The sequence below is a fragment of the Parasteatoda tepidariorum genome, chromosome 5 (genome assembly GCF_982258835.1).
Source record: "Parasteatoda tepidariorum strain Cologne lab strain chromosome 5, Ptep-v5.0, whole genome shotgun sequence".
Classification (NCBI taxonomy): Eukaryota; Metazoa; Arthropoda; class Arachnida; order Araneae; family Theridiidae; genus Parasteatoda; species Parasteatoda tepidariorum.
The window spans coordinates 121709531-121853709 of NC_141759.1; the positions used below are offsets into that span (position 1 = coordinate 121709531).

Sequence of the window (144179 nt, forward strand, 5' to 3'; positions counted from 1 at the left end):
CTTTTGTGCAACAAGAAACTTTGCTTTTAGGTGCACATATTGCAGTTTTACTGTTTAACAATGGATATTTAGGACTGCTGCCTGTTTTTAAATGTTTAAATGTACCAGTTTATCCATTGATGCTTGAAAACTATACGATGCTCGACAACGAGAGAATTCGAAAGTCGAGACGACAATCATTGCCTTCTACAAAATTATTTAGAAAAAAGCAAAAAGCCAAAAAAAAGTCAAAATTAGTTAAAAATGAAGCTAAAGAGGGTTTGACTTACAAATATGGGGAGTTTTAAAAATCTAAAGTTGGTTCAAAGCTTTTTTTTTTGGCTTTGTATTCTTTAATTGCATTTTCTGAGAAACTAAGTTTTGCGTTATTTTTGTGTGCGAGAAATGTTCTTTCTCTAAATATTTTTAAGATACTGAAATAAAATTTTCCCAAAATGTTTAACACACTTCTAGCTATGTTGTGAACTAAAATCTAAGCTTTTAGTATTATATTTTTAATTTAAATAATTTTTGTTTGAAATTGCACTTTAAAAAAAAAAGAAAAAAATGAGTTTTTGTACTAAATTTGAAATATTTCAATAACTCTTTAGGGTACTGCAAATCTTTTAGTTCACGACATAGTTCTATATGTTAGTAAGATGCTGTATAAATATTATTGGCTTATCTTTATTAGAATTTGTTTTAGAAGGTCTAGCGTAAATGCAAATTTTTGTTAAAATTTTGTTAAAAATGACCTATAATTTGAAATGAAAAAAAAATTTCAGTTAAATTATGCTTAAATTTATAGTTTTATAACCTATTTCAATAAAAAAAATTAGTGTTGCAATAAAATTTTATATATTTAAAAAAAAGTGGTCCGAAGGTAGGCACATACCTTAAAAAAATATCTTCTGCACCAACTAATTAGCATATTTTAAGTTTGGCCCTCAAACCATTTAGATTGAGATCTAGTAAGTTAAAATCCGATCATTAAATCAAGAGTTATTCAGGTTTTTTACTTTTTTATTTTACGCATTGTATATATAATAACTTTATAACACATAACTTTTACAAATAATAATGCTTTTCATTATTACTTTTTCCTTATTAAACCTAATATATTAATAATGATAGGAAGAGAAATTAAGGGAAAAAATAGTGATGAGTAATTTTATAAATGCAACAATTATCTTAAATGATCCCATAAAATTTGGATTAAAAATCAGAAATGAACTTATTTCATAATAACAACTCACTCTAGATTGCATCTGTGGAAAACAGAACTAATTATCTAATAGAATTATTTCTATTTTGTTTAATATTTTGGACATTCTCGTAGTTAGTTTACCTGTCAAAGTCAAAGGTACAGAAGAGCTTAAGAGCAATAAATAACTATCAATTAAATCTTAATTTGACTAGTAAAAAAATGACCTTTTAGAAAAAATGATAGAAATCACTTAAAACTACTGCATAAGTGATAGCAATAATTTTGGTCTGAAAAAGCTATTACAGTAAATAAAAACTTTGCCCTCAATAAGTAAATAAATGCATAAACAAAATACTTTAAATAACTATAAATTCAATGATCAGATTTTCATTTACAAATTCGGAACATTCGTGTTTTTATAATACAAAACAAAAACATAAGTATGGCAACAATGAATATAATATAAAAACTAAACTTAAATAATAATCAGTAGAAAATAACAAACCATCATTTTTTTTAATTTATTCCCTTTTTTTGCGTTACGACAATTTTTATTCCTGTATGCATACGCGTACATAATACCACATTAGTTTTATAGAAAACAATTTCAGGTTTGGAAAAATATAATCCTTTGAAACATAAACAGAAGTATTGTGTGTAACATTTATCTTAAATCTACTAAAATCTATTTTGCCTACAAAAATTTTATGTATTAAATATTTTACATATTCTTTACAATATTTAAAGATAAATTCGTAAAATAAATCGAAGTAAAATGTGTGTATTGTTACCTAAAATTTTTATTTTAAATCGAATAACTATTTCAATTATAACGTCATAGAATGAAATTTATTTCGATAAGATCAATCATTTAAAAAATTTAATTACTTCTTGAAACTTATAATACGGCATCATCCCCTCTTAAAAAATGCGTCACATAGTATTTTTAACAAAAACTTGAAATTTGTTTTTATTACTTTTGAGTATTATTGTATAATAGAATGTTTAAAATGCAAAAAAAATATATATATAATTTTTAATAATTGTAATTTTATTTTTACATTTAAGTTTAATTAATTTTTTATTATTAAAATATAATAATTCTTTAGGAAAATTAAACTCTTCACTTATATTGATTTAGACACAATCAATATTGATCGATAAATAATAATTATTGATAAAATTATTTGAAGGGTTTAGCTACTACCTGAAGCAACATCAGCTTTACACTATTACAGCATGCTTTCAAAAGCAATAATTTAGAATAATGTTTTAGTAGAATAAACTTTTTCTGTGCATTCATGTAGGATTCAGTGCACTCACATTCTGTGCATTCACGTATACACAGGGGTGTGTAAATACAAGAAATTAATTACTGATTGTAGCATAAACAATGTTATTGGTTAAAAATTATGTCAATCAAGAAACTTTTCTTTTCCTAGACCTCCCACTTTCTTCAATCTTATAAGTCACCATTTATTTGTATCTCACCCCCCCCCCCCCGCGAAAGGAGGACAATTTGAATTTTCTGAGATATGCACCCTTTTTTCTTTCGAAAAAAAAAAGAAGGGGGAATGAGTCCCCTATAGGATGCTTAAAGATATCTGAGATGAAAGGATGTTCTCTGTCTGTAGTAAATCAATTGGTTACACTTGTCTTGTCTTTAAAGTGTTTCTTCTCAGAAAATTTAGCTTTGTATTCTAACACATATGTTGGTGACAATCACGGTGGTCCTTTTCAGGAACCTTCGAATTCATGGAATCGAATGCTGGCAATATACAGCTTTTGTTGTTTTACGTCGGGATTGTTTGTTATAGGCAGAAAACAAGATCAGGTTAAATTGAACCACGTTTCCCATAAGTCTGTTACTTATAATAAAATAACAGGCAACAACAATATTTTTCCCACTCGTTTATGCAGAATGACCAATTTTTACTTTAAGAAAAAGTTAAAGGGATAATGGAAATACCTTAACTAATTATTTATTTATTTCAATCTGATTTACACACGAGCTACAAGTAAAAATTAAGCACAACTATTAAATTTTTTTAGTGACAGAAATAATATTATTATATTCAAAATATTTACATGTTCAGATTATCCTCATAATAAAAGTTGATGAAATTACACACATATATTGCATATATATATAATCATTATCATTAGGGATTTTCCTTATTAGTCATTAAACATATTTTAAAATTCAATTAATAAAAATATCTTTCTTAAATTTGCTATTTATTTTTAATTTGAAATTTTCAGTACTTTTCTTATTTTTTAATTATAATTTTTACAAATTTCGTTACAAGATGCACAAAATATAGTTTACTTGCACTAAGCAAAATTCAATGATTGAAAATTTGATTTTATTGCTACTTATTTCTTACATTTGCTTTCAAAATTAAATTAGTTTTAATGGGTAGTCTTCGTAACGTATTTTTCACCGTCAACGAACATCCGGTTCACATTGAGAATTTACACATTGTGCTCAACTTTTATAACATTTGTATTTATACAAGACTCTAAGGACTAAGGAACCTATAATTCTTTCCTTATTTAAAAACTAGCTGCTTGCATTCATATTACGTAGTATATATTTTAAATCTTAAAATCTAATTTCGGTATTCGATATATATAGATAAAAAAAATCATAAGTGATGCGAAGTGTGTGATCATATTTTTCGCAAATATAACCTCTCCTCCAAAAAGAAATTTCGAAAAATGATACTTAAACACAACTCCTTTTTCTTAATTCAGTGAATAAAAAAAATTCTTTGACGTAAATTTTTGCAACACAACCTTTACGTAATTTGATGACTTCTTTTCCAGTTGCAATGAGAATATAATTAAAAATATAATATAAGCAAATATTTTATGTAGTATAAACAAAAACATGCACAACATAGATTTTTTTTTCACATCAAAAATCACATTTTTTACATCATCAAACCATTGCATCAAAATTTTGTAAATCAAATTTTTTTTCATAAAAATATCAAATTGCCGGAGTATTAACATGCTACAGTTGCGAAAAATATTCTGTAAACATGAATTGTAGTAGTATGTTATGGAATCCTTGTAATGGATAAATAAATATAGCTTTTATCGAAAATCGCATAGAAATTCACTTCCTAATTTCATTAGAAAACCGAAAATTTTTGATACAAAACATCTTTCGTTTTTTTTTTCTTTTATTATGTGAAATTTCGTACTTAGAAATGGCTGTTATCTACTCTTAAAATGGAAACTCAAAATAATAAATTTATTATCAATGTTTCAAAAAAAAAAATTATGTACTGCGAACATTTAGTTAGACTTTGTGGTGCCCCCCTATCCTCTGGTGCCCTAAGCACGTGCTTAGTGTGCTTAATGGTTAATCCGGCCTTGGCTTTCAGCATCAATTCAGAGGGCGCTGCGCGCGCCACGCACGCGCGATGGCTCTGAAACTTTATTAATTTGCATAATATCCTATAATTGACATTTGCTGCGAATTTCATTTGATTCTGATGATTCCTTCATGGTGTTGCATTTTCTACAAACAGCAGTTTATATATATATATATATATATATATATATATATATATATATATATATATATATATATATATATATATATATATATATATATATATATATATATAAGTAGAAGAGCTTGATTTAAGTCACGCAGGAGTTGCGCATTGGGCAACGGTCTTGTCAACATCCCCAAATATGAAAAAGACGTGCAATTTTGACTCTCTGTAGTGAAATCGAGTTCTTAACGGTAGGAGGACAGTTGAATGATACTCAGGGCCTGACCTAGAAAAGAGGGCACCCTAGGCTTCCTTACTACTTTAAACCAAAATTTATCTGTTTTTAAATTATTTCAGCTTTTACTTATTTCTGTTAACTCCTATTTCTAATCGACAATTCTAAAGGACAAATAGAATATATTTGGGGTCCCGAGAAATACGTGGGACCTTTCCGACCTTATGATAAATCAGGCACTGACGATACCCATAACGAAATGAAATGACAAAGTCAAACCCTGTTCAACTCCTTCAGGACTTTTATGATCACAGAAGGATTTTTTAAAGGCACTAAACTATCCTTGTGAATGGTTCGAATCTCTGAAGTCAAGGCTTTATTTTGATCTCCGTTGGTTCCCTTCACCTCCACTCAAATCTAACAGCGGGAATAATTTATAGAATTTTTACTCATATGTGAAAAATATTTATAATAAATCCTTTATACGGCACAATCATTGTCTTTGCTTCTCTATTTTGAAACAGAGCCGAACTCTGTGTGGCATATGGGGAGGGGGATAATTAGGAAAAGGAATAACCTCTCATGCTTGACTTGAGTTGCAATCTGTTCTTCAAAGGACCTTTCGACTGCAAGAAAGAAAAGCTCTTCTTCTTTCCTTCTCCTCAGCGAATGCCCATAACTACGTGAGGTAGAAAAAAGAGATTAAAAAGTAAATAAAAGCTCTGATAAAAAGAAAGTAATAAAAAAATATAATCATTTGGCTGGATGGTTTCATAATCCTAGTTCGATTCGAAGTCATTCCCTTTTTGATTCAGATTGTGTGTTACATCATCACTGGGATACTCATCCTTTCTTGTGTTTCAGCAATCATTGGTGATAATTAGAGCCCGGATTTTGATGACCTGAAAAATCTCAACTAATGCCCTTAAAAAGTGCAAAAAATGCCCTTAAAAATGCGAAAATTGCGCTAAAAATGCCTTATGACATGAAATAAATAAAGTAAAAATATTGAACTAAAACAATGTTTTACTCTTAAATTATTATGAGTCATTTCAAAAAATATAAAGCAATGCAATACTTGTTCTACGTTCGTTAAAAATTGAAAAATATGTTTTATATCCTAAAATAACAACAAAAAGGAAAATATATTGACACCAAAACATTTTCATTTTGTATAGAAACTTTAATGAATATAACAACTTCCATCACATAATATTACTAAATATCAGAATTATATTGGATTATTAAATGTTTTTTGATATTTTGAAATGTAAACGAGCGTCTCTTGTCTGAAAGTAAATTTTCATTCCTGCAGAAGCTTTTTTCAACGTCTACTGATGTTATTGGTGCGTACTTGAAAAAGACGGTCTCACTTACTGACAATTCTTCTTCAATTTGAAAAGACGTTGCGTTACCTGTTAATATCCTAAAGATTTTCTTCATTGTTTGGAAGTCAGTGTAATAATAAAAATTGATAAAAAAATAATAAAAATTGGAAAAAATAAACAAAAAACTTAAAAAATGTTTTAAAATGCAAAATACGCCCCAAAATTTAAAGAAAAATGCCCTATAAATCTAAAGAAATGCTCAAAAGGGCAAAAAATGTCCAAAAATGCAAGTGTCATCAAAATCCGGGCCTTAGTGATAATGATTGAAAGTGCTTCTTTCGAACAGGCGGGGGATGGGGGGGACAAAGGCGGAAAAGTTATTTGAGTGTTCTAAATAGAGTCAAATTTCACAATTGTTAATTTTTACCAAAAAATAAATATTCATTTATAAATAAGTAAAATTAAAAAATGAAGTGCTACTGATACGTTTTAAATAAGTATAATTTATTTTACTTATTTGAACAAAACGAAAGAGGTGGAAAAGTTTTATACAGTCCCTGGCTAATTTATTAGAGGCACTCATAATATTCTATGTAAATACTTAATTGTCAGGTTATTTTACGAATCTGGTTTGCACTTGTTTATACGTTAGTGTATCAAATGGTTTAACATTGTCACGTTAAAAATAAATACAAATAGGAAGAATCTCCTAATCCCTAGATAAACGAAAAATCTAATCCAATAAGAATCCATTACATGTATGCTTTAATATAAAAGTATTGCCTGTAAACTCGTGCAAAACACGTCATTATTAAAACACTACAGTGTATCTAATAATGGGGTCTAATTATTATCATATACTAATATAATACCTGATATAATAAATATTTTATACAATATATCGTCTAATTTATCCAATTATTACATTGTCTAATTGATATAAGAACGTATTCAAGTGCAAACAGTCACATAAAAACACTGTAATAGATAATTAAGATTCTACGCAGAATCTCAGAGTTATAATATAGAAAAGGACTGTAGTATAACCACTTCATCCGATTTTCTTAACAAAAACAGCATCACTTAGCAAAATTAAAAACAGTCACGTTTCTGCATTCACACCCGGTGAAAGAAAAGTAGTAGTTAAAAAAATAAAGCATCATGGTTTGGTTCTTTCAAACCGCAGGAAGAAAGTTGCGATGCAAAATTGAGCCTGATATAATGAAATATTAATTTATATACACAAGGATTTGTTTGAAATTTGCTGACATTTATTACTCCTATTAGGTTTAATACCAATGATTACACGACTTATCGTATGGTGGTATAATCATATAACACACTGCATATTATAAGGATTCATTTTTGCCGTGAACTTTGTTAGATCAACACATATTGCTGATTAATATATCATACAATAATATAGAAAATATGTAATTGAAAAAATAAAAAATTTTAAAAATTCATTTCTGCATATTTCAAATCAAATTAATTCTTGTGTATAAATTATTATCATTTTTTTAAAAATATTTCGTTGCATTAGATATATGTTTAATTACATTAAATTTGAACTCCACGACCTGAATCTTGATTCAAATTGGAACTTTAAATGATAAGGAAAACAACATATCACAACTTATTGAGTCAATTTTGTATTGCCATCTCTAAGTTTTTTCATGATTCTTTTTTGCAATCTCAATTTTGCCTTTTGAAAATATTTTACTAAATATTTCTAACTGTAAACCTAATTCAGATGATCGCTCAGATACAGCTAAAAAATATGTTGTTTAAATGAAAATTTTATTAATCTTTCTGTTGTTTGTGGAAATGAGAGAGAACTTTTCAAATGAGGGAAGAATTTTTTTCTTCTCCTTCAGGGAGAATTTTTTTTTACAAATTATAAAGTGACTTGGGTTAAAGACAAATAGCTAATTACTATATAACTAAATAAATCCACCTCTCATTCTCATACAGTGGCAGATGCAGCCCCCCCCCCAAAGAAAAATTTGAAAAATAAAAACGATAATTTTTTTAATAGTTTACAAAAGAATAAAATATTTTAAAAATTATTTAAGAGAGCATACACACCTAGGTAGGTCGGAAAAATCGATCCCTCCCCCCATCTAATTATGTTCTTCACTGTTTCAACAGAAACTATAGAAACTGAAGATTCTGTGATAAATGATGGAAATTTTAGAGCACTTCTGCGCTTAAGAATTGATGCAGGTGACGACACGAAGTTACAGTATCACTTGGAAACTGCTTCAGCTAATGCTACTTACAACAGTTAAACAGTTCAAAATCAAATTATTGATGTCTGCAAATTAGAAATACAGGAAAATATACTGAATCGGGTAAAACAAGCAGGAATTTTCTCCATCATTTTTGACGAAACAACTGTCTTCTTCAAACTCCATCCCTGGACTTTAAAAGAGCCACAACCGCTTTGACTGATACTATTCTCGAGGATTTTTTTTTTAAAAAAAAAAAAAAAAAAAAAAAGAGGCCGATACTACTGTTTCTCAACAACTGTTTTCTGAAGCTCGAGATGTTGCTGAACAATTAAATGTAGAGCTGCGTCCAAAACGTTTAGTTTCTCGACAAACGCAAAGAAATAATAATCAGCCAAACCAGACCCCAGAAGAATATTTTCGGAAGGCTATTTAATTTATATTCCTTTATTAGATAATATTTTAACACATTTAAAGGACAGGCGTTCCCCAGATGCGGTGAAACTTTTTAATCTACGAGTTTTTTTTACCGCAAAATGGCAGCGTGAAACAGAAGCTGAAGTGCCCAACGATCTTTCCAAGATTATTAATGCCTGTGACATCGATTTGTACCTATCAATCAATATGTTGTTGAGAGTTTTAATAACTCTACCAGTTAGTGCAAGAACAGCAGAACGTTCCTTTTCAACGTCTCAAAACTTGACTCAAAATCAAGAACGATTAAATGGACTCGCATTATTAAACATTCATCGAGAAATTGATTTGGATGTTGAAAAAATCCTTGACAGATTTGCCAAAGTTTCTAAAAAACGCATTACATTTATTATTTAAAGATTTTGAATACTTGAATTATTTATCTTTTGTTCTATTGTTCATTATGAAAAAAATAAATGAGAAGGCTAGCATTAAAAACCTCAGTTTTTTTTTCAAAAAAAATATTAAATTTTTTTTTTTTTTTTTTATAAAAAAAAAAAAAAAAAAAAATTATCGTTAAACTGTGCTACCGTAAAGTGCTCGACTTCGCGCGCAGGTCGTCGGGCTACCGAACGGGGGTGCCATCCCTTCCGCAGAGGATCAAAATTGTGATGGCATGTCTTCGGATCATCCTCCGGGATGTTTCCCAGACCGTCGCCAATAGCCCATTGTGCAGCTCCAGTGCGACGTAAAGTAACAACAACAACAATAAAAAAAAATTAATTGTGTGTGTGGGGGGGAGGGGGATTCTATGACCCCAACAGGAAAAATTACTGGATCCGCCCCTGTTCTTATATAAGAAATATTTTTCAGCTAAAAAATGTACGGTCGAAAGTATGATGCAAAACTATTTAGCATGAATTTAGCTACCCTTTAGTGCTGGCGTTTTCAACGGTAAAAGAGACAGTGCTGAGGTCAACTTAAAAGAAACCATTATTTTAGTGAGATTATTTTAAAAATATATAATACGAAATCAGTGAAAATATCCCTTACCAAATAATAAAAAAAATTTACAAGTAATAATAAAAAAATTAATTATAATAATAAAAAAATTAATTATAATAATAATAATGACTGTTAATGTAATAATCTGCTTTCTTTTTTCATTTGCAAAAGATTGGTAACTTTACGATGAATTTTCTTCTTCCTCATTCTCTCTAAAACATTGCTTTAAAATATTTTTATTATAAATATTATTAAATACAGTTTTTATACTTAGTGCATTTAAAAATACGCATTTAATAAATGTTTTTCTACATAAAAGTTCAAGTCAATATCTATTTATTCGATTCCATTTTCTGAACGAAAAAGTTTGAGTTCAGTCAAGTACACAGATTCAGATATTTAAATAAGTAATACAAAGTTACCTGCAACTTTTTCTTAAAGATAAAGAAAAAAAGGGATGCATTGTAAGTGTCGCTGTGGTCACCGGAAGCTGAGCACCTATTACGCAACTTAAATGTAAGCATCCGCTTATAAAATATAGTTCTTTCATTCTAAAAAAAACTAAATTCGTCCCTGTTTATAATCAAGAACCATTTTATTTGTAACGAATAAAATCATTGGAAAATAAACATTCGATTAAGAAATTTAAATTTTTTATGATTTCATTAGAAAAGTCAGTTTAAACAATAAAAGTTGGCGTAGACTATGTGATAGCACATTGTGATTCAATTCGTATCAATCAGTCTGGCGTGGCCTCTGTATTGTCGGCTCTTATAACAAGTTTTTTTTTTTTTAAACCGGTATTTGTGCCTTGGATACAATTAGTGCCTTGGATTAATACAGTATTTCGAAAAACCTATGAGATATTTGTGAATAAAGTAAGTATTATTATTTGCAGATGTTTGAATGACATAATGCATTTAAAATTTTTTTTTTTGGAGCCTGTCGTTATTTCTTTAGGCTTAAACACTACTTGACAGCGACCCTACCTTTCAACTTTAAATATTTACTATCTCCGTTTCTTACTAAGATAATATGTCGACAAGGAATATTCGATACTCACTTAATATGTTTTGGTAGGGTATCGAATCTTTAAGAGTAAGTAAATAAAATGCATTTCAGTTAAGTTATGCTACCTGTTGCAATGCTAGCTTTACCTGCCCGTTCAGCTGTACCTGTTATTAGGCTTTTCCCCACCTTTCATTCTATCTCGAATGACTTTTCTCTTCCCTTTTATTAATTTGTCTCTATTTAATTGCGATTTAAAGTTTTTTTTTTGATGAAGTATGTTTTGTTAATTATTACTTTTATATTAATTGTTTCTTATTTAATTTTTTAAGTTATTAAATGTTTTTTTTCTTGTTGCGGCTTTTATAGTGTTAAACTTGTAAAAATTTTTTATTTTGTTTATGTAAGGATAGAATTTTATACAGTGTTGAATGTAAACAAAGAAACGCATCAGCTTTTCCCAAGAGAAGTAGTATTTGCTATTTTCTCTTCTGCCAGTATTATATATTCCATGTTCATTACAAAAGCATGCAAGTTTTGAATTTTTTTTTTTTAAATTTTATTAAAATCTAGTACAAGGATGTTATTTACAATTCGATGTACTGTTTGGAAGTGTTTGCTTTTAAAAATATAAATGATATTTGTTTGGTTGTATTTATTAGTTATAGTTTTGAGATTTTTCTGAATACTCTACTTCGGATTGTCTACTTTTAAAATTTTCTTACAAAATCAATGCAAACTCTTTTTTTTTTATTTTGAAGAGTTTTCATGAAAGTAGCAGACTGCTGTCTATCTCAAATTTAGTGAAAGCATGTGCTTGTCTTTTAAAGTAATGTTAACAATTCCAAAATAAACGTATTTTGCAGAGAGATTAATCATTCCGTGCATTATAAAATGCAATTCTTAGTAGAATTTAAATCTTGAGATTGAAATTATTTTATTAGTTCTATTTATGTATACAACTGACTTAGTGTTATGTTTTAATTTGTTAGTAAACTAAATGTAGAAATATTGATCATAGTAAAATATCAGCAGATGAATCACTTTTGGACACAGAAACCTTGTGCACTTAACATGAATTAAAATTTGTGTCTGTTTATCTTAGTTGAGTTGTGAAAAGCCTGTCAGTGCAGACATTCTATTAGAAATCAAGCGAGTGGAGTACGATCAGGGTTGGCAGGTTTTTGACATGTGACAGTTTTTGACAGTTTAAACCATGGTTTAAACCGTCACGTCAAAAACCTCACTGTCAAAAATGTCAAAAACCTATATTCATATGTGAAATTTAATTAATACATAAAATTTATATATTTTTTATAAAGGATAGTGTTTCTAAATATGTTCTAGAAAAAATAAATTTAAAATTTTAAAGAAACACTTATATTTTGAATAGTAACCAAAATCTTGTACTTTTGAAAGCTCACATTTTTTGTAATATTATGTATTCATTTTCATGTGTTATTGAAAATCTGCAGTGATATTATAAAGAAATTTATTTATAACCAAATTTAGTGCATAGTATAGATTATACTAAAAATTAGACATTTTTAAAGATGAACATTAGCAGTTTTGCACATTAGACATCTTTTAAAGAAAAATCTTTTTAATATTCTTTTAAATCTTCTTAATAATCTTTTTAACATAAGACAATACAAATTTAAGTACAATACACAGAGTAGTTAGTGTCGATTTACAGTATATTCAGCCTATTCATTTACTATGCTGAAAATTTAGTTTATCCAAATACTTGTGAATTTCATTTTGCTGAATACTATATACATAGTTTTGTTGAATATCTAAATATTCAGCTGTTGAATAATTACTTCTTGCTTTCAAGATATGCATTATTTGTATTCTTAATACAAGTGGGAAAAAAAAATTAAGAGGTAAAAATTGTTTTAAAATGATAAGTGTAATAATTATAAATAAATATAATAAACAATATGAATTATATTTATCATTAATCACAAATATAACTACTTTTAAATTCAAATTAACATACTGGATAATAAAGATATTCGGTATAACATTAAAAAAAATTTTCATACACTTGTATCAAGTTTGTATTTATACAACATAACTTGTAAGTTCCTTATAAATATTAGTTATATGTTCCTTATATGTCAAAAATGCATAGTAATAAACTTTTAATTTTCTTAAGTATCAAAAAAAAAATTTTTTTTTTCAAAATATAAATATTTAAAAAAATTTTGTGCAAATTTTTCTGCACATGCATTTGAATATAAATTTCTGAGATTTTAAATCTGTTATTTTACCTTTAATTTGAATTAAAAAATATTTTAAAACCTGCTGATTACCTATAGTTTAATTAAATTTCCATATAATGCATGGCAACTGTTGGTAGTTTTGAAGTTTATATATTTTTTTGGCAAACTTTAGTTTTTGACATTTTTGACGGGTTTTTGACGGTTTAAACCAGTATTATACCCTTGTCATGTCAAAAACCACTTTTTGACGTCAAAAACCCAACCCTGAGTACGATACTTGCATTATAATTATGATTCTTTTTTCCAGCTCTACAGCCCTTAGTGGCCTTTCCCTACCTTTACACCAGGTATTCTTTGACTTGATTCAGTCGTCTTAGCTATGGTCTTTTTCTATCCTTATACAATTTTCATAGGCTTGTCCTACCTACTTTAATAAATCTAGTGATTTCTTTCATGCGTTATTTTTATAAATGACTATAATTCTAATTATTCCAAAATTTATTTAGTCTTTGTTAGAAGGTTATTTAGATCTTGAAAATGTAGAGCCCTTATAAGAGGGTTTTATATTTTCTTTGAAGTTTGCTTAGTAATCTATTTGCAAGTACCGCTTTAATTCCATGTAATTAATGCAGTTATGAATTTCACATTTATTGTTTATTTTATTATTGAGATAAGTAAAGGTACCCTTTTTTATAAATGTTTGATCTTGTTTTTGTCTTGCATAATTACAAATTAGGCTTGGTTTCATAAATCTCTAGATCTGTTTTTATTTTAAGTTTTAATATTAGTTGTATTTTTGCTTAGATTAATTTATGTATAATAATTTAGCCAAAATGTTTGAACTGTGTTTTAAAAAAAACATGGTACTTGAAGATAATTATTTTATTTTTTATAACTATTCTGTTTATATCAGAGATGTGAGTTTTTGATTTGGATCTATCTGAATATTGATTCTTTCATCCCACTATTGAGGTAAGTTTTTTTAGCTTACGTAAAACTAAAGTGGTCACCAGTAATAGTCTGATGTTTGTGGAATACTTTTTGATTCGCAATATTTGTCATTGATGTACAGACTTTATATATAAATCCTGATTGTTCTATGTATTCCGCGATACCATAAGATATTTTTTTAAATCAATAATTTTTTCCCCAGTCAATTCAAGTGTTACTATCATTATTTAGTCCAGTTATTAGACTAAATTTCCCACTCTACAAACACATGCGCAAAACTGACTTTATGATGTTAAATTAAGTAAACTTTTCTACTTCCTTCTATCAGAATTGAGATAAATTGTATTCAGCATCACTTAGCTTGATGCTATTGCGTGCACCCAAATCACATTAATGGAAACTTACCACTCTAGAGTAATTTTTATCCTAGACATCCCTTTAGAGCAGTGTTTCCCAAAGTGTGGTACGAGAACAGTTTAGCGGGGGGTGCGCGTTCTTATGCAAAATATCTTGGAACAAACGAACAAAAAATATCTGTATGGTAGCCATGAAAATTTAAGATTACATATTTTTCTATCTGCCATTTTTTGCAGAGTTTGCAAATTAGTGATGTCAACAACCAGTTGTGATTTTTTACTTTCGTGCAATTTTTTTATAGTAAAAAATACATTCATTATTTTTATTTGTGGTACACAGCATTACAAAAAATTTAGAAAGGGTACACTAAAGTCATAAGTTTGGGAAACACTGCTTTAGAGGGTTCATGACACTTATTTCAACAGCGACAGTGTTAAAGCTGCATAGTATTAGTGTAGTTTTAATAATTATCTAGTAAATCATATCATATCAATATAATTATTTATTCGTATATTTGGTACCTATTACGCACCCTTCATCATTTTGTGTGAAATAAATATTGTAGCCATAAGCATAGCATCAGTGGGACTGTTAATATCTATTTTATGTTTTATGCATCCATCTCATATGTAAAAATAAATATCTGTCTGTGTGTGTTCAACAGAAAGCGATGAAACTCGATAGTTCGAAGAATGAGGAAGGTCGACCTTAGAACATTCTGCGATGAAACACTCTGGCAGGATGTGTGAAAACCGAAATGGAATTTCCTCATTGGCTCAAAGTTTTCCATTGATTTAAATTAAACTGTAGATAATTAAATTTGTCAAATATTTCAAAGATAACACCAGCGATATTTGGTAGCTTTTATCTCTACTTGATCAAAGAAGTTTTTTGCTTTTCCTTTATAAATTTTTTATTCACTGTGTCAGATAAATTCAAAGATCAATCTGAACCTGTGAGCATTTGTGAAAAGCAAATTGATATTTCTAAAGTTATCCGATACCACGTTTCGTTTATAATAAGTCTTTTAAAATGTGTTTTTATAAAGTCAACAATAATTGAAATTAAAAAAATTATGTACATTCAAAGGTAAAATGAATGGAAAAGTGGTAATAATTGGCTTAGGAGAAGCATGGAAAATCACCATACCCTTATTGACTCTTAATTTCGGTTGCATGTTGAAATAAAAGAAACATGCTATGTACTAAAAGGCAAAATTAATGTGATAAAGGTACTTATTCATTTAGAATAAGCAAACCCCAGTAAACAGGGTTTGAATACGTTTTAAAAATAATAGAAATCTATATATATATTGAAATAGAAATAATTTAGATTTAAGGTTCCACTTATTAACTTAATTAAAGGTAATTAATAAAAAAGCCTTGTTTGTGCTATTAGGCATATTCTGCTCCCCTGAATATAATTAATAGCAAATATTTGAGAATCAATAAAAAATATTATATACTGAGATCAAGCAATTATTGGCAAAGACTTAAATTTTACTTAATCCAAAAAATGTGTTTAAATTGTAGTGGCAGAAAAAGAAAAGATTACCATTAGAAAAACCAATTAATAGTTTCAATAACTTTATAGATGTGACATATAATATATAATGTAAGTATTGTGCATGATTTAGTATCTAATAAAATGTCTCCAAAGTCAAAGGAGAAACTTGTCTGTAGTTTTTGACACTTATCGATAAGTTTTTGATGCTTCATGTGCCAAAAACCAGTTTTTGGCACCAAAAAATCCTATCCTGGTTAAGTCTTATAATTTAAAAATTTGGATAAGCTTTAATTGGTGAAAAACCTTCCCCAATATTTTGGGTAAATCTCAATGGTTGATGAATTACTAAGAGAGTTGTGTAACACCTGGCATTTAACTACTGCTGTTATTTTTCAGAAATCACATGACACTAGTGTCTGCAATGACACTATTTACCTATTTTTTTTTGTTTGCTATTGGATAAAACGGGAATGTTTTTAGTTAAGCACAATACTTTTTTAGTGGTGTACAACCTCATTGAGTGATTGCCCAACAGGTTGTCTAAGGAAGGGCTGCACACATATTTATTTATTTTGGTGGCAAATATAATTTTATCTTAAAATTTGTGTTCTAAATGCTAAGTATTTTTATCAGTAAACTTAAACACATATTTTCGGAAAATTTTGATACTTTTAATTATTAAAATGCATTTGAAAATATAAAAGCTCATATTTTTTAAATCTTTTTTTTTGTTGCCCTTTTCTCAATAATTATCAGTATATATTAGATATATATTTGAGGAGAAAAGATACTATAAACTCTAATGAAAAAAAAAAAAACTACATACATATTTTAATGAGCAATATACGTTTGAACTAAATATTTTAATTAAAGAAAATTTATAGGGTTTAAGCAAAAAATAAAACTGCTATTATGGTACATATGAAGATTCAATATTTATTTAGTATTATACTATTTTCTTTCTTTAATTATTAGATGTTTTATGAATTTTAACTAATTTTTTTTAAAAATTTTTTCCTAGAAAAATCGTATAGTTACTAGAAATTCGAAACAAAATTATAAACAGCGAGCAGTTTAAAAAATTAGCGTTTTCCTCCAAATTTTCGATTTTTTTTTTTTTTTATATGTTGCAATAACATAGTATTAAAATATCGGAATTCTTAATACCACGTACAAATGCATGGTCAGCGTGACAGAATTTTTACGAGCTATCTGCGACAAAACTCTTTAGCACTAATGTCATTCTGCACGATAATTTTAATAATAACAAAACGTGTATGTTACTAATTTAAAATAACAAAAGCGCTGTGTCTTCAATATATCATATATAAATTTTTTTAATTAAACATGTAATAATTTTTTGTTCTAATATTATGGGTGATATTCTCACATTTTGTTGGGGGAGAAAATGAACTAATTATTTCCATCTTGGCATTTTGTAAATAATCATCACAATTAAGATGATAACTAGAAATCATGAAATCCGTAGTAGTCATTGATCGATAAAGGATCAAGATAAAAGATCGACGACGAAATCACGCAAATCGGACTCCTCAAAAAGGGATTACTCAAATGCTTATTTCGTTTCGAGATTACGTTGTTATAATAAATAATATCGATCGTATTTGAAATATCGGAATTAAAAACTATAGAAAAATCAATAGCCATAACAGCTAAAAAACAATAGAATCATTGCCTTAAAAAGTAAATACTCAAATACATGATTCGAATTTTCCATATTGTTTGAAATATATTGGGATATTTAAAAACCACGAGAAAATCAATATCAATGACAGCCGATAATACAATCGGAAACATTATCTCGATTTACAATACTATTGGCGTAAATTGAGTGCGCCAAAAAGTGATTATCTAAATGCATGATTTAAATTTTACGTGTACATTTCTGCAGGAAAAAAAACTAATTTTTTTTACTTTTCAGAACAAAAATTTTTCTACTAGAATTCTGTAGCGTTCTGCGACAATGTCGCTGCGATTCTGCCGCGGGGTGCATGGTGCGAAAAGAAACTACATAAAAATAGCTTATGTGTATGATGGAATATGCTCAAATAAATAGCATCAAAAAGTGATTACTTAAATGCGCGATTAGAAACTCGCGTTTCGTATTAACATTATAGTTAAAATAACGGATCGAAAATACGGAGAAAAAGAATTGCTTGAATTCAGCTCGAATAAAGCACGCCATAAGTTATTATGTGCATGATTTAAAATAAGAATTTTAAAACCACTTAGGAATGCATCGCAAAAACCGTCGGAAAAAAAAAATGTTTGAAAAATAACTCGGATTTCCGATGAAATCAGCAAAAATAAAACGCTTCAAAAAAGTGATTATTTAATGTGCGATTTGTAACTCGCGTGCCTTAATAATTTACGGAATTTCGTAGCAATAACCGTAACTGAAGCGATCGAGAAACAACGTAGATTTATAATCGAATCTGTGCAGATTGAACGCATCTAAAAGTCATGACTCAAATTTGCAAAGCAAAATTTTCGATTTTTTTTTCTCTTCAAAAATAAATAAATGAAACACAGATCTCTAGTTAAAATTTAAACACACTAGCTAGTCAAAAAGGAATCAAAATAGTCAATAACGATAAATTCCAGAGACGATAAAAGAGACTAATTCTGCTTGTGGTGGTCAGGACAAGATTAAAAGAAAGAAAAACGCTACGATTTCTGTTATAACTGTGGTTAAATAATTTCAGATAAAAACTTCTTTTTTTTATATGTTTAAGTAGTGTTACGTTAACAGATGAATCTTGCTAGGTTTATTTAATTAGTGTTAAATCTACAGCGCTCGCGCAAAAAGAGCGGATTATCCTGATTAACTTGTGATCCAATGATCGGATCTTCACGTTCTAGGACTCACATTTAATGGGGGTAACCTCGAATATGCTAATCAATTAGCGTAGGCGAGTATTTTAAGTTAGACACAAGAACGTACTTTCTCTGAAGCATTTTTTGTTGTTGACGGATTCTGACCTCTTAAAATTAGGGTCCGGATAGTTTGGTCAGGAGAGCGCTCCAAAGTCTGGACCCCTAAGTGTTAATTTTACTTTTTGCGCATTTTGCCTAATCTCTAGAATTTAGTGAGCGAATGGAAAAATTTTTGCACACAATTATAAAATTCGTTTATCCACTGATCAAGAGGGATTTTTTGCATCATTTTAAAGAATGTCAAAATACAAAATTTGAGCTCTTGACTCTTTTTGAAATGAGACGTCTTTCGTAGAACCGTTCAAAATTTGGGTCACAAAATATCTTTTCATAAAAACGGACCCTTCACGAAATATTTTAACTTAAAAACGGACACTTCGCAAAATGATTTTTCTTTTAAGCGGAAACTTCACAAATTTGTTTATCTTCATAATTGTTTTGTTAATCGAATAAATCCTTCCCAGGGCAGAAAACAAGAAAGATGGATGTAAACCAATTAAGTTTTGCCTTAGGCAGACAATTCTTCCATTATTCGTCCGAAATGAATATTCTGCAGTATAGGCTAAATACCCAATATTTGCATGTTGCGTCTCTAATTTAGAAGCAGCAATTGCTGTTTATTTTTGAAAATTTAATTTTTTAATCATAATTTTACAGTGCCGAGCATAATCTTGTATCTCTTTACAATTTAAAAACTCCTTGAAAAAGGTTTTTGCAATAACCGGACCCTATTTGCACAAATTCATAAAAACGGACCCTGGCTGAAAGAATGTGAGTAATTATTTCACGAAAATCGGACCTTTCACAAAATGTCTGGACAGATCCCTGATTATGCATCTATGTGAATTCTGTGCATATGATAATATTGCAATTAAAAATCAGCATTAATTTCTTCACTTTTAATGAACTATAAAATATGGCTCAAACAGCACAACGATGTTAGAACATAAACTTCACATCGATTTTTTGGCCCTTTCAAATTTATACTTATTTAAGAGTCTGATAATGAAATAGAATTCTCATTTAGAATTGTTTTTACTTTTTAGTGTGTTTTACTGTCTTAAAGTGTCCCAACATTGGTAAATGATAAAAATTCTACATACGTACTGCACAATCCATTGAATAAGAAAAGTGAATCTTTTAATATTGATCAGGGTTGGGTTTTTGACATGACAAGGGTATAATACTGGTTTAAACCGTCAAAAACCCGTCAAAAATGTCAAAAACTAAAGTTTGCCAAAAAAATATATAAACTTCAAAACTACCAACAGTTGCCATGCATTATATTGAAATTTAATTATACTATAGGTAATCAGCAGGTTTTAAAATATTTTTTAATTAAAATTAAGGTAAAATAACAGATTTAAAATCTCAGAAATTTATATTCAAATGCATGTGCAGAAAAATTTTGCACAAAATTTTTTTAAATATTTATATTTTGAAAAAAAAAAAATTTTTTTTTTTGATACTTAAGAAAATTAAAAGTTTATTACTATGCATTTTTGACATATAAGGAACATATAACTAATATTTATAAGGAACTTACAAGTTATGTTGTATAAATACAAACTTGATACAAGTGTATGAAAAAAATTTTTAATGTTATACCGAATATCTTTATTATCCAGATTGTTAATTTGAATTTAAAAGTAGTTATATTTGTGAATAATGATAAATATAATTCATATTGTTTATTATATTTATTTATAATTATTACACTTATCATTTTAAAACAATTTTTACCTCTTAATTTTTTCCCCCACTTGTATTAAGAATACAAATAATGAATATCTTGAAAGCAAGAAGTAATTATTCAACAGCTGAATATTTAGATATTCAACAAAACTATGTATATAGTATTCAGCAAAATGAAATTCACAAGTATTTGGATAAACTAAATTTTCAGCATAGTAAATGAATAGGCTGAATATACTGTAAATCGACACTAACTACTCTGTGTATTTAACAGAAAGCACTTAAATTTGTATTGTCTTATGCTAAAAAGATTATTAAGAAGATTTAAAAGAATATTAAAAAGATTTTTCCTTAAAAGATGTCTAATGTGCAAAACTGCTAACGTTTATCTTTAAAAATGTCTAATTTTTAGTATAATCTATACTATACACTAAATTTGGTTATAAATAAATTTCTTAATAATATCACTGCAGATTTTCAATAACACACGAAAATGAATACATAATATTACAAAAGATGTGAGCTTTCAAAAGTACAAGATTTTGGTTACTATTCAAAATAACTGTGTTTCTTCAAAATTTTAAATTTATTTTTTCTAGAACATATTTAGGAACACTATCCTTTATAAAAAATATATAAATTTTATGTATTAATTAAATTTCACATATGCATATAGGTTTTTGACATTTTTGACAGTCAGGTTTTTGACGTGACAGTTTAAACCATGGTTTAAACTGTCAAAAACTGTCACATGTCAAAAACCTGCCAACCCTGATATTGATCAATTGTGTTTTTGCGTAAGAATGCAGTATTAAAAACAATAATAAATCTTGAACATTTTAAAATGTGGTAACGAACATAAAACATGTGTCGATATTTTAATTTATCTGTCACCACCACTAAAAATTGTTTTTCAAAGAAAGTGTGAAAATTGCAGTATAATAAAAATGTATTCACCTTAAATGTACTACCGATACTAACATTTTTGATGGACCCTGGTGCATATGCTTTAATAAAACAAAAACGTGTCATCATTTTGTTCCTTGTTCAAAAATGAATCTTTTATTGCTCACAATAGTTTTTTTAAAAATTGTGACAGTTTAATAAAAGGGTTTTGTACAGTTAAAGAGGGACTGAACGGCCGTGGATTCATCCATCCTGTCCTTGTCAACTCTGCTTTTCAGACTTTGTGACGTTCTTCTTGTTGACAAGTTGGGTACAAAATATTGAAATAGTTGTTTTTCATTTCAGGTTAAATAATAAAAAAATGTTGAAGTTTATGAGGGGAAAGAGTCACCATTTGACCGCAGAAAGGCTCAAATTACATAAAGAATTATTCAATTGTGTGAAGGTAAGAATCTTTTTAAAATGGTGACATATTTCGCTGATTTAAAGGCGAGTCCAATTATGAAATATTTCTTTTCTCCTTCCATATTTAATTCCTCCATTGTTAATGTGTTCATCGACTGGCCAAATTATGAGACGAACTCTAAGATTCTACGCGTGATACTTAATTATCAGGTTTTTACGCGACCGTCGGTGTATTCTAATAATTACTTGTTTGACGTTTTAATAATGACATGTTTTGCACGCATGCAATACTTTTATACATACATGTAATGGGTTTTTATACACTCCCTATTTGTATTTATTTTTAACGTATTCAGGGGTCAGAAATTTGGGACCCTTCGCAAAATATCTTTTTATAAAAACGGACCCTTCACAAAATGATTTTTCGTTTAATCGGACCCTTCACAAATTTGTTTATCCTCATTATTATTTTGTTAATCGAATAAACCCTTTCCAGGGCAGAAAACAAGAAAGATGGATGTAAACGAATTAACTTCGGCAGACAATTCTTCCATTATTCGTCCAAAATTAATATTCTGCGATCAGCAGTATAGGCTAAATACCCAATATTTGTACGTTGCATCTTTAATTTAGAAGCAGCAATTGCTGTTTATTTTTTAAAATTCAATTCTTTTAATTATAGTTTTACAGTGTTGAGCATAATCTTTACAATTTAAAAACTCCTTGAAAAAGGTTTTTGCAATAACCGGATCCTATTTTCATAAAAGCGGACCCTGGTTGAAAGAGTTATTTTTCAAAATGTCACGAAAAACGGACCTTTCACAAAATGTCTGGACAGACCCCTGGTATTGCATGACAATGTTTACCCATTGATGCACGAACGATAAGGAAGTGCCGTCAAAACAATAAAGCCTGTATCACCTGATAATTAAGATTTTACTCAGAATCTTCTCATAATTTGGCCCTGTAACTCTTTGGGTCGATTTCCCCCTTCAAATAGGATAGAATTGTCAAAATTATTTTAGTTTGGTTCCAGTAGAACAATTTATTGAAATGAATTTCGTTTGTTAGCAATTCAAAACCACAGCTCATCAACGAGTTAACTATTTCAATTTATTCATTTTTCTTATCTCTTTGAATGTCATCAAGACGGATTTATCTAAAGAGGAGTTTTTGAGGACTAGAAAAAAGCATTTAAAGTCGTTATTCAATGAGGGGAGGTCTTAACAATTTTTATTGAATTAAATGGTCCGAAAGTTTACTTCTTACCGGGTATAATAATTATTTAACCCTGTGGCAGCATTTTTATTACCATAGCATTAATCTAAGATACTTTTAATCTAATTTAAAGTAACAGTTGTGATTACAGAAGAATAAAAACTTATGTTTGAATTTTAAAGCACTGATTTATTTTTTAAATTCTAGTATTATAGGCGCTTTCTCGCATTTTGTAGGTGGAAAAACGCACTCATTATTTCCCCTTCCTAATTTTACAAAACATTACGAAAATTAAAATTCATAAATAAATAAAACGATCATAAATTGAAATGTGCAAATATATTTAAAATCGTAGAATCCACATAGTCATTCAAAATCACGCTTTCAAAAAAAGAGATATTCCAATAAGTGTGCGTAAGGAAAAGAAAGGAAAAGAAAAAAACATCATTTCTAGAACGAACTTTTAAACTTTCGCGATTTCTGAATCTCTCATTTTATATTATTCATTTTAAATTCTAGCTGAAGCCAGTCTTTTTTTTTAAATCTTAAATAAAAATAGAAAAATCACGATTATTTTTTCCCCTCTCTGATGCGCTTGTTCTGCGACAATGTCGCCTCATTTCTGCCACGGGGATTGTAAGTATGAAGAAAATAATAATAAATAAAGGCGCTTAAAAGGTTTTGTGTTAAAATGAATGTGTGTGTTTCTCTTTCAATTTAGACGACCACTCATGGATTTCCACACAGGCCGAGTGCATTGGCTTGGGATGCCAAATTGCAGCTTCTAGCCATAGGAACCAAAAATGGTTTGATTAGAATGTATCCTTTTTGTCTTACATCTTCAGGTGTTGCCATCCATTGTTCCCGCTCACATTCAAAAAAATAAATAAAAATAAAACAATACAGTCAAACCCCGCTGTAGTGATCAGACATTTCGGTTCACTGTAACCGGGAGTTTACTCTATCCGCACGGCAAACCATTCATTTTTCCGAACTGCTCCCTCTTGTGACACATTATTTAAATAAATGACCCATGAAGAGAAATACAAAAGTGATTAAAAAACAATGTGTTCACTTTTTATTCCTCCTCGTCTTGCGTACAAAAAATGTATTGATGGGAAACTGAAATAGAGGCAAACAAGAAAACATTCCACTCAATAAATAGTTTTAAAAATCGGTATATGTATATTATGTAGAAATATCAAAATGACCAAAAACGACAAAAAAACAAAAAAACAAAAAACAAATATCCTCTCTTTTGGTTCACTGTATCCACAAAAACTAATACAGTCAATTCGCTGTAACTCGAAGTACGATAACTCGAATATTACTATAACTCGATTTTTTTAAGGGGTCCCGACCCTTTTATCTTCAATTTCATGTTAATTATTCTCGATTACTCGAACTTTACTCCCTTTAACTCGATTTTTTTTTTGGATCTTTTAAAGCAAGAAAAAAAAATTTAGGAGCTGATATCTTGCCCCTTCCTTTGCAACACACGCAATGTCTTTCGCACTCTTCATGGAGGAGCTAAAACTGTCCCTCTTGAAGTATGTGAGCAGTGGTTAAATGAAACGTTACCAAATTTACTTCAAGGATACAGTTAAAATGATGTTTTCAATATTGGTGATATGGGTTTATTTTTTAAATGTCTTCCAAATAAGACTATGATGTTTAAGGATGAAAAATGCTCAGGGGATAAAATGAACAAGGAACGTTAGACTGTCCTAGTTGAAGGAAATGCGTCTGGGACAGAGAAATAGCCCTTACTTGTTATCGGAAAATACCGAAATCCCCGATGTTTCAAGAATGTAAAAACGTATCCTTTGGATTACAAGTCTAACAAAAAGTTTTGGACGACATCATTTTTATTTGAAGACTATGTAAGAAAATTGGATCTTAAATTCTTCGCTAAAAAAAGAAAAGGGATACTTTTTATGGATAAATGCACAGCGCATGGTGATCTACCTAATTTGAAAGCAGCAAACCTGCAGTTTCTCCCGCCAAACACAACAGCAAAGTTGCAGCCGATGGACCAGGATATCATTAAGTGCTTCAAACACAGTCTTGTCGTAAATGGCTTGTCAAAAAAATGATCTTAAATATTGTAAGCATTTAGAAGATTTGTAATTGATAAGCATTAATTAAATAATCCGACAATATTTTGAAAGTCCAAAACCGAAACTAACGGTAAGTCGAACTTCCGATATGTCGAAGTTTTTCGTCAGTCCTATCAGATTCGAGTAATCGCGAATTCACTGTATATGTGTATAGGCAAAGTACGGGATCGAACATTTCGTTTACTCTATCCGGCAGTTCATTATAAACCATGTTGACTGTAAAACACTTTTAGTTTATTTTTGTCCGTTATAACTATGTATCGTTTGAAAGTCCATTGATTATTTGAATCACCTTAAATATAGGACTCAAAAAGAGCTCGTTTGTGATATGCGGATGAACATAATTTGAGCATATATGAAAATTATGAAAAAGAAAGAATGAATTTGTGGATTGAAGAAGAGAGTTCATTGTATCAAATGTCGTCTTCAACAGATCACCACAAATTCAGAAAGAAATTATTTATTTCTGTTTAGGAAGACGGTTAAAACAACGCTGGATAATTGGGGGGGGGGGGCGATTTCTGGATTGAATGGTACATTTTGTTTTCCTTCTGATAATTATGGAATTCTCATAAACTGTTCTCTCCGCCTTTTGGACATCATTATTAAATATTTTGAAATTGTGTGTACTGAGCGATGGTACAATAATATTTTACGCAGTGAGTAAGTTGCATTTTTTAATAATAATTATTTCTCAGTATTTAAAGACGTGTGCAGAATAGAGATGGATTGTAAACAGGATTTGCTCAATTAAAAGATAATAACTTCGATTCTCATTCGGGTGACAGCAAAACGATGAGTCACTACGTAAAAAAAGACGAGGGACGGATTTTACAAAGAATAATGCTTTTAAATCAAATTTACGAGCAAATCTATGAATTCTCAGTTAATCTGTTCGAGATTTATTTAGTTAATTTTGGTGTTATGCAAAATTCTATAGTTTTCATTGGATGATTCACAGATAATAAAAAGAGTGAGTCAATAGGTATGGGATACATATTTACAAAATGAATCAACAGATAATATGGATGGATTTATCCAAGCAGTGAGACTTTTTGTTTTCATGCAAAATAGTTTTTAGAATGAAAATAATTTTTTTATAGACATTTATCTTCGTGTGATTTTTCTTTCTTAACAATCGGCAATTGTATAAAAATAAGTTATCCAGAAGTGACGAAAAATGAGATCCTTGTGGTATTCCATGTAGTTGAATACATGTTTTTCCGTGGTTTAAAAAGTGCTTATTTTTGATTTTAGCTTTTTAAAACTCCTGCTTCTTTCATGTTTTTAAAAAGTGCTTCATATTCGAAATGGAGATTTTTCTTTTCTTTATCGTGTCGATTTTCGCTGCGTTATTATACAAGAGCGTGCTTTTCACATTGTTGTTTTCAACATTATTCATTCAACCACAATCCATTTTGGCTTAAATTCGCTCGTTTAAAAGTGCTAATCATTTTACATGTTGGATGAAATACTTTCGCGTCTAGTGAGCTGGGTCAACACCTCCTAGACTCTTTTTCTAGGAGGTGTTGGCTGGGTTCGGTGAGATACTTGCACTCGCGTGTGCAATTCTGCTGCATTTAGCAAAATATTCTCAATCTCTGGCTTCATTTTTCACTCTTTGAAATCGAACCGGAAAATCTATGGATCATTTTATGTCAGAAACTAGTTACTTTATCATGATCATCTAAAATTATTTTGTATTTTGTTAATGTATATAGTGCTTTAAAATATTTATTGAGTGCTTAAAAAGTACTTAAAAGGTGTTTATTTTTTGTTGCGAGATTTGACCTTATTTCGCAAAGTAAATCATAATAAACAAAGATTAATTTTCAAAATTTTAGTTTTTTATATTATATAAGGTATATTATAATAATTAGACCAAATTATGAGACGCAAAATAGTGTTTTAATTATTGCACGAGTTTATAGGCAAGTAATGGGTTTTTATTAAGGAGATTTTTTTTTATGTACTTTCCATTTGTATTTATTTTTAACGTAATGCATTAACCAATTAATACACGAACATAAACAAGTATAAACCTGTTTCAGCCGATTTTAGAGATAATTAAGATTTTACATAGAATCCTTACAGTTGGAAAGGGTCTTCTCTAAACAGTTACGAAAGATGCTTATAGAACATTTTCATTGAAATGGCGCCCTTCTGCGAGGAACAAATCACACGGAACAGCAGCAGTGAACGTCGCCGCCATGATTAAAAGTTGTTGAATTCCGATGAAGAAGTGACGGGGGGGGGGGGGATAAAGAAAAGGCTGGGTTTGATGACCCTGTCTTTCTTTTCCCTCTGGACCAGTTTTGCCTTCTATTCAATGAGTCATCGCGCTTTTCAGGGTCAACTCGCAGATATATATTCCACCTGGTAGCCGCCGCTTTCCTTGCATTTAAGTTAACTTAAAAATCTTGATGAGGTTATTGTCCTTATGTTAGAATTATGTCTTGTACTCGAATGTTATAATTAATCTTATAGATTTGAATCCTGATTTTAATTAATTTTGTCGCAAACAAATTTTTTTTTTCTATAGACCATTAGATATTAGTTGGTGAAAGCAAAAATAGGATCGCTCTAAAGTAATTCAAAAATGTAATAAATTTTTCTTCGTTTCCTTTTTTGAGTCATTTCATTTTTTCTTTCTTTGTTGCAATTATTTAAAATAAATTCTTTTGTGGTGTCAGTTCCCTTCCTAGCACATCACTAAAATGTGTTTTTCTTAAAACCACAAGATTTTGTTTTGTGTCAAGGGGAGATGGTAGTCAGTTTTAAAAATAACTATCCCATTATTACTTTTAGTTTATTTATTTATTATTATTTTTTTAATGATGTAAAAAATGACACATTCCAATCCAGAATTGTGAAAACTCTTTTAAGTTGACCTACTCAATTTGAGTTTTCCTAAAGTTAAAAACAGAAAGGCTGCACGTTTTATATAAAGTATAAGAATAATTCATTGGGCATTCATTAGTTTTAGTCCAGTTTTTTATTTTATTTTTAGAAAGTGCAGATTTTTATCTAACGCTAGATTCTTCTCTTATTTTGTTGTGATATAGTGGTTTTGTTACATTGGTTATAAAGTCAGTTTTTAAAATTTTTTTCCTTATTAAGTGCTTGTGGAATGGAGATAACTAGGATTAGAGATGCTTTTTTATTCCTTTAATTTGTGGTTAAAGAAATCCTTGTTATAATTTTGAATTGAGTGCCATTCGATTTCAGAGTGAACCCCGGAATTCCTCGAGCTCTAGAAAAAGGGCATGTTTTTTTTTTTTTTTTAAGATGACCATTGTTTTGCGGACAAATCAAAACTTTTAATCCTACAAAATTTTCACCTTAATCTAAAATTTAAAGTAAGAATTAAATTCTACAATTTGAAACCTTCCCTAAATCGCCTTAACGAGACGTTTTCATACACGTGACTCTTCTGCAATTGATTTCCCCCCCCCCCCGGTCGTTTTTAATATTTTGAAACTACACCGGCGGAATCCGCTAATATCGCTATTCATATTCGCGCTATTTTAATGTTAAACATCGATTTTCGAAATTTACTGGATTTAAAAGGGACTCATTGGGGGACTTATCGACTCGTGTTCACGGGATTTAAAAATCCTATGTCTCTATTCGTGTTCACGTGATTTGAAAATCCTATGTCTCAATTCGTATTCACGTGATTTGAAAATCCTATGTCTCAATTCGTATTCACGGGATTTAAAAATCGTGCATCGCCATTCGTATTGATGAGATTCGAAAATCCAATATTGCGATTTGTATTTTCGCATTCTTAAATCTAATATCATGATTCGCACGATTTTAAAATCCAATGTCTCGATTCTTGTAGGAACAAATATTTTTCTTAAATTAGTTATCATAAAAGTTCCTTATGAGCTAATTATAAATCTTTGTTCAAAAAATTAAATATGAATCTTGTTATCGAGTTTTTACTCGTAATATTTTCAGGGTTTTACACTTTGTTAACCCTGCAATTTGTTGTTTAAAGAGCTCTTTTATCTTAAAGAAAGTGATAATAGTCATGGCGACATTCTTAGTGTCACCATCTGCTGTAGGGCGTTTCCCCCCCTCTTCCAATGTTACTTAAAAAATGATCGCAACCTAACACACAAGTGTGATTAAATCTTTACATATGCGTCTGATATTTTCAGTCATGAATTTCGGTATTGAACAAAATTTGTCATGATTTGAACTTTTTTTAAAAAAAGAATGGAAAGTCATGAATTTAGGTCGCCGAAAAATCTAATTTTTTAAAATGGAATTTACACCCCCAGTTTCATGGTGTTCCGAATATCTGAATTTGTAAGGAAGTCCCCACTCACAAATTTATTTAAAATGTTTTTATCATGTTTTTTCATTTTATCATGTTCTTTCAAAAAATGAAGGAAAAAACATTTCTGGAGCGAATTATCTTTTTAGCTTCTGTGATTTCAGAATTTTTGTTTTTATTTTATCTATTTCAAATTCTAACTGAAGCAAGCCAGTCATTAGCGAATTTTTTTAAATTCCGAAATAAGAACCGAAAAATCCGGACTATTCCTTTCCGATGAACAAGAAAAGTAACTTTAGAATAATTCTTCAGAAATTTTTTTTTTTTTTTTTTTTGCTTTTGTATTTATTTTATTGCTTCAACTCTTTCTTTCCTCTGTTTTTTAAATCTATAAATATGAAGATGCAGGAGTAGAACAGCATTTCCATAAATGTTATTATAATGCTTTATTCTTGTGTTTTTGTCATGAAAGATGTTTAGAATGTAGCAGAATATTGATTTAAATATAACATCATAGCGACATTTCCAAGAGTCTTCCCTCCGAATACAATCGTAAAATTTGTTTGCAATCGCGAAAGTAATGTTACAATATTATACACTATTTTTTTTCGGATAGAATCAGGTAATTATTTAAAAACTCTCATAATTGGGTCTAATTATTATGCTTGATATGATAAATATTCTATATCGCCTCATTTATCCAATTTATATTATATATCGTCTCTTTTAACCAACGAGCATCAGCGTAAAAACAATGAGTCTGTATAGTAAGATTTTTACATAGTCTAATAACATGGACTCCATTTGAAGATGGCATGATCCAGGTGTTCTTTGTTGGCGTCTGTGTAACCCGAATGAAGTAGATACAGTTGCAGTCTCCGCAAACACTCGGGGTCGATTTTATCCTTGGATTCTGAATGAGTGTTTCCTAACAGGATAAAGTGATTGAATAGTTTTACAGAAATTACAATTTTTGCGGAAGGGGGAAAAAAAATTGTAGTTTTCGTCGAGGCTTTGGTAAAGTTTTTAGTTTCCATAACAACAGTAATCAACCCGCGTGCGTATGAACTTCCGTTTGTTAATTCGCGTTTATGCGAGTGATTTTGTTTTGTATTATTTTTGCGTTTGTTTATTTTTCACTTTTATTAGGAAAATAAAAAAAAATTGAATTTTTTCACCACTGAAAGTCACCCTAGTTAAGGAGTAGAGATCCAGTTTGATGATAGTTTAGATCTTTGTGGCAGAATATTTTGTTACAAACCTCTCTAGCACTTTCTGCAAGATACTTTTATTAATAATTAATATACATGTTACTAATTAAATTTAAAGTAGCAGAAACAGTGTATTTACAAAAAAAAAACCTATTTGGATTTAATAAAATAGTTTGTATTTTTAAAATTAATATTTTTTTTATTTTAATATCATGGGCGTTATTCTCACATTTTGTAAGAGGAAATTACATTAATTTCTTTTTTCGCATTTTGTAAATCATTCCCCTCAGATGATTGAAATAGGCATCTTTTGAATATAATTTTGGAGGAAAAAAATGTTTCAAACATGTCTGCAGAAAAGAAATTTTTTGCTTCAATATTTTATTTTTCATTCTTCTCAAATAAGAATCGAAAAATTACGAACATTTCTTTCCCCTTCAATGCGTGAAAAAGGGATCCTTTAAATATAATTTTAAAGCAAATTTTTTTTAACTTTTTGCAGAAAAGAAAACCAAAATTTTTTACTTTCTAAAGGAAAATTCTTTCTGAGAGAACTCTGTTACGTTCTGCGACAATGTTGCCATGTTGTAGCGATTCTGCCATGTATGTAAGTTGGATACACTTATCATAAAATGCATAATAGATAATATCGAAAGAGCAGATTTAATTTAAAAAAATAGAAATGTAAAATTAAGAGCACAAAAAAAAAAATCTCATTAATTTGCCTATTTATTAAAAGTGTATTCAATTTTGAGTAACTGCTAAAAAAGAGACCTTATTACGAGAAGGCAAATAAGCTTTCAAAATGTCATAAAGATATTGGTGTTAGGGGCAACGAGTTTAAAATACAATTAAGTCAGTAAAGAAAATTTAAAAGCGTTCTTAACTGTAGCATGGGTGATCCTTTTTGGATTTTTTTTCTTTGATGTTTACTTTTTTCTTCTGTTTGAGTAAAGAGATATTGAATCCCCTTATAAATTTTTAATGAAGTATTAAATCTTAACTTACATTTTTTCTATTATTGAGTCTTGTATCCAATGAATTGAATAATTAAGCTAGTTAAAATGCAGAAGCTGGAAGGATCAAAAATGAGGAACAGAAAGCATGTTATTTCAGACTTAACTTTTTTAAAGATATGGTGCACCAGGTGTGGAATTTGAAGGAAAACATAAAGAAGAATCATGTGTCATTGAATTGTTCTTTTTACCTGGACAGGTAATGTAATTTTGTTATTTGGTTGCTTTTAAGATTATTTCAATAACATCCTGGAGGAACATTCTAATGTGAAAATATTCTCCATGTGAAAATTGGTAATCTCTGAAATGGTTTAGGTAGTTAAATTGTAAATTTTTTTTTTTGCTTCTGCGGTTTTTCGATGTACCGAAGGCGAAAAGACAATAAAATTTCTTCTCGGGCATGAATCTTTGTCTGGCGGTAAAAAGGATGTTAGGCTCTCTTTAAATTTTGAAGATAATTCATAAAGTTGCTTCTCAATGAAATTAATCAATATAATCTCAAAAATTTTAACATTTTTTTTAATTGTGAATTTAGAACTATATTATTCTAATTATGGGAGTCATTGTTAATATTCATACAAACAAATATGGAGACTTAAAATTCTCCCTCTGATACATTTAGAAACGCTTAAGTAAACTTCTTAGTTTGGCGGAATGATAATTTTTTCACTTAAATGAAATAGGGAATCTAGCTGCTTAATATGTAAAATTCGAACTGAATTAAGTTTTTAATGATTTTCAAATTGAAAGCAAATATCAATTACTTCACTTATAGGTTTTTGCCACATATGTCAGCAGTCTGTCTGTTTTTTATCTTCTGTCAGTAACAAAAAAAATTTTCCTAGACTTTTTCTCTGGAGTTTACTTGCAGAAATCTGCTGTCTATTGACATTGCAGATTTATCTCTTACTTGCAGATGAAATAGATCAAATTACAAAAAAAAAAATGTCTCACTCCTGTTTGTTGCTCATTGTGTTTGCACTATGGCAGATTTTTTTTACCAAATTTTTTTGAGGGAGACCGAATTTAGGCAATACGCCTATACGAATTAGGCATATGTGTCTCCTTGGTTCAAAAAATTTCATCATCTTTTCCTATGCTCTATTTTATTTGTTAGAACATTGTTTGATCTGCAAAATGATCTAATTTCAGGTAATTTCTCAAGCTTTAGAATGTTTTAAACATTATCTAGAAAATATATTTTAGTTAGTCTTATTTTTTAAAAATTTTAGTTTAAATTTTATTCTAGGTTCAATTTTTGAAAAACTAATAATATTTTCAATCTATTAATTACTTTTCTATTATTTATTAATGTGTCAATCTATTACTTATTTTTTTTACAAAACAGAATTAGCAAAATAGGAGTCATTTTGTATATTTAAGGGAAATTTTTTTCCATAGTATGAAAGTGGTAGTAGAAAGTTTTCCCTATGACTTTTCTTAAAAAAATATTGAAAATCGTAAGAAAAACTTTTCCCATGGTTTCCTAATTAGATGAAATGTGACTGTGAAATCTTCATTAAATTAAATTTTCGACCTATTCAACTTCAGTTGCTTCATTTTAATTTCATTTTATTATCATATGGAAAAGCAGCAATATTATATGTGATCTCCTTTTCATTCTACCCCATTTTATTCTGAAACTATTCTATTGAGTAATAAAAACTCTACTTATTTATAAAGCTCCTTGCAGAATGGTCAAAAATGTATTTTTTCTGATCAAAAATTAAAATTTATTCTTCTCATATTGTTTTAAAAAAAACTCCCATTCATAATGTAATGCAGGGTCGTATCATAAGCCAGTGTGATAATGCGTCTCTTCATCTCTTTGAATTGAATGAAAAAGATGGAAAATGGATTTTGGAAGAAGTGAAATCTTGTTCCCTACAGGGAAAGTGAGTCTGTTTTTATTATTCTTTAGAATACCCTGAAATATGCAGTAAATGTTGATTATGTAGTATCGTTGCAAGTAATAAAGTTATTGCAACACTTTTATTTTGTTAAGTACTATTTTTATAAAGAGAAGGATTTAATTGAGTGCAAATGTGTTTATTGCAGGTTAAAAAGAATAACTACATGTTGCCTACCTTTGAGTGGAGAGCACTTACTTATTGGAACAGATGGTGGCAACATTTATTCATTGGATGTCAAATCTTTCGATATGACCGATCACATTATTTATCAAGAAGTTGTCATCCAAAAGTAAGTTTTTTTCTTTTAATGCTCAATTTACATCTTTATATTAACTATGAAAATATCTTACAGTGTCACGTTTAAAAAAAAAAGTTCCAATTTCTTTTCTATTTTTGCACAAATTTGAGTTACATTGTTTGCATACAGAGTTGGGTTTTTTGGATGTCCTAAACTGGTTTTGGACAGGACACATGGGTCTTTGACTATCTTAAATTGTCCAAAACCATGAACATTGGTAAAAGGTAAAAATTCTATATGTGTGACATGTAATAATTACATATATTAATAAATATTTGATATTTTTATACAATTTATTTAAACTTATGAATCTTTTCCTGCTATTTTCTTTTAATAACTTTCGAAGCTCCACAATTCATTGGAACAACAAAAGTGAATGCCTTGCTTCTAAAATATAAATATGTTTCACATAAGGATAAATAATGCAAGATTAAAAATAATAAACTTTTTTAATAATGAAAAAAAATTGTCTTCATTTTGTTTCTTGTTCAAAAATGAAAGTTTTATATTCACAATATTTTTTAAAAAAAATTATAACATAATTTGACTAAAAGGGTTTAAGACAGTTTTGGACAAGATGGATTAAACCCTGGTTTAAACCATGGATTAATCCATTATGTCCTATGATTTGCCAACTCTGATTCTTAAGGATCCTTCTGAACTCGAATTGGGTCCGCTTTGCTCTTCACAAAAATCCAGTATAGTGAAGGTTCTACAAAAATTCCGTATTTTTTTTTTAAATGTATTTTTTCATAAATGTTTGCTTGTAGAAGTAGCACTTTTAGGCTCAATAAACTGACAAAAGCTAGTCTTTCCTCCTTCAATGACACTTTTAAGTTTGACATACCAATTTGTCTTCGTTGGTAATTTAACTACCATTTTTCTTTTTTTTTTAAAAAAATCTGTTTTCTCATGAAAAATTTTTGATTCTTAAAGATGTAAGATTTTTTAATATTTTTTTCTAAATTTATTTACTTTCATGATTTCATTAGGGTGACTTCAGATCACTATAACTAAAAACGATCTTTATGACTGTTTTTTTTTAAAAATTTATAAAAAAACTTTTTTCCCCCTCAAGTTTTTATTACATTTAAGTTCTTGAGAATATTAACAGCAAAACGAAAAGAATTTGAAATATTAAAGGTCGTGTGGAAATCTGTAACTGTTAAAAATGCAGTTGTAAAACCATGTGGACAACGAAACTGGCACAATTAGAGTGCATCAAAAAGTGACTCTTCAAATTTAAAATTCTCCATGCAAAACAATTTGGTATTTAAAAATCTTGATTTTTCAAAAGCATGAACAAAATATGCCGCAATAACTGGTTGAAATACGATCAATCAAGCAATGTAGATTTATGGTTAATTCGTTTTGCTTAGAAAAGTGATTCTGCAGGTGTGCGAATTGAAGTTCGCCATACAAAATAATATCGTAACATAAATGGGAGATTTTAAAAATCATGTCAAAATCGGTATTAATAGCTAACAGCAAAAACGGTTGACAATCTGCTTGTATTTATGTTGGAATTGTCGTTAATCTACTGGGTCAAAAACTGATAATTCAAAAGCGTGATTCTAAATTTGCGGTACAATAATAATAAAACTTAAAATAAAATTAATTTTAAAACAGTCAAAAAATCATAATTATCAAAGTCTTTATTTAAATTTTATATGAAGTATTCCCCCCCCCCCCCCTTTGAGTAAAGCTATAATATTCCAAGGCTTGGAAACTATCTATTGATATGATTAACCCTGTATCTATTTTCCCCTTTCCAAAACCTTATTTTTAATACGCAATTTTAATTTTCATATTGGATATGCAGTGATACATTGCTTGTTACCTTGGTTTTCCTGCTTCTGTTACTAAGTTTAGTAACTTGATACAATGAGCCAGATAATTCTTAAATACATAAGTTATTAAAGCATATTAAATGGATATCCTTTTTGTGTTAGACGTTAAGCAAATTTACTGGTTGACAATAACATCATAGTAACCTGTGTGTTAAGCTTACTAATTTATATAGAGAGGCATGAATATTTTTTCAGCGTTCCTGATGATTATAAACTGAATCCTGGTTCAGTAGAGGCTATAGCGGAACATCCATTAAATTCAGATAAAATCATCATCGGATACAACAGAGGTCTGATGGTACTCTGGGATAACAAGACTCTGAATCCGGAGCATACTTATGTTTGTAGTCAGGTTAGTATGTGCCATTTCTTTGCATACAAATTTCTCTTTTATTCAATTACCTAAAGGTAAGGTCGACCGTGCACGAATTCGCCTCGTGAGACTACCGGGTCAAGACTTCCGATTGATTTTTTATGTCCAATATTATTATACCGATAGTGTTTACACTCTAATGTACTCTTTCAATTTCAATGAAACAAACAAATTCGGAAGACTCGACAAGCACGTTACGATGCTACCCCAAAAATAACTTAACATCGGTATTTTACACAAATATGGCCAAATAAGGGACAACACTCAAAACATGGCAAACCTTTATTTATTAATTTTCTTAAATTTGTTTTTGACTCACAACCCGGTAGAATTTGTAAATTAAGGGATTCTCTTGTGAATGGTAAAATTACACGTAAATTTAATCACATTGCAGTAATAAAACTTGCAATATTAAGCCTGTTCACACATGAGCGGAGGAATACGCCAGAAGTTTTCTTCCAGTTTTAGGAACCTTGTTGTTTACGTTCAGCTAACCATCCATTTTCCAAATCTTTTTAACCTAAAAGGTAAAATTAGACTCCAAAGGAAGGCACCTGTGATCAACAGGATTAAAGAAAAATTGCTTGTTTTTCAGAGATCACACTTTCAGGAACATACTATAGTTTTGCTTTTGATTTAGCCAGAAATCTGAGAATGTTCCTTATTGCAAGATTTTTGGACAAATTACACATTAATAATGAAAATGTTGAATTTTATTACGGATTATTTGTAAGTCGTGTTCATGCTGTACATTTTAAAGTAAATTGAGGTGACATCAGGCACAGATAGTTGGAAGACCTGTTTTCCAGAGCTTTCAATGTTAAAGTTTATTGAGTAGTTTTTTTCCCAAACATTTTCATTCATTCACATTAATAAGTATGCAAGATTTTTCTTCTTCTTTTACAATAGTGGTTCATTTATATTTACAACGCATTCAGAAATAAGTTAAAATAATATCCTTTTTCTTCATTCAGTTGTACAACTGCATCAATTGTGTAAAATTGAGTGCGTAATTTTAATACAGCCAAATCCAGCTACAGTGAACCTTCGAAGGACCGGTTCACTGTAATGTTCACTATATCCGTACAGCAAACAGTTTTAACTCATTTTTCCGAACTGCTCCCTTTTATGACACATTATTTAAATAAATGAGCCATAAAGAGAAATACAAAAGTGATTAAAAAACAATATGTAGTAACAAAAATTGTGTTTATTTTTTGACTCTTCATCTTGCTTACAAAAATTTTAGCCTTTATTGTGGAAACTGAGATAGAAGAAGCAAACAAGGCTTATTGCTACATTCCACTCTATAGATGGTTTTAAAAATCGTCCACTCTTGTCCATAAATTAAGGATAATGAGGCACAGAAGGAGACAAACACATTTGACTTATTTGTATAGTCTATGTATTAAACAAAAGGTAAAGAGCAAAAATGATGCTATATGTTTGACATAATTAATAAAAATTGAGATTTTTACTCCCTGGAGCAAATTTTAAAAAAGAACCTATTTACAAAAAACAGTATAACATGGTTAGTATGATGGTTAATTCGGAGTATGTCTCCTGAACGATGCAATACAGGCCGTACAACGCCTAGGCATGCCGAGTATCAAATTATCAATCTGATCTTGGGGAATATTACACCACTCATCAAGCAAAGCCCTCCGAAAGTCCGGTATACAGGTGGGAGCCAAGCATATCCTACTCGTGCTCTATTGGATTCAAGTCCGGTGAGTATGCTGGCCAATCCATACGGGTGATATCCTCCTATTGAAGGCATTCGTCTACAATGTTTGCACGGTGAGGACGGGCGTTGTTGTCCATAAATAGAAATTCAGCACACAGGCGCCCTGAAGCAAACATACATGTTGTTCCAAAATGACATCCCAATAGATGTGGCCTGTCATCGTTACACTCTGAACATGCAGGTCAGTTCTGGAACCAAGAATAATTCCTCCCCAAACGAGCCATCCTGCACCACCGTAACGGTGTCGTTCAATGGTGTTGTCTTGGTGGTAACAGGTACCTGGCGCTCTCCACATAAAAGTCCGGCGAGAATCAGGCTGCAAACTAAACCTGGACTCGTCGGAAAACATCACACAAGACCACTGTTGGGGTGTCCACAATGCATGCTGCGACAGTGAGTTGCACTAAGTGGAACACATCTGGCCTACGAGCATATAGACCAATGTGCCCCAAGCGTCTGTACACGGTCTGCCTTGAAACTGTCGTACTGGTAGCTGAAGAGAGCTGAACAGACAGGTCTGATGCTGTGCTCTGTCTGTTTCTTTTGGCAGTAACTGCCAAATACCGGTCTTCATTCGGCGTTGTAACTCGGGGGCGACCTGTGCTGTAACGTCTACTCACATTACCATCATCTTGGAATCGTTGCCAAAGCCTGGAGATGACACTCTGGGTGATTCCAAGCTCCTCGGATACTTCCAGCTGGGTACGTCCACATTCCAGTCGTCCGAAGATTCCGCCACGTAAAAAATCATCCAAATGCTTCCTTTGTGCCATAACTATGCGGTTATTGCACTGAAAGGCTTTTAAAGCGCTTGTGAACAATTTTACTTCTTTGCCACCATTCCTTACATACCCCTCTCTTACACTCTCGTCATTGTGACGTACTACCAGCGTCATCTAGTGGTTTCCTGTAATTTGCGTATTCTTCTTCAGGATGTGTGTGATAATTCTACAGGTGAAATTGTAATTTTAGAGTTCGATTTCTGTGTGATTCTGAATTATCCTCAATTTATGGACATGAGTGTATATTATGTAGAAATTTCAAAATGACCAAAAAATGAAGAAAAAAAATCAGTTGAAGACAGAAAAAAGTGCGTAATATCCAATTTCCTCTCTTTTTCATTCATTATATCCGAAAAAAATATTAAATGTGCATAGCAAGGCATGGGAGCAAACATTTTGTTCACTATAAGCCATGTTCACCATAGCAGTGTTTGACTGTATAATGAAACATAGTTTTAAGCTTTCACTAGAGAATAAATATTATGTAGTTTTCAGAAAAGTCATTCATTAGTTTCTCGCTTACTCTTGTGCATAATTCAGTATTTTAAATAACTATTCAGTATATTAAGTAATCTTTATAAATGTCTTAAATAATGATTGAGATGTTCTCTATTATTGCAGCAACTTGAATCCTTGTGTTGGCATAGAAGTGGCACTAAATTCATTAGTTCCCATAATGATGGCACTTTTGTCGTTTGGAGTTCTTCAGATGCGTCAAAACCAGAAGAATCTCCAGCAACCCCATATGGTATACTTTGAACTCATTTCTTTTCACATAGCTGCCAACTCTACTGGATTTTGTTTCTTATTTTTGTCTTTTAAAAATGGGTGACAACTCAAAACATAATCTATGGTAGGGGAGCACAACCTTTTTGAGTGAAGGGCCACTTGCACAGCAGGTTGGCTAACGAAGGGCCGCACATGTATTGAGACATGTTAATGACAAATGTAGTAATGTTTATTTAAACATTAGCGTTCTATTTTTTTATCAATAAACTTTGTAATATATTTGTAAAAAATTAAAGTTGTTCATTTTTAGAATTCATTCAAAAATAAAGAAACCTATACTTTTTTTTTACAAAAAAAATTGCTATTTTTATCATATGAACAATAGATTTATCAAAATAAATAAACATTGAAGAAAAGAAATGTTTTTTTTTTATCATATCATGCAATACGAAAATTCATTTTCGAATTACGGGGCGCATCCAGAAAGTAAGTTTCCCTATTTTTTTTTAAAAAAAAGAACTCATACTTTCAGGAACATATTTATTGGCAACAAGTACAGCAATGTCTCAGCTATTTTCCAACATAGCCACCACTAGAATTGACACACTTGTCGTATCGTGGGATCAATTTTTGTATTCCTCTGTCGTAGAACTCTGCCGCCTATAAATGGAACCAGCTTGTGACAACTCTTCGTAGTTGCCAAAACGCTCACCGGAGGACAGGAATTTCTTGAGGTGCAAGAAAACATGAAAATCGCTGGGAGCAAGTTCAGGGCTGTAGGGTGGATGATCAAACAACTCCGAGCCAAATTTCGTCAAAACAGCTGGTGTGCGTCGAGCTGTATGTGAAAGAGCATTGTCATGGAGGAGCACAACACCTGCAGTAAGCATTCCACGCCTCTTGTTTTAAATAGCACGGTTTCACAGTAACGGTCGGCGCTTACTGTTTCACAACGTGGTTCCATTCACAGGCGGCAGAGTTCTGCGACAGAGGGATACAAAAGTTGAACCCATGATACGACAAATGTCTCAATTCTATGTTGCTATGTTGAAAAATAGCTGAAACATTGCTGTACTTATTGGCCAAAAATATGTTCCTGAAAGTATGAGTTCTTTTTTTTTAAAAAATAGGGAAACTTACTTTCTGGATACGCCTCGTAAATTCTAATAAATAAAAAAAGAACTGCAATGCCCACAGAATGAAAGTAGGAAAAATTTTGTCATAATCAAGTAATATAAATTCAAATTATATATTTTAATTGAAGAAAATTTATAGGTTTTTAACAAAAGCCTAAAATAAAAACAAAACTGTGATAGTATAGGAAAATAAAATTCAATGCTTATTTTGTAATGTACTTTATTATTTCATTTTATTAATTATTAGATTTTTTTATATCGTAAAAAAATTTTTTTTATGGAAAAAGATCACTTTAGCAACAAAAAATTGAAATCTTAACTACAAACAGTGAGCAGTTTAAAAATTCACGTTTTCCGCCATTTTATGAATTTCTCGGGTTGCAATTGGTTGAATGATCAGTCAAATATTCGGCAGAATATTTTTTAGAAAGGTTTTTTTCCAAGTTTTTTTTATTTTTGAATTTTTATAGATAATACTTTTTTTTAAAAATTATAATCAGATAAGTCAATTTTGTCATTTTTTCGATACTTTGAGAATTGAGAAGGATTTTTTCCCCATTTTTTGCTGTTTTTATTATAACCCAGCATTTCAACAGAACTTCTCATACTATTAATTTATTATCACTCTTTCCCTATACTGTAATATAAATAACCAGTAACATAGAAAAGTGTGATTTTCAGTATTAAAGTTTTGTTTTTGGAACTAAAAAAAATTTGTTTTTTCTGTTTTTCCTTTTTAGGCATTTTTATTATGACTCAGCCTTTTTTTAAAAAATAAAGTTGCTAATAAAATTTATTTTATAGCAATTTTTTTTCTTCTAAAATTATAGCAATAAGAAAAATTTAAATTGCGATTTTCAGCATTAGATTTTCATTTAAAAAATTAAGAACGTTTTTTCTAACTTTTTATTTTTTTTAAATAAAAAAAAACTTTTTTTAGACGTTTTTATTATAACGCAGTAATTTTTAATAGCATTTCTGTTGACTTAATTCCTTTTTCTTGGCTTTTTCTGGTAACTGGAAAACTGAGATGTTCAGCTTTAAAATTTTCTTTCAAAAATTAAGATTGATTTTTTTGTTCTCTGTTTCGCTTTTTGACATTTTCAAAAACGTTCTTGATTGGCTTTATTTTTTAGAGTTAATTTATGAATACGTTTTTCCAGGAAATATTATTCTGAGCATTGAAATTTCAGTTTCAGTGTTGCTATGCTGCTAAAAGATTTTGCTATTTGGCCCTAAGTGTACGGCGTTCAGTCGATTTTTCTTCTTTTTTTTTTTTAAACGAATATTTGGTTTTTGACCAAATCACAATTCATTACCACATTCGACCAAATCATATTCGTTGCGGAAAAATAACAAGGATTTACGATAAAACTGCACCGAAATACCGTATCAAAAAGTGATTATTTAATTGCGCGATTAACAATCACGTGTCGTAATAACATCATAGTTAAATAACGGGATCGTCAAAATCATATGGAAAAAGTATAGAAATAATTGGGTGAAAAAATTGCATGTCGTAATAAAATAATTGGAATTTTCTATGATACGTGGGAACGCATAGCAATAACTGCCGAAGAAAATTGTTGAAAAAAAGAAAGAATTGCAACAAAAAAAAAGATAAAAAATCACTTAGATTTAAGATGAAATCGTCACAAATAAAGTGCACCAAAAAGTGATTATTTAAATGGGCGATCTGAAACTCGCGTCGTAATAAAAATTCGGGATTTCCGAAATCACGTAGAAAAGCGGAAATAACTGTTTAAAAAAAAATCATTTATATTTACGATAAAATCGGCTTAAAGAAAGCGCGTTAAACGTACATTTACTGAAGAATCTGTTATAATTGATTGTGCCAAAATGTGATGACTTAAAAGTGCGATTAAAAATTGCCATTTTTTAAACTTCTTTTATTGTGTTTAGAAATTCTCGCGGGCCGCACTTCAGTAGTCGAAGGGCCGCATTTGGCCCGCGGGCCGCAGGTTGTGCACCCCTAATCTATGGGATATTTAAGGATGCTATTTCAGTTATGCTAAACTGTTTCATTATTTAAGTTTTTTCAGCTGTTCCTTTTTTTCCTCAATTAAAATTAGTACAGTTTGCTCAATAAAGCTGACACAAGAGCACAGTCATTGTGTTTCGTTTCTCTGAATATATTGTGTATAAAAATGTACAGGGAATTATTCTTCCATATTTGAGGGCAACCCTATCACATTACTTGAAATTTGTTACAATAAAAAAAATAAACAAAAAATAATCCTCTTAAAATGCTGCAAATTCTACACTGCTAAATAATTACATTAATGTAAAAAATGCTAAAAGATAAAATTTTGATACCTTCTGACTATCAGGAAAGACTGACTATCAATATTAACGGAGCAAAAGTGAATATTTTAAATCTTTGTTCAAATTATTAATTGTTAAAAAACTTGTGTGAAATTCTTTTTAATGGTTTGGTTATTGTTACACAGCTGTCAATTCTACTGGTTTTTCCAGTAGACCTGTTCCAGTACTGGTTTTGCCTGTTTCTCCTGGTGTACTGGTTTAATTAAAATTCTCCTGGTATTTGTACATTTTAGAAAATTCCTTAAAATTTAAGTTTCCTAAAAAAATCTCCTTTTGAAATATAATTTTTGTGCAGATTGCTTGAATATTTAAATAAGTATTATTATTACATAATGAAGCAAACTGTATTATGTATTACTGATTGCATAATGAAGTGAACCTCATTTATTGAAATGAGTTCAAAATTTTTTTTGTTCTAAGATGTTTTTATTCAGAACTCTCTATTTAAATTAATTAAAAAATCTTTTTCACTATCTTTGATGAATGAAATGCCTATTAATATTCAAAATTATGAATAAACATAATACATAACATAAAAGTATATTTATGTCAGTAGTTAGTATGTAATGTCAATCATAACTGGAAAATATTGTAGTTTTTCTATTTTGATGACTATTAAAATTCCCTGTGTGTGAAATATTTAGTACATTATGCGAGAATTATCATGAAATTTATATTTGGTGAAATCTACTGAATTTTTTCCTATCCATGTTGGCAGCTATGGTTTTCAGCCCTGTGGCAGAATTTTGTTCAGCTATCTGCCATGGAACTGTCTAGCACTCGTATCTTTCTTCAAGATACTTTCGATAATAACAAACATATATGTTACTAATATAAAATAATAAAAATGCTGTGTTTACGAATTTTTTTATTATTTTTTAAATTGAACATGTAACAATTTTTTTATTCTGATATTATGCTTGATATTCTCTTATTTTGATGGGAGGAAGCTTTTCTTTCTTTGCATTTTGTAAATAATCATCACAGTAGAAAAATAATTAAAAAAATCATGAAATCCGAACATAGTATTAGTTGCATAGTTAGTCCGAACATAGAAAAAAAAAAAAGATCAGCGACGAATTCAAGCTAATCTCTCTTCAAAGGCGTGTTTCGTTTTAAGATAAGGCTGTTGTACTAAATTGTATCGTATGTAAAATATCAGATTTAAAAACCAAAGAGAAATCAATAGCAATGACTGCCAAAAATTCGATAGAATCATTGCGTTAAAGTATAAACTCAAATGCGTGATACGAATTTTCCATATGATTTGAAATATATCGTGATATTTAAAATCCACACAAGAATCAATATCAGTAACTGCCTAAAATACAATCAGAACATTACGTCGATTCACGATACTATCGGCATACATTGAGCACTTCAAAAAGTTATTACTTAAAGGCATGATTTAAAGATTACTTCTGAAGAAAAGTAAGTTATTTAAAAAAAAAAAAAAATCATTTTGTTAATCTGCCACGAGGTTTTTAGTATTATCTACATTGTATTCCAACAATTTTTATTTGCTCTTCTGTTTAGGTCCATTTCCCTGCAAAGCAATTACAAAGATCATTTGGAGAGCTGTGAAAGGAGGGTATGTTTTTTTTTTATTTAAAAAAGAAGTTAAATGAGGACATATACATGCGTCTATGAGTCTTGATGAGATTTTTTTTTTTCCCAGCGATGATTTCACAATATTTGGTGGAGGTATGCCTCGTGCTAGTTATGGAGATAAGCATACGATTTCTGTTATGTGTGGAGAAAAACATCAGGTGTTTGACTTCACTTCTAAAGTTGTAGATTTCTTCACAATCTGCCATGGAGATGAAGAATCAGGTACTTTTTTTTTTTTTAAATTTCTTTTAAATGTGCCTATTAATTATATTAAATTATATTAAAAATTTTGTAAAAGTAGATTTCTTAGAAACTTGGTGAATTTATGAGATAGACCAATAAGTCGAGCATTTATTTTAGTAATTATTAAATAATTTTGTGGTTTGTTATCTAAGCAATTTTAAAGTGTTGAAAAATTTGTTTTGAGTAGGATGTGTAGCTTGCTTTAAAAGTTCTTACTTTTCAATGGGTATTTGTAAAATGATTTCTTCACGTTCTTCACTTTTCACTCTTTCTTCCCTAAATGTCCCACTCTTTTTTCACTTCTCAAAAAGATTTCTTCACAATCTGCCATAACGATGAAGAATTGGGTACTTTTTTTTAAAAAAAATTTCATTTTAGCTAAAGAATTTCTCGAAAAATATGACTTTATAATTTTATCAAATTAGATCAAAATTTTTGTTAACTTAGGTTTCTGTGAAAGTTGGTGAAATTATGAGATAGGCAAAGGAGTTGAGCTTTTATTTCAGTTGTTACTAAATAATTTTGTGGTTTGTTATAAGAGCAATAAATTTTAAAGTGTTCAAAAATTAGTTTTGAGTAGGATGCGTAGCCTACTTTAAAAGTTCTTACATTTCGTTGGGTTTTTCTGAAAAGTGCTTAGGTTTTATTTTTTCTGAGCATTGAATTCTGGGCTATGAGTTATTTTCTTTTAGCCATGAAATTGATGTGCTGTGTATTTGAATTTAAATTTATATAATCCACATTTGATTTTTCTTAATCCTTGAACCTTGCATTGCACCTGTCAAACTTCCGTAAAACATATGTCTCTCAGCTAGGTTTTTCATTTTTTATTTCATTAAAAATACTTTGAGTTTTTGTTTTATTATTTTATAATTATTTAAATATCATCAACATTAAATTCAAAGTATTATATAAAAATCATAATAATGCAGCTGTATTATTATGCTAAGTTTTACGATGATTTGAAATTGATTGCATAATTTAAAGTTGTTAAATAGAAATGTTTCTTTATTAATGACTAAAGAGCAGGCTTTTTTTTTTTCAAAAATATTAAAGTTTAAAAACGTTACACGTAACAGGGGTCATATAAATGTTGCAACATTATTCTTGGAGAGTTTGGTGTAAACCCGTGACCCTATTGTCGCCATATAATGCCAAAGGCATTTCCTTATTCTTTGTGTGCTTTTGAACAGGGAAGTGCCCCTAGCCACGTACGGCAGTTTCGGGTATGGGTTATTATGCAATTTTAATCCCGATGAAGATTTTTAATCCCTTCCTTAGAAGTTTGTTTTAACATTTACGTGACTATTGTGCTAGGTATAGCATTTTTAAACTTATACATTTTCACAAAAATTTAGACTAAAAATGTCATTTTACAAAAAAGTTTTAAAAGCAATACTAATTTTAGATTTAAAAACCTGAATTAGACAAGATACAAGTATTTGTGTCAATGCAGTAAAGATATGTTCCTATTTTGATAAAAAAATTTTTATTTACCTTGTTTTTCTTTTCTTTTTTTCTTATTCTAAATTCCTCTTAACTGTTTTTGTTTTGAAAGTTTGTTTTCCTTTATTTAAAAGCTTTAGGTGTTTTTTAAAATTTCACATGACATTTCCTTTGCAAAAGCTTTTTAATTTTGCTATGAAAGAAAGTCACAAAGCTATGCGAGTTAATATTATTAAACTTTATAAGATGCTTTGTGAACTCTCTCCCAAACCCTTCCTCCCTACATTATTTCCTTGGTCATAAAATCAGTTCATTTCTGTATAAAAAATATTTAATTTGGGAATTGTTGCCACTGCACAGAGAGAATAGGGGAAAAATACATGTTTAAAGGTATATTCAGCAGCGATTATTACTGTTAGCCTAATACAGTTCATACAAGAGCACAGTGTGTGGGAGTATTGATCCTTCGTCTGTGAAAAGCTACCCCACCGTAGAATCCAGTTAACTTGTATACTAGTGAATTGGAATTATATTTTTGTAGTGGTAGATACACTACAGTATTCCCCCACCAGAATTATGTCTGTGATAGAATTCGACGAATGGATACAACTAGTCGATTCCTTGCTGTTTCGTTCTAAGCAGGGTGAGCCGTATGAAGAAGTACTTTTCTTGAGTGTCGATCGCGAGAGCCGCATCGAGTTCACGATCGTGGTCCAGCCCGCATCGACTTTCCGCAGTCGAGCGTATACATCGCGTGTGAAGGACAATGCCGCAGTCACGAGTAGCAAGTCTGCTGTTCGAAGTAGGGGTGTGCATAGTGAGTGTTTCTGCCGAGGTAGGCGTGTTCACCCTTGTGGGGAGAGTAGATTTCAATGTCAACCTTCATCTAAGAAAAGGTACCCCACCCTAGAGCAGAGCTAACATGTCTTATATATAATAGTGAATTGGAATTATATTTTTTTAGTGGTAAATGCACTATGCAGTGCTTTTCCTCCTAATATATTGTCTATAGGGAAAAGACAGGGAATTATTTTTCTAAATTTAAGTGGCAGCCTGGAACAAAAGAGAAAAAATGTGTGACTTGTTTGAGATTTTGATGTAATGTTTTGCCTTTCAGAATACGATAACCCCCACACCCTTGTTGTGTTGGCTGAGGAAGAGATAGTGTTGATTGACCTTGAAAGTGAGGAGTGGCTTCCTTTCCGCCTGCCTCACCTCTCCAGCTTGCACATGTCTTCCATTACTTGCACACAACACTGCAGTGATGTCCCCCAAGATCTCTGGAATAAAATCACAACTGCAGGAACTGCCTCTGAAAAATACACTGAAAAGGTTACAATTGTGTCAATATTATTTTTTGTTTTCTGAAATTCATGTTCAGCTTTTATTATTACTTGACTCATTGTTATATTATTTGTGTCATTTTTAAAATTCATTGTAACGATCACATATATGAAAATTTCCTGTAAATTAAGCTAGCTTAAAATAAATAAAATAAAAATCTGAAATAACGCTTCAAATCTTGCATTTTAGAAATGTGTAGGTTAAGTTATAAATCAGAAATATCTCCCTTGTAGAACATAATCATTCTGTCAGTATAATGCTGAATATATTAGCGTGCGAAGATGATCTGGAAAAATCTGGTTTTCTGAATTTTTTTTCTGACCGTGATCCAGAAATCCAAGATCCAGAAGTTTGAAGAAATCATCGATCACATTTACGTATAAAAATTCTTGTATATTTTATTTCAAAATATTAGAACTAGAATTTTTGCTTAGGAGATCTTTCTTTTGTAAATAACTTTTTCTGGTAGAATAATAAATGTGATTAGAGATAAAAGTAAACTTTTACATGATTATTCATTTAAATCATTCGTCATTTAATTTACTTAGAATTTTATTGTATTGAAAATATCAGTGATTTAAATTTATAAAGATATTAAATTTTTTGAAATGCGTCATTCACGATTTTACTCGAGAAATTTTCAGAATTTTTGAGTTGGGCTCACAGTAGCCCATGTGCGTGTAAAATAGTGATTAATAATGACCACTACTACCTGAAAGTATTAAATATGTCTTAATAGTCAACCTTAAAAGTATTAGTTTAACTAATTCTTTCTTAAAATTGTTTAGACAGCATAAAAGATTTACAACTTAATGTTCATGAATATGTTTTTAGGAATGGCCAATCACGGGTGGAGAGAATCTTCTGGATGAGTCGTCTACTCGAGATCTTCTATTGACTGGACATGAGGATGGTTCTGTAAGATTTTGGAATGCTTCGGGTGTTGCACTCAGTCACCTCTACACCATTCACACTTCAAATCTTTTTGTGAGTGAAGATGGTGAACACCCTGCAGAAGAAGAAGAGTGGCCACCTTTCCGAAAGGTAGAAACTATTTCTTAGAAACAGTGTAATATAATTTATTTTCACGACCCAGTAATTCACTGGCAATAGCATAGCTGCCGAATGTTCTGATTAAATTGTATTTGTTCAGATTTATCCTTGTTCCAAAAATATTCTAGTGCCTTTTCACTCCTTGTGCCGATTTTCTTTCATCCCAGGGCATGGCAGGTGATTTTTCTGCAAATATCGCAGAATTCCGAGAGACCGTCGGTTAGCAGACTTCCTGGAATCAAAAATTTGTAATCAGACAAAATTTTGAAACTTATGGTAAATCACGTTAACAAGATGTTTACATACTTATGATTCTTCCACTCATTTGATTCCTCTGAGGCTGATTTTCGCCATTTCCAATGTTAGGAACTGCGTCGGAATCTACTAATATCGCGATTCTTATTCACACTATTTTAATACAGGGTTGCCACTCTACAGGGAGAACAGGGAAAACCTGGAAAATACAGGGAATTTAAAAATCACCTAAAATAACAGGGAAAATGCAGGGAATTTTGAATTTTTCTTTACAAACTGGGAAAATACAGGGAATTTTGTTTTTTATTTATTTTGATCTTTTAAAAAATGGTGACCACTCAAAGCGTAATCTATGGGATATTTAACCATGATATTTCAGCTATTCTAAACTCTTTCATTTACTATAGTATTCAGACGTGCCAACTCTCCCGCATTTTGTGGGAGTCTCCCGAATTTTGAGTTATTCTCCCGCCCTCCGGAATTGATTTGAAAAACTCCCGAATTTTACTGCGATCGACGGCCAAATTCAAAATTACCTAATTTTTCCGCGAGTGCGAAAGTAAGTTTTTCTTTCAGCTTGAATTCCATCCCCTCTTATCAAACTACCATCTGCCTGAAGCGTAGCTGAACATGCTTTATTTTCTCCCCTCTTCAACGTTACCTCTTAACACTCCTATTTCACCCGCCCCCTTACACTGGGGGCGGGTGAAATCTTCCTCTTCTTTCGTGTGGAGTTGAATGCAATGACGTCACATGTCGTTATCGAGTGTCGTCCGTTCAGGAGTGGGGAAACTCGTACTCTCGATAGTTGGATTGGAATTGATATTGTATTTTGCTGTTTTTATAGTTTTTAATGCGTATTTTTCCACGGTTGGCAACAAGCTCGTAAACTAGCAACGTGATATCAATTATTCGCTTAGTCTTCCTATATTTAAAAAAAAAAAAAATTCAAGGATGTCTTAAGTCGAAACGGAAGTATGGATCAATTTCAACAAATCATGTAACAATGACTTTAGCAAAACTTAATTGTGGAGAGCTAAGTCTGCAACTCTTTTTTTCATGCATACAGTAGAGAACCATTTATCTGGTATCCAGATAATCCGGAAAAAAAATTTGCTCGGTTCTCCCACCATTTTGAACTAAAACGATATGAAAAAAAAAAGCGGAAACTGGACTAATCCTTGAAGTTGAGTAGAGGAAAATGTGAGGAAGGGAAGAATTTTTTTCCCCGTTTACCCAGAGAAACGTCATTTCTTCCGCGACCTTGAAGATTTTAGATCTTTATTCTCTTTTAGGTCATTAAACTCAAAGGAGTGGCATGATGATTTCGTTTGCTGTTTGATTTACGAGGGGGTGGGGAAAATGCATTGCACATGCATATCAGTGAACAGAAGATGAAAGAGAAAAATATATTTATCTATTTGACATCGATTAATAAAAATAAAATGTTTTTCTTTTGAATAAATTCTGATTCCTTGGAAGTGCGGTATCATTCGCAAGTTTTTCTTGATGTGGAATCACACCTGCTTTAATTAAAAATCGCGTTTTTATTTTAAAAAAAAGGAGAATTGTTTATTAATTTAAGCATACAATTATTTTATGAAGCAGATTGCAGTTTCGTTTTTCTGATTCCACTACGTTTTTTTTTTTTTTTTCATGATAAATTTTGCACTCAATAAAATTATTTGTATTACCAAATTTTTTCATTAGTTTTTTTTTTTTTTTAAGTCCGTTGATCTTGCCTTGTTCTAGGTTTTAATATTTATGCTAGTGCCGTTTTTTAACTATCGTTTCGGTTCGATAATTTTCAAGTGTTGTTTTTATTTAGATTAATAGGTTTTCCTTTTATTTTCGTCCCCCCCATGAAATATATTGCGTTATTTAATCATTGGTTTTGTTTATTAGTTGATTTAGGAATCGTAATTATTTTTTAAACTTGTTTTTCTTGTCTAAACTTGCAAATTTTTTTATTCTTTTAAATTTTATTTTTCTACAATTTTTTTCCTTTTTAGATTTAGGAGTGCTTTTCTTTTTTCTCTTACTTTAAAATGTGTTTACATTTTTTCCTTGTAATTTGGGTTTGATAAAACATCGATTAACGACACTTTTTTGTCGATCCAGGAAACCGGGAAATTAAGACATCCGGGATAGCGATGGTCCCGAGCATCCCGGATAATTGGTTCTTTATTGTACAGACATTAGTATTTTTATACATTAGTATTGAATTGGTTTTTTAAAATAAAATAGTTATTCAATTTGTTTATTTTTTAAAAGTTTTTGTGCATTTTTATTACAGTGTCAAGGGTTTTTGAATAATGTTTTATTAAGGAAATGGTATTTATTTAAAGAGTATCTACCTAATATAGTTTTGTGTTGCTAAATCTGTGTTTAATTATTTTATTTCCATTTAATATTTTTAAACAATTATTGCTCTATTAGTGTGTAAAATTTCTTGCATTCTTATATTTAATAAATTTTTTACTTAAAATTCCTTAGAAGTGCCAAATGTTGCATACCATGCACCTTTTTTTACCCCTCCTGAAATCTCCTGAATTCTTGTTAGGGAAACTCCTGAATGTTAATTTTGCTAGGTTGGCACGTCTGAGTATTATTTAAGTATGTTCAGCTGTTTTTCCAGCAATTGAAACTAATAAATATAGTTAGTCCAATATAGCTCACACAAGAGCACAGTAATTGTTGTTTCCTCTTAATATATTGCGTATAACATGTACAGGGAAAACGCAGGGAATTTTTTTTCCAGATTTGAGTGGCAACCCTGTAATATCGATAATCGATTTTGGTATTTAAAAGTTGCGTGCTGTGATTCGTATTCACGCAAATTTAAAATTATGCATCATGATTCGTATTTATGCGATTTAAAAATTCAATATTGAAAATTTTTTTCCTTCTTTTTTAAGCCCAAATATATCACGATTCATATTCACACCATTTTAAAATCCAATATTGTGATTCATGTTAGAAGTAAGTTTAATACTTGAATTAGTTATTATAAAGGTGTGCTATTCTTTATTAGTAAGTAATTGAATCAAAACTGTTGGCTCAAAAAATTATATTAAATATTAAATGTGCGGTTTATAAATTGATATTTTTATATCAATATTTTATGTTTTGATATTTTGTTTTTCGCATTGTGTCCTAATTTCCCTTGATTAACTTATCATACTTTGTGTTCCTATTTTTGTATTGAACAAGTTTGCAGCTATGGCCGTAGTCAGTGAGCAGGTGAATGATCACATTGATCAGAAGTGTGCAACATTGAACCTCGTTAAACTGTTATCATCATCAAAGTTCTTACAGTGTATTTGAATAAAAACAAAAAATCCGATTTAAATAACAAAAAATCACGAACCCTGCTTTGCGAACAGGTCTACAAAACGGGTGAGCTTTCTCTTTACAAAGCGGGGGTGTAAATCAAATTTGTGATGACATGTCTATGGATCATCTTCAGGGATGTCTTATAGACTGGCAAAGAAAGTGAATCATTACTACAAAATAGGGATGATACAACACTTTTTTTATTCCGAAATGAGAACAGAAAGAAAACATGAGAAATGAAAAAGAAAAGTATATGTAGAAATAATTCTGAAGAAAAAAATAAAAAAATTTGCTTTTGTATTTTTTAAGCTTTTTATTGGTTCAACTCTTGCTTTACTGTCTTTTAAATCAATAGATATGAAGATGCAAAGTATAACAGTTTTAGTTATGCCTATCATTTCAATTAATGTTATTAGACTCCTTTTTTAAATTTATTGTGTTTTTGTCAGAGAATATAGTAACTTTGTTAAGTCATGAAAAATTCTTGGAATTAGTCGTGGAAAGTCATGAATCGGAAAATCTAAAATGTAGCAAATACCCTGTTTATATGCATATTTTTTACTTCGCTAAATGTAAGTACTTTTATTATTTCCAATTTTGAATTACAGGATTATGCATGATGTATCAAAAAATGTCTTTAGTAAGATGTGCGTTATCCTAAGTAGGCAGGTGTCAATAACTGATTTATAATTGCAGGTTGGAAGTTTCGATCCTTATAGTGATGATCCCAGGCTTGCAGTGAAAAAGATCCTCCTGTGTGTCCATAGCAAGACGCTTGTAGTTGCTGGAACAGCTGGACAGATAGTGTTTTTTGAACTGAAAGAAGAATCCACAGAACAAGAGCTTGAAGTATTCTTATAATATTCTATTATCAAGGGTCTGTCCAGGGTAAATTTACTACCTTTTAGCGGTACTTTAACAAATTCAAGTTTAGAAAAAGCGGTAGTTTTAACAATATACTTTTAGAGAATCAAGTTCTCATGCGAACCCCGTTCTCGTTGCAATCTATGAAAATGCTGTCTTTTACGCCAGCTTTCTTTTACGAAAAGGTAGCAAGTGTTTGGACAGATAGCTCTTTGTGGTAAGTTTAACAGGTCGTTTACGCCATATCAAAGCGAGCTTTTTTTAAGATGAAACGACGATGGTCTCCTTCTATAAACTTTACAGGAAGTCATACATTATTCTAACCATTCGAACAATATCTTACCATTGTGAATTTATTCATACAGACCTATATTTTTTATGAAATATTTTTCTCTGTGAAACTTTTTTCTGTATCAACTAGTCGAAAATGTTCTCTTAATAAAAATAATTTTTAGTGATAGTGCTGTCAAATGCATGTTTTTATTAAATTCAAGTTTTAACTCAACCATGGACAATGATTTTTATGGATTTTTAAATTTGGATACATTTTTAAGGCCAAAATTTTACAATACTGAAATTATTTTTTCTTATTTGAGGAAAAATATATAAAAATTTACCAGTCCTAAATAATTTTTATTTGTAGTGACTATTTTTGAAAATATTTTCTTGCGTTTATTTTTTAATATAATTTTCACAAAATAGGTTCCTCTCTAAAAAAAATCTAGACAGACCCCTGATAATGTGCATTGAATGCTCTAAACTTTACAACATGCATTTAACATTAAATGGTTAATTTTAGGCATTTTCTGTGAACATTGTGAGTGACAGAGACAACTTTGTGTGGAAGGGTCATGACCAGTTGTCCTTGAAGACAGGAAATCTTAAATTTGAACCTGGATTTGTGCCCTTCTGCATTGAGCAGCTCACTCCTCCTGCAGCTGTAACTGCCATATCAGTTCACACAGAATGGGGCCTGTAAGTATCATGAAAATACTCTCTTCCAATAAATTTTTCTTTTTGCCACAGGCTACTAAAATGCTACTATTTTCGACCTTAGTCGACTATGGTGACTTTTTTTTTTGCCTGAAAAGGCAAAAAAGCAACTATTTTCAGGAATTGGGAGATTTTTTTTACTCTTGGCGAAGTTTTTTTCGCAAAAATAAATGTTACTTTTCAGAATGTTAATAAAAGTAAGCAAACATTTATACAATCATTTATGTCCAAAGAGCCAAAAATTTAAATTTCCATCGGATTTAATAAAGTACTTCTCTCTGAGTTCTAAAGTTGTTCTCTCTGAGGGGTTGTTTTGTTATTTTTAATTGTTTTTTCCTTCTATTAGCATTCATATTTTATTGTAATTCGACTTTTATTTAGGTACCTATTTTCTAATATGTATACCTTTTTATATTTTTACAAAACTTTCTTTTAATTGGAGCATAGTTAGGACGGGCGATAAATCGATGTATCACGAGATATTGATTTAACGCATATATCAATAGGCAGATGTAGTGACTTTCGTTTTAGGCGATGCATCAGAAATCTGATTTAAGCTGCTGGAATTAGATTACAATTGCGGTTTAACAATTTAATATGCCAGGATCCGTGACTAGGATAATGCTGTTACCGCACTAACGAAGTCTATTTTGATTTCGTCTAGCTGCAGAGATGTAGATAGCGTTTTGCTATTAAGATGATGTTAGTTTCGTGATGTTGAGTGAGGAAGAGCAAATTGAATCGGAACTCCCGGTTTCGTGCAAGGATCAGCTTTGTAATATATAACGCAATGCATAGTTTCTTTATGTCCATTCTTGTCTTTGGGATTTTGCGTTTTTTGAAGATTATTTTCAAATGGGACTTAAGTCATTTTGCAATTGCTGTGCATTTTATTTCGTCGGAAATAATTGTCTGGTTTCATGTAAATTATTTTCAGTGAGACTTTTGCAGCGATCATTTTGTTCTGCATTATTTCATACCATTTTTTCTGTCTGGGCTTAACGATTCTTGTCAATTATTTTTAGTAGTCCTACTGTTACTTTGCGATTGCTGCACAATCGCTGTTATCTTAAATTTTCGTTCTGAACTCAATAGATCAAATCATTGATTTTTTTCAATTATTGTTTTTTATTTTAAGCGATACAATTTAATAGGGGTATTTTGTATTTAACTTTGTTATAAAAAGTTAGTTTTTTTAAATGTATTAAATGTAGTTAAGTATAATAATTTGATTGTTTTTCAACCAATAAATGCTCAGTCGTTTTTAATTATAAAAAATTAAAACAAAACTTACCTTTATTTAATTTGCTTTTATTTTTAAGAAAATGAAAAAGTTTAAAAAAATTTTGGCTATTAGTTAAAACAAAATTTTTTTTTAATCAAATAAAAAGTTTAGTAATGTTTTGACGTTTTTAATAATTTAACATTAGTACTTTAAGTATTTTTTTAAAAATTTTTATTAATTAAAATTCTTTCAATACTTGTTTGTTTTATAATTTGTTTGATAGTTAGTCAGTATCATTTTTAAACAGATATATCTTTAGTCAATTTTATTTTCAAAAATGAAAATAATTATAGATAAGTAAAAATATTTTTACATTTATTAAGTACAGAATTTGACCATTAGTTTACTTTTTATTATTTTAAATAAGTAAATCGAAAAGGGTCTAATGATGTTTCAAAAGCATGTTGTTTTTTTAAACAAATAATAAATTTTTTTTTTCTAAAGTGAACATTTCTTTGGTTTGTTTTCCACTTTCTTTTTTTTTCTTTTAATTTTTAATGCATGTATGTGAAATAATTTGTTACGCTATTAATTATTTTTAAACATGAAAAAAAATGAAATAAAGCTTGGGTTTGCTTTTACTTTGACTTCTTTATTTATTTAATTGAAAGAAATTAAGCAATGATATTGATGTCATAGTAGAATGTGTTTAGAATTAATATTTTCTTTTGTACTAAGTTTATTCCTTTTTATTTATTTTTGATTGATTTAAAGATTTCCCATAGGTAATTTTTGAACATATGCTAAATTGCGATACGTCACTATATCGTGATGTTTAACTGACGATGTATCACAATTTAAAATTTCTGACATCACCCAGTTCTAATAATAGTATTTGACAATTATGCTATAATTTTAGTCATTTTTGATAAATTTTTGTTCCTGTTCAGGCAACTATTTTCATAGTTTTAGGCAACAATTTTCATGCTTGAGGCTACTAAAAGCAACTATTTTTGTTCATTTTTTACTGTGGCAACCCTAGGAGTTCTTTAATTTTAAACTATGTTTAACTTGCTGAAAATAATTTTTATCATTGTACTGCTATTATTCTATTGCTGCTGGGATAGACTGGTTGGTAAGGCAATGGGGCCCACGTCCAAGAGTTCATGAGTTCGATCCCGGCCAAAAACTCTGTATGGTGACTGATGCATGTTAAATCTGTCGAGTCGCAAAGCCCGTGTTACAAATCAATACCTCTGGGGGTACTGATCCAGGAGTTTCTTTGTCTTCTGGATTGTTTCAAAATTACAAGGCTACGGAGTTGAATATTAGTAGCCGCAAACCCGAAATGGGGTCGGCTGTTCAACGATGGATATAATATAATATAAAAATAACTCTTAACTTAACCTGCAAAAAAGTAAACAAATTTATGTATTAACAAATTTAGTGCCGTGGCAACTAAATTGCTTGGTGCTAAACAATTTTTTACTCATGAAACAGTGTTATATTTTACAAAGTGCGTAGCATTTTTAAAAAGTGCTTAAAGGTGCTTATTTATGATTTTTGTTTTTTCTTTGGGTGTTTTTAAAGTGCTTAATTTTCCCTTTTCCAATATGAGATTTTTCCTTTATCTTGTTGATTTTTGCCTAGAATTATGCAAAAAGACATAGTTCAAATTGTTCTATTCAACATTTTCACTATTAATTCAACCCTAAATCTATATCTACGTACCCTCGGTCATAGCGTATGACAATTCTTATCGTTTTATATGTTTGATGTGGATCTGCATGTGCGTAAACTGAGCTGGATTCAGTGGGAGGGGTTTTTGCCTTCTCATGTGCATTTCTGACAGATTCTCAATTTCAGACTTCATTTTCCGCCTTTGAAATCTAAACGAAAAATCTCGAATTTGTGCTGATTTCGGGGAACAACTAAATATTGTCATTTTTTCCCCCTAATAGTGATCGAAAATTTTATTTTGCTTGTTAATTTCATCGTTGGTGACGCGCTATCGTGTTCGGCACTCCTAAGCTAGCTGGTCAAAATGGAAAAAAATAGGTGAAACTTAAAAAAAAAAACACAAAAGCAAATAAAATTCTTTTGCAATGATTATTATGTGATTAGTTTAAATTTAAACAAGTTAAAAATTTAATATGGTACTTGAAAGTTAAAGATTCACACCTGTTTTAAAAAATAACTAATTTCATATTTTAGTTTATACAGAATTTTCAAATCTGTTACATTATCCAATAATCCTTTTAATAAAAATCATTATTATAACATAAGCTCATGGTGTAAAAAAATTGATACTGCGGGACAAGCATATATCACATTCTCTAAGGATTTAACCCTTTTGTTGCAAGTGTTGTATTTAGACAGCATCCACAGGATCCCCCTTACGTACGACCACCCTATATAGACATTCCTAGCGTAATACTATTTGGAAACCACATCCATCTTCTTCAAACTACCACTGACTAATACATCATTGGATTAATCTACCTAGAACTTTTTTCTCCCATGAAAAACTTAAATATGCGGATTTGTCTCCCATTCACGATTGGTATAGGACCAGTAAGCCGGGATAGTCGTAGATTCTTCCATGCGACCGAAAAACCAATTCAAGCCTTTCACGCCTTGCCAGTGAATATCTAAAATGTCTTCCTTTTTCTCGCGGCATAAAAATCCTACCCTCTTTACCCAAAATGCCACCAACATCGGGCTTCAGCTAAACATATTTATAGCTGCTCGAGACTTCTTCGGGAAGAAATTTACACTTCTCTTCTCCTTGTATCTGATTTTTTACTAGTCAACAGATTACAGATTAACATAACAAAAACAACATATAACAACAACATAACGCAACAACATATTGGATTAATACCATTATAAGTATATCAGGGATGAGATTTTTACGCTTTTTAGCGGATTTCCGCGTTTTTCACTTTCAGCTCTTGAATTTCAGCCTTTTTTTTAAATCAAAAATTCAGATTTCCTAAAAATTTCACTTTTTTTAAAATAAGTATTCCGCTTTTTCAGAAAATTAACCAATTTTCAAAGAGAAACAGAAAATTCAAACTACATAGCTACCAATCCTTTCTCATTTTTACTTATTTTAGCTATTTTCTCCCCTTTTACACGCAGCAGATAAGATTTTCCGAATTTTTACCCGCCCTCCAGATAAATCCGATTTTTGTAGCTCAAACGACGCTGCTTCTGACAAACCTTTTAGAGGTCCCAAGCCTGGAATCTGCTAATATCTCGATTCTTATTCATACGATTTTAATATCAAACATAGATTTTCATATTTGCGTGTTGCGATTCTTATTCTTTGTACGCTACGATTCTTATTTACGAGATTTAAAAATCCGATATTGTGATTCGTATTTACGCCTTTTTAAAAACCTATGTAGCGATTCGTATTCACTTAAGTTTAAAATTCAATGTCTTGATTTGCTCATGCGGTTTATAATATCAAACATCGATTTTCGTATTTATACGTGATTTTAAAATAAGGCATTGGGATTCGCATTCACGCACTCTAAAAATTATGCATCATAATTCTTATTTATGCAATCTAAAAATTACGCATTATGATTCGTATTTACGCTATCTAAAAATTATGAATCGTGATTTGTATTTACTCGTTTTAAAAATTCTAGATCCCAGTTTGTATTTTCTCATTTTCAAAATCGTATATCTAGTTTCCTATTCATGTGATTTCAAAATCCATAATTGTTATTCATATTCACGCAATTTTAAGATCAACTATCGTGATGCTTGTAAGAAGTAATTTTTTAAAATTAGTTACTATAAAGGTGACTGTTTTTCTAACAACGATTATTAGTATATGTAAGTGTTACAACATCAGAGAAACTGAAAGGGAATATATTCAAAACTTACATTCTGTGCTTGCAAAGAAGAAAAAATAGGATTTGCCACAAGATGTTTGAAGATGGACTAACGACTGAATATAGCAAACATAAAAGATATAGCAAACAAAAGCAATCACGTATAAAGGAATTTAATTAATGAATTTTTTTTTGGAAAAAGAGTTAATTAACTCATCATCAAAATTTTATTTATAATTGCTGTTATTTATGCTATAAAATGCAAAATTCTTATCAAATGAAAAACAATTATCTAAACAGTTGCTGACTGTCATGTAATTTTTCAAACTGAAATAGCAATTTTTTGTATGTTAAGGAGATACAATATATTTCTACTTCACTGTTATTGATATGTTTCAGAGGGCTCTAGTTAGATTAGACTATAATATGAACATAATGATTCGGTCCATTGTTAAAGTTTTTGTTTTCAATATAATTTAAAAAGTAATATTACTGATATATTTACTATAAATCACATAACAGTATTTATTAAAAGAAATGAAGTATTAATGTATATTCTCAGTAGTTTTAATTTGCTAAATCAGGTAGTTTTTCAAGTAATAATTGTCTCTTATGTGAACTGAGGGAAAATATAATTTCCAGCCTTATTTTTTCAATTGGTAATTTTTATTTTCACTAAATGTTAAGTATCACTGTAATAATATAATAATAGATTAGTACACAATTGTATGTCAACACATTATTTATTTCCTTAAACTGTCTGGAATTTATTATTAAAGGGTTGCGCTTGAGTAAAATTTACTATCGTGGAAATTCAGCTCTTTTGCCTTTTGGCTAATCTCATCCCTGGTATATTATAAATGTGTTTAATTTGTAACGAATTTCTTCTACGTTTTGTATTTCAAGGTGAATTATTACTTGGGTACAAAAGTAAAATATAATACAAATTTGAACGCTCAATATGCATACTTCGTGGCTGAAGCACCATAGAGGGAGCATCCGGTATCCTATAAGATCAACAATGATTTGAGTTAGGGGTAAAAAATATTCTTGAGTGTGCCCCTTGGCGAAATTGGCAACTTACGTTTGGCACCATTTCTGTTTGCGCGGAACACCGTGGTAACAGGAATGGCTGCCAAAATATAATGATATTTCAATAAAACATTGGAAAATTTCATCAAAACATCGGCCAAAACTTTATAAAATTGCAATGGACCCGATATGAGCAAAATTAATAAACCCAATAAAATGCATTTCGAATGGAAACAAAAATTAATGAAGTAAGCATAGAAAGAAAAGGAAAGAAGACAACTCACTTCTTTAAGCGTGAATATCCTCAGATTTTGGCGCACCGAATTTTCTAATAGCAGTTAGATACTGTCTAAATTTATCATGAATAGAATCTGTGTACCTCCATCGCCACGTAAATTTGACGAACTACAAATCAAAAATGGGGTCTGTGGTACCGGACTGGTGATGACATTTTTTTCTAAAGTCCCTTTTTATGACTATCCACATACCTTCGATCTTATTGACCTGAAGAAAAGGTAACCTTAACAGCCGGTATCCAACTTAGAACTAAGGAACCTCTGAAATCACATATACCGTTGAACATTTAAAAATAACGCTGAAATCTAAACCAATCAGAATCATGATTGGGTTTCATCATCGCCCAGCTTGGTGATCAACCGCGATTACAACTGCGTGAGAATCAAGGGGCACCCTCAAATATAGTTAACCCGAGTTAGACTCTGCCATGTGTGCTTCGAATACTGAGATTAATCTCCGGCTAATGCCCTATAGTAATTTGTTAAATAATATTTCTTCCTCGCTTTATATAAGTTTATATTATTGTTTGTATTAAAATTGCTTTATATAAGTTTATAATGCTGATAACAAGGACCTCTGACATATTACAATCCTATTATATTCTCTCTATGTGATGTTGGTGCAGAAAAATTGCCAGCTAATCTCCAGGAAAACGATTTTAATTTTGTTCGTGAAGCGAGCAAAAATGTATTTGCGTAGTAGTTTTCGGGGGTTGGCGAGCAGGGGGCGGAGCCCTCTAGTATATATATATGTATGTGTGTATATAAATATATATATAAATAAGAGACTTATTGAATCTATGGTAAATTGCATGTTTTATATTTCGTGAGAATAAAAATGACAGCTCATATCCCCAGACATCCCCCAGATTCCCAGACATTTATGAATTTATCATTATGAGGAAAGTAATGAATTTATTGAACACTATACTTTGACGGGTTAAATTTATTTTTAAAAAGTTTTTTTTTCCCTGTGGGATTTCATCCTGGTTCACAGACACCAATGAGCTGGCAGCGTAATAATATATTGTAATTTTGCTCTCAATTATTTATGAAGTGAATAATTTTTGTTGCAGTGTGGCTGCTGGTACTGCTCATGGATTTGCTTTGTTTGATTATATTCAGAAGAAGTCAGTGATGTCTAAATGTACTTTAAATCCTAATGGTGAGCTTCTTTTTTAAAATTTTTTATTTTGTTTTCTCTGAAATGCATCTAGTGTCTTTACAGGGTTCCTTAAAAGTCCTTAAAAACTGCTTAATTTTTAATATGAGCCCTTAAAAGTACTTAATTTTGGTGCAAGGTTTTTAAAAGTCCTTAATTTTTCAGTATCATTATAGTTGATAGGAATGATTTTTCAGTTGAATATTTTAAAATAAAAAGTCGTTCATATATCATCTAAAATTCAACTCTGCATTAAGGGTAGAGCTTTATAGGGGGATGTGTGTGAGAGGGAAAAAAAAAGCATGTCCTTTTTTTAATAATATTCTGCCTAGACTGATACTCTATGAGGAGAATGAAGCTGTAGCGTATCTACCACTACAAAATTACAACTGCATTTCACTAGTATATAAGACATGTTAACTCGACTCTATGTCGGGGTACCTTTTCATAGATGAAGGTTGACATGGTCTGTAACTACTCTCCCCACAAAGCATTCTAAAAGAAAAAGAATAGTGTGTAGACCAGGGTAATACTGCACATGGAAGAGATAGTGTTTTATTTGGGGTAATGTACCAGATAGAAGACCCACACTACCTTTCAAAATCGACTGAATTCACGAAATTCAGTGCTAGTAATAATGAATCTGCTTATAGGAATTAAGTAAAAGACTAAGAAAAGTAGTATCAGAAAAAATTTTGAACTAGAATCCATAACTAAAACTATTTCCAAAAATCTTGAATTAAATAAATTTGTAATATTTCAATGTGTATAAGTGACTGTAAATTTACAGAAAGCATAAAATTATTTTTGAAATTCATGATTGTACTAAAAATTTACCAGATTTGTAAGAAACAGGGTTTGAAAAATCCCTGCCCACCTAGATTTTTCATCCAAAACCTGGGGTTTATTGGGTTTTTGATGAAAACCAAGTTTTATTTTTCAAAAATACTAATTTTTTTTTCTTCCTGAGTACTAAATAAGAAAGCATGATTTGTTTCTAACAAGAAAGTTAAATATTTGGTAACTATTTATAATTTGTTTTATTGCAATGTAAATTTTTTTTAAAGTTTTAGATTGTTAGGTTATTATTTTTATTTCTTAAGGATAAGCAGATTGTTGCATAAAAATTTAAATCTACTCAACCAAAAGATCCTTAGATTTTAATAGTCATCCCTGTGTCAGAATGTTTTAGGGTTTTCTGTGACAAACCCCTATATACTTTTAATTATAACAAATATGCATGTTACTAATTTAAAGTAACAAAAACGTGAACATAAAAAGAAGAAAAATCTTGAACTGAATATGTAATGATTCCCCCCCCCCCAATATTATAAGCTCACATTTGATAGGGAGAAAACTGACTAATTATTTTCTTTTTTTTTTTGTAAGTCTTCATCGACCGTAAAAACAAAAAAGAGTGAGAAATTATGCAAATTGAACTCCATAATAAGTGGGTTACGTGTTTTCATTTCAAGATTCAGCTGTTGTAATAAATAATATCATTAAAAATATCAGATTTTAAAAACTGTGTGGAAATCAATAGCAATAACTGCTAAAAAAATTGAAACAAAATTTTCTGCAGAAAAACAAAATTTTTACTTCATAATTCTCTAATGAGAATAGAAAAGTTTTTCCACTTCCCTGCCCAACAATAGCATCTTTTGAATATAATTCTGAAGAAAAGATTAAATCTTTCGAAACTTTCTGCAGAAAAGAAAATTTATGTAGCAGTGTCGCCACGATTCTGTCATTTTATTCAGTTAACGTTGCAACTTAATGTACTGTTTAATTTTAGTTCAAATTTTTGGTTGCAGTAAAATTATTTCATGTTTTTTGCCAAAGTGTACACTAGTTACATCAAACTAAGTTAATTCCTAATAACTGGTTTGACTGGAAAAGATTTTCTTTTAGTTCATCAAAGTAATAACACATTTGCTGGTCTAGTAGGGAAATATAGAAACTTGTTGAAATAATTTCTTCAATGTTTTAGACAAATTTCTTTATTTACTTTTTTTTTTAATATGCATAAAAAAATTTGCAAATCTTAATTTCTGCACAATTTTACTATTCAATTTTAATGAAATCATTAAAAATGGAATACAGATTAGTTTCATACATAAACTTCTACAATCTGAATGACATTAACTTTTAACAATCTAAAAATTATATCAGTGCTTACATAGTAAATTGTTTTTTCTTTTTTTATTTATTGATAAGGTAAATAATTTGCACTGTCAATGGAGGCGTATGTATATTCTGTGATTAAAAAATTATACTACAGTCGGACCTCTATTTAACGAAGTCGCTAAATCCCGAAAAAAAAGTTCGTTATATGGAAAATTCGTTAAATAGAAAATCATCTTTCGAAATACTTACACAACGTAGAATAGGTTTTAAATTCACGGATACTAGAAATAATTAAAATTGCAATTGATACATCTTTATCTTGTAAATTATTATCAATTAATTATTTTATAAATCTTACCCATAATAGAAATCTGCAATGAAAGTAAGAATAGAACAAAACATTATCCAGTGTGTTATACTATCATGCTACATATATTTTTCCCTGAATAAAAATGCTAAATTTTTATATATTAAAATTATTGCTGCATTTATTATAAATGTAATTTTAAACATAAATTTTCACATGCATTCTTAATTTTAATTACTATTGATAAAGTCTGTTAATTTTGTCTGAGTTTTTTGTTTGTAAAAGTGTTTTTTTCTCATAATATGTCTCGCATTTTTGTAATGCACCAAAAATTCCTTCAGGCGTATTCTCCTCAAACTGCAATCCATGTCGAATTGTTTCAAATGATTTTAACATTTCATCATATGAAGGTTTGCTAATTTCTTCATTATTTCCGTCTTCGTCTTCCTCACAATTTATAGCTGTATTGTTTTTATTTTTCACAAAGTCCAAAATATCTGATTCAGTTAATGTTTCGGTGGTTTCAGCTTCAGAAGCAATAGAAAGAAAATCATTTATCCGTACATCATTAATTTCGTGGTTTTCTCTTAGCTGTACCCACATTTTTTTAAGTTCCTCTAAAGGAATATCATCCTCGTCCTCACTTTCCAAATTCTCAGCATTGACAAAGAATCCAGCTTTAGCAAAACTGTTACGAATGGTACGATCTGTAACATCATAGTTCCATGCTTTGGAAATTTTTGTTATGCTTTCTCGCAAATTGATCTTTGGCATTGATTGCTTATATTCAAGCGCAGCGATAACTTTTCATACCATTCTTTTGCGGTAGTGCAGTTTAAAGTTTTGAATCCCCCCTTGATCCATTGGTTGTAGCTTCGATGTAGTGTTTGGAGGCAAGTAAAAAACTGAAATGTTTTTCAGTTTTTTGTTGATATCCTTCGGGTGGGCAGGGCAATTGTCGAAAATTAGAGCAATTTTGCGATGCTCTACAATCATAAGTTTGTCCAACTTTTGAATCCATTTTTCACAAATGTCGGCCGTCATCCGTGATTTTTTGTTGAATTCATAATCAACCTCCAAAGATTTTGTGCTCTTAATACATCTTGGAGTTTTGCTCTTTCCGATAATTAAGGGCTTTAATTTTTGATTGCCAGTCATATTTGCCCCTCGCATGATAGTTATTCTTGCTTTGCTGTGTTTTCCTCCAAAGCATTTTTCATTTTTAAATGTTAGGGTCTTTTGAGGCAAACATTGAAAAAATAAAGCTGTCTCATCAGCATTAAAAATGTTTTCTGGCTTATTATTTTTTAAAATTTTATTAAGAGTCTCTGCAATCCAACTTTCACAGTCCTTATCACTGACGTCATTACTTTCACCAGACATAACTTTTCCTACAATTCCTTGTTTTCTTTTAAACTCAAGCCATCCACTACTTCCTCGAAATTCATCGTGTCCCAATGCCTTTGCAAATTGCATTGCTTTCTCGGTTATTAAAGGTCCAGAGATCGGCATGTTTTTATCTCGCATTTGTGTATCCACTTCAAAACTGCCTCATTCACATCTTCATAGACACATGTTTTCAAACGTTTTGAACAAGGACTTGGTAAATCATTGTTTTCAATCTTATCACGGTTTCTTATTATCGTTGATAAGCTGCTTGAAGGAATACCAAATTTTGATGCAATATCTTTTTTTTTACACCTATCCACTTCTTAAAGAATAAAATTTTTTTCTTTAATAGTCAGGCACTTTCGCTTCGACATTTTGCAGCCGCAAGAAAAGCAACAAGCAGCACTCTGATCAGCAATCTAAAAACGAGGCGATTTCGAGAACGGGGCTCTACTGAGTGAACATTGAAAGTTTTTCTAGAAAGGAAGTGAACAGTGGGGGTGGGGATAATAGGACATGCCAATAAGGGACCAGGGACCACACACTTTGATGACCCATTCATTTTATCTTCTCTGCTTTCCTATTCAAGGAATTTGACCCTTTCCCCCCTTTTCTAGTGACGTTGCATTTCCTGTATAGAATGCAAACAAAAAGGGAAAGGAATTTTACTGCTTTCTCTAAAAGTTAAGGGGATGCGAAAATCAGTTCAAGGTCATTTCCCCCATGAAATGCGTTAACAAGTTAATAATTTTCTCAAATATTTTGGGGAATGGGGAAAGTAGATCTAAAAAAAAATTCGTTGAATATAAAATTCACTTCGCTATTTAGGAGTTATTTAACAAAGAAATTTCCAAAACGTTCTTGGTTCCACGAAAAAATTCGCAAAATAGAGAAATTCGTAAAATGGAAGTTCGTTAAATAGAAGTCCGACTGTATTTTTAAAGTCCTTAATTTTTCAAAAAAAGTCCTTAAAAGTGCTTAATTTTTGCTTTGTTGAAAGAGTGGGAACCCTCCTTTTATTCGCTTCTAGAAAACCGCTTGTCTCGCTATTTGAAATTACGACGATTGAGTTTTCGTTGAATCTGAGTAGATGAAGAGTTGGGGAAGGGATTCCTCTCGGTGTAGGGCCTAGAGGTGATTGTGCTGCTGAAAAAATCTGGATTTCCGGATTTTTCGCTAACCGCGATCCGGAAATTTCTGGAAATCCAAGGTCCAGAAGTTTCAAGAAATCATTGATCACATTTATAAATAATAATTCTTGTATATTTTATTTAAAAATATTAGAACTAGAATTTATATTTCATATCTTCTTCATTTGCAAATATTTTTTCTGGTAGAATAATGTGATTAGAGATAAAAGTAAACTTATACATAATTATTTATTTAAATTATGCTGCATACAATTTATTTAGAATTTTCTGTTTTGAAAATATCAATGATTTAAATTTATAAATGCATGAATTTTTTGAAATGCATCATTAATGATTTCACTCCAAAAAATTTTCAGGATTTTTGAGTTGGGCTCACAATTACCCCTGAGGGTCCCGCAGTAGACTGATCGTAAGACTCCAGTTGAACACTGTAGTCTAGCATCACTAACTGCGATCAGTGAGTGAACACTTTGATCAGCCTGTGTAAGAACCAAGGTTGTGCGGTCCTTGTTAAACTGTTCTACTGTAAAGTGCTCAACTTTGCACGCAGGTCGTCTGGCTAACGAAGCCTTCCCCTCTGCAAAGGATCGCATGTCTTCGGATCAGGGATGTTTCCCAGACAGTCGCCAATAGCCCGTTGTGCAGCTCTAGTACGACCTAAATAAAATATCTACTCACCTATCGTGAGTAGTTTGTGAATTAGTTACTCTAAAGATGTGATATATTTTTCACATATATGTTAGTTTAGAAAATTATGCTAAATATGAAAGATATATAAATTGATTTTTCACACTTGAAAGTTTCAGTGTTTTTCACTTTGTGTCACCATTGATATTGCTGAGAAAGCACCAACTTTAAGGAGTGAATGAAATATTATATTAAAGATGGCATTAAATAGAATTTTTTATCATTATCAAATATTATTAGAAATAGTTTTAGAAACCTATCTATTGTTTAGGAACTTCGCGTTATCCTCATTTAGAAATACAATAATCATCGAAAAATAATCCCTTCTTACATATTTTCCAACATTTCAGGTTTGTGAGAAATATTTTTTCTAGTGGTAGTGAAATGGAACAGAAATTTTAAATCAATAGAATTTTTATAAAACTAAGTTTTATAGTTCCCTTTGCCTTTTATGTATCTCTTTAAATTGTTTATATGTGATTGACAAAATATTGTTAGTTTATTAATATTTTGCTTAAACTTGAAAAACTATTTCCTGAAATTAGGAAAAGTACACATTAGTTGGATTCATGTTAATTTTTAACGGCCCTTAAAATAGCACCCAGAAATTCAACTTCTAAATTTTTTAGGTTATTCAAAAAATAGACTACCTATTTTCAATTAATCCACTTTTTTAAAAGTAAATATTGCTAATACGGTTATTGCCCAGACATGATTGAGCCGACACGGTGACATTGTCACAGAACGTTAGTTTTTGCAAAAAGATTTTTAATTTGGGAAAGGGAAAACTTTAGTTTTCCTTTCTGCATAATTTTTCGAAAAATGTTTTTTTATTTTTTTTTCTGCAGAATTTTTTTTAAAGATTTATTTCTTTTGTATCAGAGAGGAAAAAAGAAGTAATCGTGGTTTTTCTATTCTCATTTTGGATTGGAAAAAAAGTCAGTAATGGCTGGTTTCAGCTAGAATTTTAAATCAATATAATATAAATTAAAAGAATTCAGAAATCGCGAAAGTTTAAACGATAGTTCACTCTAGAAATGATGCTCTTTCATTTTTTTCTGTTATTTGAGTATCTTTTTTTTTATTATTTTATTTTTTAAAGATTCTTATTCGAGCGATTTCGCCGTCGATCTTTATTTTGGAGTTACTGTACAAACACCAACCGGGGACCCAACCGGAACATCTGCCCTTGCACCTCAGAGCCCAAAGGTCAAGAAAACTGAGGTGGGCACCTTGGCTCTCTATGGGCTGTAGTTTAGTAGCACAGATTTTACAATTTTTATTTTATGTACAAAATCTTAATTTATTGTCGTTTAATTTATTTATGAATTTTCATTTTTCCTAATACAAAATTCTAGAAAGCGCCTATATAATTGAATTAAAATAATATTACTCTTACAATTACAATTTTTATACTCTTTATTCTATACTTTCTTCTGTAAGCACAATGTTATTTTAAATAAGTAATTGTTAAGAATCTTAAAAAAATATTGATACTTGTCGCAGAAAGCCCGAAAAAATTCTGCCAGTGGGGGTTATTGTATAGAAATATCGCTTTCCTTCGAATGAATAACTGACCAGGGCGGCCACCCACCTGGAAAACCTTGAAGACCTGGAAAAGTCAGGGAAATTTAGATAAAAACCTGGAAAAATCAGGGAATTTTAAAGAGAAGCTGGAATTTTTTTATAGATTTTCTTAATTTAAATTATTTTATGATCCGTTATACCGACATTTTTAAACTGAAATTTATTGCCAAACAGTTGAAATATCAACTTAGCAATATTTTGCATGCATCAAAATTTACTCCATTAATCCCTGTTAAACTAGAATGCCACCTAAAACCCATAATTGCTAAATGAATGGAGAAACCTTTTTGGAGACAGTTTTGGAAAGGCAAAGAAAGTGGAGGTTGAAGAAGGAGTTAAGATATTTCCTTTTGTTTATAAAAGTAGCATTTGTTTCACTTCTAAACCGTGGGTTGAATCCATTTATCGCTTGTTCCGATGCTTTAAGTTTCTTTCTTTCTTCTGACTGTATGTTTAAGAATGTTTTAGTATTTTTAATTTCATAAAATTCACCCCAAATTGGTTGGTCATAATTTAATAGATTTTATGTTATACTCTTTTTCTAAAAGCTTTTGTACACCCATCCAAATCTGTGATTTTTTTTTTTCTCAGCAAAGCCAATCAAATCACATATTTTCTTACAATCACTAACAGCAATGTTTGTCAGCAAATCATACAATTTTTAATGCTAATTTGCTTGATTTCATTTTAACCTTTTATAACATATTTTACTTTTTAAAAAAAAGGTTCTTTTAAGGATTAACCATATGTTAACATGGTTATATTAACATTTTGTTGGTAAATATTTGATTTTTAATTCAAAATTAACTTTTGATTTAAAATTTGATTCACAATGTCCAATTCAAAATTTGACATTGTGTAGTAATAACAATGTCAAAGTTCGTTAATGTTACTCTTTTTCCAGAGATGATATTTCCTAAACTGTTTCTCCTTTTACCTTAAGAAGCTGGCAAAAATTAGGGAATGTATAGGAAACATGTTAAATGTTGTATAAACAGAGGATACAAATTTTTTTTATTCATATGTGTTTATTAGGAAAAAGGAGAATGAAACTGTTTTTTTTTTGTTCTGCACTGTGCAGGTTTCTAGTTATAAAAGCAAACAAAAAATTAACTAACCTAAGCTAAAAAAATCATTTAGATTAACTAATCAAGCTAAAAAATCATTTAGCTACATATACAAATATGCCAAATCACTATTCATTACATCCCTAATGAAAATATATTAATACTTGCCAATTTTTTTTTTTTTTGAGTCTCTCTGTATTTGCCATTCGGTGCACTTTGTGCAAAAATTACGATCCCACTAAACTAGGGGTGCACAACCTTTTTGTGTGAAGGGCCACTTGCACAGCAGGTTGGCTAACGAAGAGCCGCAGATGTATTTAGACATGTTAATGACAAATGTAGTAATGTTTATTTAAACATTAGCGTTCCATTTTCTTTATCAATAAACTTAGCAATATCAATAACTTAGTAGTGTTCCATTATTAGAATTCATTCAAAAATAAAAAAACTTATACTTTTTTTTTTACAAAAAAAAACTTGCTATTTTTATTATATGAACATTAGATTTATCAAAATGAACATTGAGGAAAAGAAATGTTTTTTTTTATCATATCATGCAATACGAAAATTCATTTTAGAATTAAATTCTAATAAATAAAAAAAACTGCAATGACACAGAATGAAAGTAGGAAAACGTTTATTCATAATTAAGTAATATAAATTCAAATTAAATATTTTAATTGAAGAAAATTTATAGGTTTTAAACAAAAGCCTAAAATACAAACAAAACTGTGATAGTTCAAAATAAAATAGAATGCTTATTTTGTAATGTACTTTATTATTTTATTAATTATTAGATTTTTTTATATCGTAAACATTTTCTTTTTTTTATCGCTTATTTTTAAAAGATCACTTAAGCAAGAAAAAATTGAAATCTAAACTACAAACAGTGAGCAGTTTAAAAATTCACGTTTTCCGTCATTTTATGAATTTCTCAAGTTGCGATAACATTGCATTTAAATTAGGGAGGAATGTAACGGGTATTTGGCCCTTCTGTGAAAAATTCAGTTGGTTGAATGATCAGTCAAATATTCGGCAGAATATTTTTTAGAAAGGTTTTTTTCCAAGTTTTTTTTATTTTTGAATTTTTATAGATATTACTTTTTTTAAAAATTATAATCAGACAAGTCAATTTTGTCATTTTTTTGATACTTTGAGAATTGAGAAGGATTTTTTTCCATTTTTCGCTGTTTTTATTATAACCCAGCATTTTATCAGAAAGTCTCATACTATTAATTTATTATCACTCTTTCCCTGTACTGTAATATAAATAACCAGTAACATAGAAAAGTGTGATTTTCAGTATTAAAGTTTTGTTTCAGGAACTAAGAAAAATTTGTTTTTTCTGTTTTTCTTTTTTTAGGTATTTTTATTATGATTCAGCATTCTTTTTTAAAAATGAAGTTACTAACAAAATTTATTTTATAGCAAGTTTTTTTCTTCTAAAATTATGGCTATGAGAAAAATTTAAATTTAGATTTTCGGCATAAGATTTCCATTTAAAAAATTAAGAACGTTTTCTATCTTTTTATTTTCTTTAAATAAAAAAATCTTTTTTTAGACATTTTCCTTATAACGCAGTAATTTTTAATAGCATTTCTGTTGACTAAATTCTTTTTTCTTTGCTTTTTCTGGTAATTGAAAATCTGAGATGTTCAGCTTTAAAATTTTTTTCAAAAAATTAAGATTGATTTTTATGTTCTCTGTTTCGCTTTTCAACATTTTCAAAAACGTTCTTGATTGGCCTTATTTTTTAGAGTTAATTTATGAATGCGTTTTTCCAGGAAATATTATTCTGAGCATTGAAATTTTAGTTTCAGTGTTGCTATGCTGCTAAAAGATTTTGCTATTGGGTCCCAAGTGTACGGCGTTCAGTCGATTTTTTTTTCTTCTTTTTTTTTTGTCAAATATTTGGTTTTTGATCAAATCACAATTCATTACCACATTCGACCAAATCATATTCGTTGCGGAAATAAAAACGTTGAGGAAATAAAAACTAAGGAAAAATAGCTAGGATTTACGATAAAACTGTACTGAAATACCCTATCAAAAGGGATTATTTAATCGCGCGATTAACAATCACGTGTCGTAATAACATCTAGTTAAATAGCAGGATCGTCAAAATCTCGTGGAAAAGTATAGAAATAATTGGAAAAAAATATATTTATGCTGAACTCATCACGAATAAAGCGTGTCAAATGCATGATTTAAAATTTGCATGTCGTAATAGAACAATTGGAATTTTTTATAATACGTGGGAAGGCAGAGCAGTAACTGCCGAAAAAAATGGTTGAAAAAAAAAAGAATTGCAAAAAGAAGATAAAAAATCACTTAGATTTAAGATGAAATTGTCACAAATAAAGTGCACAAAAAGTGATTATTTAAATTTGCGATCTGAAACTCGCGTTGTAATAAAAATTCCGGGTTTTCGAAATCACGTAGAAAAGCGGAAATAACTGTTTTAAAAAAAATCATTATTTACGATAAAATCGGCTTAAACGTACATTTACTAAAGAATCTGTTAAAATTGATTGCGTCAAAACGTGATGACTTAAAAGTGCGATTAAAAATTGCCACTTTTTAAATTTTTTTTAATTGTGTTTAGAAGCTCTCGCGGGCTGCACTTCAACAGTCGAAAGGCGGCATTTGACCCGCGGGCCGCAGGTTGTGCACCCCTACACTAAACTTTTTTTATTCAATCAAAACAATATATTTTACTTGCTAAACATATTATTTTCTCCACATCCAACTTGTACCAAGACGTTAAGAAAAAAAAATGCTAAGTTAAAATAAATGTACTTTAATTATTTTTTAATATGATTTATTTAAAAAATATCATTTTAAATAAAATGCTTTACAATTTTGGTACTTTTGTTGTATCCATCCTTATACTTTATGAAGAAGAAAAACGAAGGAAACCTGAGGCTCATCGTAGCTTCCATAGTAAGAGACATTTCTCATTGTTTAGATCTGATCGCAACGAGTGATGCGGCCATGTCCAGAAAGAAATCTTTCAAGAAGTCCTTGAGACAGTCCTTTAGAAGACTGAGGAAAGGTCGATCTCAGAGGGGGAAGAGAGACAAGACACCCACCAGAGAGGAGGCTGCAAAAATGTAATTCATTTTCTTTTTAGTTGCAGCATTTAATTATTTATGTTAATTTCACATTCAAATAAAGTAGACTATTTTTTTAATTTTTTTTTTTTTTAGAAAAGTAAACATATGCCACGCTAGTTTTAAGAGACTCAACATACTATTTGTTCTACTCTCTCAAAATAAATATAATTTCAGATTTTTTATTTAATATGACCTTTTCATAATAGTTCAATATTCATTAAGTAAACTAACATTCCATCTTACCAATGATAAAATAATTTTAAAGTTGTAATAAATGCCTCTTAACAATTTTGGACTCAATCACTTCAATGACATGAAAGAGAGGAACAAAAGTGCTAATTTATGAATCCATTTGATAGTTTAATTGCAACAAGAGGTGTCATAAATCTATATTTTATTTATAGTTTGTATACAGTACTCTCTGAGCATCATATGTGTACATTCATATTAAATAATTTTTTGTTTTCTTTTAGTAAATAATTTATTTACAAAATTACTTAATATTTATTTGAAATTTAAGCAGTTTTTTTTTTTAAATAAAATGTTCTAAATTTAAGAAACAGAGTTGTTTTTTGAAATAGTATATCAATTGAAATGATTAAAAATGTAAGCGAATTTGTTTCTGTTATTTGTCCTGAACGACTAGTTGGCATTTAAACAGTTTAGACTAATTACCAAAGATTTGTATTTGATATTTATTTTTAAAAATGTAATTTTTTAAAATTAATTTTTCAGTGTTAGGTATAATCTTGTATCTATTTACAATTTAAAAACTCCTTAAAAGTATTTTTTTTCAATGACAGCCTCCTATTTCTACACATTTATCATAGTAGGACCCTGGTTGAAAGATCGTGACTTAACGCAAATTTTAGATTCACAAATTATGAGTAGTTTTTTTTTTAAATTTTGCAAAAACAGGGTCCTTGAAATATTTGGGCAAACCTTTGGATGCTCAATTCACTAGAAAAAGTATATGAATCTATCATTCTCCTGTCTTAGTTTGAAATTATTCATCACTGTACAAAAGAATATTTCAATCATAAAAATTTCGGCTAATATTTCTTCCCATTTAAAAAAAAAAATTGTATTTTTAATTTATTTTTTACACTTTCCCTAACTCTACTTCTGTGCAACTGCCTCATTTATATATGCTCATGAACCTCAAATAAAATTTGTAGACTAAGATTTTATCAATCTGTTACAATCTTAGTCTATTTGTTTTAAATGTTTGTGTCATTTCCATTTTTGTAATGTTCATAATTCAATCTTTTATGATACAGTGAAATCTGTAAGTTGACCACTTGTGCTTAATATTTATGGTCAATTTATAAAGGGGGATTAATGTATATAATTTCATATACTGGTATGTCATATTTCGTATTGTGATAAAATGCAAATGAGGCTGATTTTTTATGAATACAGTGAACCTTCAAAGGACTGAAATTTTATTTCACTATAACAGGGTGTTCACTATATCCGTACTGCAAGAAGTTTTAACTCATTTCTCCGAACTGCTCCCTTTTATGACTCGTCATTTAAATAAATGACCCATAACAGGAAATACAAAAATGATTAAACAATATGTAATAACAAAAACTTATTTTTTATGACTCTTTGTCTTGCGTAAAAGAAATTTACGGATGACCTTTATTTAGGGATAGAAGAAGAGAACAAGAAAAAAATGCTTATGGCTTCATTCTACTCTATAAATAGTTTTAAAATTTGGTATATGTATTTTATGTAGAAATTTCAGAATTACCAAAAAATGAAGGGGAAAAAAAATCAGTCGTAGGCGGAAAAAGTTCACAATATCCCATTTCCTCTTTCTTCTGGTTCACTGTATCTGCAAAAAGTAAGATTATATAGGTATAGCAAGGCACAGGAATGAGCATTTCGTTCACTATATGCGGGTGTTCACTGTAAACCATGTTCACTATAGCAAGGTTTGACTGCCCAAATAGTTTGGTAAATTTCTTTTTTGTTTTGTTGGTTCATTCGAAACCTGATCAAAGAATGCAGAAAAAATAACAAAAAAACTGTCGTATTTCGAATGCCTCCATAGCAGAGAGAACAGCCAAACAAAAATACATCTAAATTTGTTCTGTACCTCTTACTTTTGTTGCAAAAGTGGCTCTTTGCGATCTGTTTCTTTGATTCCATCTGCTGTTCTTACTGAATGGGGGTGTGATAACAAATATTGATGCAACATAAGTTATTAATCCTTGTAAACTGAAAGAGAAACAAGAAAACTCTGGAAGAAAAATGTCAGAAAAGGCCTTTATTTTGATAGCTAAAAGTATTCAACAAAAACTACAGAGAAGTGTGCGAAGTAGAAAAACTGGCATGAAGGATTTGTTTGGAGCTTATACATGCTAGCCATAGGAGTTTATGCATGCCAGCCACAAACTTCCATTAAGGCATAACAGCAGGATCTATAGGAATAAACAGGGTGGCCACCCACCTGGAAAACCTGAAATTATCAGGAAGTTTTTTATTACTGAAAAAAACCTGGAAAAATCAGGGAAATTTGGATAATAACCGGAAAAAATCAGGGCATTTTAAAGAAAAGCTGGAAATTTTTTTTTAGATATTTTTTTAATTTCACTAATTTAAATTATTTACTAATTTTCTTAATTTATATTATTTCATCCATTATACCCACAATTTTTAGACAAATGTATCTCACAGCAGTTAAAATGTCATCAAATTAGCTATACTTTACTTGCATTAAAATTTGCTCCATTATGACCCTATTAAACTAGAATGCCACATAAAATTCTCTCATGGTTGCGAAACAAATGTAGATACCTTTGATCTCTATGGGACTGTAATTTAAGAAAGGCAAAGATTGGGCTAGACTTGGAAGAAAGGGTTAGGATATTTGCTTCTGTTTTAAAATTCTGTCCGTGGGCTGAATCCATTTATGGCTCAAGTTTGTTCCGATGCTTTGGTGGTAATTTTTTTCTATTTTGACAATGAGTTAAACTGTTTTTGTATTTTTAATTTAATGAAATTCTCCAAAAATTAGTTGGTTATAATTTAATATAGATTTTATATTTTCTGAAAGTATTTGTGTTCCCATTCAACGAAATCTGCAAATTATTTTTCTCAGCAAACTAACCAATCGCACATTTCTTTACAATCCCTGAACAGCTATGTTTGTCGACAAATTGTTACAATTGTTGCATTAATGCTAATTTTTTCTATTTCATTTATACCTTTTATAACATATTTTAATTAAAAAAAAGTTTTTTTTTAGAACTAACTATATATTAATATTTAATTTTACTGTTTTGTTGGTAAATATTTGATTTTTAATTTCAAAATTTGAATTGTATAGTTATCACTATATCGAAAGTTTGCAAATGTTGCTTGCCTTCCAGAGATGATATTTCCAAAACTATCCCTCCTTTTTCTCTAAAAAGCTGACAAAGATGAAGGAATATATAGGAAACATATTAAATGATATATAAACATAAAATATAAATTTTTTTAAAATTCATATGTGTTAAGTCGGAAGAAGGAAGATTAAACTTAGTGTTTTAGTTATTTGCTGTTCAAGATTCTAGTTGTTAAAACAAAAGCAATTAACTATGCTAAACTAAAAAACTGTGTGTTTAGATTGGAATTCTTAAAATGTTTTAATTTCAAATAAGAAAACAAAATCAAAAAAGTATGAATTAAGGAAAGTATAAAATTAAAATTTGTTATAAAATTTATCTATTTTTTTTTGTCTGTATAGTATAGAACAAAAAATTGGACAATTTTACATTTGTGACATTTATATTGTATGCTGAATCTCTTAAAATAGTAATGCTAATTCAAAACATAATTTAAAAATTTGACTTCAGATATTGGTTTGAGGAAAATATGATCAATGAATTTTATAAAAAGTACTGGTAAGAAAACATACAGTATAATGCAGTATACAGTACAGCTTTATATTGAAATGTAATTACAGTGACTCACAAAAGTGTTGGTACACTTATGACTTTCAATGAAATAAGACTATCGATTAATTAAAACGAATATTTGAGAATGGATATTAATTATAAAAAATGTATTCTAATCTTAACAAAACTGTATGAAATATTTTAAAAACAAAGGAAAAGTTTATTAAGAAATCAATCATCAAAAAGTGACGAACTTATCCCACGAAAGTCATCGTACACTTTCGAAAAAAAGATCTGTATTATTAAATCTAATTTTTCATTAAATTAACATTTAGAAGAGTTTCCTTTCGCATCTACAATAGCTTTTATAAGTTTTTAAATACATGTAACTAGTTTTTTTTTTTTGTCGGGAAATTTGTGCAGAATATTTTTTAAAAAATTTTACAGAAACTTTTGCAACACTCAATTCCGAATTTATGAATTTTTCCACAAATTTTATGATTTTAATCTGTGGTATGAAGTCCTTTTAACCATTTTATCACATATTGCACAGTGCACTAGGATACAATAAACTAATTTAACGTATTTATTACTAATTTACCTTTTATGATGAAAAATAATCAAATTTAGTCTATTGTTTTATTACGACCACAAGTCGTTTTTGAATGATAAAATATGATGTAATTTTTGCAAGCAAAAATAAAAATATAATTTTGCTATCATAAGTTTGATAATAAATTGCAAATAAATAAATAAAAAATTAAAGCAATTGACTATAATTTTTATTCTGAAATCCGGAAACATTTAACTTTTGCTTTGTTTTTAAAATATTCCACGCAGTTTTGCTAAGAATCGATTATACATCTTATTCTCAAATACCCATTGTGAAATATTCATTTTAATCAATTAATTTTTATTTCCTATTTCAATAAAAGTGAACACTTTTGGGAGCCACTGTAATTGTAAAAATTTATTGATATATAATTACCCGAAATGATTTTCCTTTGCTTAATGAAAAGATATTAAACAATAGTTATTCAAGGTTTTATTGGTTATTCTGTTTCTGTAATTTTGTAGGTGCACTTTGAGCAAATACCACTTAAAGTAACACATTAAAAAATATTTATTCAATAAGAACAATATGTTCTACAAGCTAAACATATTATTTTCTCCACATATCTTCTTCAGCGCGACAGCCCCTTACAGGCCTTGGCTGCCTCAACCATTGCTAGCCTCCAACGCCTCCTATCCATGGCGACTTTTTTCCTGTTGCTAATCTTTATTACTTTGAGATCTTTAGTAGTGTCATCCAGCCATCTAGTTGGTCTTCCTCTGGCCCGAGATCCAGAAGGATTTTTAAAGGTGGCAATTCATACTGCGTTGTTTTCTAACCTCTGGATTATTTTTTACTCTAACTTCTGGACCTCTCCAGATATGGCCAAACCATCTTAATCTATTGCTTCGGATGACCTGCACTATCTGTAGCTGTCCATAGAGTCTATATAATTCAAAGTTGTATCTGATTCACCAACAGCCTCTTTCCTGTACTGGACCAAAAATATTTCCAAGGATTTTCCTTTCAAAAACACCAAGAGTACGCTGAGTGTCTGCGTTTAGTGTCCATGTTTCACTTGCTTAGAGCAATAAAGGTAGAATAAGAGTCTTATAAATTTTAATTTTGGTAACTCGATTATAAATTATTTTTAATTTCGACTGATTAGGCTTGATCTTAATTGCTTTCTTAGTCCAAAGAAACACCTGTTTGCCATTTTAATTCGGTTGTTTACTTCTGTTTTTATGCTGTTTTGGTCATCGATCATTGTTCCAAGGAATTTGAATTCATTAAACTTTTCAAAGGTGTAACCATTTATGAATAAAGGATCATGATTTACATTTGTGGCTGGAGATTCCATAAATTTAGTTTTATCTTCGTTGATGGTAAGGTCCATATTTGTGGCAGAAGTTTAAAGTGCCAGAAAGGCCTCTCTCACTGCTCTCTCTGACCTTCTTATGACATCGATATCATGAGCATATGCCAGTAATTGAACTGATCTATTCCAAAGGGTGCCTTTTCGGTCTAATCCACTATCTCTGATACATCCACATATCTTACTTTTTAAAAATTAATTTTGTGCCAAAACATTAAAAAATAAAATAAATTTTTTTTTTCAACATATGTTAAAAAGTCATTTTGAATGAATTATTTTATAATGTAGACACTTTTCTTGTACACATCCTAAACAACACTTGTACAAAAAACAAAATACAGACCTGGAAATTTTAAGATTATTATCTGGAAAACCTGGAAAAATTGGGGAAATTTTAAATCTCATTTGAGTGGCCACCCTGAATGAAGTCATTAAATTTGAGAAGAAAAATTATTTTTTATCTAACATTAAAATGGATCTGATCAGTCTCTGAAGAACAGTGCACACGTAGTTTGACTGTCAAAGATCTGGGTCGCTTACCGTACTAAGATTACGCAGCACTTAATAAAGGTATTTTGTCAGTATTGAAAACATGTGTATGATGATCTTTTAACGTATATAATGAAAAAAGAAATTTTTATTTTCAAAGCAAATGTGAGGCATTTAAAAAAAACTGACTGAATTATTTTTTAAATTTATTTTGATACTGATAGTTTTAAAATTATACCTTTAAGGAGCCAGAGTTTTAAAATGTGTTCAGAACCTCGAAATTCGAAGAAAAAAAAAAAGTAAAATTTCAAATAGACAGTGTGGGATATTTAAAAATTATTTTTTCCTTTGCTATTCATGAACTTAAAGAGTTTCTCGAGGAGTGATGCGTTTTTAAAATTTGTCTAGTAAAATAGAGGGAGCTTATGGATGACCATAAACTTGCCTATACTGTGTTGGGTTAATCTCACAGGTTTCACTGTACAATTTTCAATTTATAAATTTGCAGTTACATATAAATTTTTCTTTTTCTTGCTTATTTCTGTATCTGTAGCTTAACTGCTCTTACCTTCCTTCTACACTCCTCCCAGCTAATTCAAAGCTTTATTGGTAGGTATCATCAAGCCGTATTTTTGCATGCCTTTTTTAAATGCATGCAGATGAATCAATTTCAAGAGCGTTAACTCTAACATTATTATTTTTTAAAATATTTGAGTTAGGTGCTAATAGAATAATTATTGTAGGTCAATATATTTTATTTTTCTATATGGAAAATTAACTTTTGCTACAACATGGTGTGTAGTGTTTTTAAAAAGTGCTTAAAGATGCTTATTTTTAATTTTTAAAAGACCTTAAAGGTGCTTTTTTCATTGGGTGTTTTTAAAAAGTGCTTAGGTTTAAATTTAAAAAAAAGATTTCTTTTTTATGTCTGTTTTCGCCGTGTTTTATGCAAAAGTGTGCTTTTCAAATAGTTCTATTAAGCGCAATTCATTCGACCATAATCCATTTCGGTGTACCGTCAGTTGGTAGCGTATGAAAGCGCTAATTGTTTTACATGTTTGATAAAATACTTGAGAGTCCGCACATGTGCCTACTGAATTGGGTTCGGTGAGATTCTCATTTGCAACTCTGCTGTATTTTGCAAGATATTCTCAATTTCAGGTTTCATCCTCTGATATTGAACCCAAACATATCGTGATCATTTTATAATAGCTAATATAATAATAAGAAAGAAGAGTTATTCAAAAATTAGTTATTTTATAATGATCATGTAAAGTTCTTTGAAAATTATTTTACATTTTATTAATGTATATAGTGCTTAAAGATATTTTTTGAGTGCTTAAAAAGTACTTTAAAGATGCTTACTTTTTGTTGAAAGATTTGGCTACGCACCCTATATTAGGATTAGGTTTTGGGTGTACTTCTTGCTTGGTGCAATTGGACAAAGGACCCTTAATATGCTAACTATTATGTTACAATGCAAAAAAGTACCTTCCCTGAATGTGCATCTTTTTAATTTTAATCATATAGGTAATCTGCAAAATAGTGTGAAGCACACTGCCTGCAAAAATCAGTCTGCATTCCTTAAATTAAAAAGGCTTACTGCTATTCAAAATGTTTGACTTATTCTCTTTGTTAGCATGAAAAGTTAATTCTTTTGAGGTATGTTCCTGAGTTGCATTCATGTGTACTTTTTAGTTTTTCTCCTGTCATTGCAGTTAAATAAATTTTTTTCTTCTCTCTCCTTTAGTTAACCTTAAGTAAGCAGTGCAGTAACTTATAATTATTGTTCTTGTTCTTATTAGTGTTTCTGCTTTTTTTAATTTTACTGCATTTCAATTGTTATAAATTTTGATTATACTTTCAGTCTAATTTTATTACTCTCATTTTATTAATGTTGGTATTTTTAACAAAATTTTATCTTTTCAGCAAATGGTTATTAAACAGCCATATCACTGTGCATTATATATTTGTAAAAGGATTGAATTTTCAAATTTAAGAATCTATGTATTGAGAAAATTAAAACAATTTTCTTTCAGCATTCGAAACACAGGATGGTGTGTTCTGGTACAAAATCTAATATGCTCATTAATTTAACCTCAACTGCAAAATCTTTTTTTGATTTAATAAAATTATTTCTGTGTTATTCCTATATTTTGGAGTTGTACTAAGTACTATAGATTTCATAACCTAAATTAAAAGTCGATAGATAAAATCTTGTTATCAACAAAACATTTCATTTTGCATTTACTTTTTATTTTAATTTTCAAAAAGGAAAAAAAAAATTCTTTCTATGAACCTTTTTAACTTTTTTTGAAGAGTTATTAGAATTTTTGTGTAATGTCATGTCAATTTTTTTCTTGATTCAAAACTTTTGACACTGCTTTAAGGACTTGTTTCTAAATTTTAGAGAGGCTACAATTTTGTGGCTATATATATATGTGTGTGTGTTTGTGTATAGTATGCCTGCTAAATAATTGGTGCATATCAAAAACTTGCTTAATCTAGTCAGTTAATATATTGTTTCCATAATTTCTCCACAGTTCTGAGCCTGAAGCTGCAACTCCGATCACAGAAACTAAACCGGTTGAAAGGCAAGTCGAAGCTAGATCGGCGGATGACAGCATGGGTTCCATGGTTAGGTGCCTCTATCTGGCTCAAAGCTTTATCATTAACAGTATGTCTGATTGTTTTTACTCATTGTGATTTTATATTAGCTGATATTTTTGTTTACAAACCTTGAGTTTTTTTTACATTAATTTCCAGTTTAGCCTTTCCATTTTCCTTTTGTTTTTGATGTATCAATTAAAACCAGCTATAGGTTAAATTTAAATGTGTTAAATAATTTCTTATTCATTTTCTTATATTTAGATTTTTTTTATACAGGGTTCCCACAGTCTTTATAAGTCCTTAAAAACTGCTTAATTTTTATTTTGGAAAATAAGGGCCCTTAAAAGTCCTTAATTTTTTAGCATCATAGTTAATAGGAACAATTTTTCAATTCATTTTTTTAAAACAAAATGCCCTTTTTATGACTTCGAATTAGACCATGCATTACATTTAGACCATGCATTACAGGTAAAACATTTTAGAGATATAAAAATTAATGTGTGTAGGGGGGAGCTATAGGTAAGGGGAAGAAAGTATGTCCAGTTATTAATATATTGGTTCTTTCATTAATATATTCTACCTTTTTGCCCAGAATGATACTCTATGAGGAGAGTGAAGCGTTCTAAACGAAAAGAATAGTGTGAACAAGGCTAATACTTCACATGGAAAAGATAGTGCTTTTTTTTGGGGGGGGGGGCAGTTTTAAGGTACCTAAGTGAAAGACTCACACTAACCTTCAAAATTGACAGAATTCAAGAAATTCAGTTCTACTGGGGGACCATCCACTAATTGCATATTGTATTTAAACATTGATTTTACTTAATTGATTTTTTTTAATAATATTTTTCTGTTTTTTACTTATTGCATTTTATTATTGTATTATTACTTTCAAAATTTTCGGTACTCTTAATTTGTTCAAGGAAAAAACTTAATAATATTTAGAGGCAAGCATGAAGAGAGGGGCTTTCAATATTTTAAATGCAGCAAAAAATCTTATGTTTTTCAGATTTGTCATTCAAAAATACTTTAATTCATCTCTTAATGATTTAAAAATGATCTTTGATTTAAAGCAATTGATATAAAAAATTTAATTATCACAGATTTGTGAAATATTATGAGTGTAGGGACAATATAATAATTTACTTCTGGCAAATTTTTTTAGCTTCAATACTCATTGAATTTGCTTTTCAAAATTATTTAATTTTTTTTAATCATTTCATTAATGAAATACTGTACTAGGTAACCAATTTTAATAAAAATTTATTAGGGGCCATTCACTAATTTACATTTGTAATAAAAATTTATTAAAGTTTTCTTAATTTGCTTAATTCTTTACATATTTTTATGAATCCAGTATGATCAATATAAATCTTGTTAATGTTTTGTTGAATATGATTTTACCAATAACATTTGTTAAAATTTTAAAGAAAAATACATTCGATAACCTTAAATAATAGTTAAATTAATTAAGAGTCTTGAATTACCTTTTACAGAATTAAATAAAGTAATTATTAATTTAGAAAATAGTATGAGCCATGCAATATTGAATTTATTTAAATTGCTTTTGCCAAAAGCTCTTTTTTTTTTCTTAAAGAAATAGTTTGGATATATTAAATTAATTTTTAGGTCTTTTCCAAACTGAGACACCATTGATTCACTTGCTGTATGATGAAATGGTGTCTCTAGTTAAGGCATTGTTAGGGCGTTTTTTAAAGAGTTCTGCTTTTCTTAGTTTGTCAGGAAAGGACTTAAAATCATTGGATGTAGAAAACGCAGATATTTGGCAAAAATCAAATTTAATTGATGTTGGACTAGATACCACAAATGTGATGTATTTAGGTGCCAGGTCTATGGCATGTGCAGAAAAGTTATTAAAGGCATTGCCTTTTGAAAATAGGTTAGTGTTCCATATTAAAGTGTTGCATCCTGTAATGAGAATGGAAGACACTTCTATTAAGGCATCTTTGTTACTAGATGAATGGACGAGGTTACATAGAAAACCAGAAGGTTATTCTTCTGACTGAAATGAATATGCACCAATTGATATGTTTTGGAAAAACTATTTTGTGAAGAAAGAAATTTTGAGAAATATCAAATATCCTCTTTTAGCAAAGCTTTTTAAATCTCTTTTGTGCATACCACATGGGAATACCGATGTTGAAAGAAGTTTTAGTGTGAACAAAAAGCTGCTTGACCATAGGGTGAGTTTAAATTCACGTAGTATTAATGGTTTGAGACAAGTCAATCAATGAAATAGTATATCAACAAAATAGGGAGTTTAAATAACTTTAAAGTTGACAAAGATATGATTAAAGTGGCTCGTGCAGCTTTTAAAAATTATTCTGCCCGATTAGAGGTTGAGAAAAAAGAATGTAAAAACACTGAAACTGAGGAAAGCAGATTGAAAGCTGCTGAAATTGATTTGCAAAAAAAAAATTGAAGGCTTCTCAGGATCTCTTAGCCACAGCTGAAAAAAATATTAAAGATGGGTTAAATAATAAAGACATGTCAATTATAGAAAGCAAACAGATCCTCTTATCTGAGGAAAAATCGAGGATAGCAGAATATTTAACAGCATTGGAAGATACCAAATAGAAACTTAATTTTTTAATGCAGGGACCTTCATAAAAATGAAAAAAATAAGACACGTTATTAATGAACAAATTTGAAAATTCTTGTTATTAAATTCTTGTTTTATTCTTTTTATTACATATGCTCCAAATTTTCGTTTCACTGTTCCAAAATTGCTTTTTTGTTGCTCCAAAGCCATGTTTAGCCACTTGCACCACTGGATATGACTTAGCTGTCAAAGTCTAGCAGTTTAAGAAAACTTTTAAAATAATAAAAATTGAATTGCAAGAGTTAGAAGACGAAAAATAACAGCAAATAATTTTACATGTTACAAGCAAACTTAATAATTTGCTGTGATTTTTTTTTCTTGCTATAAAATGCCTTAGATTTTCTCATGTATTCAAATTTAAAAATATAAGATTGGTAGGTTTTTATGTCAATCCTTAACATCTGTACTTTAGCAAGATTTATTAAAATATTTGAAATTGGAAAATGTATTTGTGTGTCAAAGTGATAACTTAATTTATTTTTCTTGACGAAGTTTGACAAAGTCAAAATTTATTTCAAAAGGGATAGAAACTAAATTCAAAATATACATTTTTGCAAGTTCCTTATAATAGCTGCTTTTTAATTTTTAAAAAAAACTAACTTTCACACAAAGTTTTTAAATTTTTGATAAGTCCTTAAAATTTTGGACTCTTTGGATATTCCTTGGATTTCTTCTTCTGATCTCTGTATGAACCCTGGATTAAGTAAAACTCTAAGAAAAGAAGTATCACAAAAATTTCTGAACAAGAATCCATAACTAAAACTATTTCTTAAAATCTTGAAGAATTAAATAAATTTGTATAATAATTCAATGTGTAATAAGTAAACATAAATTTACAGAAAGCATAAATTTTTTAAAATTCATGATGATCATGATTCCAGATCTGTAAGAAACAGGGTTTGAAGAATCCCAGCCCACCTAGATTTTTCATCAAAAACATGGATTTTATTGGGTTTTTGATGAAAATCTCAAGTTTTTTTTAAAAAAATACTTTAAATTTTTTTTTCCTAAATAAAAAAAGCATGGTTTGCTTCTAACAAGAAAGTTAGATATTTGGTAATTATTTATAATTTGTTTTGTAGCAATGTAAATTTTTTTTAAAGTTTTAGATTGTTATGCTATTTTTATTCCTTAAAGATAAGCAAATTGTTACATAAAATATAAATCTACTCAACTGAATGATCCTTAGATTTTAATAATAATTTTATTCAGTTAACATTGCAACTTAATATACTGTTTTTAATTTTTGTTCAATTTTAGGTTGCTTTAAAATTACTTCCTGTTTTTCGCCAGAATATTTAGCAACATTAAAGTTCATTCTTAATAACTGGTTTGGCTGGAAATAATTTTATTAAAGTTCATCATAAAAGTAAATCTGACGCATTTGCTGGCCTAGTAGCGGAATATAAAAACTTGTTGTTATAATTATTTCAATGTTCTTGCCAAATTTTGTTATTTACTCTTTTTTTTTAATATGCATGAAAAAAATTTCATATCTTAAATTCTGCACTTAATTTTACAATTAAATTTCAATGAAATCATTAAAAGTAGAATACAGGTTAGTTTCATATGTTAACTTTTACAATCTGAAAGGCGTTAACTTTTAACAGTCTGAAAATGTTTTATGAAAAACCTGACCCGGGTTTGCAAAAATTACCTAGTACTTCTTTGGCAAGCCCTATCAATTAATACAATTATATCAGTTCTTAAATTATAATAAAATTGTTTTTTTATTATTTTTTTATTTATTGATATTTTTAGAAAGGTAAATAATTTGCACTCACTGATGGTGACATGTATATTCGATGATAAACAATCATACTATTTTTAAAGTCCTTAATTTTTTTTAAAAACAGTGCTTTATTTTTTCAAAATATGGTCCTTAAAAGTGCTTGATTTTTACTTTGTTAAAAGAGTAGGAACCCTGTTATATAAATTTCTTTAAAAAAAATGAGTGCAGAGAGTAAATGCAATTTCCTTCCTTAAAAGAAAATTAATGAATGTAAAGTAATATTTATTGTGAAAGATAATTAATTGTAAATGTCTATAGTGAAAAATTATTGTTCAATTAAAAGCTAATTATTTAATATTAAATTTTAAAATTTTTGTCATGTTTTCAATGAACCATTTTTAACTTTCAGGTGTTAGGATTTTGATTCACAGTGAGTAATTCTGTTATGCACCATTATTACTCCTTGCTTTTTGCTGATTTCTAACAAAATGCATACTACAAATACTAAGTTTAAATTTTCATTTTAAAGGAAATATCTATATTGCATTTCTTGTTACTGCAATTTTTTTTTCTTCGAAAAGTTTTGTGAAGCTGTTTGGGGATAATGTTGAAGAGGAACATAAATATTGACCAATGTATTAATTTTTCAAATTCTTATTGTTGTATCTCTTTTTTTGTTGCATTTTTTTAAGAATTCTACAAATGGCCTTTTGGAAGACATGATATTTTTTTTTAATTTCTAGATGCTTTACAGTCTCACACATTATGGGCCGGTACAAATGCTGGGGCCATTTATGTTTTCACTATCTCTATGCATAAAGAAAATAGAAAATCAGAATCAGTCACTTGTCAACTGGGTATGATGTATTTTAGAAGTATATTTTGCTATTTAACTGCAATCTATTTTTGTTATAAATGCAAACAAAGCAGATGATTTTATTTTTTGAAGTGTTTTAGCTATTAGTGTTCATATATTTTTCAACTGGATGTTTGCTGGGTTCATTACTATCACCGGAATCATTTAAACTAGTTTGTTGTACTTTATATTATTAATAGAACTGCTAAGTATGGTGTGTTTGTGGCAAATTATGTATCTAAGCTGTGACTTGGTTGGCTACCATTGATTCGTGGATAAATTGTGTCAGAGCTGTCTTAATAACACGCAGGGCCCCCGGGGCACAGAAATATTTTGGGATCTTATAACAGGTCATGCTGCTTAAAATCAAAATTTTGTGTCTATTAAAAACAAATATATAAAATTTGTTTTTAATAGACACAAAAAAACTTAGTTCACATAAAAATTTCATTGGAACATAGAATAATAGATTTTGGTTGTCTTTTTAAGTTTTCCTAGTGATAAACTATTCAAATTATTGTTTACATGATAATCGATCACTATTTATTGAAAGAAAAACGAAATGCACACTTTATGCAATATAATATATTTATTTTAAAAAATATATAAGGTAATTTTGTTTAGTCTTAGTTTCTTTTTAATACAATTTATAAAAAGTAATTCTTTTGATTTGACGTATTTTCGCCATTTTGAATATTTAAAACGGCACCGGAATCTGCTTATATCCCGATTCATATTCATAGGGTTGAAACATCAATTTTCGTAATGATTCCTGTAAGGACTAAGATTAGTTACTATAAAGATTCATCATTGGTGGGTAATTTATTTATATATCTTATTGAAAATTTTTTTGATGAATACGAAACATGTATTTCTGCACTTAAAATTGAGTTTTTTCTTTTGTCACAATCCCCCCAGTCACTGATTAAAAAAAATTTTTTTTAAGGCAAAGAGATTCAGCTGAAACATAGAGCTCCTGTCATTGCAATCCAAATACTGGATGGCATGGGTCATCCTCTACCTGAACCTTATGAGGTAGAAAACAAGAGAGCCAAGTCACCAGACTTCAGTGGAACCCACAGAGTCATCATTTGCTCAGAAGAACAATTTAAGGTAAAAACCTCCCTTTCTCCTGTATATTTTCTCCCTATTGTATCGAAGAAATTTAAAAAAAAATATTTTTGTTTATATAAAACTGATGGCAAAAATATTTATCTAATTTCTTCAATAAATGTTGCTATCGCCAGCCAGTACGTCGATAGTTTCGGTTGATCCGTGACAGCTCGGGGGACAGAGCTTTTGCCTTTAAATGAAGTGAACCGGGTTTGAATCCTAGAGATGACGGGTCAATGCGAATCCGGCTTGCACCGACTACTGTGCTGACGTAGAATATCCTCAGTAGTAGGCGGAACTTGGATTAGAGTCCCCTTGCCATCGGGCTTACTGTGGGAGGTATTCGTGATTTTCCTCTCGAATGTGGGTTAGTTCCATCAAAAAGTCCTCAAGGATGGCAAACTTTCTCCCAATACTTGGTTCAAGAGTTCCCTTGTCTTCTGGATTGGGTTTAAAACGACCGGCCGTTCGACAACAGTTATAAAATAAAATAGTCTAAGTAATTATAAATAATGGTTTAAAAAAAGACTTCTAAAAGACTTAAAAAAGACTTCTTTAGATTAAGATTGATATACATATTTTTTACTTCACTAAATGAAAGTGCTTATATTTCAAATTTTGAATTTCTCTTTTTTGAGTTACGTGATTGTGTATAGAGTAACAAAACTTTACACGCTAGTAAAATCTCCGTTATTTTTTTTCTCCTATGTTGGCAGGTATGAGAAGATAGTAATATGTAATTAAAATTAGAGGACATTTTTTAAAATATATTTTGTACCTTAAACTTTACAGCAAAATTTGTAAATTGGCATTGAAAGTACTTCAAACATTTATAAATACATTTTAACATACTTTAGAAAAGAGCCATGAATATTCATTTATAACTGTCAATGATCTGTTAACCCAATTTTGAGTTTGTGATTACCAATGTTAAACTCCCTACCCTTGTAATTTTGAGCTCAATACAGAAGAAATTTGGAAGAACCTCCCCCTGTTGGCAAGGGGACCCACGTTATGTCTATTACTGAGGATATTTTATGTTGATGGAAACCAGTTGTGAAAATGATATTGATCAGCCATTGAAGGGATACAAATGGTAAAATTCTATTTTTATTGAATATCAGCCCAAAGGTTTTTAGTTAAATTAGTGCGAGACTAAAATATTTTCAATTATGCACCATCCACATTATTTTAAACCTGGAATATTTGAAATTGAATTTGCCTGAAAAGTTATTAAAGGGCTTTGAAATTTTTTAGCGTGATAGTTCACAAAGTAAAAGGGTCATAAAAAGTCCAATAAAATGGAAAAATTGAGAAAAGCTGCAGTGTTTCAAAGTATTGTGGAAATGACTGTTGCTTATAATTTAATATTTGATGGAACTGGTCTCCGAAATTTGGAAAAATGTTGAGGCACAGAGCCTATAGATCAATTATTCTCAACCACTGTGCTGCGGCACTCTTGTGTGCCGCCAAATTCTTAGTGTTCCAAGCACCGAGAGGCTCGATTCCAGGTCGGCCGAAGACTTCCCGTGTAATAAATGGCGACTGATGCAGGTTACAATCTGTCGAGTCGCAAAGTAGTTCTCCGTGTTCCCATAACAAATCAATACCTCTGGGGGTTACTAACCCAGGAGTTTTCTTGTCTTCTGGATTGATTCAAAATTACAAGGCTACAAGTTGAACATTAAAAGTCTTAAACCCAAAATTTGGGTCGGCTGTTCAACAACTAATATAAATAAAATGATGAAGTAAAAATTATAATGCTTTTATTTTATTTAGAGTAAAGTTTAAATTAAAGAGAAGTATTTATATATAATTTTATATATATGCTTTTTATAATTTCCCCACCATATTTAAATTGTGTGAACTACCTTGAGGGCAATAGTCTTGTCTTGGATGATCTTATAATGTCAAACTAAGTTTGAAATTTAATGACTGCTTAAATTAATAATTAATAAAAGAAAGCAAGCTAAATATTTACTTACAAAAGGAAATAAGAGTTAATAATTAAAATCAGCAATGCAGTCAATAGTTATAAAAACAAATTATTAAAGGATAATTAATTAAAAAAAACAAGCTAATAATCAGAGAAAAAAAAAACAAATTGACAAGGGATAAAAAAACAACAACAACAATTAATGTAAAAAAACTAACAATTAATAACTGTAAAAAAGCAAGCTAACAATTAATAAACAGCAAAAAAATAAATAAGTTATCTTGTAATTAATCACTTTATAAACTTACTGTTTATTTGCAGTAAAAGTTATTTTATTTCACATTCAAAATTATTATTATAAACTATTTTACACAGTGTATTATAGGTAAGTAACCATCTTTAAAACTTTTTTTCTTTGTGTGCCGTCAAATTTCAAAATCGTTAAAAGCGACAAAAAAAAAAAGTTGAGAATCACTGTTGTAGATATTAAAAACTAAATGTATACTTGTGCTTCCTTAAGAGATGAAAGCTGGGATAGAACTACAAAATTTAAAATCAGAAATGACTGTCTTCAAAACTGGAAGAGAACATAATATGAAAAAGGGACTGAAAATAAAATAATTTGAAAATTTGCTTATTTGATATTTAATAGCAAGCAGTTTTTTTGTTAAAATAAGGTAAAATTTAATGTATTGAAGTTGAAGTAAGTCTCCAAATTAATATATTTTTTTAAAACTGTTATTTGATCAAATTAGTCTTATTTTTACAAAGCCATTATATCAATACCAAATTAAGACTTCTAAAATTCAAAATTTATTTCAATGCAGGGAATCTTACCATGTTTTTGTTCTATTTTATCAGTCTATCATAATAAAATAAAAATGAAAGCTATTTATAGATGAAAAAATCAGTATGCTCTGTACAAATTCTAGTCTCTACACAGACAAAGAGTTCTTGAACGTACGTTTCGATATTAGTTCGTTAGGACAATCCTCAACAGCTATAAATGAAACTCTTATACTGTATACAAGACTAAAATTTAACTATAAATACCAAATAAAAGTGTGCAACTAAATCCTCAAAGCATAGTTCTCGCACTTTATTTATTTTTTTCCACTTCTTTCACCTTTTTTTCAAACCAAAAATCAAATTTCTGAAAAATGTTTTCTAGTTTGAGATTAACATCTGAAAGGTTTATGTATATATATTTTAAGGTTTTTACTCTCCCAAGCTTGAAACCCTACTGTAAATTCAAATTGACTGCGCATGAGGGAGCAAGAGTGCGAAAAGTTGCTATGATCAAGTTTGTCAGCAAAAGTGGTTTGTATGATTCTTCTATTTAAGCATTTTTTTTTTCTTTTTTTTTTTGGTCTGGGTAATAACTTATAATAATTAATCTCATTAATAATTCTTATTGGTTTGAAGATGTTTTAATGTAAATTACTGTTTTAAATCAGTCAACAAAAAATTGATTTTTGTTTTAAAGGCATGAGAATTTTCCACCTTTTATCGGATTTCTGCTTTTTTCTGATCTTCCAAAATTCAGCTAAATTTTTGAAAATACCCATTTTTTTCAAAAAATTTAGAATTTTCTTTATTAAAAAGTTACGTTGTTTAATAATAAAATTGTATTTTTGTGATTTTCGAAAATAGTGAAACATTTGGTCCGTTCGATAAACCACAATGTCCGATAGCCAAAGTGTACAATTGCTGTATCTAGTATGCCTCCATTGTCGATTATTTCAAACTCTCTCTGGTAACAGCACCACAGATCTGTAACAGGCAAATTGAAAGCAAAGCTAATGAAAAACTTGCATTTATTCCATGTTTCTGAATTTTAAAAACAAAAATAGGTTTTATTAATTAGGTTAATTTAGGTTGAATCTTTTTAGAGCTTACGGTATACTCCAATTCTGATGCACACAAAAGATTTTATTATAGTTATTTTTGGTGGCTTTATATTATATTAAGCGTATTTCATCCCATGTAGACTATCTGAAAACTCGTGATTCACAAACAAGCTCCTGTATCTTGGAGGGGCTGTGAAAAAAATAAATAAAAATTGGCATCAAATTAACTCCCAAAATATTTTTTATCTATTTAAGGGTATATTTGGTACCCATTAAAACTGCACCAAATACCATGTCAGTCATATCACGAAAATTAAGTAAAGGTGTTTACAGACCGAATGCAACAGTAATGCGAAACACGATTTTTCTCCTCTATTGCAGTGCGTCTGTTGCAAGTACATTCACACAGCATGCGACGACAAACCTGTTTCCTGCCATGCACACTTTTCCTCAGTATCTAATTTTTGTTTCATAGCTCGTTTTATCGTTATTTTTTATATTTATAAATTATTTTATATATATGTATTATTTTTTATATTACTTTATGAATTTCAGTACAAGATTCTTCATTAATTGCCGAAATAAACTTTACGTCACATTTTTACAAATATTGTATCAGTAATTTATACAAAATAATTTATTTATTTTTCATAATTTTTGTCTTAGAATTTTGTTTACTACTTTTTAATACTTAACTAATCTTTTTATGGGAAAAAATGCATTTTTTCTGTAATTTTTTTCCGGCTATAACGCGTATTTTTATTTTGTCAAATAAATTAAATTGATGGAATATTAAATAATTCAAATAAAAATTATTATCGAAAGTCTTGTTAGGAAAAATATTCTTTTTTTTTCAGAACATTGTTGTGAATAGGATAGGATTGTTTCAAAAAATTGCAGCTAAACAGCATAATTAGTTTAATTTGTGTGTTTCATTTGTTGAAGCTTATTTCCTTTTGTAAATAATTTAAAAAATAATGTTGCTGTTATTTATCCTATAAAATGGAAAATTCTTATAAATTGAGAGATAAATATCTAAACAGTTGCTTATTATCATGTAATTTTTCGAACTAAAATAGCAATTTTTGTATGTTAGGGAGTTACTAAATGTTTCTACTTCACAATTATTGATATTTTCACAGGGCTTTAGCTAGATCGGATTATAATAAGAACGTAGTGATTCCAATTGTAAAAGTTTCTTTTCTAAATAATTAAAAAAATTGTGTTACTGATATTTTTGCTATATATCACTTAATAGTATTTATTAAAATAAATGGAATGTTAAAGTATGTTCTCAGTAGTTTAATGTGTTAAACTAGGCAGATTCTCAATAAATAATTGTTTCCTTTGTGTGAACGGAAGAAAAATATAATTTCTAACTTTATTTTTTCAATCGGTAATTTTACTTTTTACTAAATGTTAAGTGTCGATGTAATCATTCATATATTAATCTAGAAAACAATTAATTTTATATCAACACATAGTTATTTATTATCTTAAATTGTCTGGAATTCATTATTAAATGATGGCACATAAGTAAGATTTACTCACATGGAAATTCAGCTTTTTTGCCTTTTATCCAATTTTATCCCTGCATAAACAAAATGAACGCATGGTTTCAGATAACCTCAGGAATAATAATTTGGTGATGTAGTTTGCTAGCATGATCACGTCCATCTTTCGGATAACCTGGTATAAAGAATAATTAAGTACTGCAGAACGTGCTATAGACAACATTTTTGATAAGCATCTGGTGTTGTCTTTAAAATATTTGACATAGCTCAATCGTCTATGGCATATTTTGAAACAATGGCCTCCGCGAAGCCATTTAGAAAATAGGGTGAAGAATTTAGTGTGAGCACACTTTTTGTATTTTATACTTACATTTATATGTAAAATCTTTATTATCAGGTGATACTTTATTGTTTTTAAGAGACGCTTGTGTATCAATTAGTTAGCATTGTAATGCAATACGTTAAAAATAAATACAAATAGGAAGTATATAAGAAAATATATAAAACCCTTTACATGTATATTTAAATATAAAAGTATTGCCTATAAACACGCGAAAAACATGTCATTATTAAAAAACTACAGTGGGTCTCATCATTTGATCTAATTATATGCTTGATAGAATAATTATTCTATATTTATATAATATCTAATATATCAAATTTATACTATATATTGTCTATTTTAACCAATTAATAGACAAACACAATCAAGTGCAAACCACGTAAAACCACTAAAGCTGTATTGTACCCCCTGATAATTAAGATTTTACATGGAATCTTATAGTGCGTCTAATAATTTGGCCAGGAATTATAATTAATTTATACCAATTGATTTGACATGTATTTTACAGATGAGAACTACAGTGAGTATTGCATGACTTGTTTATCCAATCAGGGAGAAGTTAGCATCTTCACAGTTCCAGACTTAAAAAGACAGCAAGCACACAACTGTATAAAAAGAGAAGACATTAAGTAATTATCTCTCACAATCTTGGTTCTAGAATTACTTCTTATGATAGATGATACCCCTGTGGCAGAGTTTTTTTCAGGCTTTCCGCAATATACCTCTCTAATATTAATATCTTTCAGCAAGATATTTAAAACTAACAAATATATATGTTACTAATTTAAAGTAATAGAAGTGTTAACTCCAAAAAAAAAAAAGGAGTTAAACTTAATTATTTAAATAAACAAAAAATTGAACCAAATAAAAAAAAATATTTTTTTACTTGGAATATGTAATATTTTTTTAATCTAATGTTACGGGTGATATTCTCGCATTTGGTAAAAAGATAACACTTATTTCATTTTTTGCATTTTGTAATTCATCCTTGCATTTTTTAAAAAAATTGTGAAATCTGTAGCAGTAAATATGGAAAAAAGATTGACGACGTTATTGTTCGCATCGAACTCTCGAGAAGGGGTTATTAAATGCGGGTTCTCATTTCGAGACTCTGTTGTAGCGATAAATAATGTTTGATTTTAAAAGCTATGTGAAAATCAGTAGTATCTTCACTGCAGGAAAAAAGAGATTGAAAATTTTTACGGAAAAGAAAAATAAAAGAAAAGAAAATCACAATTTTTTTTTTTTTACCACCCTGCTGCGCGAGAAAGGCATCTTTTGAATATAATTCTGAAGAAAAGATGAAATCGTTTAAAAATTTCTGCAGAAAAGCAAACATTTTTCTTTCCCAAAGGAAGAATCCTTCTGCAAGAACTCTGTAACATTCTGCCATGGGGATGATGTGTTTGATGGGAACCAGGTGCGAAAGTGATATTGAAAGGCATAGATTTAATGAATATAAGTGGTATATTTCTATTGAAATTAGTATGTCAGCCAAAAGATTTTTAGTTAAATATAGTGATGATACAAAGTGAATTTTCTCATAAATAATGTCCACAACTTAAACACTGTTCATATCCAAAGGTTAATCCTATATTTATAAACCTTTCAGGCTGCACAAAACACTTTTAAAATGAGTTCCTTTCTAGTTAATTGGTTGAATAATTAGTCCCATGCATCTAAAGTTGATATGAAATATGTTAGGCTTTTCTTTCACTTTTTAATTGCAAAATGCTACTTACAATGCATGTGCAGAATTACAACTGCATTCAGACTTTTAGCTGTTCTTGCCTGGTATCCACCAACTGATGTGTGCATTGTAGATATTTTATGAATTCTTACGCTCTTTTCACTGTATATTTCTCTAAAAAAGCTTATGTATAGCTTAAATGTTTTTTTATTTTCAATATTTAAAAAAATATTTTTCTCTCTTTTTGTATTACTAAATTAGAGTTAATTATATATTATCAAATATATATTTTGAACTCTGCAAAATTTCATCAAAAAGCAAGAGGTTTATCTAAAATATAAATGACAGCATGAATATCCATAGTGATTAAGGTGTTTTTACGATTTAATAGCATTCTTTTTCAATTTAATTATTTTAAAGAAATTGTTTCCATGAAAAAAAGTTGCTATTTGAAAGCTTGAGTGAAAACTCTCTTAATATATGCTCACTGAGCTGTACCGTTTTGCTATTATGGTTCTTTTTTTTTTAAGGAGTACCCCCTATACCGATAATGTTAAAATGCCAAACTTTTTTCTGAGAAACTATCAAACATAAAGCTTTGAAATTTTTTATGGTGATTATATGAACACTTATACATACTGAGGTGAAAAGTGTATCCATACACATCGATATTTAAAAAAAAAATAAAATAAAAGCTGAGTACTACTGTAAAAATGTCATTTTGCAGTACGTTTTCAACAGTTACACAATATTTTTCTAGAGTTATCACAAAAAGTTCACCCCAGTATATGTATTAGGTCCTTAATAATAAGCTGTAAAAATTTTGGGAATTTATCTTCAGTAGTTTTTAAGAAAAAGGTACACACAGAAAAAAACAAATTTTGAGAAAAAGACAATTTAAAGTGAAAATAATTTATTACTGAAATACTCTGGCACTAAGTACAAAACTAATACATTTTTTCATTTATACAATTTATTTATTTTCAGTTTTCTTGTTTTTATTTTCTTCCTTAATTTTATCCAAAAAAGCTTCATTTGCATTATATCGAGTATGCTTAACATTACGTTGACAATGTTAAAATTTCAAGTTTCACACTAGGTATCATTAATAATTCATTAAAGGATGTAATCTATTATAACATGGTCATGAATATGTTTAATATAAGTTCTAGTACTAAATTATTCTTTCAATTATTATTAATCTTTTAATTATTAACTACAGAGTAAGATAAACATCAATTTTACGATTCGTATTTTGTAAAACATTTGAAAAAAGAAAAACACTAGTAAAAATAAAAAAAATTTTATGTTATATAAATTCTTGTAAAATAATTTTATATATTACTTTAAAAATGCAGTACCAAAAAATTACAATCAATAAAAATATTTTACTATAAAAAATTAGGAATGTCATTACTTAAACATGCTTCTATGATATACTTTTGCTTTCAATGTATTGAAATTTATTTGTATGTATTGAAATTGAAGAAGAGATGCATTGAAGTCTGGTATTTTCTTCTCTTTAGCTGACACATTTGCACTATTACCTGTATTTTCAGGAACAGTCTTTCTTTCATAGTAAACGCCTTTTCCTAAAAGCTTTTGTAGACCTAGCCATTTTAATACAAAAAGAACTAAACTAATTTAAGTTTAAAAAAATAACTACTTCTACTGGCAAAAAAGGGTAGACTATATTTGAGGGTGTATAATGGGAATTGAATCCAATTATTTTTGTCGAGGTTGTCATCTTGAAGAAGAGACATCACGACATATACTTTGTAAGGTCTATTCTGCTCAAAGATTAAAACCTGGGAACTGCAGGATGTTCCTGTAAGTGCTGAATTTTATTTCAGCTATAAGGCTTTCATGCTAATCATGATTTAGGGTTTGGGTACAATAGACCTCTGGTTGATGCTCTTTGGAGCTGCCCAACCTCTAAGTTTAACATACCAGCAGTGCTAAAATATTTATATTTCAGGTTTTACACCCAAGAAAATATTTATTATTATTTGTAATTCAATACTAACAACTTGATAAAAATCTGAGAGTAATATTTAATGCAGTCCTATATAAAATTTTGACTAAGTTGCGGACCGCCATTTCACTGGTGTTTTTAATTGTGGCAACTCCTGATGTAGAGCATTAGATTTCTGCTAAAACTAACAAAAGTAAAAATAACCCCATCGTATAACAATATGCCCACTTTACACTACCTGAGAAAGCATAATAAATATAATTTTGAAAATTTTATGTATCCCTTTATCAATAAGAACTAAAATTAAAAATATTCACCAATTTATAATGATATTAGAAGAAAGTTCATCAGCTTAAACTATCATACTTTATAAGTGGTAAACATTAAATTATTTTTATCAATTTCTAAAACCGAAATAAAAATGCTTGCTACAATCCCAGTAAATATCTCTGAAAATAAATTATTTGAATTTAAAAGGAGAAGTTAGATGCTTTTTTTAAAAAATATATATCCATGTTACCAGACCTTGTTTTCTGATTAAAGAATTTTGAATTAAATTTCATTTATTTTTATTAAAGAAAAACTTTGTTGAAATGAAAATTGAATATAATGAAAAATACTTCAATTAAGGACCTTTTTTATCAGTGTACTTTGACAAAATGTTCAACACAGCCGTATAACTTGAACTTGTTCAGGAATGGCTGAAAAAAGCTCTTTCCTCTAAGAATATGCGTACTAAGGAATTTTTAGAGGTGCTAACACAAGAGTACTGAATTGAGGTAATGCCTGTGTAAGTCAGAAAAGGTGTTATATATTTCATGTATGATACTGTAGGGAGAATTGTGTCTGTTGTCATTGTCTTAAAGGAGTTAAATAGCCTTAGTGTGAAAACTTTGTGTAGTGTGTCTACCACTACAAAAATACAATTCATCAGTATATAAGACATGTTTACTCGATTCTATGGACGAGATGTGAACTTTGATGGAGCAACAGGATTATGTTGCAGTCACACTGAACAGCTACTTGTGACTCCTGTCGCTACTCGATCACACAAAACCTCTCCACTGCTAGTGGCGTTCTCCCGGCTTCTCGCAAATCGTCTAATTCCATCACAGATATAATTCTGGTGGGGGGAGTACTGTAGCAAAAATAAAATTCCAATTCACTAGTATATAAGACTCGACTCTATGGTGGGGTACCTTTTCAGACTCTCCCCACACTTATTTATTTATACTACTTATTCACTTTGTTTTTATAACTTTCTTTTATTTGTAGTGGCATTTCCAGTGTAGTTTTCACAAAGACAGGTCAAGGCTTCTACCTTCATTCCCCCTGTGAGTTCCAGCGATTCACACTCTCTGCAAGTGATATTTTGCAGGCAAAATGTAAAGTGGATCTGCCTGAGGGATGCAGGCCTCTCCTCATTCTATCAGAAGAGAAAGAAGTGATGGAAGAAGAGTCCACAACAGAAACAGATGAGCAACAACAAGAAAAAGCAGTGGATGCTGTTACTGCTGCTGTAGATTCTATACAGTAAGAATCTGATGTGGATATGAATAAAACTTGATTAACACTAAACATACCATTACCGTTTAAGAACTCAAAAATGCGCTTCATGACTTTTTCTGACATTTAAATACACTTCATATTCTATAAATCTTTTTTTGTTTTGTTACTTTCGAATAACACTTGTAGTGTACCTACCTACTTCTACCACAACTAGTCATTTGACCGGGAGAACAATGTATTGCTTTATAAGGTTGTCTGATCAGAAATGACGATGTAATGCGTTTTCGAGGTACTGCATTCGATGAGTTGCACATTTCTGCAAAGACTGTTGTGTAGTGAGTTCAATCTGAATAACTGTGAATTCAAATTTCAAGAAAGCAGCTAAAATTTTAGAATGTCATTTTTGTGTCGGAAACTAAATGTTTTGGCAAGTAACTTTTATTTTATTTTGATAGCTTCACTTCAATTCTGTTAGTTTTTATCCAGAAAAATGTCAAAACAGCACAAATTCTTAGAAATAATAATTATTGTAAGAATTATAGAAATAATAATTAGAAGAAATATGTTTGACGAAAATGTATAATAGACACACCCTGTGTATGAAAAAAATGCATTTGAGCCATGAATTCTCTGTGTTTGTAATACATGAAAATTAGCAATATACAATTTGTTAAGACCTTCCTAACATCCATATTTCATACATTCAATCAAGAAACATACGGTCATTTGACCGGCTATGGTAGAAATAGGTGTATATTAAGTGTTGGTATGCTTTAGTGTTAAAATTTTGGGACCAGTTTATGCCCCTCCTATTTTGTGGGTTAAAAAGAAAAGAAAAATCTACTAATTGATTAGCCTATTTCAGATTAATCCCTCAAATAATTTTGATTGCTAATTCATTAAAATCATTGGATCAAAAGTTATTTAAGATATTCAGTTTTTTTATTGCATAATCTTGTAAGAGTATTTAGTGAAGTTTAATATAGTTAAGTTCATTATTTTTAGCAACTGATAGTACTATGAGAAATTATGTGTATTGAAATTTTTACTTTTGTTTTACTTTTCTAGTATATACAGTAAAAAATTTTAAATATTTTTGTGCATTATTTTTCTCCCTATATTTTAATTAAATAAGAATCTGGAATAGTGTAAAGTGAATCGAAAGCAAGTGAAATATTAAAATGCAACAGTCAATGCTAAAATGTTCTTGGTTTTATTAAAACAGTTGTGTAGGCTTGGAGGGACCTTTTTTGACATTTGGTTCTGTACTTGCAAAATAAAAGTATTCAAAACTCTAAATTGTTTCTATATTTTCAAAATAAATGATTTTTGAAATAGCTTTTTTTTTCTCACCCTAAACAAAACAATTTTTAAAATGTTTAGAAAATAATCATCTGAATACTTTTTTTTTTTATCCAAGAACAACTTTTTTTCCCCAACCCTAATTGAAAGATCAAGTGAAGTGTCTCAAGGATTCCCATAAATAATAAATTTAATTAGATACTTTTTTTTCTTTCCAAATTATTTTTTAGGCTAAGTGTGCAATACCTTTTTCGAGGGTGGGCAGCGTTATTTTATTTTTAGGGGCGGATTACACAAATTCAATTTTATATCAATTAATGAACTTAATTATTCCTCAGTGTAATAAGAAAAAACATTATCAGTTTGGCTTTCGATTTAAAAAAGAAAGAATAATGTACACTTGAAATTTTGCCCATTTTATCAAGTTTAAAATTATAGCAAGTTTTCAATGGAAAAATCAATTTCATTTTTTTTTTTTACTGTTACTTTGTTATATTACTTTAATTTTCAAATAATAAACTATTTGTTTTGAATGTGTTTTGGTTAAGGAAAATTCCCTTTGAGAAAAATTTATAGCATTTCAAACATTGAGTTAGCACTTCCACATATTAAAAATTTAAATTTTTTTTATTTTTATTCTAGTTACGTAGTTTGTTATTATTTACTATTTTAAGTTGAAAGGCTGGTGCCTTTTGATTATTTGATTTTTATAAGTTTCAAGTGGTTTTGTTTTCAGATAATTGCAAAATGCATTTTTATTTCAAAGTGTTTTTATTTATTATTTTTTTTAAAAAAATATTTCTTCTCAAGTGATATGCCCTTTTTACAACCGAGTTTCCTATATCTGTGTTGATTATAAATGTGGTTCAAAATGAAGAGTTCGCTGACTAGTTCAGGCTCATAATAAATTCCATTTAGAAAACTTTTCCTATAAGGGAATTTTAGTACTAAATGTATTTTTAAAAGTTTTGGCTGACTATATTTTATTTCATTACAGTACCGTGGTTATTTTCAAAAATCAATTTATTTGATGACAAAAAATTTATATACATTTTTCACAAATATGAAGAACAAGGAAACAAACACCACAGCATGAAAAAAAGGTCTGGGAGTTTACTAATTTGGAAATTTAAAAGAAAAACCCGAATAATCAGGAAAATGAATTAAAGTAATTCAAAGCCATGTTTCAAGAAAAAAATATGTCTTGTTATTTTTTTAAAAAAATCTTTAATTCTAATGGCAAGTATTAATTTTTTGTAAAATGTATGTGTAAGAAGAAAAAAAAATGACACAAATCACAAAGTTCAAGGATATTCATGAAAGTCTGGATAAGATTGAATTCCATCCTTAAATTTTATAGATGAAATCTTTTAAACTTGTTTAACAGATTTCTTCAGGGTGGTGTGTGTTTTCTGCTTTCATTGCCTTATTAAGCTTTCATTGCTTTACCTATTTCCATTTTGTTTTACTCAATTGTTTTATAAACAATGAAATTTTATAAGTTTTTGAAGTGTTTGATTTATTGTTCAATAAGACAGGGTGTGTAGCGTTTTTAAAGAAGGTGCTTAAAGGTGCTTATTTTCAATTTGTTTTTTGAAAGCTCTTAAAAGTGCTTATTTTCTGTTTTTGTTTTTTAAAAGCCCTTAAAGGTGCTTTTTACATTAAATGTTTATAGAAAGTGCTTAATTTTTCCTTTTTCAAAATGAGATTTTTCCTTTACTATGATTTTTGCTTCGAATTATGAAAAAGACACTGTTCACATTGTTCCATTCAACATTTTCACATTGAATTCACCCACAATCTATTTCAGCATGTTGTCAGTCCGTAGCGTATGAAAACGCCATTCGTTTTACATGATTCAAAATTGCATAATTTTTAACAACTGTCAAGAACAATGCCAATTTTTTTTTTTTTTTGGACATGATGGTTAAAACAAGATAAAACTGTCAATTGTCAAAAATTTTTCAACCCTGCCTAATTAAATTTTTTTAATTGAAGTTCATTTCAATTTTTAAAAAAATAACAAAAACAGTTTTGTGGTATTTTTTGACTGGGGTATTTGTTTTTTTTATTGTGTATCTGAAATAATAGTTGTCTCATCATCCAGATTGAAAGAGGAAGAGTCTGATAGCAAAATTGAAGTGAACAACACATCACAGGATGAAAGCAAAGGTGAACTAGACATAACTGTTGATAGTGTCAAGGATCATCTAACGTAAGACTGATTTTTTACTTTTTTTTATCCAATTCCCAAGCGGTATAAGATTATTTGTCCATTCTGTTGAATAAGGATGTATTTTATTGTTTTAGTTAAATTTAAAGATTTGCTTGTAGCTACATTAAAAAAAGAAAAAAAATATTATGAGGTTTGAATTCATACTCAAAACAATTTTCATAAACTGGTTTTGAAGCCCTGAAAATAGTTTTTTCTTAATGTTTTTTAAAATGTTCTTGTTTTTTACATCCTGTAAAAGACATCTTATTTCTAAAATGTTGATGACTTTCTTCCTTCATTTGATGCTTTTCTGTGTGTCCCTTTACATTTTTAGTCTATAATATATTTTTGTACCGGTACAAAAGTCTTTTCATAGCCTTTTGAATTGCTTTTTTTTCCATTTTTTTTCTTCTTCAAAATAAATCTTAACAAAAAAATTTTCATTTTAGGACACTAAATTGTCATCATGTCATTTTTTGTTCATACAGCAATTTTATGTTATCAGGCTTTTATAAAATATATTAACGGCAATTTTGAATTTTTTTCTTAAATCTACTACTAATTTAGTAATAATAATTTAAGATTGTAGGTGGTAATTGTCTATTTGAAAATCTTAAAATATATGATGTTTACATATTAACATGTCGATAAACTATAATATTGTATAACACAACCAGATAGTATGTAAGAATTATACTGATTGATATTGTATTAACACTGATGCCTTTTTCTTGTTTTTATTGGTGAGATTTAATATTATATTTTCCTATGGAAAATGAGGAAAGTTTTTGTGAGATTTTAAATATGAATCCTGTATTAAGTCATGTACGTATTTTTTCTATGTCAATAAATAGTTGAATTAAATATGTTCACAATAGTTTAAGCAGATTAATACTTTTCCTGAAAAATGGTTCAAATAAGAAAAGAAGTCTACTCAGTCTGCTTTGTTTCTGTGTTTTATGAAGGAGGCGCACAAAAAACTGAATACCCTCAATAAGTTTTGTTCTAATGATTCTGGGTTCAAGGACCTAACCTGAAATATGCTAATTAGTGCAGATGTTTTAAGCTACAAATTTATACATACACTGCATGTATATGTGCAGTGTACAAAAAAATGTGCCACACTAAATAATTTTTTATTTACTTGTGCTGTGCTAGTTTGAACTTGTAATCATTTCGTTCAATCACGAGTTCAGGCAGAGAAATATAATTTTTTACAAACTGTACTCTTAACTACTTGCTCACATGCAATTAAGTCTGGATTTTGAAAAACCTTGCAACTTTACCCTATTCATCTTGGCCCCTGCATGCTATGTGCCATTTTTGTTGTTATTTTAAGTTTTTGTGTCCCCCTATCAAAAATAGAAAAATTGTGCAACTCTGGTTTAAATGAAACATTTATGTGAAATAACTAACAAATATATGTAAAAACAAATAAAAATATTTTTTTTATAGGTTTTTTAAAAAAAATAAAATAAATATTAGTTTTTTGATAGTTTAATCAAAGAATGAAACTAATTCAGAAAAAGACAAAATAAGTAACATTTCAAATCAAAATAGAAAATCCAATTTTGTTTTATATATAAAGGGAGAAAAGCAGAAATTGTAAGGGATGTCAGAGTGGGGAAATCAAAAACTGACAGAAAATCAAATGAGAAAAATTGAATTGTAAAAATAAATGACAAACTTAATAATGACTTATAAGTACACGTGTAAGACATAAGAAAGGTAAATAAAGTTAATCTAATCAGAAAATGAATCCAATTTACCAAAACAAAAGAAGTAAATCAAAATGTGCCTAAAGCAGCTAAAACCAAATTTGCTTTATTTTAATTTAGATATTCAAACAAACAATAAAAGCAGGAAAAAGTATTAAAAAGCAATAAAATTAATGTGTGTTTGCAAGACAGCTCTTCTTCAGGGGACACACAGCCTACGAACACACAGGAACCTTTCTGTTGTCTGAACAAGTACTGTCTGGCAAAAACACATTTATTTTATTGCTTTTTATTACTTTTTCCTGCTTTTATTGTTTGTTTGAATATCTAAAGATAAAGTTGGTTAAAATAACCAAATCAAAATAACATCAAGTGTTGACACCTTTTTTTTTTGAAAATCTTGAAAAAATAAAAGTTTTTTGAATGGTTTATAAAAAACCTAATACATTGTTATTTTATTGTTTTATAGGAGTACAGTGAGTGAAGGTGTGACTACAGTACTGGAAAAGGTTGAGTCTTCTAAAGTTGTGCAGGAAAGTGTCACCAAAATTTCCTCTTCTGTTGTGACAGCAAAAGAAACAATTGTGAATGCAAAAGAAACTGTCATTAGCACCACAGAAAATGCTAAAGAAACTGTACTGAATGCCACTGAAAATGCTAAACACGCGTTCCTGAACTCAACAGAAAATGCTCTCAATTCCTTCACCAGTAAAAGTAGCACTATTTCAGAAACAGTTGCCAGCACAATTTCTAATTCTGAAGGTATGTTACATCCATTGTTTTGAAATTTTCTTCTTTTGAATTTCAGAATTCCAATACGGCACCCATATATTACGATAATTCAATTATGCTGTTAATTTCAGAAAAACCACTTAATTTAGCTAAGTTTTGATTGTAGATTATGATGGGGTGAATTTAAAGCTGTCCCATCTTAAGAAATTTCATTAATTAAAATAATACAGTTGACTCGCGTTATAACGACCCCATCCGGACTGCCCCAATCTGGTCGTTATATCAAATGGTTGCTATAGCAAAATGAGCAATTTTCCTTTGAAAATCGGTCACATAATGGTTTTAAACGTCATAATGCATGCATATACTATTTGTGGTATACATGTTATAAACCAAAAAAGGATAGGATACATACATTAATAAAACTTACGGACATTTTAACAATTAAATTACAACTGTTAACAATTAAGAATTTTATTTTAAACTACAGATTAAAAAACATAGTATGACAAAAAAAAAAATCTAGTTTCTAATGAATTTTTTGATGTACATAATTTGCAGTATATATAACAATTTTTTTTTTATGTACATAATCTGCAGTATTATAAGGAAGTGTAAACCGAGGAACATAAACGAGGCTTCATTAGATGAAGACATTAATTTTTTGATGTGCATTAATTTGTTGAAGTTACATGTTTTAAGTTTTTGTAAAAAAATTGGAAATTGAAGTTAGTCGTAATTTTGAGCTCTGGAAAAGCGCTATTTCCAAACTGTTAATTTTCTCCAAATGGTCATCTGAATTTAGGTGAAACTAAAAAAAATCCCTTTGTGTTTATTGCTTCTGCATCTTGTTTAATTGAAGGCCTTTCCTTCGGTAAAACACTAATTTCTTCGTCGAATGAAGCCTCGCCCATATCTTTATTTAACAATAAGTTTAAAATCTCCTTCTCTCTTAACTCCTCTGTACATTGTACATCATCGTCGACCTTCGCATATTCGTCAAAGTTGTTCATAGCATCACTCAAATTTACATACGAGGAAAATTCCTTCAGTATTTTATCGTCTAGGTCAAGGTCATCTAAGTGATCCATGTCCTCGCCACACGGATTTTCCTTTCTACAAAATCCTGCTGATCGGAAAGAGTTCTCAATGGTGTTTACTGAAACTTCTTTCCAAGCAGTTTCTACAGTTCGTAGAGCAACCAGCAGATCAACGTCAAATTTCATGTTTTCCACATGAAATAAAATTTTGATCCATGTCCTCGCCACACGGATTTTCCTTTCTACAAAATCCTGCTGATCGGAAAGAGTTCTCAATGGTGTTTACTGAAACTTCTTTCCAAGCAGTTTCTACAGTTCGTAGAGCAACCAGCAGATCAACGTCAAATTTCATGTTTTCCACATGAAATAAAATTTTGCGAATCAGCATTTTCCTGTAGATTCTTTTGAAGCTGTGGATCACACCTTGATCCATTGGTTGGAACTCTGATGTCGCATTTGGGGGAAGGTACTCCACTTTTATCGCCTTCAAATTTTTAATTTCTTTTGAATGCGCAGTGCAATTGTTGACAATTATCAAGATTTTTCTGTTCTGTTGATGCAATTTTTTTTTATCAAGGATCCAAAGCCATTCTTCGAACAGCGAACCCGTCATCCAAACCTTCTTGTTGGCACAATGTGCTACAGGTAAGGATTTTACACCCTTTAGACAGCGGGGACACTGCGAATTACCAATTACAAGCAATAGTAATTTCTCATTACTTGACATATTCGCTCCAAGCAGAACAGTTATTCCTTGTTTGGACCGCGTATTTCTTTTGCATGTTTCACCTTTAAAAACTAAAGATCTATCAGGTAAAAGTTTATAAAAAAAGTGCAGTTTCATCTGCATTAAAAATACCGTCCTCACTATAGTTTTCCATAATTTTTTAGAAAGATTCTTCCTTGAATATACGCACGGTATCTTTGTTTACTGAAGAGCTTTTCCCGCATATTTTTGTGAATACTATTTCATGCCGATGCTTAAAGTTCTGAAGCCATCCATCGGAAGCTTTGAAGGATTCATTGGGATAGGATAGTTTTTTTTAAAAAAAACTGTTGCCTTTTCTTTTAAAGCGTTTCCATCCAGAGGAATGTTCTTGCTGCTCATGCCTTTCATCCAGTCTAAAAGGGCTTTCTCAAGAAGAGGGAATTTTCCATCTCTGAGTCTCATTCTTTCTGGTGCAGCATTTAAAATGGATTCTCTGTTCTTCACTAATGTGAACAGAGTGTTCTTAGGTATTCCAAATTTTTTAGTTTTAGGCATGAGTTTCTCATCAATGGACTCTAACATTTTTCTTTTCACATCAATAGAAAAAGCACAACGTTTACTAAAGGTGGCATTTTTATCAAATGACAAATCAGCGTGTTGAAATGCAAGCTTGCAAAATTAAGAACAGCACACTTTAATCAAATGCAAAAACCTTTTCCAGCTAAAAACAAAATGAAACTGAAAAGGAGAGGCAAAGGAAAAGAGGTGGGGATGTCTGCAATGGGAGGGGGTGCAAGAGTAAACAAACTCACCCGATTCGACAGCTCGTCCTCAATGCTCGATTAAGTTTGTTGTCTACACGCCACCATACTAGCCAACTGAAATCGCTTTGTCTTGACGCCATGTGAGACCTTCGGATTCTAGGAAACAGGACTTAACAGAGGTGTGCTTGTTCAAGGTCAACCATTCAACTCCACTTTCCAATAGGAAGTTAGAAAAGAGCGGTGTTCAAATTCAGAGAGGATCATTATATTAAGAGTTGACCTTTTTTACGGTCGTTATAGCAAGAGTAAAATAATGTTATCTTTCATGGATGGGAATTGGGACTCCTTCACAGGATCCTTATATCATGTTGGTCGTTCTATCACAGGGTCGTTATAACACGAGTCGATTGTATATATAATATAATCAAGAAGAAATACTTCAAGATGAAATAATCAGAATCCTCCGATGAAGAAATAATCGTTTTTTCTTCAGCGGCACAAGCTCATTGTTCTCGTTTTTACTTTTATATGACATTTTGTTTTAACAAAAGATGCTCACTTCACATAAAATAAAGCTACCACGAAACTACAAAAAAAGTAATTAATGCTAAGAAACTAACAATGAATAATTACAAAAAACAAGCATATAACTAATAACGATAAAAAAAGTCAACAATTAACAAAAAAAAGTAATAGTTAATAACTAATAAAAAAAAGCAAATGCAAAAGGGATGGAATTCATTTTGTACACCACTTGGTAGTTTCAATGTCAACAGGGTGCGGCCAATTTATGGTCAAACAGGAGTGGGAAATGTAGGGACAAACCAGTAAAGCAATTGCATAACTGTCGATACTAATTGATCAGTTTCTCCCAACTTGCATTTCTTTATTTTGTTCATTGGAAATGCAGATGTATTTACTTTTCACTTTATTTTAAACTGCTTTAGGAACAGATTATTTTTTTTCATGCTTTTTTATATTTTTTTAAAAGATAAGATAATGTTACTTACTTCCACAGAATAAAATTCCTAATAAAAGAGAATATAACTGATATTTTTTTTTTGTCTTTTCAATTTCTTTAAAAAAAAAATTGATAAGTGAGGGATTTCTGGATGCCAGATTAGGGGTCCCCATACTGTATTTATTTTATAATCAATTTAAAAATACTTTTTTTGTTTTAGTGAAATTTATGTTAATCTATAAACAATTAAAATATTCTAAAATGATTTCAGTGCTTATTTAAAATTATGAGCTTACGAAAACTAACACTTAGACTTTTAATATTTAAATTTTCTTTTCTTTACCATTTTGCTGACACAAATTCGGCTATTTTATTTGTATTTATGCAAAGTGGACCTAAGAAAAAAGTTTTTTTTTTAAACTTACCTCAATGACCTTGCATTGACGACCTTATTCCCGCACCGATCATATGGAAAATACCAAATCATTGGTTCATAACAAATCAAAACTATTGTTCCAAATGTATAGCTTCCTATTTTATTTCTTTTTACTGCTTGATCTGCTGCACTATTATTTATTTCACAAAATCTATTTAACTTACAAGTATGCTACCTCATATTATAGTAAAGCTTATATCATGAAAAAAATAAGTGTCATTTGCTATCTATTATAATTATTATTAACAATTATTGTAATTACTATATTTTTAATTTATCTATTTATATTATTAGAAAAGAGTTTTGTAATGATTTCCTACCTTATGTGGAAAGTAAATTGAAATTTATTTATTTTTAAATGCTTGTCTATCTCTAAACTACCAAATTGACAGTTTTTTTTTAAATGTTTTCTCTCCATGTTAGATTGAAACAACTTGTTAAATTGCTTTCAGTTTTTTTTTTTTTTATTCAAATCATTTGAAGTGCATTTATTATTAATTGTATATTCCGTTTGAATAATCTGTTGGTTGAAACAAAATTGTGAATATGGTGTATGAACCCAAAATGGGCAAAATTCTTAATTTTATCAATTAAAAAAAATATTTTTAAAAAATAGTTTTATATAAAAATGATTCCTTGGTTTCCTAATTTGATTCTCATGTTAGTGTCATATTTATGGTATTTCTATTATGGTGCTTATTAGGACTGGGCGTAGTAAGAAATTTTACATTGTGATGCATCGTCTGTTAGACATTGCGATGTATCGCGCTTTAGCATATGTTCAAAAATTATCTTTCAGAAGTCTTTAAATTTATCAAAAATAAATAAAAGGAATAAATCTATTACAAAACAAAATGTGGTAAGTAAAAACAAACCGAAGCTAATTTTTTTAAAAAATAAACTTGGCTAATTTTAATAAAAGCAAATTTTTTTTTAAAGTTAAAAATGACTTAAGATTTATTGGTTTAAAAATAATAATAAAACTAATAAAATATTTTACATACATGCATTAAAAATTAAAAGGAAAGAAAAAACTAAAGTAAAAACCAAACTAAAGAAATGTTCACTTTAGTAAAACATTTTTTAAGTTATTTGTTGAAAGAAATCGTCTCTTTTGAAGCATTGTTAGACCTTGTTTAATTCATTTATTTAAATTAATAAAGTTGCATTAACTAATGCTCTAATTCTATACTTAATGAATGTAAAAATAAATTAGTTTTTTATTTATTTATTATTGTTATAATTTTTTTTTTAGAAATTAAAATCTACTAAGGTTTATTTGCTTAAAAATGATACTGTCTAACAAATTATGAAACAAACAAGTATTGAAAGAATTTTAAGAAACGTCAAAACATTGCTTAACTTTTTATTCAATTAAAAAAAAATTTGTTTTAACTAATAGCCAAATTTTTTTAATAATTAAAAATGACTGAAGATTTATTTTTTTAAAAATCAAATTCTATCAAATTTTTACTCATGTGCATTAAATAAATTAAAAAAGAAAACTAATTTTTTATAACGAAGTTATACAAAATACCCCTATTAAATTGTATAGCTTAAAATAAAAAACAATAATTAAAAAAAAAACACTGAAGAATCTTTTTTTTTATTCATATTTTCTTTTCATTAATAGATTGATTTCAGAATGAAAATTTGAGATAACAGCGATTGCACAATGATCGTCAAGTAACAGTAGGTCTACTAAAAATAATTGGCAAGAAGCGTTAAATCCCGACAGACAAAAAAAAAAAAAGGAAAAAGTAACCAACTAATGCACAATTAAACGATCGCTAAGTAGCAAAAGTCTCACTGAAAATAATTTACAAGAAAAGTTGAATCCCAACGAAATAAAGTGGACAGCCATCACGAAATAACGTAAGTCCAGCTGAAAATAATCTTCAAGTAAACTTCCTAAGACAAAAATGGCACATAAAGAAACTATGCATAGTGTTCTATTTCACCGCTGTTCCTCGCTCGAAGCCGGGAGCTCTGATTCAATTCGCTTTTCCTTATTCAACGTAACGAAACTAATATCGTCTTCTTAGCTAGACTCTATCAACAGCTTTGCTGTTAGACGAAATCAAAATCGTCTCCGTCAGCGCAGTGACAGCGTTAGCGTAGGCAAGGATTCGTACATGTTAAATCACGAGCGTTGCCTTACATGACAACGGCTTAAATCAAATTTCTGATGCATCGAAAATGAAAATCACTCTTGGCAGCTTAAATTAAATTTCTGATGCATCAAGAATGAAAGTCACTAATCAGAAATCATCACTAAGCATCTGATTAAATCAGAAATCTTTATTTAATCAGATTTCTGATGCATTGCCTAAATCGAAAGTCATTACATCGGCTTGCCGATGAATGCATTAAATCGATATTTCACGATGCATCGACTTGTAGCCCAGTCCTAGTGCATGCATTATTTATAATATCTAAAGTTTACACTGGAGACTACTATAGCAAGGTGTGTAGCGTTTTTAAAAAGTAGTTAAAGGTGCTTATATTCGTTTTTTAAAAGCCCTTAAAAGTGGGTTTTCATTGTGTGTTTTTAAAAAAGGCTTAACTTTCCCTTTTCCAAAATAAGATATTTTTTTCTTTACCATGTCGATTTTTTCTGCGTGTTGTGCAAAAGCTTGGTTTTCACATTGTTTTCACAACGATTTCCCAATTCATTCAACCTCGATTTTTTTTCTGTGTGTTGTGCAAAAGCTTAGTTTTTACATTGTTTTCAATTCAACGTTTTCCCAATTCATTCAACCACGATCCATTTCGGCGCACCGTGGGTTCGTGACGTACGATAGCACCCATCAAGTTACATGTTAGATTAAATACTTGGCAATCTGCATGTGCTTCTACTGAGCTGGATTCGGTGAGATTGTTATGTGTGCAACTCTGCTGTTTTTTGCAAGATATTCTCAATTGCAGGCATCATTTTCCACCCTCTGATATTGAACCGAAAAATCTCCAGATCTTTTAATGGTGGCTAATATAATCGTGAAAAAGAGTTCTTTGTCAGAAACTAGTTATTTTATCATGATCATGTAAAAATCTGGAAAATTATTTTGCATTTTGTTGATGTATATAGTGCTTACAAATATTTTTTGAGTGCTTAAAAAGTGCTTATTTTTTGTTGAAAGATTTGCACCCTGTATAAATCGGAAATTGTTCAAAGTAAAGAATGTTTCCTATGCAATCATGAAATTAAATAAAGATGTTGCTCACTCTTCCTTTTTAAATGCTTTTCTCTCCCCCGTCACCAAATAAATAACTCTGAAACAATGAGTAATGAAAAGGAAAAAAATAGAATAAAGGGTACATTGACACAATAAGAGTTTCATGCAATTTTAAGTTAAAACAATGTCAGGGTATCTGCGTACCTGGAAAGTCATGAGAAATCGAGAATTTTGGTATTGAACAAAATTTGTCGTGAAATGTCAAGATTTTAACTATTGTTTTAAAAAAATCATGAATTTAAGTTGCCTAAAAATCTAATTTTTAAAATGGAAGTTACCCTTCCCCCAATTTCACGGTGCTCCGTACATCGGAATTTGAAACAAAATCCCCACTCAGTCACATTTCATTAAAATATAAAATGTTTTTATCATGTTCTTCAGAAATTAGGGTGCGGCGCTCTTTTAAAAAATGAAGGAAAAAACATTTCTAGAGTGAATTATCTTTTAAACTTTTGCGATTTCAGAATTTTTGCTAATTTATTTATTTTTGTTTTATCAATTTAAAATCCTAAATGAAGCAAGACTGTAAAAATCAGTAGTATTTCTTTCAAATGAACGAAAAGATATTTTGGTAAATTGAGTTTTTATAAGCATTAAAGCAAATTACCAATTAAAGTTTGAAGAATAAATTTAATTTAAATATAATTAATTACAAATAAATACAGAAAGTTAAAAATGAAATTAGGATCGTTGTACAGCTATGCTTCACCGACCGTGCAACGAGCTAAAATGTGGATATCGACGGTTGCTTGTAGAAAAACTGGTTTTACGTGACTCCTGCAAGTTGAAGTAAAAGTTCTTTTTTTTGCATCACCAAGTGAAGGTGAGATTACAGGGCCAGGGCACCGCCGCAATATCTTTAGAATATAATTCTGCAGAAAAAATAAAGTAATAATTTGCTTTTGTATTTTTTTTAGCTATTTTATTACTATAACTCTTTCAATTCTGTGTTTTTAAATTTAAAATCTATAAATAAAGATGCAGAGTATAATAGTTTTGGTTATACCTATCATTTCAATGATTGTTGTTGTAATGCTTTTTTAAATTAATTGTTGTGTTTTTGGGAGAGAAAATAGTAATTTTGTTAAGTCTTGAAAAATTCTTGGAATGAATCATGAATTTGAAAATCTAAAATGTAGCAGATACCCTGAATGTGCATTAAGTTTGTAAAATTGAGCTGTGTTGGTTACCAGATCTTGTGGCATTCCAGGAACATTAGTTTTTCTTTCAGGTTGTAACCTCTTTTATTTATTTATTTATTTTTTTATTAAATATGTCAACAGTGATTGGTGTGTCTTTAAGAGGCTAAGAATTCTTACTGTTTCAGTGGTTTCTCTTTTTAATGCCTATTCTGTGTCAGCTTCTTTATTAACTGCTTTGTGTTTGCTCACATTTACTAATAACTGTTACTTGAAAGTGGGTTATTATTCTTATGCAGCACTATTTAAAAATGAAGAATTTTATTGTATTTATTAGAAAAGCAGTTACATTAATTTTTTCTTTGTTTATCCTCATATAATTTGAAGTTGAAAGCGTAGGTTAAAATTATGTAAAAAAAATATGCAACATTAAAAAAAATGCTAAGATTGAAAAAAAAAAATCCCTTTCCTGAACTCTTAACCCTCTCCATGTTCATATCCCCATTTATACATGACCCCCTCCCCTATGACAGAATCGCAGCGACACGTTGGGGCAGAACGTTACAGAATTCCATCAGAAAGATTTTTCTTTTGAAAAGTGAAACATATAACTTTTTAATAGAAATTTATGCGTAATATTTGTATCACGCATTTAGATAATAGCTTTTTGACTGACCCAGTTTACGCCAATAATATAGTAATTGTATTTTTGACAGATATTGATTTTCGCATGGTTTTTAAATATCCCGATGTATGTCGAACGATATCGAAAAATTCGATCCTTGCATTTGAGCATTTACTTTTTAAGTCAATAATTCTTTTGAATTTTTGGCAGATATTGCAATTGATTTCTCAATATTTTTTAAATCCAATATTTTATGTGCGATATTATTTATGACAGCAACCTAATCTCGAGGAACGAAACACGCATTTGAGAAGTCTGATTCACGTGATTTTGTCAGCGATCTTTTTTTCTGTAATTATTAATGTGGATTTCATGATTTTTAATTCTTTTAACAATTATTTACAAAATGTGAAGAAGGAAATAATTTGTGTGTTTCCCCCTATCAACAAAATGCGAGAATATCAGCCACAATATTAGAATTATTAAGTGTTCAATTAAAAAAAAGTGATATATAGTTTTTTGTAAACACACAGCAATTTTATTTTAAAATTAGTAACATATATGTTATGAAAAGTATCTTTCAGAAAGATATTAGTTAAGTCGCAGATAGCTCGAAAAAATTGTGCCTGGGGGCCTTATTCATATTTTTGTTGAGGAGCCCGCCTTTCTGCCGTTTAACCAGTGAAATAAATTATATACAATATAATCAGAAATGAAGAAAGAAAAAAAGCAATCAACGGAGTTCCTAATGATATATCAGATTCTGAAAGTGATTTTAGTTTTGATAGTGATATAGATTTTTCGGACTGTTCCTCAGATGAATCTGATCAGGATATAAATAAACTAGCAAAGCTTTAGTTAGGCTATGGTGCAAAATTGATATGAAGATAATTTTTTTTGATATCTGAATTTGGTTTTCCTGACAACTTAGTTTCTTTCGATAAAAATCTATGTTTAGAAGGAAAAAATGCATCTTTCAATTTTCCAATATGTAAATTTAAAGTATGAAGGGGAAAAAAATAACGCAATATTTAAGTGATTTTGGTCCACAAATTGAACAGTCAGAGGAGGGTTAAGTTAAATGTATTTTTATTTGAGTGTAATCCTCAAGGCTATTTATTTTGTGGTTAATTGGACTAAAAAGATGGCTGCAAATTTTACTGGAATTTTCCACTAGACTACTGGATTTTGCCAGTTTCTCCTGAACTACTGGTTTAATTTAAATTCTCCTGGTTTTTGTACAATTTAGGAAATTCCCTGAAATTGAGTCAGATTGCTAAAAAATTCCCTATTAAAATTATTGCTTGTTTTCTAGAATACTTAAATAAGTATTATTATACAAAATTAACCTAATTTGTAAAAATCAGTTCAAAACTTTTTTTCGTTCTAAAATATTTAGAACTTTTTAAATTAATTTAAAAAAATCTTTTGACTATCTTTGATGAATTAAATGCCTATTAATATTCTAAATTATGAATAAACATAATACATAACATTTCCAGATTATTTAATGTGAAATTATAACTGGAAAATATGGTAGTTTTTCTATTTTAATCTCTTTTAATTTCTATTTAATTTCTTTTTTTCTATTTTATCCCTGAAATTTCCTATGTGTAAAATATTTAGTACATTATGGAACAATTATCATGAAATTTATATTATATTATTTCGTAAAATCTACTGGATTTTTTTCCCTATACATGTTGGCAGCTATGTTAAAAAAACCATGCATATGAAATTTGATTCTATTTACTTTATATCGAAACATGAGTGTAGTGGGATTATACTAATATTCAATAAAATTTAAATCTACGAAATTCTCTTTCTAATTAAAAAAGGAAATGTTTGTGTCTGCAAAAGAATTATGTTAAAGGTTAAAATGTTTGCATGTTTTTGTTCCTTTGGTTATTTCTCAGCTGGCAGTGGGGTGGTGGCAGAGCAGGATAATCTAGCAGTGAAGGCTATATCTTCTTTGGGCCAATCACCACGCTCAAAAAAGGTCAGACTCTATATTTTGTATGTGAATGTTTTTTTAAAAAACTCTTGATTAAATGCTATTCCATTCCTGATGTCATGATTAAATGTTTTTTAATTATTACATCGTGCATAGCGTTTTTAAAAAGTGCTTATTTTTGATTTTCGTTTTTTAAAAGCCTTTAAAGGTGCTTTTTTCATTGGGTGTTATAAAAAATTGCGTAAATTTTCCCTTTTTGAAAATGAGATTTTTTTTCTTTATCACGTCACGTATTATGCGAAAATGTATTTTTCGCATTGTTCCGTTCAACGTTTTTACAATTGAATCAATCACAATCTATTTCAGTGTACCGTTGGTCCATTGCGTATGAAAGCGCCAATCATTTTACAAGTTGGATGAAATACTTGTGAGTTTGCATATACGTATAATGAGCTGGGTTTGCTGAGATTATTACACTCTCTTGTGCAACTCTGCTGCATTTTGCAAGATATTCTCAATTTCAAGCTTCATTTTCCACTCTCTAAAATGGATTAAAAAAAATCTCATGAGCATTTTAAAGGGCTAATGTAATCAAGAAAAGAGTTCTTTGTCAGAAACTAGTTATTTTATCATGATCATGTAGTCTTTAAAAATTATTTTGCATTTTGTTAATGTATAAAGTGCTTAAAAATATTTTTTGAGTGCATAAAAAGTACTTGAAAGGTGCTTATTTTTTGTTGCAAGATTTGGCTATGCACCATGTATTACTAAAATAACAAAATTCACTTAGCCCATGATTCCGCTTTGTTATAAAACACCAAATATGACGAAAATTGTGTAGGGAACGTGAAAAATAAGTAACAATGCGTCCCTTGGTCCCTTTAAGAAAAATAACAAGCCAGCAGATGTATTAGAAAAATTATAACTTTACTTTATTTACATATTAACCAACATCTTCTATCATTTTCTTTTCTATTTTATAAAAAATCTTTCTCTATCCTATCAAATGAAATCATTGCTTTCACTTGATGCAGGCCTTTAAGTAGTACTAATTAAAAGCCTTAATTGTCCACAATTCTTCTTTACTAATAGAGGAATTCATATTTTAAATAGGCTTTTGTAAAAGACGTTCGGGTTAGTATTGCAGATTCATGATGTGACATTCTACTAAAAATATTGGAATTAAAAACTCCATCCATGTGGAAAGGGTTGACAAAAATCTTTAATTGGCACAAATAGCGTGCAATAGAGTTGGCACAAAAGTAATACCTTGAAATGTGACACATACACGCTGTAATAATATAGTGTTTAAAATATTATAATTAGACAAAACAAGTGATAGTGTCCGAAAAAATGAATTAATTTTGAATAAATCGTTAACAAATAGTCATTACTCAAATGCAAATGTGACTCATTTGGTGAAACAATGACGTAACCGATAATGACTCAATTTAGGTTGATTTTGCAGTTACGTCATTGTCCCCAATATAAGAAATAATTATAGGCTTATTAGAGGGTACACAATATGGTCCTTTAGGTTATAATGTAAGTATCTATCGTTCATTTGGTGAAACTGATAATTACTCTATTTAGGTCAGTTTTGCAGTTACGTCATTGTTTCACCAAATGAGCAATATCAAGTGTCTTAATAACATTGTGTACCATGGTAATTTAAAAATGTGAAATCTAGTAAAAATATGATACAAACAACACAATCTGAAGAAACAATGTAGCTTATAATGGAATCGTCAGAAATAATAAAAAAAGAAATTCAAATTTGGGTATTGTAATAACAGATATTGTTGAAATGAACAAAAACAGTACTGTCTTTCTAAAATTAATTCTGTATTGATGATTTTATATATTATTGATGATGGTGTGTTTTATTGGGAGTGATAAATAAATTTCACTTAAAATTGGAATTTTATTAAGCTTGAAATATTTCTCTTACTTAAAATGCATCTAAATATGATAAGTCTGCTGATATAAATTCTAAACAGTAATTCTTTATTTCGTTTCATCTTTATTATTTAAGAATGTGTGCTCAAAAATTTAATGTTTACAAGTGCTCCTATGAATATAAAGACTATTTGCTCCAATCTGCTCAAAAACCCATTTTTCTGCTCCAAAATGCTTCAAATCAGACTGATTAAGTTTACACCAAGAGGGTTTCCGTAAAAGCAGTGTAAATTTAAATTGTGCCTTTGTTGCTCTTCTTGGTAACAACATGTTTGGAGGATTTTGTTTTATTCTCTATCTGATTGCTGAAATAAAGTTGAATTTTTCATTAAATGAAATGTTAGGGATTTCCATAGACCAAGGTCCAACTTTTGTGGCTTCCTTGGGGGATCCCTCACTATTTCAGTAATGAACATTATTATTAAAATTTTAACTTTAGTATTTTTCTCCTCATTATAGATAACAAGAAAATTGAGTAGAATCAAAAAATCCCCCAATGGTCGTCCATTTTATTGATTTTCTGACAATTCCTATGTCCATCATGCAATTTTCTAATCTATCTGTGAAATATCCTTGCTGACATTAGGTCAGAATTCAGCTAAATTTATGGCTCACTTAAGCCCATCATATCACATTTTGCAATATGTAAAAATACAGACTTTTGATTGGCCATATTTGTCCTCCGTCATTATGAAAATTCCGCTGTAGAAAACAATGGATTTACGAAATATAGATTTTTTGTGTTCATACGATAGATTAATGAAGATACGATATATTAATAGTTTATATGATAGATAATAAATGATTAACATAAAACTGACATATTTTCCACTGTACTGATAATTTTGTTTAAAAATAGTTCATTAAAGAAAACTTAAAATAAACTTTCCGTTCGATGTTGGGGCAACTGCCCCATATGTCCCTGGTTGGGATTATGGTTTTCTACAAAACCTTTTTTTTCCTTTTCCAGAATAAAGCACCCAAAGCTCCAACTGCTAATTTGGAAGAATTCAATCACATGGATGAATCACATGATGTGATTGCATAAAAGAACATCTTCTGCTGCTGCTCAATACTCTTATTTGTATTTTGTTGAATGTGATTATGGAAACCTATTTTTTATATCTTTTTTTAAATATAATTTAAACTTTTTGTTTAATTTTAATGCAAAATCCTGTGTTGGAAATTTTAAAATAAAGGCTGCATTTTTAAGTTTCAAACTTGAGGCATTTCAGTGAGTGAGTTGTGCAAGTTTTGAAAATGTTCAAACTACAAATGCATTTTTTAAGTATTGAATACAATACTTTTCCTACCAAGTGTTATTGCCTTTTGAATAACCTGGGGAAGGGACAGACTTTCTTGCTCTTAAAAAATAAATGTTTTCTAATATAGCATTTATTTTTGGATGGTATAAGAAAATGCAATAATTTTAATTGTTCATCTTAATAATGAATTAATCATTGTGTGTGTGTATCAATAATGGAAAACTGTTACTTAAAAATGTTACTCATCACACTATTTTTAGAAAGGTTTATTTGGAGGATTTTACTATTTTGTATTACATTTTAAAAATGATTTATAATTTTTTTATGGGCTTTTCAAATCCTCGAATTATTTGTCTTTGTTGTAATTTATGAATATCATTTGCAGCTATTGTAATGCATTCTATTTTATATTTTCCAATTTCTTTAAAGATGTCTTTTTTTATTTTATTTCAACGCTGGTGGCGGGTTTGCCAGTGTTTGTTTTGAAGTCCCTCTTTGTGACTTTTTCATATGGCTAATAAAATTTAAAATGTTATCAGTGTGTTCATTATTTTTTTCACTTTGAATGATCATAATTTTACAGGGTCACAAATCTTATTCAATGACAAAGTGATAACTCGAAACATTTATGTTCTGAGATATAGTATACCGAAATTAGAGAAATCGTCTGACCACAAAAACAATAATTGCCTTATCAGAAAGCTATGTGGAAACAAGATGGAATAGTTTACGAGCGGTCGTGGAAAGGCTCAGAGAAACGATGGAATCATTGTGAACCAAATTGTTAAGAGACACTATGTTAAATCTTAATTATCAGCTTTATTGTTTTGACTGACTTGTTTACGTTAGTGTATCAATGGATTAACATTGTAATGCCTTAAAATTAAATACGAAGTATATTAAAAAATCTGAATGAAAACCAATTACATGTATATTTAAATATAAAAAGTATTGCATATAAACTAATGTAACAACTTATGTAAAACATGTAATTTTAAAAGAAAAGTGTCTGCTGGGCTAAATATTATATAGTATTTATATAACATATCTTCTAATTTATGTCATCTAATTTGACCGATACGAAACACCTACGGTTTCAGTCGCGTAAAAACAAAGCTGTATAGTATCACTCGATAATTAAGAATTTACATGGAATCTTTCAGTGCGTCTAAGGAATTGTGATAACTCAAATTTGAAATTCGCTCATTGTCATCACATTAAAGATAAAATGTGAAACTGATAAATAATCACCTGTCAAACGACGTGGATTTACAACGGTTGTTGGTTTACGGCGGTCTGGGAAGCCTTTACAATTTTGCCACATGGCGTACTTGGGGATGGTGTCGTCGCTTGCAGGTATCCAATTATGGCGATGGTAAAGTGTTTCAATTCTAAAATGTCCTAAAAACATACTGACCCATATTAAACCACTCTTAAAAGCAACCGTAGGAAATATTTTTTAAACATAATCGATACAAAGTACACCTAAAACAAAAAAATTATTTTCTTTAAAATGTCCTGCAAATAGGACAACGAAGTTCTTTTACAATATATTAATAGGCATCCTCTTTGACGTCCATCCCGGACTTTTAACTGACACTCTTATACATGAGCTACATTGTGGGCCCCTAAATGGCTTATAGTTATTTCCTCTGTTACGGTACATTAGTACCCTATAATATAAAACGTGACCCAGTTTGAATATTAAGGGACGATATAGGGCAATGTAGTAATAAAGTATATTAACTTCGAATTTTTACTCTATTATAGATATACATACAAACGAAAAGGGACACATTTTGCTCACCCTAATTGGCCTATAATTAATTCCTTCGGTAGGGTGCACTACTACCCTGTAATATAATACATGGTCCAGTTGGAATACTATGGATTAATATAAAGGGCCATGTAATACAAGAGTCTTAACGTCATTTCACACACTATATATACATACCTAATACCCATTGTGGTCCCCTTAATTGGCCTACAGATCTTAATTGCCTAAACTGATCTGTGATAAACAGAGTTTGAAAAATCCCACCCCACCTGTTTTTCATCAAAAACCTGGGTTTTTGATGAAAGGCTCGAATTTTTTCAAAAATACTTTTCCTGAGTACTAAATGAGAATGCATTAAAGTTTTATATTGTTACACTATTATTTTTGTTTCTTAAGGATAAGCAGTCAAACCCCGCTATAGTGAACCTGGGATATAGTGAACACTCGGATGTAGTGAACTTTTTTAGCGGTCCCGTCCGTATTCCTATTTAAATAATGTTATTTTTAACGCTTATAGTGAACAGCTTAGAACTTGGAAACTCGGTTATAGTGGACTCAAATTTCATTTCTTTAAATATCTTTTTCAGTCCTCCATCTTTAAACTTGTGGGTGTTGGGACTGAAAATGAATGCATTCCTATAAAATGTGTCATATTACTCTCCTTTATGCTTATCACTTTTAACTATACTGTAATAAATGTCAAACAGATCATTTATCTTATACTCCTCCCTCCCTGCCAAGCCTCGCCTTATCTCTTTTCCCCAAGCTTGCTCTACAACTAGTTAACTTGGCCACCTGCTGAATTTTTGGAATTTTCTTATCTGTTCAAACCATATTCTTTACAAATCACCCCTTAACAATCAAGAAGGGCAACAATTTAACTCATTCTACAGATGCTCTCTTCATATTCTTACATTATCTATTTCAGACAAGATTTTTATTTCAAAAGCAGTGAAAATGGCAAATTCTCTAAAGAGGAAAGCGTTTTCGATAGAGGACAAAGTTAAAATTGTAAAGCGTATTGATGATGGAACCAATCAATTGACACTGTGTAAGGAATTTTCCTTGTCAAAATCTACAGTTTCAAACATTTGGAAAAATCGAAGTGCAATTCTTGCGGCATACGACAAAAACATGGTTTCATCGAAAAAACTGCGTGGAGCTGAAAGAGAAAACGTAGAAGATGCTTTGTTACGATGGTTCGAAATCTTGTTCAAAATGTAAAAATCTTGCATTCTTTGCACATTGTAGATAAGAAAATTGATGAACTCAATTTAAAATCAAATTGTGTTCAATCAAAAATCACAAATTTTTTTCATAAAAAGTGAAAATAAAGCTAATATTTAGCGACGTAATTACTTTTTCCATCAATTTTTGCTTTATTATCTGTTAATTAGTTAATAATTTTTTAAATAACTTATGCAAAATTGCAAAGCCAATTTTCAATCATTCAACAGTCTTATGCAAAAAATATTCTTCAAAAAATTTGGATATAGTGAACCATCGGTTATAGTGGACACATTACTGAGTCCGCAGACGGTTCACTATAGCGGGGTTCGACTGATCTAAATCTGCTCAATTAAATGATCCTTAGATATTAGTAAAATCTTTATTCAGTTAACATTGTAACTTAATATACTGTTTTTTTTTAATTCTATTTTTGGTTCCTTTAAAAATAGTTCATGTTTTTCTCCAGATTGTTTAGTAACATCATGTAAAGTTAATTCCCAATAACAGGCTTGGTTAGAAATAATTTTGTGTAAAGCTCATTATAAAAGTAAATATAGCACATTTGTTATTTAGTAATAATTTCAAAATTGTTAAGTTATATACCATTTTCAATGTGTTTTTCGTAAAATATTTCAATATATTTTTACAAAACGTTACCTGTTAAGGTGATATTACAGGATTATTTTATAATAAAAGAATACCACTTTCAGTTTTCAACTTTTAATTTGTGATTAAAAAAAATTTCAAGTCATAATAATAGTTAGAGTGTATTAGGAATGGTAAAGGATGATAAAGAAATATTACTTGTAAAAATCTATAAATAATTAAAATATAAATAATTTATCAGTATTTATTAATTAAGGAACCTTATCAACTTTCTGGCCATAGGAATATGTTGATATCTTTGAAAAATCGTTTAAGACCCTTTTATTTACATGTTTACTAACTGATAAAAACCTAATAATAAGAACTAATAAAAAACAAAATTGGTTTAAAAATTATAAATCTTTTCAAATGTAATTGTATTTTTATTCTATATAAATTTTCATAAAAATATTTATTGCAATAAATTTAAAAAATATATTGAGTTAAGCCTTATGAAAAAAATGTGGAATGATTTAAGGTGCTTAGATATTAGTATCACCTATTTTTATTCAAAATGGGACTTAATTTTACATGGCACAGTTAAGAAAACTATTCTCAAGCGTAACTCTAATTCAACTTTTTAGTATTAATTATTTTAAAATATACCTTTATAAATAAAACATTTTATTAATAGAAAGGAAATAATTATTTATATCGTAACTGAATATTTAGCAAGCTTGACCCACAAATGAATATGTGATGCAGGTCTAGTAGCGAAATATAAAAACTTGTAGTAATAAATTTTTCAATGTTTTTGCCAAATTTATTTATTTACTCTTTTTTTTTTAAATATACATGAAAAAAATTTTACAATTCAATTTCAATGAAATCATTAAAAATTGAATGTGGATTAGTTTCATAGATGATGTTAACCTTTAACGATCTGAATATGTTTTTTAAAAAAAAGCCCAACCCGGGTTTGCGAAAATTACCAGGTACTTTGGCGAGACCTGTTAATGAATGCAATTATATCAGTGCTTACATTATGATAAAATTGTTTATTTTTTTTATTTATCGATTTTTTTTAAGAAATGTAAATAATTGGCACTGTCACTGGTAGTATATATATGATGATAAACAATCATTCTATTTTTAAAGTCCTTAATTGTTTCAAGAAAAGGTCCTTAAAATTGCTTAATTTTTGCTTTGTTAAAAGAGTCGGAACTTTTAATAATAGTCGGAGTCGTAAAAGAACGGTATTTTTTGAAGAAAGAAAAATCTTTTTTTGTAAATCTTGTCTAAAATACCTGAACTACTTTTTTTTTTTGTTATAATATGTTGGATTCTATTTTTCATTCATTTATTTTTATTACTTATGATTATTTTAAATTAAGATTAAACTACCATTTTAAAAGCTTCAGTGTTATTTTCGCTGCTGTGCTTTCCCAAATAGGATAGTTTCTAAATCATTTGCTTAGAAAACATTCAAAACTAATATTTGAGAAACATCACTTTAAGAAAAGCACATTTCAGAACAGTTTTCAATAATATCAGTCATTTTTATTAGTTTACAAAATAAATTTTTTAAACTTTTTTTAGTATATTTTTTTATTCAGAGAATTTCCTTCATAATTTTCTTATTTTCTATTAACATGCATATTATAATTTACTTGATTTCTAGTCATTCTGAAACACATTTTTGTTTGATGTTTTGCGAATTTTAACCTCTAGATTTTCAAATTTTTTAAATTAACGTTGTTATTCAATATTTTGTTGCTAAAAATGTAATTATGTTTATTTTATTTCCTATTCTCTTGTGATTGAAAAATACTAAAAATTTTTTTTATCAGTTAAGGCAATCTGAAATATTTTAGAACTTTATTAATTTATTGAAAACTCTACTATAATTTAATAGTAGTTAATAAATGCAGTCCAATCTCTATTTAACGAAGTCGCTAAATCCCGATAATAAGTTCGTTATATAGCAAAAGTGATAGAACAAAATCCTAGTATGACGGTACTGAATGAATTATCAAGTGAACCAGTCCTCACCTGCCTGCCTAAAATTAACAAAAGCATTACTACAAAGAGAATTAACTGGACACTCAACCATAATATCCTTATGAAAAATCCTAAGGAACTAAACAGCATCAGTGATATTGATAACTTGAATGATGCACCAACCGATGCTACTGATATTGAGACCAAAAAATATAATAATATAAGATTACCAGATGATATCAAAAATATCATTCGATATAAAAAATAAACTTCAAAAGTACTACAAAAGAACTTTAAATCCTGCTTATAAAAATGAAGTTAACAAGCTTAATAGAGAGATTAAAAGAAAATGCAACACTCACAGAAATGATAAATGGAACGAAAAGGTTTCAATGATCAATAAAGAAGATAACTCTTTATTTTAAATATAGCAAAAGCCCTAAAAAGAGCTCCCCCCTCTAACTTACCACTGAATGATAACAACACAGTGACTTACACTGATTCAGATAAGGTAAAAACCTTTGCCAAGACCATGAAACAATACTTCTCTCTAAATACAGAACCTTTTTGTAGTGTTAATGATCAAGTTGTAAATGAGGAATATGCTGCTATTATTAACTCGCCTATACTAAATAGTAATATAGATAATACTACTGATGATGAAATAATCAATATTATAAGGCACCTAAAGAACAGAAAAGGTCACGACCATATAACAAATTAGATGGTTTAGTATGGGTATTAAATTTGGTGGTGCAAACCACCAAATATAATACCCATACTAAAACCAATATTCAAAACTTGTCTTAATAATTCCTATTTTCCAGAACCCTGGAAAAGATCATTCTCTTCCCGAAACCGGGAAAAGATGAAGCTGATCCATCAGTCTCTTACCCACAATCTCAAAAATATTTGAAAAAATTATCAGCTATAGGATCAATAAATATTTGAACATTATACCTCAGCAACAATTTGGATTCAGGCCAAATCTTTCGACAACGAAGCAAATTATAAACATGCTTGAATACAGCAGCAAGGGAAAGTTTAAAAACGAAACGATGGCCCTTATCCTACTCGACGTAGCGAAAGCCTTCGATCGAGTATGGCATAAGGATCTAATCGTAAAACCCAAAGGCATGAATTTCCCACTAAATATCTTCAAAATTCTGGATTCATACTTAATAGGAAGAGAGTTTCGAATTAAGTTGAATGACACATACTCTGATTATAATACTATTATGGTTGGTGTATTCCAGGGCTCAATACTGGGCCCTACCTTATATATTTTATATACTGCAGATTTTCCAATTAATGACAACCCAAACGAATTTGTAGCTTTTTACGCGGACGACACCGCAATTATTACCAAATCGATGAACTCTAAGAGGGCCATAAAATTACTACAAAATAAGCTTAATGACGTAGAAGCTTGGTGCTCCAAATGGAGAATAAAGCTACATCCTGATAATTATTAACAACAAAAAATGTAACTCTCATTCAATCAAATTATTTAATACCAATATTAAACCTGCTAAGTACCTTGGCATCACGATCTCGCAAAACTTGAACTGGAGCAAACACATTAATGAGACTATTAGCATTAGCGTATTTCGCACTAAAGGCAAACAGAACTTTAAACTAAATCTGGCTAACAAAAGAACCATCTATATACAAGCCATAAGACCGATTTTAACCTACACCTGCCCAGCCCTAACCACGATTAGTAATAACTTAAAAATAAACTCTCAAATACGAGAAGGAAAGAATACTTAGATACATGACCGGAGCCCCAAAGGCAAGCAGTAATTGATTACTAAGAAAAGACTCAAAATTGAGGACATAAACTGCTACATGGCAAAACTCAGCACCAAATTTTTTAGTGATGCTAAAGAATTCAATGCCTCTAATTTTAAGCAAATCTTTGATATTGAACTTATTAAGGATAACAGTAACCACAGTCCGCTAACGGCATTCTTACTATCAGACTGTGACTGTATAATTTCAAAATTATATAAGAAATAAAACACAAACACACACACAGCTTACACACTGGACTACGGCAAACCCGGTGAAGGAGTAACCCTGAAAAGGGCCCGATCTGGGCAAGCCGTAGCTTCCAATAAGTTTAGTACAGTGAGCAACCCGTACGAGTGATTGAATACCAGGACGACCGGGTCACTGTTGTAGCAGAGCTCTACACTAACTTTAATCACGTAAATAACTTTGTAAATATTATGTACACATCTTATTTTAATTTTGTACCATCATCTTATGTCATTATATCCATTAGATAACTTTTTTCCCCCTTGTCCTGTTCTTGCTTTTATATGTAACTGATGATGGGGAATACCCCCAATCCCTTGTTATAATATAAGTCTTAATATTCCTTATGACCTGAGAGCATATGGCAAACCAGTATCGATGAATCGGTTGGTGGCGCTTCGCGCCAAATACCGAGCTACCACTCATATCAAGCATATCTCTTTTCTTTCTGTTGCACTGATGAAGGTTGCCCTTTGAGCATCCGAAACAGCTGTCAGTATTTTATATATTTTTTTGTGCTTTTTAACGTTGTTTGCCTTAGTTTTGTACTATTTTCCTGCTTAAGGCTACTAAAAGCAACTATTTTGTTCAATTTTTTTCTGTGGCAACCATGTAAGCGGTCGAATAGTCCTTGAAAAATTGAATTTTAAAAATACAACCTACGGATATAAGTTTCAGACATACTCAAATTTCAGGAATTTTTTCTATCATGTAAAATTTGTTTTTTTTTTTTACCAAACTCATTCCTCCTTCTTAAATGTAATTGAATTCGTGAATTCTGCTGAAAGATCACTTCCAGGCGTCTCAACTGCCAGAGCACAGGTCAAGCATTTATTCATTCATTGTATCCCTGTGTTTTCTTCTCTTTGTTAGTTCCATCAAAACGTCCTCCACGATGGCACATTTTTCTCTGTTTAGAAGAAACTTGGATCCGTTAACTTCACAAAATATCTTTTCATAAAAACGGACCCTTCACAAAATATTTTAACTTACAAAATGATTTATCTTTTAATCGGGCCTTTCGCAAATTTGTTTATCTTCATTACTGTTTTGTTAATCGAATAAACCCTTCCCAGGGAAAAGAAAAAAGAAAGACAGATGTAAACGAACTAAGTTATGCCTTCGACAGACGCGTCTTCCTTTATACGTCCGGAGTGAATATTCTGTGCAGTATAGGCTAAATACCAAATATTCATATAATGCATCGCTAATTTAGTAGCTGAAATTGCTGTTTATTTTTTAAAATTTAATTTTTTTAATTATAATTTTACAGTGTTGAGCATAATCTTGTATGTCTTTACAATTTAAAAACTCCTTGAAAAAGTTTTTTTGAAATAACGGACTTTATGTGCACAAATTCACAAAAGCGGACCCTGGTTGAAAGAATTATGACTTAACGTTTATTTTATATTAACAAATTACGAGTAATTTTTTCACAAATTTACGAAAACGGACCCTTCACAAAATGTCTGGACAGACCCCTGCTTAATCCAGAAGTTCCCTTGTGATCTGGATTGGGTTTAAAATTACAAGTCTACGAAGTTGAGCATTAGTAATCGTAAAAAAATTGATTGAATGTCAGGAGAGATGGAGTGACAGCTTTACTAAGTGAAGCCACACATTCGAACTCCTCCCGAAAAATCAAACCAGAAATGTCATGGGGAATTTCTTTTTAAATCAATTCCTAACTAACCTTTACTCCTCAGTTGGGCATACGCTCTAATTAGAGGCAAAAGATGTCGGACAGTCTATAGCCCTACTGCTGCACGTCCGCGTCTGTAGTGTCGCGTTGCGGTGCCCCAAAATGGCGTACTCTACACTGCCCTACTACGACACGCCTGTGCCTTTACTCCTCAGATGAGCTTCCGCTCTAATCCGTGGCCAAAGATGGCGGACACTCCCCGGCCCTACTGCGGCACGTGCGTGGCTGTAGTGCCGCGTTGCGGTAGCCCAAAATCGCGCACACTACACTGCCCTACTAGACTCAACCAAAGACTTAAGTTCTCAGTTGCGCTTCCGCTTTAATCAGTGGCCAAATATGGCGGACCCTCCATGGCCCTACTGCGGCACGTGCGTGGCTGTAGTGCCTCGTTGCAGTGGCCCAAAATGTCGGATTCTACACTGCCCTACTACGACAAGCCAGTGCCTTTACTCCTCAGTTGGCTTCCGCTCTAATCCGGGGCCAAAGATGGCGAACATTTCCGGACCTACTGCGGCACGTGCAAGGCTGTAGTGCCGCGTTGCGGCGGCCAAAAGGACGGAAAATACACGGCCCGACTACGACATGCGAGTGCCTATACTCCTCAGTTCGGCTTCCGCTCTAATCAATGACCAAAGATGGCGGACACTCCACGGCCCTACTGCGGCACGTGCGTGGCTGTAGTGCCTCGTTGCAGTGGCCCAAAATGTCGGACTCTACCGGCGAGTCAAATGTCGGCGAGTGCCTATACTCCTCACTTCGGCATACGCTCTAATTAGTGGCAAAAGATGGCGGCCAGTCTATAGCCCTACTGCGGCACGTCCGCGGCAGTAGTGTCGCGTTGCGGCGCCCCCAAATGGCGTACTCTACACTGCCCTACTACGACACGCCTGTGCCTTTACTCCTCAGATGAGCTTCCGCTCTAATCCGTGGCCAAAGATGGCGGACACTCCCCGGCCCTACTGCGGCACGTGCGTGGCTGCAGTGCCGCGTTGCAGTAGCCCAAAATGGCGGACACTACACTGCCCTACTAGACTCTACCAAAGACTTAAGATCTCAGCTGCGCTACCGCTTTAATCAGTGGCCAAATATGGCGGACCCTCCATGGCCCTACTGCGGCACGTGCACGGCTGTAGTGCCGCGTTGCAGTGGCCCAACATGTCGGAAACTACACGGCCTGACTACGACACGCGAGTGCCTATACTCCTTAGCTCGACTTCCGCTCTAATCAGTGGCCAAAGATGGCTGACACTCCATAGCCCTACAGCGGCACGTCCGCGACTGTAGTGCCGCGTTGCGGTGGCCCCAAATGTCAGACTCAACACTGCCCTACTACGACATGCCAGCGCCTTTACTCCTCAGTTGGACATCCGCTCTAATCCGAGGCCAAAGATGGCGAACACTCCCCGGCTCTAATGCGGCACGAGCACGGCTGTAGTGCAGCGTTGCGGTGGCCAAAATGGCAGGAAACTACACTGCCCTACTACTACACGTCAGTGTCTTTACTCCTCAGTTCGGCATACGCTCTAATTAGAGGCAAAAGATGGCGGACAGTCTATAGCCCTACTGCGGCACGTGCGCGGCTGTCGTGTCACGTTGCGGTGCCCCAAAATGGCGTACTCTACACTGTCCTACTGCGACACGCCTGTGCCTTTACTCCTCAGATGAGCTTCCGCTCTAATCCTTGGCCAAAGATGGCGGACACTCCCCGGCCCTTCTGCGGCACGTAAGTGGCTGCAGTGCCGCGTTGCGGTAGCCCAAAATGGTGGACACTACACTGCCCTACTAGACTCTACCAAAGACTTAAGTTCTCGGCTGCGCTACCGCTTTAATCAGTGGCCAAATATGGCGGACCCTCCATGGCCCTACAGCGGCACGTGCACGGCTGTTGTGCCGCGTTGCAGTGGCCCAACATGTCGGAAACTACACGGCCCGACTACGACACGCGAGTGCCTATACTCCTCAGTTGGACATCCGCTCTAATCCGAGGCCAAAGATGGCGGACACTCCATAACCCTACAGCGGCACGTCCGCGACTGTAGTGCCGCGATGCGGTGCCCCAAAATGGCGGAATCTACACTGCCCTACTACGACACACCTGTGCCTTTACTCCTCAGTTGAGCTTCCGATATATACATCTTAGAATTGCGCTATTTGTGAATGCTAAGTTGTATTGAATTCTATGTTGTTTGTTGTAAGGCTGTACTGTATTGTTCTAATGGAAATTATATCATCATTGAAATGGAATAAATGCTGAGTATTTTGCTCTTTCATAAAAGACACATCTTTCCAAGAAAACAAGTATTATTATCATTTCAACACACCCTGCTGCTGTAGAAAACGTTCCGATCCTCTGTTCTAGAGCCACATTATTTTTAATGATTCATTCCCCACATTAAGAACCATTTTTTAAATCAATGCTTTCTTGCTAACTCATTAATTTGTTTTATGCAATGTACTCCTTCATTTAAAACTCTGATTAGTTATTACTTTTGTATTTTTGATGGTGGCATTTCAGTGCAACTTATAGTTTGTCTATAGAAGGAACTTCACTAGCATTTCGTCTGGAACCATAGTAGTGACTATGGTAATTATAATATGGTGTTATGGTAGCTATAACTATTCTCAGTAGGGGTTTAGAATCACTGTTTAGGACAGGTTTTGGCTTGTGTTTCGGCAAGAGAAAGGGAATCTTTTTCTTCGGTCTATTGAGTCAGCCCTCTAGGAGAGGCACTACCCTCCCTGAAATACGCTTTTCTTGTTACCATAGCAACAGATGGCTTCAGACTTTGTGTCGGGGGGAGTTCTTACCGTAGACAAACTATATAAACCTAACAGCACAATCTTCTTATTCTCACCTTCATTTAGGATTCTGCGGAGAATAGTCTTGTAAATATTCCAAAAATTAAACATGGTCTTATATATATATCAAGCAATCATTTTATATTAGATATACAATTGAACACAAAATCATATTTTATGTAAATTTCGGAAATTCCTCAAATAAATAAAAAAAAGTTTCCTAATTTCTTTAAATTTTATTTATAATATATTCAAATGAATTAAAGAAAATTAAAATTTTCATCCTAATTTTGTGTCTGCTGATTTCAATACTTAAAAAATCTCAGTTGACTTTTAGGAAATCTTCAAATATGCTTAGGAAATAACGCCTACTCTTACTGTGAATAATTTTGTCTGTTCCTCCAAAAATATTCTTCACTCTTTTTTATTTTTATGTCATAAAATTGAAGCAACATGAAAGTGCAAGGTATATACAATTATCTGAAAATTTTGTTTGACTTTGGTTTATACTAATAACTTTTTTATACTTAGTATTTTGACAATCCAGTTTTTTATATTTGATGAGAAATTAACACAAGTTTAAGTTTTTTTTTTTTTATATTGAAAATTATTCTATATCTTTCAAAAATGAAAAGAAAAATCTTTCTCTATTTTTAGATCTTTATTTTCACTATTATTGATTTAATGATTACTTACTTTTATTCTTGTAAAATTTCAAATTTTTAACTATTTATAGCCTTGTAGAAAAGTCGTTATATGAAAAAAATAACTTTTGTATTGAAGCGGATGAGAATGACACAATTAATGAAGGGAACGATGCAAACAAGTCAGATGAAAATGTCAAGATATTGCCTGATGAGAGATAGAAGAATACGACTTTTGACCACAGATTGTGTATTGTGAAATATTTATGTAAAAAAGATATTTATTAAATTTTTGATTTCTTTTTTACTTGAATTAAAGAGACTTTCTATTAATGACTCAATTTATTTGGAAATGAGTGATAGTTTTTTTTTTAATTTTGTTTGTTTGAATATTATGCGGTGTTCATTTTAATTCATCCTTTGAGTAACTCATCATCATATTTAAATTCATCCCTTTTATTGTAACAAAAAAAAAAGGATACAAAAGTGATTATTGGTTTCTGGGTTTTAGAAAAAGGTTTTTATACCATGGAGGTTGAAGATGTCTTAAACTGGTTTTTGACAGCTCACTTGAGATTTTCTTCCAAAACTGTCCTATAATACTGTAAATCAGTGATTCCCAAAGGGGTCTATGTTGACCCCCAGGGGTCGACGACAACCTGCAAGGGTTCCATGTCAAGTGAGAAAAAAATTGGGAGTCCATGAAATGAAAATGGGGGTCAACGATAGTGGATCTCATATAAGCAGGTCGTGACTTTGATTTTGGCATTTCATGAATGGAATAATCAACATACGCTGATAGTACCTATTTACTTACATTTTACTACCTTATAATATAAAGACATATATCTATCTACATTCTACATAATTCATAAAAGTAGCTATGAAGTAAACAATTTATTAAAATTTATGTTATTAGGATTATTTTCTGATAATTAATGTTGATAATTTATTATTAAAGCATCAGGTTCATCCTTCCCACTAAAAACATTTATTTATTGCTTAGTTATTTTATATAACAGATACTAAATTTTAATTTGTTTCGTTTTAATTTGAATTTAATTTATAAATGTTTAAAGTTAACATGCGTTTTTTTCTTAAGGTTTTCACACTTCATTTCACTTCAGTTAGAAATTTAAATTTTTTACAGTGAGTAGCACTATACCAGCTGTAAAAAATACATTTGAAGTTGATGAAAAATCAATATCAGTTACCCAGGGGGTCTACCCAAAGCCGAAAAACATGGCAAGTTGTCTACCAGACAAAAAAGTTCAGGAACCACTGCTGTAACAAATCTGTAGCTTTAAATATTTGTATATCAAGTAAAACGTATTTTTAAGAATACATCAATAAATGTTATATTGCCATTGTTATAACTGGTGACTGAGTGGTACTCTCATGTACAGGGCTCAGACCACAGCCTTTCATCTGTTCCATGGGTCAGTCAAATGTCAGGGAGAACACTGAAAACTAAGAATTGTCATGAAATTTTACTTTGACTTTAAAAATCAGGGTAAGTTGTAATTTTTTACCAAAAAATTGGAAATTTTTTTCATTATTCGTGGTAAATGGTCATTCTTAGAATTCCTAGTTAAAGTAAACAGTTATTGAGATTTGAGTTAAATAATTCTGATATCTATTACAGTTATTTGGTGTAAAAATTTCACATTTTAGTCAAAATTTTATGTTTCTATCATCATTTAATGATGTTTTTCTGCTCTCAAAATCTAATATTTGGCACAACCAAATAAAAAATAAAATGATTTGTTGTTCTCGTTGACCAATAAGGCAAGGGGGTGCTATTGTTCTTGTTTTCCAGTGGCGCCATCTATGGTGAACGAAATCGACCTCCACCACACCCATACTTCACTTCTGTTTATAGGGCGGCCCCATTCATCCACAAATTGTAATTTCAACCTGAAACAGAGAACAATTAATCCCCAATTCAGTACTCCCAGAGGTATATTTTATAATGAGGACATAGAAGATGTTGTGACCCGACAGATTTAAAGTGCACTAATAATCATTTACTACACAGGGAGTCTTCGCCCGGCTGGATTCGAACTCCCGTTCTCATGAATGAGAGTCCAGTGCCCTAACAATAAAGCTATCCTGGTCCCATAAAATTATTTCTGATCAAAAATTGCATGCTATAGATAAAATATGGTGTGAATTTTTTCTGAAATATCCGGAAAAGTAGAAGAATTTTTTCTTCTTCTGAAATTGAGTGGGAACCCTGAATGAGTACCAAACATTGGGAATTTCCACTCTTGACTGACCACCCAACTGGAACATTTGCTCCAGAACTTAGTCACAAAAACTGGGATGAGCACAAAGGCTTTTGCCTTTCATAGGCTGCTTCACCATATGGTGTAGAATTGTTTCTTAAAAAAAATTTTTTTTTTTAGTATAAAGATTTAAATGAACTAATTTTAATTCAAATGTTTTGCACTAAGATCATTTAAAGGCATGCATCAACATTTGCTAATAGTTTAAATAAGGAATTTTTAGCTTGGCTTTACATTACAGATTACTACTACCTTTTCTATTTTTTCTAATATTACTTTAAAATTGTAAAAATAACTTTTTCTTTGCTATATTCATCAAAAAAATAAGCGAAATACATAAAGAATAAAACCACATAAATAATACAAAAAAACTTATTGGAAAAGTCGCATCAGGCACTGTTTTTCACTGCGTTGTAGTTCAGGCATAAAAGCAAAGCATTCTTACAACAGCCCATTGTATGCCAACAGGGTGATGAAGGTTAGGACTCAACAATTTAATGACAACCACAGACCTTTCAACTTCTCTGCCTTTAGTCTGAGATTTTTCTTAAATATTTATAGTGCTAACAGATGTGTTTTAGCATTTCATTTAAAAAAGATTTTGACCAACACTTTATGTTAATAGTTGAAAGGTATATATATATTATGTAAAATATTGGAGAAATTTAAGGACCTATGTTTACTTTAATATTTAACTACCACCTTAAATAACAGCAAGCGCTACAACTTTTAAGTTGGCAGCTCTGCAATTGCATGATTATGACAGTGAAGCCTTATTTACTTATCAGTTGAACTGCAACCCATGGATCTAAAACTTAAAGCCTACACTGAAAATGAAACACGAGTTTTTGACAATAACATTTCAAAGTGTTTAGTCGTTGAGTTATTGCTGCTCCCTTAACATTAATTTCAAAATTAGTCTAGAGTCAGCCTGCTTGATTCTTGCAATTTTATGATTGCAGTTAGTTTTTATTAATATTTCCATATTAGAGAACCTGTACTATTAGAAAATGGTGGTATAAGTCATAAATTTTTTTTGTCACAAAAATCTCACTTCAACAGAGCCCCGTTAACCGGAAACCTAACTGCAAAAAAAAAAAAAAAAATTTTAAACTTACTGCGTTTTTATTTAAGAATCGAAAACTGGAAAAATTTTAAAATTGATCCTGGAGAAAATTTTGAAATAAAAATGAATTACCTATAATTTTTTTGCGAAACTTGCATGATTCTTTTCTGAATCTTCATAAATAAAATGAATGATTAATACAGTGTTCTATTCAATTAAAAAGGAAAACTATTACAAAAGGTTATTATAGTACAAATGTTGAGCACTCAAAAGTTTTTTTTTTCATAGAAGATTCACAATGAAAGACTTCGTGGAATGCAGAAGATTTTGATGCGAAATCATTCAGTCTTGAAAATGAAAAAATAGTGAAATATCTTTACAGGGTTATTCATAATTCCCTCCGGGGTTTCGAAGCGATAAAATAAAATAAAAAAAAGAAGACGAATATGGCAAAAATGAACATTTGAAATTATTTCGAAAGTATTCAAGTTTTAGTTTAAGCAGTTGTCGGTAGATGGCAGTAACATGTACCACTGAAACAAGATGTAGTAAAGAAAAATGGCCCTTATAGGCTAAGGGAATTATGAATAACCCCGTATTGTAGTCTTTCAAAAGACTGGTGGTTGCCAATATAATTACCTTTTATTTATGATATTATGAGACTCCTTTACGTCAACTTCGCAGAATGTCTGAAATCAAACCACTTTTTGAAAAGCCAAACACGAGAGTTCTGTTAATCATTCAGTGAATGATGGTTTTTTTCTTAATCTCCTTAGTTGAGACACGTTACGTAATTACGTGAAACCTACAGGAATAGACCACCTCCATTTACGAGCGCTTCAAAAGCTCTCTCCTCTCATCTTCGCAATATACCTTTACGGGCCCACTGTGACCCCCCTAATTGGCCTATAAAAATTATCTTCAGCAGCCTTTTTTGGGTCATAGACCCCCACTATGGGTCCGAGTTTGAAAATTATACCTTGCTATTAAAGGGAGCTAGGGGGTCTTGAAATTTGAACCTTTCTCAAGCCATTTTATTTTTTTATTCTTTTTTTTATTATTCCATTACGCTTTCATTGCTGAACTTCACGCACAGAAGACACTCCATGCATGCTAGAATATCCAAAATGTAACAATAGAAGTCGAGAAAGAGCAAATAAACTGATTTTCCTGGATTTTACAGTTTTTCCCATTTTCACAATTAAAAAAAAATTTCCTACATGCAGGAACCTCCAGAATATCGAAAAACACATAAAAAAATAATATAATTTAAAATAAACAAAAAAAAAAGAAAATATTCTGAAAATTTTACTGTCCCTGGGATTTGAACCCAGGACCCCTCCTCCGGCAGCGATCTTGCTTGTCTGGTGGCCTGCCTTCCAGTTCACGGTGATACGTAAAGCCTACCTCAGTTTCGCTTCAAAAGCTCTCTCCTCTCATCTTCGCAATATACTTTTAGGGGTCCACTGCGACCCCCCTAATTGTCCTATAAAAATTATCTTCAGCAGCCATGTTTGGACCAAAGTCCCCTACATAGGGTCCGAGTTTGAAAATTATACCTTGCTATTAAAGGGAGCTAGGGGGTCTTGAAATTTGAACCTCTCTCGAGCCATTTTATTTCTTTATTCTTTTTTTATTATTATTCCATTACGCTTTCTTTGCTGGACTTAACACACAGAAAACACCCCATGCATGCTGGAATATCCAAAATGTTACAATAGAAGTCGAGAAAGAGCAAATAAACTGATTTTCCTGGATTTTACAGTTTTTTCTCATCTTCCCAATTAAAAAAAATTTTCCTACATGCAGGAATCTCCAGAATATCGAAAAACACATAAAAAAAATAATGTAATTTAAAATAAACGAAAAAAAATAAATAAAATTTTTTGAAAATTTGACCGTCCCAGGGATTTGAACCCAGGACCCCTCCCTCCGGCAGCGAACTTGCTTGTCTGGTGGCTTACCTTTCAGTTCACGGTGATACGTGAAGCTTACCACAGTTTCGCTTCAAAAGCTCTCTCCTCTCTTCTTCGCAATATACGTTTAGGGGTTCACTACGACCCCCCTAATTGGCCTATAAAAATTATCTTCAGCTGCCTTGTTAGGACCATACACCCCTACTTAGGGTCCGAGTTTGAAAATTATACCTTGATATTAAAGGGAGCTAGGGGGTCTTGAAATTTGAACCTTTCTCGAGCCATTTTATTTTTTTATTCTTTTCTTTTATTATTCCATTACGCTTTCTTTGCTGGACTTCACACACAGAAAACCCCCCTTGCATGCTAGAATATCCAAAATGTTACAATAGGAAGAGAAAAAGAGCAAATAAACTGATTTTCCTGGATTTTTCGTTTTTTCCCATTTTCCCAATAAAAAATTTTTTTTCCTTCAGGCAGGAACCTCCAGAATATCGAAAAACACAAAAAATAATATAATTAAAAATAAACAAAAAAAAAGAAAATATTTTGAAAATTTGACTGTCCCTGGGATTTGAACCCAGGACCCCTCCCTCCGGCAGCGAACTTGCTTGTCTGGTGGCCTACCATCCAGTCCACAATGATACGTGAAGCTTACCACAGTTTCGCTTCAAAAGCTCTCTCCTCTCTTCTTCGCAATATACGTTTAGGGGTTCACTACGACCCCCCTAATGGGCCTATAAAAATTATCTTCAGCAGGCTTGTTCGGATCGTAGTCCCTTACTTAGGGTCCGAGTTTGAAAATTATACCTCGATATTAAAGGGAGCTAGGGGGTCTTGAAATTTGAACCTTTCACGAGCCATTTTATTTCTTTATTCTTTTTTTATTATTTTTCCATTACGCTTTCTTTGCAGGACTTCACACACAGAAAACACCCCATGCATGCTGGAATATTCAAAATGCTACAATAGAAGTTTAAAAATAGCAAATAAACTGATTTTCCTGGATTTTTCTAGTTTTTTTCCCATTTTCCCAATAAAATTTTTTTCCGACATGCAGGAACCTTCAGAATATCGAAAAATACATAAAAAAATAATATAATTTAAAATAAACGAAAAAAAATAAATAAAATTTTTTGAAAATTTGACCGTCCCTGGGATTCGATCCCAGGACCCCTCCCTTCTGCAGCGAACTTTTGTCTGGTGGCCTACCTTCCAGTCCACGGTGGTACGTGAAGCCTATCACAGTTTCGCTTCAAAAGATCTGTCCTCTCATATTCGCAATATACCTTTAGGGGCCCTCTGTGACCCCCCTAATTGGCCTATAAAAATTATCTTCAGCAACCTTGCTTGGACCATAGACCCCTACTAAGGGTCCTAGTTTGAAAATTAAACCTTGATATTAAAGGGAGCTAGGTTGTCTGGAAATTTTTACCTTTCTCGAGCCATTTTTTTTCTATTCTTTTCTTTTATTGTTCCATTACGCTTTCTTTGCTGGAGTTCACATACAGAAAACACCCCATGCATGCTAGAGTATCTAAAATGTTTCAACAGAAGTCGAAAAAGTGCAAATAAACTGATTTTCCAGGATTTTTCTTGTTTTTTCCCATTTTCCCAGTAAAAAAATTTTTTTCCTTCATGCAGAAACCTCCAGAATATCGAAAAACACATAAAAAAATAATATAATTTAAAATAAAAAAAAAAATAAATAAATTTTTTTTTGAAAATTTGACCGTCCCTGGGATTTGAACCCAGGACCCCTCCCTCCTGCAGCGAACTTGCTTGTGTGGTGGTCTACCTTCCAGTCCACGGTGATACGTGAAGCCTACCACAGTTTCGCTTCAAAAGCTCTGTCCTCTCATATTCGCAATATACCTTTAGGGGCAAACTGTGACCTCCCTAATAGGCCTATAAAAATTATCTTCAGCTGCCTTGTTTGGACCATGCACCCCTACTTAGGGTCCGAGTTTGAAAATTATACCTTGATATTAAGGGGAGCTAGGGGGTCTTGTAATTTGAACCTTTCTCAAGCCATTTTGTTTTTTTATTCATTTTTTTTATTATTCCATTACGCTTTCTTTGCTGGACTTTACACACAGAAAACACCCCATGCATGCTGGAGGTTCCAAAATGTTACAATAGAATTCGAAAAAGAGCAAATAAACTGATTTTCCTGTATTTTTCTCGTTTTTTCACATTTTCCCAATAAAAAATTTTTTTTCCTACAGGCAGGAACCTCCAGAATATCGAAAAACTCATAAAAAAATAATATAATTTAAAATAAACAAAAAAAAAATTTTTTTTTTGAAAATTTGACCATCCCTGGGATTTGAACCCAGGACCCCTCCCTCATGCAGCGAATTTGCTTGTCTGGTGGCCTTCCTTCCAGTCCACAAAGATATGTGAAGCCTACCACAGTTTCGCTTCAAAAGCTCTCTCCTCTCATCTTCGCAATATACCTTTAGGGGCCCACTGTAACCCACCTAATTGGCCTATAAAAATTATCTTCAGCAGCCTTGTTTGGACCATAGACCCCTACTTAGGGACCAAGTTTGAAAATTATACCTTGATATAAAAGGGAGCGGGGGTCTTGAAATTTGAACCTTTCTCGAGACATTTTATTTTTTTATTCTTTCTTTTTTATTATTCCATTACGCTTTCTTTGCTGGACTTCACACACTGAAAACACCCCCTGCATGCTAGAATATCCAAAATGCTACAAAAGAAGTGGAAAAAGAGCAATTAAACTGATTTTCCTGGATTTTTCCCATTTTCGCAATAAAATTTTTTTTCCTACATGCAGGAACCTCCAGAATATCAAAAAACACATAAAAAAATAATGTAATTTAAAATAAACAAAAAAAAGAAATTTTTTTGAAAATTTGACCGTCCTTGGAATTCGAACCCAGGACCCCTCCCTCCTGCAGCGAACTTGCTTGTCTGGTGGCCAATCTTCCAGTCCACGGTGATACGTGAAGCCTACCACAGTTTTGCTTCAAAAGCTCTCTCCTCTCATCTTAGCAATATACCTCTAGGGCCCACCTTGACCACCTTAATTGGCCTATAAAAATTATCTTCTGCAGCCTTGTTTGGACCATAGACCCCTACATAGGGTCCGAGTTTGAAAATTATACCTTGATATTAAAGGGAGCTAGGGGGTCTTGAAATTTGAACCTTTCTCGAGCCATTTTATTTTTTTATTCTTTTTTTTTATTATTCCATTACGCTTTCTTTGCTGAACTTCACTCACAGAAAACCTTTGCTTTATTTTATAACCGTTGTTGAACAGCTGACCTATTTTTGGGTTTTCACTAATAATTATTTTGAGACACCTCTCTGGTTTCTATCGGTAATAAATAGCTTTCAGTCTCTAATAGTGATTGGTCAGCTTTAGATATTGTTTTCCTTTGGCCCTGGCTTTAATATTAATTTGAGATTCCAAATGAGCGTCTTTTATTTTTCACTTATTAATAGAGTCTTAAAAATATATATTAAGGGTAGTCTTTGCGAAACATCAAGTTTATGTTGAATTCTGAGTTTCATACGGGAAAAAGAATTCCTATATTAATTACATTGTATTTTGTTATTTCAGAAATGAAAGAGCATAGTTCCAGGAGTCATACTATATTCCAGATCGTGATTAAACAAGAAAACTTGGAATATATAAATTTATAAATTTATTTGGAAATATGGTGCTTATATTCAACACAAATTATTAAAACAATAATAGTTTTCAATGCAAAATGTGTATTTAATAAGCTTTTGCTAATTTTAAATGCTGATTTTAAACAACGTTTTATAAACTCGATGACTTAATCAAGTATCATTTGGCTTTGGTTAAATTTCATAGCATTTTTTACTAGCGCGTGAGATGTTTTAAATCACATTTATAATTCTGCATGCTTATATACAATTTTGAAGGTACTTTGCATTCAATGTCACCATTTTGTTAAAAATAATTGTTAAATGCCGTTACTCAATTTATAAGTTAAAAAATTTTTGCATTTACGAACTCATTCACTGATTTGACTTATCACTAAAATATTCTTTAACCACTGTATTATAAACAAATGCTTTTTATTGTTAACTTGTTGTTCATTCACCAATTCGGAGAGTATCATGATTTGTGGTGAAATAACCGCCAAGTCATAGCAACTTCAGCAAGAAACTAAAAAAAAAAAACATACAGAAAACTATCACAATAGATCACGATACGGAAAGATACCCACCTATTCACTGATACAGTGATTGGTTTATTTTTTTTATTCCTCATATTACTTTATTCACTCGCTATATCTAAAATTGTTCTGAAAAAATATTTATGAAGTATACCATCTTAAAAATAGCCTTTTTAAAAATAAACCAAGAATGACCTCGTTTAATTTGAGTAAATGTTTTTAATTTTATTGAATAATATTAAAAAAAAATTAAGAATTGTAAGATATAAATTTTTTTCACACAAGTCTAAAGAATGTAAATTTCTTATGGCGAAATACAAAATTTTAAAGAAACCAGTTGAATAGATTTGATTTCTCAGGAACTATTCAACCCAATTTTAAATTATAATGCCTATTATAAATAAAATTTTAAAAAATAATAAATATTGACAAAAAGTTATTTTCTGAAATGGAAAAGAATTTTAAAATTGTGTGCTTTTCAATTCGCTTAAAAACTCCTCGAGATATGACGAAAAACCTGGAAAAGTAAATGTACATTTTGGGGTTCGAACTGAGGATCGCTCTCTTGATCAAACTACGGGAATCATATTTCCCAGATAGCGACTATCCCCTATATTTGAGCCGTGTTGGCTCAAGAGATAAAGCACTCGCTTCCCAATGAGGTGACCCTGGTCCGATCCCAGGCCGATTTGAATTTCGCACCCGGCTCGCGCCAACCACTGTGCTGACATAAAATATTCTCAGTACTAGATAGAGTTAGAGGTCTTGGGTTAGAGTCCCTTTGCCATCACGCTATACGTGGAGGGTTTTCGTGGTTTTCCTTTCCATCTAACGCAAATGCGGGTTAGTTCCATCAATAAGGTCTCCATGAAGGCAAATTTCTCCAAATACTTGATCCAGGAGTTCCCTTGTCTTCTGGATTGGATTCAAAATGACAAGGCTACGGAATTGAACATGAGTAGCCGTAAACTCTAAATTGGGACGGCTGTTCAACGAGGGTTATATATATATATATATATATATATATATATATATATATATATATATATATATATATATATATATATATATATATATATATATATATATATATATATATATATAAATAAATATCCTCTCTATTTTCGGATTCAAATAAGTGAATTTGTTGAAAAATATATTTATCCTAAGACGTCCAGTATATTAAGATATCATATTCGTTTATCGTGAGATGTAAGGAAAAAGTTTAGTAAATATATAATATTTTCTATTATTTTATTTAATAATAGTTAAAAAAATATTTTAAAGGGTAAGATAGACAATTTTTATATCATTTTTAAGAATATAATTTTACATAGCAAAATACAAAAATTTTAGCGATATCGGTCGAGTAGATCCTGAATAACCAAATTTTAGAAAAGTCGCATTTTTAAAATAAGTTTTCCCAGGAACTATTCGACCAATTTCGTTCACCTTTTTTCATTTTATCCATCACATCACATGTTTATTTAGAGAAAGTATGTTATTGTGTCTGGTTTCGTAAACAAATAGTATCGTCTGCACGAATAAATTTGTATATTTAAGATCAAGATCTCAAATCATAAGTGACTAATAGTGCGCGAAAATTCGATTATTAAATCAAAAGTTATTCTGGATGTTCACTTTTTTTGTCCTCCGTACATTCTCTTCATATCAGTTTTCAATTTTATTTAGCAAATCAATGTGTACAGTTAACTGCTCATACAGTCCCGCTCCAAATTATTCGACGTACTGTAAAATTCTATGTAAAATCTTAATTATCAGATGACTACAGCTTTATTGTTATGTGACCGGTTTGCACTTGTTTACGTGAGTGTATCAATGGGTTAACATTGTAATGCAATACGTTGAAATTAAATAAAATCTCCTGAACCCATTACATGTATGTTTAAATATAAAAGTATTGCATATAAACTCTTATTGTGATGTTGTGTGGTCAATTTGGCGACAGGGTGAGCTATACTTATTGCAATACTGGTGTTTTCACATTTTGTCGACAAGATGGCGACATAAATAAACAGTTTGTTTTGATTGATTCACGTAAGTTTACCAACAAATAACGTGTGCCTGTTGTGAATCCTTATGCAGGAAGTTAAATCTTGGATTAATCTAATTACCAAGTGAGTAATTTAATCATTTACACTGTGTTTTGAGCTTTTCTGGTACTCTTTCTAAACTTGTTTTGAAACTGATGTGTTTGGGGGACCAGCCCCATATTGACTTTTTGATGTTGAATTTGAACTTAGTATTTTTGTATTGAAATTGAGATTGCTTGAGGGACCAGTCCCATACTGACATTTTGTGATTTCCTTCGGACTTTTAGGGTCCTTTTTGGACTTTAACTTTTTCCTGATTTGCTTACTATTTGAACTTCTGTTTTTTTTTTATTTTTCATTTTTTTTTGGATCCCTTGTGGTCTTTAGTTTTTCTTGATGTTTTTAGTTTAATGATTTTAGGTAAATTTTTTAACTACTCAACAATTGCTTTTACTTATCTTAGCCTTACTCAATATTATTTTTGGGTGATTTTAACCCTACTTTGCTCCTTTGGACTTTGATTTTACTCATTCTTGTGTTTTTTTAACTTTTATTGTATTTTTATGTTCTTTTAATCTTTTAATTGGTTCGATCAATTTTAACTGTCTCCTTGACTGATTTGATTGTATTACTGTATTTTATTGACTTTGTCGCAAGTGGTAATTCGTGTTAACTGTTTCCTGATTTTA

The 144179-nt window shown here is 30.3% G+C and overlaps 1 protein-coding gene across 6 annotated transcripts; it reads left to right on the forward strand.

Annotated features, from left to right (window-relative positions):
* Positions 1-10403: 10403 nt before the first annotated feature.
* Positions 10404-119742, forward strand: LOC107447257 (lethal(2) giant larvae protein homolog 1). 6 transcript variants are annotated; one of them, XM_071185548.2, is made up of 27 exons: positions 10619-10789; positions 14061-14119; positions 21866-21965; positions 23865-23962; positions 31896-31977; positions 33564-33673; positions 33837-33980; positions 36035-36191; positions 39363-39489; positions 44489-44543; positions 44631-44785; positions 47370-47584; positions 48431-48640; positions 52937-53089; positions 53904-54079; positions 61578-61666; positions 72947-73091; positions 81948-82081; positions 87110-87223; positions 88169-88335; positions 91486-91591; positions 94487-94607; positions 98919-99176; positions 102562-102669; positions 104857-105149; positions 115946-116028; positions 118913-119742. In XM_071185548.2, the coding sequence occupies exons 3-27, from the start codon at positions 21882-21884 to the stop codon at positions 118988-118990; spliced, it is 3462 nt and encodes a 1153-aa protein (XP_071041649.2). In that variant the 5' UTR covers positions 10619-10789; positions 14061-14119; positions 21866-21881; the 3' UTR covers positions 118991-119742. The 6 variants fall into 6 exon arrangements, with proteins under 6 accessions (XP_071041648.2, XP_071041650.2, XP_071041649.2 ...); XM_071185547.2 differs by lacking the exon at positions 14061-14119 and having other exon boundaries at positions 10404-10789; XM_071185550.2 differs by lacking the exon at positions 115946-116028 and having other exon boundaries at positions 10640-10789.
* The last annotated feature ends 24437 nt before the right edge of the window (positions 119743-144179 follow it).

Excerpts from the sequence above, each read along its gene's own strand:
- LOC107447257 (XM_071185547.2), top strand. The coding sequence starts at position 21,882 with ATGTTGAAGTTTATGAGGGGAAAGAGTCACCATTTGACCGCAGAAAGG. Across the intron at positions 23,963-31,895 it reads AAAAATGGTTTGATTAGAAT|ATATGGTGCACCAGGTGTGG; the intron begins GTATCCTTTTTG and ends ACTTTTTTAAAG. Across the intron at positions 39,490-44,488 it reads ATCTCCAGCAACCCCATATG|GTCCATTTCCCTGCAAAGCA; the intron begins GTATACTTTGAA and ends TCTTCTGTTTAG.